This window comes from Erpetoichthys calabaricus, chromosome 8 (assembly GCF_900747795.2).
Source record: "Erpetoichthys calabaricus chromosome 8, fErpCal1.3, whole genome shotgun sequence".
In the NCBI taxonomy this organism is placed as follows: domain Eukaryota; kingdom Metazoa; phylum Chordata; class Cladistia; order Polypteriformes; family Polypteridae; genus Erpetoichthys; species Erpetoichthys calabaricus.
In genome coordinates, this window is record NC_041401.2 from 179330238 (window position 1) to 179474416 (window position 144179).

The 144179-nt window shown below is 41.5% G+C and overlaps 1 protein-coding gene and 1 long non-coding RNA gene across 2 annotated transcripts; one reads left to right on the plus strand and one right to left on the minus strand.

Moving 5' to 3' along the window:
• Window positions 1-31919: 31919 nt before the first annotated feature.
• LOC127528960 (uncharacterized) lies at window positions 31920-59843 on the plus strand. The gene is made up of 2 exons (XR_007935640.1): window positions 31920-32084; window positions 59625-59843. It is a non-coding gene; the product is annotated as an uncharacterized LOC127528960 (long non-coding RNA).
• Window positions 57199-114082, minus strand: fblim1 (filamin binding LIM protein 1). The gene is made up of 8 exons (XM_028807923.2): window positions 113941-114082; window positions 80961-81352; window positions 76125-76258; window positions 73588-73729; window positions 65027-65196; window positions 62100-62278; window positions 61758-61878; window positions 57199-57892 (listed from the first exon to the last, which is right to left on the minus strand). The coding sequence occupies exons 2-8, from the start codon at window positions 81289-81291 to the stop codon at window positions 57779-57781; spliced, it is 1191 nt and encodes a 396-aa protein (XP_028663756.1). The 5' UTR covers window positions 81292-81352; window positions 113941-114082; the 3' UTR covers window positions 57199-57778.
• Window positions 114083-144179: the final 30097 nt, after the last annotated feature.

The following is a 144179-nucleotide window of genomic DNA, read 5'->3' on the forward strand; positions in this document are numbered from 1 at the left end:
AGGCTTTACAGAAACGCAATTAAGAGAGGACAGGTTGAGACACATGAGGATGCCGAAGAAGGGTGTAGAAAAAACACTGAAGGTACGTGTAAGGCAAGAGATATCAAATATTTTTAAATCTGTTCTAATACATGTCTTTGATAGTTAACATAGCTAGTATAAAAATAAGGTTTTTTAAAACCTACTTGTGCAAAAATTTAGCAAATCTGTAGGCCTGGTCCCTTGACTAATCCTGGTCAAATTAAACACCTCCTATGGCACTGATCTTTGGACATAGGTAAAATCATTTTGAAGGATATCTAAATATATATACTGGACCAAACTGGACCAAAAACAATAGGTATGGAGCTTGTAACAAGACATGCCATGCAACTCGTTTGAAAAACATAGGTTAGTTTATTCAGGAGTTATTGTTATACATGGGTCCCAGGGTTCAGGGCGGATATCTTGGAAACCACTCATTTTAAATTTTTGTATCTTTGCTAGAATGTAGTAATCCAGAAGCTCTACACAACACAAGTAACACACAATTTTCCAATGAAAATTGAAAGTTTAAGGCATGAAAATCAATTTCAATTTTCCACAGACACCATGGTAAAATCGGGTCTTCTCAATGCTATGAACATTATAGAATCAGAATCTGAACTTAACCCAATAGTGAAATTTTGACCCCATCACAAAATTTCCATTTAGATGGAAGTAAAATAATGTATTATATTTTCAAGCGCTACTCTTACCATAAGTAAATGTTCTCTATATAACTAGGTTCAAATACTAGTCTGGGCACTCTTTGCAATGAGTTTGGACATCATGTCCATGTCTGCATGTGTTTTCAGCAGGCATTTTGGTTCCTGTTTTCTCTCTGTATATCAATAATCTGGAGGTTAGGTTAACTTGTGATTATAAATCAAACCAGTATGAGTCAATGGGAATGTGTCTATAAGTTTTCCCTGCAATTGATTGGCATAGCATACAGGGTTAGTACTGAATACTTAAATAAAGATATATGTTTGATATGATACAGCTTTAAGTAAACAACAAATAATGAAGTCAGTAATATATTTGGTATGAATCTGAATAATAAAAGATTAGAACCCAAGTCCAAACTGATACGTTTACATATAACAATGACCTAACATGTTTAATATGCGAGTCTTCTAGTTGGAGGTAAGGAATAGTTTAGCAGCTATTGTGTCCAAAAAGATACATTTATAATGAAATACAGAAAGCAGACATTCAAAGGGTCAAGGAGAATAAGCATTCATAGTTAAGGATAATTGAAAAAGTAAGTAGGAAATTAAAACCCAGAATGCCAGAACATGGAATAATATCAATACATTTGCACAGACTTTCTGGTTATACCAAAAGGACAGAACACTATCATGCTTGGTGTCATCATTCTAGAGATCACTTCCTGTGCTCTGCTGATTAACCTTGATTGATTTTGTTATCCTGAGTAAGTAAGTCTATCAAATGCTTCATTTAACTGTATACACATAAGGAAAAAAATTACTGATTTTTATTTTGCTTTGTTTAAACATGTCAGTTATATAATTAAATGTGATTGTTAACTCAAAAAGGTACGTTGGTGTTATTGTGTATGCATTTGTGTGGGGACCATACCCCATTAAATATCCAGTTGCTGCCCTGCATTTCTTTTTGGGACAATTAATATGAATGGAGGAATGTTAGTAATATAAGATATCATTAATAATAAGTTCAGTGTTCTTTCAGTGCATTGTAGAACTGCAAAAGAGTGTCCAGCCTGAGTGAAATATAATGCCCTATTTAACAGTTATTTCTCAAGACATCCTTCTTTTGTGTAATAAACAGGGAGCGATATCCCAGCATAGAGTCTGAACTCTCACTTTATGTATTCACTTTGAAGGCTGAAAGCATTATTAGACTTGTTACAGTCTACAGAAAAATAAGCAGATCAATACTTCAGAAGAGAGTCATCAAACTCTTCTGAGGTTTGAAATGTCTTTCTGGAGATGGCGCATTTTTTCTGTGGTTTACTGTCTCCCCTGGGATCCTTTGAAAGATACAGATAGTACATATTTGATTTTTTTAATTATGTAGTAAATACCAGAGTTGCAATGCACCCTTGAGTAAATAATGAGTTGGAGACAGTCAATAATTTAATAAAGTTTATGATAAAAAGGTAACTCTGCAAAGCTTTTCATAGTGAACGTAATATAAAAGCACTTTGTACGTAAAAGAGAACATTTTGCCTTGTTTGTTTTTTATGTTCAGTTTTACAATATATCATTTTACACTTTCAATTCAATCTGATTTTGTATATGCCATGCTTCTCAGTATACTGGCTCAGAGAGTTGTAGAGAATCAACAGTCTATCCCTGCTGAATCAGGCGCAAAGCAGGAACCAACACACTCCTGCTCTCCCTCATAGCAGGTCAGTTTAGAGTTGCTGATTAACCTAAAATACACATCTATCTTTGCACAATGGGAGAAAACCATATCTTTTTTTAAGTAAGTGATAATGCCTGGTTTCAAAGTTGAAAACGTTTTTTTTATCAGAAAACAAAAAGACTTTTCTGTTCCATGCACCAACTACAAGTTACCTTGAATATATCTTTATTTAGAAGAAATATATGTTAATTGTGTGTTTTGCTCAGCAACAAAATTCATATAAGTAATACATTATAATCACACCATGATTTTACAATGGCATCAGGAACAAATTTACCTAATGTCACTGTGGCAGTCACTCTTTTTTTCACCCTGTTACTTCTATTTTTTGCATTGCTAATTATATATTTATTTTAGAAACGACCTGACCTACTAACAGTCATCCAAGCAATATCAGTCCATCTATACATTCAGTTTTCAGACCCCAACATTTCCATTATAGAGTCACGGGGAGCCACAGCTTGTCCCGTGCAGCATCAGGCACAAAGTATGAGCCATATTTAGACAGGATCCAAGTCCATCAAAGGTCACATTGGTGAATATAACCACACTTACTCATACCAAGCAAGTTTAGATTTACCATAAACTTATAGGGAATTTTGTTGGATGTGAAAAAAAAACATAAAGAACCTGGAGGAAACCCATACAGACAGGAGAAGAATGTGCAAACTTGGAGAAAGTGACTGGACTAACAACTGCATATAGGACTCAGAAGCTGTGAGGCAGCTGCGTAAACCACTCAGTCACAGTGATGCTTTGTACAAATAATGAATGCACAAAGTAACTCATAAATAATTATATAGTATATTTCATTTTGAGTACCATCTGAAAGTGTTTTATTTATAAAAAATTACAGAAAAGGTCTTTGTGGATTCATCTGCCAGATGTACAGGCATAGTCTCAAAGATCCCAAAGATGCATTTTAAAATCAGTCCAATTTATTGCATTCATTCATCAATCATCTATCCTCCCATTCATTCACCACTTTATTACTTTCAGAAAGCCTCTACATCAGTTACAAGTCCTTTTCAGTAGAAACATATACACTGTAATAATAACTAACTAGGATTTATTTTGCAAATTAATTTAATTTAAAAGTGTGCACATCATGAAGGTGCAGTAGGTAGTATTGCAACCCAAAGTCTTTGTACTCTTCTTCAGTTGATGACTGATTTACCTTCTGTTTGAAGGTTACATATTTTCCCACTTTCCCCTTTATAATTCTCCTAAAAGGACTTTTGATTCCTCTCAGAGTCCAAACACATGCTGTTAGGCTGAATAGTGATTGTATATTGACTCGGAATGAGTACACAGTGCCACATGCACATTTGTGCTGCAATAGACTACTGTTGAGTCCAGGGGTTAATTCCTGCCTAGTGCCCGTTCTTGATTAGCTTAGGGTCAAATTTCAAACTGTACAAGAAGAAGCAACTTCAAAGTCCAGACAAATGGGCATATAGCAATACAACAAATGAAGCAAACATAGAAAGGCAAGAAAATTAAATTCCAGCTTTCAAAGAATTAAAAAAAAATCTTTACCAACAACATGGCAATTACGCTTTAATTTGTTTATTAACCGTTTAAAAATAAAATTTAACAGAAATATGCTAAAAGTGCATTTTAACAAATGTGGTCGTTTAAAAGGATTCTGACTAACTTTCAACACTAAATTGATTAGCAAGGCTTGCATGTCATTGTATGCTTATACCCTTTGATTCACTGCCATTCCGTTTGGATTTTACTCCTGCCTTGTGTGTGTTGTTTGCTGGGAGTGGCCACAGCACCTGTGAATCCAAAGGAATAAATACCCACTCATCTGTTTTTTGTAGCAATGTTGTCCCAGTTGGGGTTGCCAACAGGTCATGGTCTATAATGACAGGAACAGGTGTAAGTCAGGAACAAATCCCAAAAAAGACACCCAGTCCACTAGAGATACACTTGTATACATTCACTACAGGACAGTTAGTAGCAAACATCTTACAAGTTTCTTTGTAAAGTGAAAAGAATCTTGAGGCCTTTAAGAAAATCCATTATAACATGAAAAACACTGTATATGCAGAATCACCAAAGTATACATTCTAGCCTGCAACTGAAGTTGAATTTTACTCATTGTGAAATTATGCTTTCTAAAATATATGGTATTGCTTTGAACCTAATACAATTGCAGAGAAATGTTTTATTATTTTATATAGTTTTTATCTAATTCTACTTTGTTTACCCAACGGGAACATTTCTCTGCATTTATATTAATATTATTCTCCTTAAGGTACACTATTAAAGGACAAGTTAATTATTTTTGGGACTCACCAGGATTGTGTGTATTTACTACTAAGAATTAGACACAGAGAAATTATCAGAATACCCATAGTATTAAATGTCTTGAAAATATATGCACTTTTTCATAACACATTTATTTTTGTTTGTATAAGGGAACCTAAATATTTCACAATAAAAATCACTATATGAAACAAACACTTTGTTATTGTGACAAATTATTGCAGTTCAAAAACAATGAATTTGCTATATTAAATTACTACTTTATGAAATCAGGATTTTTTTTAATATAATTGATTAGGAAATAGAAGTGTTGTTATTCAGAAAAATGTTATCTATTGAGTGCACTTTTTAAGGAATCATTTGGTGAAATAAAGTGACACACTTGTGACTATGAGTTCAAATGCCTACTCGGTTAATATGTGAATAACGTTTACTCATTCTCTCTGTGTTCTTATGGGTATTTCTGTAGGTATTTTTCTTTTCCATTCACAACTCAAAGGAATTTATGTTATTTCAAGATACAACCCTAAAAATTAGGCCTAATGTACCAGGGTGTAGGTGTGAACGTGTTGTGGATGATCAGCATTATTTCCAGTGCTGGTTTTCTGCTTTGCACCCATAATACTGTCAGGACTGTATGTTGCTCCCAAAGACCTGCAGTTTGGATTTATCAGGATAGTTAATAGTCAGATTGATGTGGTGGAATTTGACTTCTTCTGTTTAAAACCAAAGACTAATATATTCTAAATTATTTTTATATAAATGTTGACATCAGGCGCTATATGTAGAGCTAGGCCACCTATAGAATGTTCTTTCTTTCTAGGAGCTTAACCAAATCAAGTATCCTGCAACTGATATTTTTTGGGCAATACTAGGGGGCACGGCCCCCTGCTTGCTTCGCTCACCAACAAACCCCCCGGCCTGCGCTACGCACCAGCCACTTTGAGTCTCTGCCGCTCACGTATGTGGACTTCACTTTCACCAAACAACAAATCTTTTAATTCTCGTGGATACGCCTCTTCATTGGGAAGAAACACTACTTTTCCCTGACGGCAACACGAATTAGACGGTCTACAAGTCACTGACTTAAAGTTTAAATCCAAACAATATATTCAATCTCTTTTCACTGTTCTGTTAGTTCACCGAGTAATAATTTCCATTTATTTGCGCTAATGTGATCTTTACTATAATTTTTTTTAGACTTTCGAATTTTAGTACTTTCATTATCTCTAACGTGCTCTGCATGTGTATCGCGCTAACATTTTTGAATTCTTTACGACATTCTACTTTGTCATCTACTCTTTCTCTTTTATTTCCAGCCCCGGGCGTGGTTAAGTCTCTTGGCACAAAGTCTCGTCTCGCAGGACGTGAAAGTATCTCTCTGAAAAAGTCATGTCTTATCCCAGGCTAAAAAGTCTTGTCTCATCCCAGGATTTTTTTTATTATAATAGAGAAAGTAAAATATAAGAATAAAAATGGGAATCCACCGCAACATCTGAACAGGAAGTACCTTTTACTTTAAAGTTTTAAAAATAAAAGTATGTGCACCTTTGTTTAGTTAAAAACAAATGGAAATCATCTCATTTTTCATGAGAATTTTACCACACTGGACCTAAAATACCAGGATGCTCTTTTATTTCGTCCATTAAAACAAACATTTGATGCCTTTAATTCAGAGCTGCCACTTCAGTTTTTAATCAAGTGTCACTTGTAAAATAAGTATGATGACCAAATTACTTTATTCTGTTCACTTTACAATTAATTTTAATGCAGATTACAGTATTTTAATCTGGTAGATAATTTCCATTTGTTTGCGCTAATGTGATCTTTACTATAATTTTTTTTAGACTTTCGAATTTTAGTACTTTCATTATCTCTAACCTGCTCTGCATGTGTATTGCGCCAACGTTTTTGAATTCTTTACAACATTCTACTTTGTCATCTACTCTTTCTCTTTTATTTCTAGCCCTGGGCGTGGTTAAATCTCTTGGCACAAAGTCTTGTCTCGCAGGACAAGAAAGTATCTCTCTGAAAAAGTCACGTCCCGTCCCAGGCTAAAAAGTCTTGTCTCGTCCCACGATTTTTTTATTATAATAGAGAAAGTAAAATATAAGAATAAAAATGGGAATCCACCGCAACATCTAAACAGGAAGTACCTTTTACTTTAAAGTTTTAAAAATAAAAGCATGTGCACCTTTGTTTAGTTAAAAACAAATGGAAATCATCTCATTTTTCATGAGAATTTTACCACACTGGACCTAAAATACCAGGATGCTCTTTTATTTCATCCATTAAAACAAATGTTTGATGCCTTTAATTCAGAGCTGCCACTTCATGGTTTTTAATCAAGTGTCACTTGTAAAATAAGTATGATGACCAAATTACTTTATTCTGTTCACTTTACAATTAATTTTAATGCAGATTATTTTAATCTGGTATAATGAATAGAAATTGCACAATTATATTCAAATGATCACACATTTAAACCAACCAAATGTTTAACATTATATGCATGGAGAAAACCAGGAAAAGCAAACATTCTTGCTTTGAAACTGATTTTTTGTGTTGTAGGTAAACTATCAGAGCTTGTCTTTGAATTACTTATAAAATCATAGCACTTCGTTGCTTTTAATTGCTTGTGTCTCCTGAATAATGAAAATATTGAAACAGCTAACATGATTACAGAACCCTGACCAGGGTTGGTTTCTGCCTTGCACCAAGTAGTGCCAGAGGAGTCACTGACTTTCTGCAACCCTGCACTTGATAAATGGGTTAGAAAAATGGAGGAATGGATGAATACAGATACATTATCAAAACCATAAGCTTCACTAATCACTTTTATGACAACCATACAATTTTACAGGTTATCATAAAATTACAAAGTTAGAACATTCTGAAAACCAGAAGGCTTCACCAATCACTCTTCATATTGTCAATAACATGTCATTGCTATCACTACAGTATATAGTGTAAATTCTATCTGTGTGAGCTTTAAATGCACAAAATATTTACAGTTTTTAATTTTCTGATAAGCACAATGCAAATGCATCCCACAGCATTTAACCATATTAATTTCTTATATAGTGCTTTATAAGAATAAATTAGAAAATATTTCATAAATGTCAATTCATATTTTCTACCTTCAAAAGTGAACAACAAACCACTTCATAAATTCAGTACATTTTGCAGCCATATTGTTGCTTCCATTTTTAATACCAACTAAAATTAACTTCAAATGCATAGTATAAAATGTTACTCTATATTCTTTTTCTGAATATGCTTATTCCATGGCAGGATTGTGTTATAGCAGAGTCTATCCTGGTAATATTAAAAACAAAACAGTGACCAATTGTTTAATTAGTATTTTTCTTCTCTTATTTTGTATTCATAAATATGCACTAAAATATTTACATGTAAACAAAATTCAGAAATGTGTATTTTTGCCTGATCTGTAAAAGTTAAATTTGTTTTACTAATTCACCTTTTACTGTGGGGTTGACTCCCATAATTGTATCCAAATACTGACAATTAATGATGAGCAATACAGACATGTGTGCAAATGACACTGAATACTAAAGCGAAGTTTCTGCCTTTGTGAGCCTATTAGTATGAAAAGAATTAAATGACCAGACCATGAAAACAGCAAAAGCTTAAAAAGTAAGAAAAAGAACAATAATTAAAGTCACATACACAAATGCTTGCTAGGTTCCCCTAAATATTTAGAATTTTTTTTTTTTATTTCTTTGCAAATGATAAAAATAAATCATATTTACCTTACACAATACTGTTTAACTGTAATATTGCACTTGTAATAAATGTTCTATTATGTTTTACTGCTTATATCAGTAAAATGTATGCTATTATTGATAGATCACTTTAAGTAGTTGAACATACTGTATTCAGTTAATTGAGAATATGAATGGTCCTTAGGTTTGAGTAAATCAAAGCATTTTGCAGCTACACAACAACACAAAATTGGACTACAGTAAGTTTATGTGTAAAACTGAAACAAAACATTTCTTACAAATGAATTATACTAGTTATGTGGAACCTGCTGACATAACTAGATTAATTCCAACATTTTATTTTTCTCATTGTATAGATGTACATGTGGTTTGGTGTTAGTAATTATGTTTTCTCTTTCCATTATTAGTAGCCACATATAGTTCAACATATTTGGTGAAGTTCTTATAGTAATATGGTAGCATAATTATACAATGTTCATTGTTCATAAATAATGAATGCACTTCTGAAATTCTGTGATGTACAAGACAAGTGTGGCAACTGGAAATTGAGTTTATTCAGTAAAATCATTCTACAACATTGTGTTCATTCTGCCTTTAACTTAAAAATAATGCAGCATAAGACAAAAGTATTTATGCTTAGCATTTACATTATAGCAATGAGCTTTGATGTGAACTCTCGCTTTTAAAGTCAGTTTGATATTTCATTTAATTAGATTGGAATCCCTTTATTTGCTCTTTCATTTTGTTAAGATTAATTGTATAATATTAGAGAGGGAAAAGTGTTTTTTCTGATAACCTGACATAATCAGCAATAATAGACAAATGTTTTGCCCAGGTTATCAGCATTATAATGTCCTTGATATTACTTCCACATTTTCAGTGAAAATTTAAAAAAACATTCAGAAATAAAAGTAGGCACTAATTTGTGTCCGGGAATTAAACTGTAACAAATCCTGTCCTGTATAATACCCCTGTAAAGTGCCACTCAAGACTGTGGAAATGGCAATGGAATTCAGGAGCCCCCCCACCCCAATATTATCTCTCCTTTCCGCACTTCACAATAATGTGTCAATTATGGAATCCTTCACATTTTGGGGATATATAATCACCCAGGACTTAACATAGAAGAGCAAATTAGACTAAAAATAAAAAAGGCACAGCAGTGAATGCACTTTCTGCAACAGCTGAGGGAGTTCCATCTACCACAGGTGCTGCTGATTCAGATCCACACAGCAATCACAGAGTCTTCTCTAAGCTCATCCATTACAGTGTGGTTTGGATCAGCAACTAAACATGACAAGTACAGAATACCAAGTATAGTCGGGTCTACCGAAAAGATTGCCGGCATCAGTCTTCCCACCTTACAGGTCCTGTATTCTTCCTGAGTCATGAAGTGGGCAGGGAAAATCACTACAGACCCCTGACATTTAGGCCACAACCTCTCTGAACTTCTCCCATCTGCCAGATTTTATAGACAAATGCCATGCCAAAAGAAACAGATATATGAACAGTTTCTTTCCACAGGCCATCAAGCTCGTAAATAGTTAATTCAGCTGTCTTTGCTGGATCTTAACACCCATACTCAATATCTTGCTATATTATTACATATATCTAATGCATAATCCAGTATTTATTTCAGTATCTCCTGCACTGCCGTGCACTTTGTATGCATATTTACATTCTTTGTCTTATATGTATCTCAGGTGTATGATTACCTCTTGTGTGTATGTCTGTCATGTAACTATACTTAAAAAATCATAAAAAATAAAAAAATCCGGCGTCAAATTCCTTGTATGCGAGCATACTTATCTAATAAATGTGATGCTAATTCTGATTCAGATTTTCCCCTTTGTGAGGCCCTGTCCTCCAAAAGGCCTGTGCACTAATCTAGTAACAAGTGCCCCAGTTACCAGCACTGACTTCTAATTGGCCAAGCCGTCAATTTCATAGGTAGGGTGGAGTTAGTGGGTTTCACGAATTCTTCTTTCTAGCATTCTTTAACGAATTGATCATACACCATTTCCCTAACATAATATAAAAGTTTGCCTTGCCTTAACTCTGTGAATAAAAACAAGCCAGCGGTCCTTTCGCTTAGAACAGGCAGGGGGCGGGTTCCACGTCTCGCTTCCCCACCCCTAACGAGCAAGTCCACTGCCGCAGCGGAATGCAAGTTAGTGCGCAAGCGCTAGAATGCGGCAGAGTCCGAGCCCGCAGGGGCGTGTATGCGCGTGCGTGTGCCCGCCCACCTTCCTGCGGCTCGAGAGACGGGGACAGGCTCTCGGCTAGCTCGGCAGAAACTTCTGGAAAAGCAGCTCAGAGGGGACAAACTTTCAGTCACTGAGGAAACAAAACATACAAAATAACAGGAAAATTACTTGGAGTTATCCGTTCTACCCACGAATACAAATCCTGCTGGTTAAAATTAATCTTGAAGGGAGTAATAAAATTAAAATACTTTTTTGTGGAATTATGGGGGAACGAACCATGTCTGCCTGGCTTAAACGGAGCTTCAGACTCGCTTAATTCTGTAATCTTATACGAGAATAAAAATCCACTCATTTACACGAGTTTGGGCGTGGTCTGGTTTTGGATATTATTGCATTTCCAACTTCATCTTTTATTCCCTTTCCTTTGTTTTCTGGAACCCATCTGGAAGGAATTAATGAAAACAATGGATCTATTGTTTAACCCTGTTGCACAACTCGATTGAGTTTTCATACTAAAACACGAGAAAGATGTAGATTTTTCTTAAGGGCAACAAAGCAAACAAAATACCCCGGGAAATAACAGGATGTTATGTTCAAGCACAGTGTTAACGTACCGTTCTAGCGGGGGCATGGCATGTACTTTCTTTTAACATGCAATAAGTTATTTTTTTTTTTTTTTAAGTGACCAGTCTGTAGAAGGAAAGTATGAAGAAAACGAGGTAATATATCTGGTATTTTATATTATGAAGAAATAGATTATGGTAGAATGTCTAATGGAGTTCGAGCCTTTGTGTCTGTGTGTCCCTTTCCCGTGCGGGCGCCATTTTATGTTTTCTGGAATGTTCGAAAGACAAGAGTCCGCCATTTTGTATTGCGACGAGCTCTCGGCAGAGCTAACCGCGCCTAGGACGGACGAGTACATGACTGGAAACAAATTTGGTTTGTTGTGTGGATCCAGGGCAACTAAAAATAGAATGTGGTATTATCCTCCATAGTATAATTAGAGATTGACCTTTCTGTGTGTGTAAGAGGGAGAGAGAGAATGAGAAGGCCTTGGTAAGTTAACCCCCTGTTTTCAGGAGAAGAAACCTTTGATACTCAAACTAATTTGATTTACCAGTTGTGAGCATTTTTCCCCTTTTTTATAATATACCAGTGCCATTTATTAATTTAATCATTTTGAATGTTAACAACAGGAAGCACCCAAAAGCACAGCACTTAATAGTGGAGACCTTTCTGTTTCATGGGTGGGGATGGGGATTTTTTTGCTTATACTGTATAAGCCATTCGGCACCGTAAGGTGCTTTAAAGAACAAAGGATATTGCGCTGCAATTTGAAACTGAAGAGTAGGCCAGAAACTGGAAGAATGCACCACGGAGAAGCATGGAAAAGACATCACATGTGGGGGCAGTTGTAATCTTATATGTCACAATTAATGGGACTTTGAACGGGCCAGTGGGAGAGGGTTCAAAAGAGTGGGTGCTATAAGAGGTATGTCCTTACCAGGACTTGTGTAGCGAGGCAACTGGAATGTCCAGAAGTCTGATGTCAAAGGACTTTTTGTTGTTTCACAGGTTCATGTGATGCAGGCCTCATAATGAGGTATCAAGGGCGGTATTTGTTTCCATCTTTTTTTTTTTTTAATTTAATCACAGGTTTGTGGATAATTCTGTATCTGACAGGAAGCCAAAGAAGATGTACCACCTGGTTTGTAATGTGATCCCAAAAGGGACAGCTGTTTACTGGTGACATTCATATAATTTAATGTACTTGGGGTGGGTGGGTATGTAATTAAAATGAAACATTCACATCAGAATATGAAAACAAGATATTGATGGTGCTCAAAAACAAGTCATTTGTATATGATGTCTCATTTTACTCCACAAAACCTTTTGCAGACACCCTTCACTGTTGCAGTCTGAGTGTATTGAAAATGCATTGAGTGTATCCATGTAGCACGTTTAATTTTAGGAACAGATGGGTAAGCTGAAGCCATAGTGCAAATTGAAGATGGGGGCGGAAGGTCAGCAGTTTGTCAGACGAGCCTTCAGTTTCGATTTGAAATGGAGCCTTTCAAATTATACCTAAAGTGCACAAAATGAAATGAAACCAAGAGGTAGTAGTAGAAAAAAAAAAACGAAAAGAATGCGGAAGTTGCTGATTTACACAAAAGCCCTGTTTTAACAAAGAGATCTATTGTCCCCAACATGGAAGTACAAACAGTTTTTATCAAAATTTGGAAGATCTCTCCTAAGTGCAGCTTTTATTTTGGTATTGTGTTTAAATGTTTATGGCTATATTTTCTTTACAATGCACCTGGCCCTCCTTGCATTGTTTGGAATTTATCCTGTCTGATTAAAGGTTGTTTGAGTCACATTTCTTCTTTGATAAGATTAGATAAACTTTACTAATCCCAGAGGGAATGTTAGAAGCATATAGTAACAGAAGGGTACAAAACAAAGGTACAGGCTCACAGGACAAATAATACAATCAATCAATGGATAGGCAAATCAATAAATAAATTTATACTGTGTATATATTACTTGGAACTGCTGAGCCACAAGTTTATGGATGGACATCCACACATTACGTTAAGTCTTAAAAGTGTGAGGACAATTTCCTCTTAGTGTAAAATAAACATGATGGTTCTTAACTGTGTTTTTTGTGACTCTTGCAACCCTGAGAAAGCTGGTGTCAGTAGGCACATACTCCTAGTGAAAAACATAAAAAATGATGAAACAGCATTGATCAGAGAGTGATTCCACTGCACTAAATAGACATTTCATCAACAGCTGGCCAACAAAGACTCCCAAGTTAAAGGGGTATGTGTTATACATACATTATATAGTTTTCTTTTGTAAAAAAATATTTTCTTTGTTCTCAATAATATTTCTATTGGAAAACATTCCAGCGGGAGCACATCTGCCTCATAGTTTCAGAGTCTTGGATTTAAATATCTGTTTGGACACTTAACTGTGTGAAGTCTGCACACATTTTTAATGTCTTTGGGTTATAATTCATGTACCCCAGTTTTCCATCCCCATTCAGTAGCGTGTTAGTATAAATGGCGGTATTAAATTGATCGTGTGTGGGTGTATAAATGAGTGTTCCCTGCAGTGGGCCCAGTCCAAGGTTAATTACCTCCTTACATTCATTTCTGCTCAAATAGGCACTTATACTGTTACCGTGAATTCATCTAATAGGGTTTCATAACAGATCCATGGATGTTCCATTAAGAAACGTACATGGATTGGTTCTAACCATATTAGAAGTGTTTTTATTGCAAATTCCCATTTTAGTTAACATATACACCTATTAATTCAATTAACAGAAATCAGTTATTTAAAAGAATACTATTTGAAGCATATTTTACACCAATAACTGTTGCCAGTATTCAGTTTTTATACATGGAAGAATGAATGGAAAGGCTACTAAATGAATAACATCGGTATTGTAATGCATGTGTTCGACATACATTATGATTATACTGATACCACCAAAAGTGATTTACAAGAGATGGACAAATCACAGTTGGTGGCCTGCGTTCCAAATTAAAAAATGCACATGTAGGTCAGGTTCATTTACTTGCCTAGGAGCACCTCCGGTACAAGTAGTGGGGGTTGAATCAGCAACTTTCTGGTTTGAAGTCCAGTTTTGTAGCATAATATTATGTTATGCTTTCTACTGGTCAACTGCATACAGTTTGTAACAAACATTTGTTTGTGAGCACAGTGATAAGCATTGCAGTTTCACAGCTGGAGAAACTTGTTAAATACCCAACTCGGTTATTGTCCACATTTCTCCTTGTGCCCTTGTAGTTTTTTTCTTCTTTCTGGATACTCAAACATAAGCCTGCTGATTGGTGAACATGAGTGTGCATATTATATTACGGGATTGGCGCCAGCCTTCTTCGTGATGCTGCTGGGTACATTCCCAACTCTTGGAGGGTGAGGTTCAGAAAATGGATAATACAGTAGATATATGTATGTTTAGTTTATGAGGGTGTATACAGTTGTACATTTAGCAGCAGTAAAAATATAAACTCAGGCCAATGCTAAGAGAAAAAGAAAGGTAAAATGTTCACATTAATATTCAGATGCTGTTTTCAGAAAAAAACACCTTTTTAACTTTCTAAATACTCTGCATCAGTTATCTGTTGGAGATACTGAAAAGTACCTCTTCTAGCATTGCAGCTGTTACTGACTAAGGTATTTCAAATGTAAGTTATGTGGTTGTTGTGGACTAATTCAACCCCTAGGCCATTCAAAGAATCCTCGACAGAGTTTGTGTAAAGTTTATTCATTTAGCATTTATGGAGAATTAGGGTACATGAACATGCTGGTAGCAAGAAAACACACAGTGCAAATTATAATTAAAAGATGGAAAAAAACAGGCTATATAGGCATTAAATAAACATATTGTGTAGCAACTCACTTGTACATAGCAACATGATGTCACAATTAATAAACATTTCTAAGCCCAAAAAATAATAAAATAATAATATATTGGGTATTTAGCAGACCCATTATAATATCCATTGCCAGGGCACATTTAAAAATAAAAATGTTTGACTTAGTGGCTTATATTTCACATCACTAAATCCCATTACTTGATGAGGTATCCATATATAATCTTGACATCTTAAAATTAAGTCACTTTATAACATTTTCTGCCGGTTTCAAATAGGCTCATATTTTAGAAATAATAGAATTAAACTAGGGTGGCGCAGTGGGTAGCGCTGCTGCCTCGCAGTTGGGAGACCTGTGGACCTGGGTTCGCTTCCCGGGTCCTCCCTGCGTGGAGTTTGCATGTTCTCCCCGTGTCTGCGTGGGTTTCCTCCGGGCGCTCCGGTTTCCTCCCACAGTCCAAAGACATGCAGGTTAGGTGGATTGGCGATTCTAAATTGGCCCTAGTGTATGCTTGGTGTGTGGGTGTGTTTGTGTGTGTCCTGCGGTGGGTTGGCACCCTGCCCGGGATTGGTTCCTGCCTTGTGCCCTGTGTTGGCTGGGATTGGCTCCAGCAGACCCCCGTGACCCTGTGTTCGGATTCAGCGGGTTGGAAAATGGATGGATGGATGGATAGAATTAAACTAATTAAAAACATCATGTCTGTAGGAACTGTCAGTCACATCTCCATTTGTTTGTTTGTCTTTGGAATGATGGTATCCTCATTAGACTGTCGGTGAATACTTGTTTATCTTTTATATTCCTGCTTTCTGGAAGTCTCTCCATAGGAACTTCTGTCATGTTCTATCAGTATTTCCTAAAATTGCATGCCCAAGAGCACATCATTTCGATATTTTTTTGTGAAAATTTATTCCTTTTTAAAAAATTTTGACACTTAACTACCCACTGCATTGGTGCCGATTGTAATGCATTATTAATCAACATTTACTGTTAATTCTTCTCCTGTGAAAATTCTTAATTGCTAACCTATTGTAGGCTCTTTATACTGTTTTAATTTCCTGTGATATTTAGTACTCATTTGAATTAAGTTGCATTGCACTTACCTGCATTAAATTGGTGTCATCATTGTTCTTGATGTTGCTGGGGTAGACTGTATCTCCCGCAAATGGGTATTGACCTAAGCATGCAAGGAACATTTCTCTTTTTTGCTTTGAGTTAGTTTTGTGTGTCCTCTGGAATGCTTTATAATAGTACATTCTATAATATACAGTATAATGTAAAATAAATATAAGTTGGTAGTTGGTTTCCGTTGTGTAGGTGGAGGTCAATGAAATTTGTTCCGCCTTGTGGAAAAATAAAGGTTGTGTGTGTAGGTGACACTTAATTAAATGCATTCATATGCCCTTTTCAGTGAAGAGGCTCAGAGTGCACACATATTTTGGGTTCATTAAGCTCAGCGCCGTTGATGAGCAACAAAGGATCAGCTTTGTTCAGTTTAACTAAAGTCTGAGTATAACGAATTAATTTCCATCTCCGTTGTCCCTTTATGCATTTCTCATTGTACAACTGCTTGTGACAGTTTACTCTTTTATTTAAAATATATGCTGCAGATTGCCTTTTCAGTTTAGGGACAAGATAGGCACTGTAGGAAGGCTGAGATCACAAGCTAAAATAAAAGCCAGGCAGGTGCTGGCAAGATAATAGGAGAGTGTGGTAGACTGCATCAACAAGCGATGTAACTCATAAAGGAAAGATCAAGTATATTTTTAAAAATCATACTGAATAATTTCTAGAATTTAACATAGTACGATTTTTTCCAGATTTCTAAAACATCAGCTCTCCCATTTTAGGTGTATTTTGCAGAGATATACAGTATGTGCAGCAGTGGAATTTAGTTTAGTTGTAACACTTTGGGCAAGACGTCAGACTCGCCCTATTATGTTTTAAAGCAAAAATGTAAAGTGAAGAAATTGATTAATAATAAATAGAATATACCATATTTAGTTTAAATATATTGACAGTTTGTACTGACAGACATTTTTTTGCTTTTGTGAATTTCAGAGGTTATTTTATAAGGTTGTATTTTAGTCTTTTTTCTTTACTTTTTCTTTTCTTTTTTTTTGCAAAGAATATAGTTGATGGGCCAAACTGAAAATTTCTCAAAAATATGCAGATTCTTATTGCTGTTGTTGATAATAATAGAAATGATAAATCATTTTTTAATATGATTAGATATCAGTCAATTCAGCCATATGTTATTAAATTTGCTGATTCCTGGTGACTGTAGTCCTCCTTGGTTGCAACAGGTGTAGGACAGGAAAAACCCTGGTCATAGTCACGTATACATGTTTACACTCAGTCATGCAGAGCCAGTTTAGAGTTGCCAGTTCACGTATCACATATTTGTTTGAGGAAACTGGAGTACCCAGAGTAAAATCTATGCAAACACAGGGAGAATTTGCAAACGGCACACAGTGGCCACGTTATACTTTGAACCTAGGAGTGGGAATGTTAAAACAGTGCATCACTGTTCCCTCTATAATGTATGTTGTGAAGCAATGTTGACCTTCTAGTAGTAGTTAATGATCTTGATTGCAAAATAACTTACAAAGCAGTAGAGTGGTAGTATTCTGGCTTAATTCCCAAAAGACCTTGATCAATGCTGGTTTTAATTACAATGAATCTCTTAATCACAAGTTGACCACTGCTTAAAATCAAACATTTCCCTTATTTACCACTCACTTTCTTGTGGTTATGCTTATTGTTGCATTTAGCACAGGTATTTGGACTCTTTTTTGAAATTTGAGCCTTTAAAATAGTGTTAGACCTTTTTTTTTATCTTTATTAAGAAGACCATGTAACCAACAGAAATGTAGTGAAAAAATAATTTTAAAATCTTTCAATGCTTTCAGTGTACACACCTTTTTAACTGATACTTTGTGAAACACATTTTGCTTTTAACATTGTTTTTTTAGGTCTCTTATCAACTTAGCATTCCTAGGTTTTGCAGCAATATCACACTTAAAGGAGATGAGATATGGACATTTGACACATTAGCCAACCAATTTGTCTATAGATTGCCGTCTGATCTTGACTTGGCCTTTAATAAGACATTGATTATCTTTTTTTAAGAAATTTCTTACTTGAACGCATGGGACGGCAGGTTTTGTGCCAAAATATCTTGATATCTTCCCCTTTTTTCTAACCCTGATGTCAGTGATAAAGGCCACCACAATGGTGCCATCATCACCATACTAGACAGAAGGTGCTGTTTTTTTTAGTTGACAAACTGTATGGGATTTGCACTAAAATTTTCTTATGGAGTTAACACCAAAAAGTTCTACCTTGGCATTGAGACATTTTCCCACATGGTTTTAGATGACTTAATGTGTTATTCTGTAAAATATATATGGCAGTGGACTTCCTTGTTTTTGAGAAAGTATTCCTATTGTTGCTTTACACACGTCTTAGACTGGCAGAGAATACACAGGATGTTTGTAGTAATGCAGAGAGTGGTCAAGTTCTCCTAGGAATTCCCGCAGATCCTTTAACGTTCTCATCAGCTTCCCTGATGAGTTTTTTTTTCCTTTTCCTTGTCATCACTTTTGTAAGGATGTCCACATTATTGCAGTGCTCTGTTGGTGCCATATTTTGTTATCATTATTGTCATAGCGTTTTATGATAAGTACTCTTTCGTGTATACCTTTGATCAATAAGATCACTTATCTCTAAACCGTGAAACCAGGAAATCAACAAGGGGCTACTGATTTTATTTAAAGCTAGTCAAAATTGCTTAAAATGATGTCAGTTGAAGGTAAATTAGCTTTGGATATGATTCAGAATGTGGTTATTTAACTGTGAACACAGTTGAAATTCACTTTTTTACATACACATTTTATTTATGTGTCCTAAAAAGATCTGCCGTATTTCACTTAAATATTGTTCACTACAAAATTTTTAAAGGTGTAAAATGTGCAACCTGATTTGTTCTGATTTAAGTTTTTAAAACAACAAAAGCAATCTTCAATAAGGGTAATATCCATTGTATAACATTTGCAATACTGAGTATTCAAATGAAATTATTTTTTTTTTTCTTCACAGAGGGCTGGTTTAGAGTACTGCTTAGTTTGTGGAAGGGAAAGTAATACAATTAGCAGTTAAATGAATAGTAAATATGTTAAACAAGGGGGCTCCGCCCCCTGCTCGCTTCGCTCGCCTACCCCCGGTGTTGGGTATCCTGAAATACATTAGTCGACCCAAGCAGCACATTATTCCTAACTTCACTCCGCAGTAGTGCCACTCACAATGTGGCGGTGACGCCTGTGCCTTCATTCTGCAGTAGTGCCACTCACAATATGGCGCTGACGCCTGCGCCTTCCGTACTTTATGGACCGTACTTTTCCGTAGCCTCTTCCGTTTGAATCTGGGCTGCAGCGCAGAGTCCTCTTTTTTGTGTGGCTGTCGGTAGTTGTTAGCCATGGGCGCGTTGTTGCTTCATTTCTCATTCACGTCAGTTGAGTTCTTTCGTTTTTGGGCCGTGACTCCTTCGTGTGCGGTGGATACAACTTCACGTACGGTTTATGAGATGCGCGCTGTACGCGCCTGCGCAGTACGTCTCATGGTCCCTGCGTCCATGCCATCCAGTTTACCATTCTCGGTTAGTAATATGGATATTGCAGATGCGGTATGACATGCCACAACCCAGGTAGAAACAGAGCAAAGGAAAAAAAAACAATTGTAATGATGGGTATTTTAGAGAAAATAAATCTGTAGTGGCCATCATAGAAAAGTAACTATTGGCAGATCTAGGTCACCTAGCCTCCAAGGCGCCTTTAGAGACTGTCCAATTTGGTGCTTAAGATGGAGTTGGCAATGTGAGTAAATAATCTAATCTGAAAGTTGGTCAGATGCTGCATTCAGTCAGTTAGGCTACTACTCTCATTTAAAGTGAAGTCTTCTTCACTGCCTGTGGAGGCCATATAGTCACAATAGTAGAAGTGACATTTGGACCTCCCAGCAGCCCTAGAAGAAGCTTAAATGAAATGGTAAATAGATGGCGCAGGCATAGTGCAAAGTAACAAGATACAGCAGCCTGTAAAAAAAACTGTTTCACATCAGCTTCATTGCATCATTTACCATGCAATGCCATTCTAGCTTAATGTGGCTTGATTTTTCACAAACTAAAGCGGACAGTACAAATGGAAAAATTTAATGAGTATGGTAACAATGTGTTTTTATGATTATTTAACCACTACCTAAATAAGGCACATTGTAAGCTATACCAAAGTGTTTCAGCTAACATTTAAGTAAAATCAGTTACAAGGATGCATTGTAGGATATTTGCCAATAAATCTCTATCAGGTTGGTTCTAGTGTAGAGTCTGCATGTGTTTTTTTTACACATCTGCAAAATGCTTCTTCAGCAATGCTAAATTGGTTCTGTATGTTTTAGGTGTGGTTAAGCTTCATGTTAAACTAACATCCTACCCAGGGTTGGTTCTAGCCTCCAGCTCCCTGCAACCGTAAATTGTGGTTAAGCTGGTTTGAAAATGGATGTTTGGGTTTTACAGAAGTTCATTAGGGATCCAGCATAGAGTTTATTGAATAAAACATCATAAGGACAGCTCATGTTTTAATAGTTTTTGTAAGAAAATACAACACATTCAGCAGCAGCATTTTAAATTTGCTTCAGTCTTACTGAAACTGACACTTAAATGGAGCATTCAGTAAAAGGTAACAACTGTGTTGTGCTTTAGATCTGCAGTACATAAAAATAAGTCTCTGTTGCTGAGTCACTTTCAGATACTAAATAAAATTACTTTTGTTTTGGAGAGGCATGGCATTGTAAGCTAATCTGCACGTATCAGACCTTGCCAATCCTGATAAGTATTTTAGGCAAACTGGATCTAGAAAATTAATGGATAGGATAGAAATTATATGCAATTACCGGTAAATTCTATTTCTATGAAGAAACAAAAGTAATACTTCAGAAGTGTTTTTTTTTTTTCATCTTTTCATTGTCATCGTTTGGATCACTTGTGATAAAAACAGAGGCACAAAGATCACAGTCGCCCCAATTAAAACATTTACTCTGTGCTTCCCTGCAAGTTGGAGTTTATAAATAGATGGTTTTGAGTAATCGTCTGTGTGGCTTCCGCTTGTTCAAGCTGTGACGGAAACTCTTTAACTCTTAACTGTTTATTCATCTGGTACATTTGTGCAGTGTTAAGGATTTCCAGTCCTGGGGCTACAAATTTGCCTTGTGAGAAAGTGAGACCACAGTTAATTTGCTTGACATGTGGCCACTTTTTTTGGCTACTGAATGGAAATTGCCTGTGCTACTAATGTTAGTTATAATGTTCAACAGTGCAGCATCAAAGTTTTGGGAGTTGCCCTGGCATTTGCTTTAGTTCTATTTGCCTTGTAATCTACTGAAAGACAGGAGATTAGTCACTCATGTACTTGTTGTCTCTGGCATAAAATATTAGTTCTGGGAATTTCTGGCAGAAAGACTTTGTTCCATCAGTTTCATAACCTTGACATTAACTGAACTCTTTTTTTTAATCTGTCTATCTAATTTCTATCTTTGCTTGTCCGTTTCAGGGTTACAGGGAGCTGGTGCTTTTCACAGTCATATTACATGGGAAGCTAGTCCCAGAGCAGGGCATAGGACTTGATTCAGAGTCAACATTTACCTACAGTAGCTAGCATGTGTTTTGGATTTAGGAGAAAGCCCACATGTGAACTCTACCAAAAATGAGACTGTCCAAGTTCACAGTCCCATTTTTAATTTGTAAGGTAAATTAAACAACATTTCTAGTAGGAAAGTAAAAAATATATGTTTACAAATATACTGTCAGATTTCTACAAAGTGATGCTGTTTTTCTGAGCACTTCTCACATAGCTTCACTAGTTTTTGAGTACTATTTAAGAATCATGTTATCATTTATCAACATTGCTTGCTAGAGATGAAAAAAAATAGCAGAGTTTCGTTTTTGTGACATTGCTACTAATATTTGCTTTGCGTTGAATTTCACAATTACAAAATACAAAACTCATTTAAAGTAGTTTCTTTGTAACATTTTTTTATTGTTTAGACAGCAAGTAATATTGCTGCTTAAGGTTTATTCCTTTGCTGACATCATTGTTTCTTTCCTCAGTCACCGTCAACCCACCCCCCACCACCACCACCAGTTCTCCACAGCTGCGGCTCCCAACGCACTCATCTGCCTTGTGCACTGCCTGCCCACCTTCCTGTGTATTCACACTACCAATTTATTCTTGCACTGCTCATTCAGGGTCAGACTTCACGTACCTGCACTCACTTTCCACAGCTCCTTGAGCCAATTCAAGCCAGTGGATTTTAGCACCAGAGAATTGCCCTTGAAGTGCTTGCAGGTAAGTAGTGTCTAGCCATGCCCCCTTTACACAGTTTGCGACAGAAAACATTTTGCCAATGGAGGAAAAGGTTGGCAGGAGGCAATTCCATTCAATTTGTATGCTTTTTATTTAATTGGTGTGTTCCATTACAATGAATGAATTGCAAGTCAGTCAGACTGTAGCAAGGGGCAGCGAGGCTGAGTGCAAGAGAGAGCACATACTGTTTTTCCAACTGGCATCTTTCCAGTTGCATTGTAGTGTCTTGTATGTCTGTAGTACTAGGGTGTTGAACCGTGTTAGCCATTATGAATGTAGTGAGAAGTCAAGCAAAATGACACCTTTTATTAGCTAACTAGAAAGATTACAGTATGCAAGCTTTTGAGGCAACTTAGGCCCCTTCTTCAGGCAAGATGGGCAACTCAGGCCCCTTCTTCAGGCAAGATGCAATTACATCTTGCCTGAAGAAGGGGCCTGATCTGCCTCTTAAGCTTGCATATTGTAATCTTTCTAGTTAGCCAATAAAAAGTGTCATTTTGCTTGACTTCTCACTAGTTACATTTTAGAAATCAGAGGCCTGTTTGCTCAGTTCTGTTTAGCTCATGTGGGTGAAGATGTCATGTGACTTCCGGTCGTAGCATATACACTATCAAATTTGCTGACTGCAGTTGCTGTTCTTGTCGCCAGACCACATCAGTTTACATGACAGAAAATTGCCAGGCATATCAAATTGAGTATCTGAGTGGCAACCTTCCAGTACAGTCGTGTTTGCCCTTTTTTATGATAGCCAATAGTGTGCTGCCTGAGGATTAACGAGTATGGCACATTCTGCCACAATATCTGCCCTCTTTTTCTTTTTTTCCATTTTGTCTTGGTGTGTAAAATGTGAGACATCAGACAAATGAACTTCTCTAATGTTTGTGAAGCCCAAAACATTTGTGTTTCTTATTCGTCGTTGCTACATTGCAATGGTGATGGACAGGTTGATAGATGAGATTAGACAGGAGTCCCCGCAGACTATGATGTTTGAGGACGACACTGTGATCTGAGATGAGAGTAGGGAGCAGGTTGAGGAGACCCTGGAGAGGTGGAGATCCGCTCTGGAGAGGAGAGGAATGAAGGTCAGTAGGAAAAAGACAGAATACATATGTGTAAATGAGAGGAAGGTCAGTGGAATGGTGAGGATGCAGGGAGTAGAGATGGTGAAGGTGGATGAGTTTAAATACTTGGTATCAACAGTACAGAGTAACGGATTGTGGAAGAGAAGTGAAAAAGAGAGTGCATGCAGTGTGGAATGGGTGGAGAAGAGTGTCAGGAGTGATTTGTGACAGACGAATATCAGCAAGAGTGAAAGGGAAGGTCTACAGGACGGTAGTGAGACCAGCTATGTTATATGGGTTGGAGACGGTGGCACTGACCAGAAAGCAGGAGACAGAGCTGAAGGTGGCAGAGTTAAAGATGCTAAGATTTGCATTGAGTGTGACAAGGATGGATAGGATTAGAAATGAGGACATTAGAGGGTCATGTCAGGTTAGACGGATGGGAGACAAAGTCAGAGAGGCAAGTTTGTGTTGGTCTGGACATGTGCAGAGGAGAGATGCTGGGTATATTGGGAGAAGGTTGTTAAAGATAGAGTTTCCAGGCAAGAGAAAAAGAGGAAGGCCTAAGAGAAGGTGTATGGATGTGGTGAGAGAGGACATGCAGGTGATGGGTGTGACAGAGCAAGATGTAGAGGACAGGAAGATATGGAAGAAGATAAAATTCTGTGGCAAGCCCTAACAGGAGCAGCCGAAAGAAGAAGAAGGTTCCTTGTCGCTACATTCTATGCATTATACTTCCAGATGAGTATTCATTGGTTGTCAGCTGTCATGAACAAAGAGCCCACCACAAAGGCAAAATCAAATCTTTTTGATTAGAGTGAGTTACAAGACATGTCATATTTCACAACTGGAGGTTACAGAAGAGCACCGTGACTGCCTCAGACTTGGTAGGATTATGTAAAAGAAGGCTATGACTGAATATTGCTAGAAAAGTCAACAAAGGCAACATGGCCTTGAGCTGGTGCTTTCTGACTCGAATGCCTCAGGATAGTGGCCAGCCTGTTCATATGAGGATGCAAAACTGTGACGGTCGAAGCCCTGAGCAATTACTCACCAGTGACACTGACTAACAATAATGTGTCTAATTTAAATGAAATTAGACTTTCCTCCTACTACCCTTTTGACTCAGAAGATTTAATATTAAATGATTACTTAAAGATTTTGAGGTAACCTAAAGGTTAGCAGAGGTTTGTTATACTTGTTAGGAACATTTATAAACAAATTCGAAAGATATTTTGGGTATGTCCTCCCAAAGTGAAATGATTTTTTTAAATAATTTTAAGTAGAGTGTCCTTTTACAACTTTATGATGGTAGGTGCATTAGAATTAAAGGAGGTGGTAGTGGTGTTATGTGAGATACCACAATACAGTGTTCATTACTTAGTAGTATTCCATCACGTGTTACCCCAAATAGAGCCAGACGCCAGGGGTTTAATTCAAAACTGTCAGATATTTGAGGGAAAATTATACTCTATTGAAGTATGAGTGTAGAGAATTCCCAAAATATGTGGTCTAGTGAGGCCCAATGACCGCAGTCCCAATTAGAATATTGACCTGGGTACATCTTGGGTAATTTGAGAGAAATGCGCGCCACCTACAATTTTAAGGTGAATTACACCATGCTTTGTAGAAATTGATGAGGGGGTGTATTAGATCAGTAGATGGCTTCTGTTCACTTCGTGACTGACTGAAATGCTGCCTCAGATTGTCTAGGAGTGCACTCCTTTGAAAAAACTTGGAACTAAAGTAAAAGTACTTTTACAGAGGGCAATACAAATAATGCATGTGCCACACAGAGGGAATTAAAACTCATTTTTAGTAAACCTAAACTTGATTATAAGGATAAATTTGGAAAGAAAACTGTCCACACAGAATTTGAGCACAGTGTGGTCAGGAATTCAAACCTTAGTTGGCCATCATCAGTCAAAAACTAATAACCTCATAAGGATTTCTGGTTTTAACTGCAACTTTGAATTAGCTAATTGGTTTAATGAAAATGACTTGAGATTCGAGCATTTTACTGAGCAAGTGCAAAGCTTGAAGCAGATGGTTTTGGATAAGGGTGAGATATTTTCTGTTCAAAAGTATGTAGAGAATATCTTCAGAAAGGTAAAAACAAATAAGTCCTGGACCAGACCATCTTAGTGGCAGACTCTCTGAAATCTTGTGCAGAGCAGCTCAGCTCCATTTCAAACTTTATTTTTCAGATGTCATTAGAGCAGCAGAAGGTCCCAGAGCTAATTCCTGTTGCTAAAAACAAAATTCTAAAATCTTAAATGACTTCAGACCATTGGCTCTAACATCACTGGTTATGAAATCATCTGAAAAACATACAAAGTGGAAGCTAACGGATTAAACTCAGACTTTGCTAGATCCATTTAAGTTTGCCCACCAGTCTAATAGAAACACGGAGAACGCTAGTGTCACTTAGCTTCATCTTTTATTTAACCACATGGAGGGCATCAAGACTCGGACGTGGCTCCTGTTTATAAACTTCTTATCAACTTTTAACACCATCTAGCACCACCTTCCTGCAGAGACAGATTTTAATTTGTGGCAGATTGACTTCTTAACAAACAGGGCTCAAAGAATGAAAGTCAGTGGTTGTCTGGTGAGTTGATGAGAAGTCCACGTGCTGCACTTATCCACAAGGTTCCTTCAGGGATGTGTTTTTCACCTCTTTTGTACATCTTCTACACCAGTGGTCAGCAGCAATGGTCTTGGAGGGCCACAGTGCATGAAGGTTTTTGTTGCTTCATGAGAAGTCAATTATTGCAGATAATGTACTTATTAATAATTCTTTGCATTTATATAGCGCTTTTCTCACTACTCAAAGTGCTTAGCAATTGCAGGTTAAGGGCCTTGCTCAAGGGCCCAACAGAGCAGAGTCCCTTTTGGCATCTTACAGGATTCAAACCGGCAACCTTCCGATTGCCAGTGCAGATCCCTAGCCTCAGAGCCACCACTCCGCCCTATTAATCAAGTGAAATTTATCTGCTTGTTTGTCTGTCTCGCTTGTTATGATTTCAAACCCTAATTACTTATTTTACCCTCATATCCTGCATTCATTGTTTTTAATTGCTCCTCATTAGCAATAAGATGGAAATTACAAAGAAACCAGCAGATCACCAGCTTTTTTCCATTTACACCTGTGTGTGTTCATGGTGCACGATCTGGTTTAATGAAATACTTAGAAGGAAACTAAGGAGAAAAAAGAGAAGGACTGAGAATTACTCATCCATTTTAGGCATCAAATCATTAGGATGATATCCTTAGAAAAGAAAACATTCACAATATAAGAATGAACACTAAGAAGCCATGGAATTAAATAAGATCTGTTATTGGCAAGGATTGTTTACAAATTAAGCAGCTGGGTTGGAACAAAAACCTGCAGTCACTGTGGCCCTCCAGGACCGATGTTGCTCACTAGTGTTCAACCCTAATGGCTGTCGCAGTAAATTCGAAAACAGGTTTGTCTTAAAATTTTCTGATGTCTCAGTGATTGCAATTCTACTGAATAAGAATGAAACCAGTCATGGTCCAGTGGTGGATGATCTTGTTAATTGTTGTGATGAGGATTTTCTACATCTAAACTCTATTAAAACTAAAGAACTTATGATCAGTTTCAGAAGAAACACCATTTATCTACAAGTAACATCAAACACCAGGCAGTGGAGACTGTAGACTTATAAATATTTGGGGACAATTAATAGACTTAAAAGTGACATTTAATGAAAATAATAATAAATTTATTTATACAAGGCACCTTTCTAAGCACTCAAGGACACCGAACAAACAATAAATAAAAAAGCACATTATAAACAAAACTTAAAACATCAGAAAATAGTCAGTCAGTCATTTTCCAACCCGCTATATCCTAACACAGGGTCACGGGGGTCTGCTGGAGCCAATCCCAGCCAACACAGGGCACAAGGCAGGAACAAATCCCGGGCAGGGTGCCAGCCCACCGCAGGACACACACACACACACCTAACCTGCATGTCTTTGGAGTGTGGGAGGAAACCCATGCAGACACGGGGAGAACATACAAACTCCACGCAGGAAGGACCCGTGAAGTGAACCCAGGTCTCCTTACTGCGAGGCAGCAGCGCTATCACTGCGCCACCATGCCGCCCATACAGAAAATATAAAAAAATTAAAACCAAACAAACCCACTTTAAATAGATGGGTTTTAAGTTTACATTTGAAAGTTGAAAATAATTCAATATTGCTAAGCTCAGGGGGTAGTGAGTTCCAGAGCTTGAGAGCAGAACGGCTGAATGCTCTTCTCCCCATGGTGGTTAGATGGGTGAGAGGGACGGTCAGGTGGATGGAGGAAGAGAATCTAAGGTTATGGGAGGGAATGGCAACATGAAGAAGGTCGGACAGATGTGGAGGGGCAAGGTTATGATTGGCCTTAAATGTTAACAGCAGAATTTTAAAATCATTCAAAACTTAATCGGGAGCCAGTGAAGCTGCTGCAAGGCTGGAGTAATATGGTGAGTAGATGGGGTTTGAGCAATGATGCGAGCAGCAGAATTCTGGACTAGCTGAAGCTTATGAAGAGATTTATTAGAGAGACCAAAGAGGAGCAAATTGCAATAGACCAGACAAGAAGTAACAAGATTGTGAACAAGAATGGCAGTTGTATGGGGAGTGAGGGAGGGGCAGATATGATTAATATTACTGTACTTAGGTGGAAGTAAGCAGACCGGGCGATGTTATTAATGTGAGATTGAAAAGACAGAATACTAACAAGGATGACACCCAGACTCTTGACCTGAGGTGAAGGAGTTATCAATAGCAAGTGAAAGATTATCAGCTTTGGATAATGATGATTTTGAACCAGTAAGGAGAAGACACCTGCAAAAAGGTACAATAGCACGTCTACCGTTGAAGGAACCTAAGCCCTTTTGGTGTAAGAACTTCCATTATGTCACTCTTTTTTGAAATTTTGTATTGAGTCTGTCTTTAGTTATGTTCTGCTGGCCTGGTTTGGAAATCTTAATGTCAGAAATGAATACAAAGCAAATCAAAATGTAAAATGGAGCAGTAAAATAAAAGGACTCAACAGTCAAATCTCACAGTCCCGTTTAATAAGCAAGTATTACATAAAGCAGGAAGCATTGTGCCAGACAGGACTCACCCACTGTCTTCTCAATTTTTTCCTTTAGGTCACTGGTTCAACTCGTTAATAGCAACTGCTATTAATCTTCTGAATAAGTTCAATTGTAACAAACACCCACAGGCATCATAGTTAGAGCTGCTAGCATTTGCATCAATCATCAGTCAACCCATAAGAAAGTGTTACTTGTCAGATGTTCATCTTTGATGTTCCATGAGACTTAAAAGAGATTCTCATTTATGTTTCATTTAAGAATCAACTTTTTCACAGATGTTTCTCCTAAAATTCCTTAGAAGGAATAGCTTTAGACAGAAAAGAGACATGAGGTAAAAGGAATCAAAATTGATAATTTGCCTTGTAAAGCATGTCATATTTTATGAGATCCCTTTCTAGTCTTGTTTTAATCTCTTTTACAACTTCATTTTTTTTAACGAATTATTAGACAAATGCTTTTTTGAGGTGACTTACAGCATTTGAGAAACAATTGATTACATTTCTTTTGTTTCTGCAGTTGGAGCACAGGCAGGTGAAGTCACATGGTGTCAGTAGTGAGATCTGAACGCACAACCTCAGGGTTTGAAGTCTAGAGTCATAACCACTATGTCAAACTACCTGATTTTTCTTCTGGAATGAGTTTGATCGAATTGGAGCACAACGATATAAATCAGAGCAACTAATAGTATTTTATTCAGAAGCACGGACTACAGTTTTGTAATCATAGTAAATTGTTGTATTGCTGCAAGCAACTGTCCATACATTTCACCATATGTTACTGAGCACTCAATGCAAATACTTTCACATTGCAAAAAAAAAAAATAAATGTCAAGACACTACTTTGAAAATCCAAGCGCATTGTGTGAATTTGCTGAGGTCTCAAGTGAAGACTCTTGTAAGAATACTTGGCTATTTTTATCAGGAGACAAAAGAAAATGTCTCCATTTTATTTCTTTCTGATCTCATTGTTGTCCAGTAGAAGCCAAAAATATATTGAGAAATATTTCTTTTTTGATTTTTTTCTTCCTATGGAGAAGACTAAGTATTGGTTTACTTATTAAGTCTAATATGTTTGACCTAATGTTTCACCATAAGTACTGTATTATGCTCACTGATATATTTTATTTATTTGTAGTAAGTTTTGTTTGATGGTTGTGCTCTTTGTTAATGTGTTTTTAATGTTATCTCCTGGTCTCTCCATAAGACCTGCTGACAAGCCAAATTTCCCTCTTGGGACAATAAAACTGAATTGAATTGAATTGAGACTGATAAAGTTTCAAAATCTTTTTCAACTGCTGTAGCAGGTTTTATGTGAACAGAAATTTAAAGACAACCCATCCCCTGACCCTCAAGGCATTTTACTCACTCAGGTGGGCGTATCACTTTCTCCACAGATGATAAGCGGGACTTGTGAACACACGTGGCCCATGGCGGCTTGCAGGCGTATCTGGCAGTTTGTCCATGGGTTGGGCTCTCCATGACTTGTTGCAGCAAATTTCTGTAACATCTGCACACTTCTTAATGAACTATTCAGGTGTTAGAGCTTGAGGCCGACAGATCTCTTATGTTGTTGCCTGAGGGTGTTGCTAACTTTTCTGATGTCCCATATACTGTAGAAGTTTTGGTGGCCCTACCCCTCTTTGTTTATATGGGACAGGGGCACCTAAATTGGCCGAGAGGCCATAACCAGTTGCTGATCTTGCATATGGCAGGTGACAATCACACTATTTTTCCCTTTGTCTCTAGATTTGGCTTATTAGAGTTACTTTTTGTGCTGACCATTACTATAGCAAGCAAAAGTCACAATCATTTCAGCTTTGAAGGTGATCAAAAAGTTAAAAATGGCTCAGTTTCATGTCAAGTCACTGTACTTTCTGTGTATGGTCACATTAAACATTCCTCTTTTTTTTAAATATATACCATTACCAGAAAAAGGAAACAAACTGGAAGCTAAATCAAATAAAAAATTTCATAGTAACTGAATACTGAAGTTTGTTTGCTTGTAGAGAACTGAATGTGCTGGCCACATTGAAATCAAGTGAGAGTCATAATAGAGTAATTGTTGACAGGAAGTGTGACCTAATGGGTAGGGCTTAGGCATTTAAACAAGAATGCGCCTGATACAAAACTGATTTCAGAATCACTGTGATTCTCTGGATATGTGGTGTAGTCCACATCTGTTCCAACTGAGCAAGAAAAGAAGAACAATTGTACTATAGGTCTGAATTTGGAAAGGTATTTGGCATCGTGCTTGATCTAAAAAGACACTATATTAGGTAAAAACTCGAATGTTTGTTGACTATTTCTTCCTGATTGAGCACACTCTGGGCTTTTCCAGCCCCTAATTCAGTAGGATATCAAGCATCAGTTCACTAGCAGCCTTGACATTTATTTTCTCATTCCAGTGGGTGAATTTTGGAAGAAAGTCTGCTGTGCATCCGTTGTTACAATGACAGCTTTGGCAAAAAAGGCAAACTCTGTCAGTGCACTAAAGGACTGGCAAAGGACTGTGGCTTTTTAGTGAAAGTCTTTCCTAAATCCTTACACTAGGGTGTTGTACCGTGTTAGCCATTATGAATGCAGAGAAAAGCCAAGCAAAATGACACCTTTTATTGGATAACTAAAAAGATTACAATATGCAAGCTTTTGAGGCAATCAGGCCCCTTCTTCAGGCAAGATGTAATCCTAAATTCTTACAAAAATAATGGATTAACTATGGAGATAGCATAAGCTGAAGCTCTGTGTTGTGCCAAGTCACTGTATTGCACATTCTGTCTGTGTCAGGGTGGCTTTTCCATAGGGGACACTTGTTTTTTGTCACAAAGGCAGGTGTGTTATGATGATTGGTGATTAATCATTGTGTGTGTGTGTGTGTGCTGAAAAGACCAGTTACTGCCCTTTGCCCAGAGCTGCCGTGTTAGGTGTCCAATCTTGAATTAGGCATAAAGGAATACTCCACCCAAAAATTATATCATTTTAAATGTTACTTACCCCATGTTGTTTGTAGTGATGGCTGAGAAAAAAAAATGTAATCTCATGTTTTCATGCAGGACAAATATCACAAATAATACCAGAAATGTCCATGAACAAAATGTTGCATTACTCGTGTCAAATAATCAACATGTCAAGTTGTCCAGTCTTATGCACACAACATCTCAAACACATGTATTTTTACTAAGATATTCTTAAATAAACCTTTTTTTGAAAATGCTCTCATGAACAAAAATTGAACATGTTCAAATGTGAATAATAATTTGAAATGTAGACGCGACTCCTGTTGTTACATTTATATTCATATCCACATGTGGATTATTTAGTGGCAGACTATGAAATGGCATGGATGAATTGTCCTTCTGCTTGTTGAAGCATCTAGGACAGGGGTGTCCAACGCCAGTCCTGGTGGGCCGCAGTGGCTGCAGGTTTTTACTCTAACCCTGTTCCTAATCAATGAGTAGTTTTCACTGCTAATTAACTCCTTTTCCCTGCATTTTAGTAGCCCTGTTTTTAAGGATTCAGTCATCTGATTTGATTTGTTTCTTCATTAAATGACAGCCAAACAGAAATGAGAAGTGAAAAGAGCCAACAGATGACCAGACAAATTGGAACATCAAACTCCAGCCAGTTTCAATCCAACCAGTTTCTTAATGAGAAGCCAATTCTTGCTGTTAATTAAATCCGTTATTGAATATCATGACTTGTCGCTGATCTCATTCTGTCATAGTAGACTGTTGATTTTCTGTTTTTTCTAAGACCACCGTCAAGATGTTTAGGTGACCTGAGCAGACCGACACGACCAAGACCTTGACCTTTCTTTATTTTTAGGTGAGCTGGTCATGTGGCGGCTTGTTTTGTGTCTTATTATTGTTTGGCTGCTCATTAAGGAAAAAGAAACAGCTAAGTGGTCTGAGTCACGTCAATCAAAACCAAGGCAAAACAAGTTAATCAGCAGCAAAAACGGCTCGCTAATTAAAAAGATTAGGGGTTAAAGGTTAAAAGGTTAGAATGAAAACCTGCAGCCACTGTGGCCCATCAGGACCGTAGTTGGACACCCCTGATCTAGGATATGTACAAATCTAAGGCATATTCTCTTCCTGATCATGTTTTCATTCACTTTTCTTTGATTTTTAATCTTTAGATGTACATATCCTCTCAGTGAACTTTTCACTCTTGGTTTTACATGAAACACAGTGTTAGTCAATGAATAAGCTTCTATTAGGCTGGACTGTTGACCAATGAATGGGGCAGGGAGGCGGGTCTTCACTTCAAATGCTTATTCACATCTGAGCATGTTCCAGTTTCTTTCACAAGAGTGTTTTCTGGAAGTGGTCTATTTACCAATATTTTAGTAAAAATACATTTGGTTTGGGACATCATGAGCATACAACTGGATGACTTGACTTGTGAATTATGCACCACAAGTAACATAAGATTTTTTAAAGGATATTTTTGGTATTGCTTGCTGTTGCCCAGCGTTGATCACCACAGACACCTAGTCTATCAGTAACTTTGTTATCTCTGTTCTGTATGAAGACATAAAATTAAGCATTTTTCTTGGCCATTACTACAAACCACATGGGGTAGGTAAGGTATAAAAAAACATTTTTGGGTGTAGTATTCCTTTAAGCTAGTTTGATGACTTTGCTATTTTAAAATTTTGGCAACATTGTTATTCTCATTCCAGCATCTTTATTCATTCATGCCCCCTTCATTCTAATGAATTTATCAATTATCCCTCCATCCATTTTGAAAATCACTTACAAATCTATGAAGATTATGGTTAGCAAATAACATGTTTCTTACAGTATCACAGGGAGCCAGTGCAGTGATGCCAGGTGAGGGGTTAACATGCAGTTTTCATATTGGATGTATGGATTTCCTGTAGATTGTTGCATTTTAAAATTCCCTATTGATGTGCAAGTAAAGTAGTACAGTACAGTATAGTCAGTCAGTCATTTTCCAACCCACTATATCCTAACACAGGGCCACGAGGGTCAGCTGGAGCCAATCCCAGCCAGCACAAGGCACATGGTAGGAACAAACCCCGGGCAGGGCGCCAGCCCACTGCAGGGCACACACACTATGGACAATTTAGGATCGCCAATCCTAAATCGCCAATCTTTGGACTGTGGGAGGAAACTGGAGCACCCAGAGGAAACCCACACAGACACAGGCAGACCATGCAAATTCCACACAGGGAGGACCCGGGAAGCGAACCCAGGTCTCCTTACTGTGAGGCAGTAGCGCTACCATTGTGCCACCGTGCCGCCGTACAGTATAGTGACGTGCATAAAAGTAGAGACTTCCAGCTGTGCTCGGCTGCTCTGCAGATGCTATGCTTCATTCAGCTTTGACTAAAAATGAAGAATGCATGAGGGTCTAACATACAAAGTTAGGTTTTAGCCCTAACTAATCTTGCTAAATAATGTTAAATATATATTTGAAAGTTGGCATACTAGTAAAATGAAGTGTGACACTAGATTAAACTAGTTTTGTGATTTTACTATGTTTTCAGTTTTTCTCCGTTACTGAAATGGATTTCTGCAAATAAAATTGTGGCTATTATGATTGTTTTGGGCACTGAATCTATTCTTAATATTATTTTTTTAAATTTGGTTTAATTTTCAAGTAGTTAAAAAATTATTTGAGTGTTTTTCTGATGTTGTCTTGGTTTTCAGAGGTTGTGCCATTTTTTGGTGCAGTTGCCCACCACATTACTAATGACTCTGAATGGAAATTTGCAACATGTTACTTTGCTGTCACAACAATTTGAAATTTGGATAAAGACTGTGAATTTAGTCGGTATGTTTTCTTTTTAGTTTCTTGGTAAGAAGAATCATTAACATGAACTTTGACTACAATTTAGGGTTTGTTTTTTTGGTTTGCAGAAAAAGGAAATTGAACTAGGTTTGCTTCTGAGTCATGGTTCCTCTTCTGATTCCTATTTAAATGCATCTGATTAACAGAACGACAAAAGGAAATTAAGTCAAACAGGAGCCTGCTGTCTATGATGTCATCTTATTTAATACCTGACACTGTGTCCCTAAATTTTCAATTTACCCTATAATACAGGGTGAGTCAAAATTATGTTAGCATTTGAATGGCGGAAACAGTTTATTCACAAAACAAACTTCATATGTGCAAGATGATTTACAGGAATGTCTCAACCTGTTTGCCATCATGTTCAAATCACAAAAACCAACGAGCAACAGTACTATTTAAAGCCTGGACACTCATTTCGTGGGGAATAGATGATACCACAGTCCGTATTGTGTACTTCGGGTCATTGATATCACAAACGTTTCTGCTATACACACACACTCCTTCACCATACCCCATAACCAGAAATCACAGGTTGTCAAATCAGGGGAGTGTGGAGGCCATGGCAATGGTCCTCCACGACCTATCCATCGACTTGGAAAGGTGTGGTCGAGGTCAAAATAATCCATTAGTGTTAACATAATTTTGACTCGGCCTGTATTGTGGTTATAACGTTATGTTTATCCACGGAAAAATGAGCCAAAAACATTGAATTTTTTTCAGCAAGAAAAAATGTTATTATCTGTATCAGAAACGTGAATACCAAAACATCAACACAAACAGAGTAGGAAAAGTACAAGTGCTGTAGAGTCCACTGCTGTACTGATGCTTTCGTATTTGTTTTGAAACAGATACCAACTTGCAGTCGGACATTGCAATCAGGACAGTAGAAGCGTGTTTCTTTTCGCACTTTTCTTAATAGTATTTTATCTTTTGCTTATGCATGAGAGGGTGGAATGTCAGCGCCTGATTTGTACAATTGATGCTACCCATTTTGTTATTGTATGCTACTACAGCAGAAAGCTTACACTGGGGACATACTTAATGCCATGTGATGCGTGCACTTGCGGATGTTGCTGCTATGCAAGCAGTGTACTGGTTATACTTTCGCGTGCACTTTAGGAGGATTCCACCAGGTGGCAGTACGAGACATCATCATGGTGGGAAAACAATGTCCGGTTTCTCTGTGTTGTGAGTTGAGGGAAGAAAGATGTTAAAGATAAAAATTCTTTGCATTCTGATGCTGTTGCGAAGGTGCAAAAAAAAAGACGGTGACAGCTTCACTCTCTGGATCAATGTCTGATACTCAATTCACATCATCATCACTATCAGTTGATTCATCTAATAGTTTAGTTTCAGTTTGCTCTAAAACAGGCTTTACAGCTTCTCATTTACAAACCTTTGTGCATTTTGCTTGAGGTCTCCGCTCCATGAATATTGATGAATTACCAAAGAGTGGCAGGACTCATTGAAAATTTCATGACTTTTTTGCAGTATGATGTAATTTCATCCAATAGATGGCAACAGAATGCTGTTCCAAGCGTTATTATGGCTTAACACTATATAGTTAGGTCCATAAATATTTGGACAGAGACAACTTTTTTCTAATTTTGGTTCTGTACATTACCACAATGAATTTTAAATGAAACAACTCAGATGCAGTTGAAGTGCAGACTTTCAGCTTTAATTCAGTGGGGTGAACAAAACGATTGCATAAAAATGTGAGGCAACTAAAGCATTTTTTTAACACAATCCCTTCATTTCAGGGGCTCAAAAGTAATTGGACAATTGACTCAAAGGCTATTTCATGGGCAGGTGTGGGCAAGTCCATCGTCACAAATTCATAAGGAAACATTGGCAATACATGGTAGATGAATAAAGAATCCATCAATTTTCAAAACCCAGTGTCAGCAGAGTCATATCCTTTCTTGATAGCAGCAGGCTCAAGATGACATCCAATTTGAGAGAAGATGCCACAACACAGCCAAACACATTCACTGACACCGGGTGAGATTTTGTATCACCAATTAACAGGACATGATGTCCAAAGAATGTGGAAGAAAACCTAATCGAGCCATTAACCCTACTGAGTTGGAAGAGAATGTGCAAATTTCACAAAGAAAGTACTATTATGAAGTGGCCTGCTGTGCTAACTCAGTGAAAAGTATATTAACTAAATAAGGTTAATTATTTAATTAATAATAATTATTATTTAATTATTGTTACATTCAGTAGGTCAGACAGTTTTGAAAATCCAAATATGCGATGACCAGGTGATAGCTAGAAAACAACGCTGGCTTGCTTCTGAATATTCATTATGATTATTGATGAAGAAATTGCTGAATTTGCTTTGCCTCAACTTCAGCGAAATCTCAGAAATGTTGGGGAGCTTCTCCAATCTCCGTGCAATGCATTGAAGTCGGTGGATGAGGAGAAACTAAACTAGTGCTGAGTGGGTTATAATGGTGCAGTGGTCTTTTAAATGTCGCTGAAGGCTAGGGAAACATTTAACAACTGTGCTGGGCTGATTATCATGGGCAAAAACATGACCTGAGCAGTGAGGCAACAGCACTAAGCACTGAGATAAAAGTAACAGAATTAAACATCATCCATCCATCCATCCATTTTCCAACCCGCTGAATCCGAACACAGGGTCACGGGGGTCTGCTGGAGCCAATCCCAGCCAACACAAGGCACAAGGCAGGAACCAATCCAGGGCAGGGTGCCAACCCACCGCAGGAATTAAACATCAGAATGGTAAAATATTTTGCAGACAGGAAGCATGAATTCACTAAGGCTCGTCCCCCACAGATTCAATAGCAGGTACTCACCTGTCTTTTACAGTCCAGTTTGTTTTTTCCTCACTGATTCTGTTTGCTTGTTCACTGCCGCTGCTATCAAATAAGCGCAACACTAAAGCAGGTGGATTCTTTATTCCTTCCTGTATGAATCAAATTCACAGCATTCTGGGTAATATTATTAAAGGAGGCACACATATTACATACAGGTCACATACAGATCCTACTAGATTCCTGCTCCTTGCAAGTTTTGTTTTTAACTGTAATCGTTTCTATGTATGTATCATGCTAGCCAAACATAGCATCATGGGGCACTTGAGAGAAATTAAAAACAGTTTGTCTAAGGTGGCTGCACCACAAATTTCCAGGACAATATTCAGCAAACATGGCCATTGGTGCACGTAGTCACTGCAAAAAAACACTTTAGCAACTTTTGTTCACCAGCAGTCATTATGATAAAAGAGTAAGTGTGTTTCTTTATTTATTTTTTTTTTGTAGCTTTTCTTTGCTTCTTGGGCTGAGCTTCATACCAAGTTACCTATATATGAGTTTTTCTCCAGTTTTTTTGTGGCATGATTCAGGAAGCATATCTGAGCTAGTTTTATAGAAAAATGAATACGACATGCATTGGGTAAGCTGATTTGTATTTTCTGTTACACAAAGTAAAAGTTTTATTTTAATACATTCTTGTTATCAAACTGCTGAAAGTGGTGACATGGTGCATGGTTGATTGGTCAAGTAAGAAATGTGTGACCATACTACTACTACTGAGAAATCATCTGGTTCAGTAATATAAAAAAAATTGCAATGGCCTATTTTAAAATTGCAAATGTTTTCATGGTTAGAGCAGGATCATCAGCTACTGTTTGTTGTGTTGAGCAGGCTGCTATGACACGGCAGCCCTGGAGATAGCAAAGTGGAGTGACTTTCAGAAAAAAAAGGTGGATGCCCCCACTTAAACTCTTGACTAACTTTCATTGTCCTCATTATTTGGCTTACTCGGCTGTATCCAGCAACATGCAGACCTCAGCAGTAGCAGCAGGAAGTTTGTGTTGCTAATCACCCTGACAATAGAAAGCGGATCCAACCAGCAAGCATGTCTCTCCTCTACTCGGCTTGATTGACTGCCAGATCCACTCCGCTGCCCGTCCCCAAGGTGGGCATTGATTGAATGAATGGGTTTGTTATTTTAAGCCTCCTGTAAGGAGGGCGGTGTAGAAGTGTTGATCGTGTTAGCAGCTGAAGTCCCTCTTTTGCATTTCTGATTTTCCACAGTCACTCTTTAAAAGAGCTGTCCTTAATAGGCCTTGTTATAGATAGATAGATAGATAGATAGATAGATAGATAGATAGATAGATAGATAGATAGATAGATAGATAGATAGATAGATAGATAGATAGATAGATAGATAGATAGAACTTTATTTGTCCCCAGGGAGAAATCTGGGGACAGAAGCTCATTAAATAAATTAATAAATAAAGAAATAATTATAGTTATACATATACCCACTATGGTCTGAAAACATACCAAAATGACTGAAAAGGAAGGAATCTATTGCCTTTTGGTATAAAGGAGCCCCCTACCTTTTCTTGACACGCTTCTGCTGAATTTTGTTTTGGCTGAAGGTACACAGTGTTAGTGTGTCAGAGATGGGGATGTGCATTATTGTTCACCAGCAACGGTGGACTGCATGATAACGTACAGTGAATACACTTGACTTAAGCATTCATAGTTTTCATCATCTTTCTCTGTATGTTTAGCATTCGTTTGCTCAGAGGTTGAGCAGCTCTTCTTTTCTCCACCCTAGAGGCCCGCTTCTTCTCTTCTTTCGTCGGCATCTTTTCGCGTTAAAACTGATTAAGTCAGTGTTTGTATTGCAACTACTTAGTACATTTTCTTTAATTTTTCACTTAAGCTGACACTTAAGTCTTCAATCTGCCTCAAGAATGATTTAAGATATGAAGAGGCAAAGGAAGGTGGTAGGGAATGAGAACGGCACCCATATGCATGCGCTGCATAGCCGTCCTGCTGGCTGCCGCTGGGAGTTGATTCTACAATAAAATAAAATAAATATAAAAAGAGTAATAAAAATAATCATCCCGAAAGCAGACAGTAGATGTCACGTAGTATATGTGTACCAAATTTCAGGTCAATAGGTCAAAAAGTTTGCAAGCTACAGGTGATTTAAAATCCTGGACAGACAAACGGACATCCACGGTAGCTTATTATATAAGAAGATAATGGCACTCAATTTTGTTTTAACTCTATAATAATAATAATAATTCTTTGCATTTATATAGCGCTTTTCTCACTACTCAAAGCGCTCAGCAATTGCAGGTTAAGGGCCTTACAGAGCAGAGTCCCTTTTGGCATTTACAAGATTCGAACCGGCAACCTTCCGATTGCCAGTGCAGATGCCTAGCCTCAGAGCCACCTCTCCTCTACAACCTGGTTTCTAATTAAGCAATTGGGTTGAAATGAAAACCTGCAGCCACTGCGGCCCCCCAGGACTGACCAGTGGTATAGCTCGAGTTCGTGCTGCTCGGGGCGGGGTGGTGCTTCAATTTGCCGCCCTCCAACATAACTGAATGTTATGAAATGTTAACCTATTTGAATAGAAAATTAAAATGACATGTAGAGAAAAATTAAGATAAATTTTGCATAGATTTATTCATATATAGAGAAACAGCAATAATTTTTCACATATAATTATTTATAAGCATCAACTAGACAAGAATATAGTATAGACGCATTGATAAGCCATCTTCTAATTATTAGTTTAATATAATTACACTGTGAAAACCAGAACCAGTGTAGTGTACAAATGATAGGTGGGCATGTTTTGTTGCACAGAGCAAGAACGCATACGGATTGATAATGAAACCAAATTCTAAATTGTAAATTAGTTGTTAATCTTCCTTGAAATTATTATCGGTGTAATGTTTATGTTTGTATTTGTTATCGCCTCATAAATTTCAACTGCTGTGTCTGATGCCGTCACAGAAGGACAGTCTGAAAATGATTTTTGAAGCATTTGTGGATAAAAAACAGAGAATTTTACATTTTTCATTCATGAGTAATATTTTTCCGAACCCTGATGCTTACAAACGAATTGTACTGAGCCAATAATGCCACCCGGGGTGGCTCGCCCCCTCCACCCGCCTCCTAGCTACACCACTGGGACTGACGTCGCCCACCCCTGCCTTAAGGCCATGTCACATTAGATAAGTTATCCAACAATTTTCAGTCATAGCCTTCATTTACATAAACTTAGCGAGTTGGAGACAGTTGCTGGTGTGTTCTCATGAATGTAGTCATGTAATGGGACATACCCTGCAACTCACTCCAACTAGTCCATGACTTGCCCATCAAACAAGATGTGATTGTGTGTTTAGTTGTAGGGGTGGGCTCTGTGTGCATGAGACCCTACAACCAATGAATGCTCATCCATGAAGTACAATGTATATAATGCAGTGAAGAGGAATAAGGAATGCAATGTTTTCTGTGACCTCACAAACAGAACAGCAGTTTATGTACCACGACAGAATGAAATGAAGAAAACAAAGAGGGTCAAGGTTGTGGTGGAACTTGCCATACTTGTTAACTAATCTTTAAGCACCAGCTCTGTCAGGCAGCACACCATCTGTGGTCACAAAAAGGGGCATCAGCACACAGTCGACAAATTAGACATGTCTAGTTTTTTTCAGTCGTGTAAACTAACATGGTCCACTGACGAGATTAGCAACTGCAGTCAGCAAGAATAATCTTACAACTAGAAGTCGCGTAAAGTGACATTGGCTTTACTGTGTTGATAGGTTCAACAAAGTTTAGGATTGACAATATTGGTATTAAAATAGGAAGTAAATAACTGTCTCTCTCTCCCTTCCTTCATTTCCCTTCCCCAAATGAGGCTAAGATAAAAGTCTTCAGAATGTTCACCATCTGACATGCCAAGGACCACAGTCCACCAGAATCACACAGTTTCCTCCAGAAACAGTGACTAATAAATTATCATTTACATGATCAATACATGCAAATACACCTGGTAAGACAATCAAATTAGAGTTGGAACAAACAATAAAAATAACAATGGGAGCCATTAGGTCCAGTGGCATTAGACCATTAGAACAATTTAGACAAGAACAAGTAATTCGGGCTAACAAGTTTATTCGTTGATTCAGGTTTCGGATGTTCTACAGTACCACAATGGCAACCCAAATACCTCTAAATGAGTTTCAGATTGTTGAAACACAAGATGTGTCTGAAGCTTTTTGTGAAAGTGATACACAGGACCACAAGATTGTTTAAAAGTCAGAGAAATAGTTACAACGAAGCACTTTGATCAGATGGTGGTGGCACAAATCACCACCACAAAAAACAGAGAATAGTAGATTGCAAATTATGAACTATATATCTGCAAATTGTGAAGTATATCTTATCTCATCTTCTTATCCACTAATTCACAGACCACGTACACCCCTTCATGACAACGGTGTGCCCGGGCGGCAGTGGCCTCTTTCAACAGGATAATACTCCCTGCCACACTGCAAATATTGTTCAGGAATGGTTTGAAGAACATGACAAAGAGTTCAAGGTGTTGACTTGGCCTCCAAATCCCCCAGATCTCAATCCGATCAAGCATCTGTGGGTCAGGCTGGAAAAACAAGTCCGAGCTAAGGAGGTCAACCTCGCAACTTACAAGCCTTAGTGGATCCACTGCTAACATCTTGGTTTCAGATAGCACAAGAAGCTCCCCACATTAGCTAAACTGTTGTAGCTTACTAACCTGAAGGCCCCAGGTTCATGACCTGACCTCTCCATTTGAGGACAAGAAGCAGAGCACATGGGACCCTGCAACTTTCCTTATCTGGGATCTCTCAAGGAAAGGGGCAAGTGTAGGGAAGGGGGCATTGAGGCTTAGACAGAGTGGGAGCCTGTCACTTTGCCAAATGATGCTCTCCCAGTCAGTCAGAGACCCCCTTAGTCGCTTTTGCAGAAGGAGTTGTGCTTTAGTACAACTGGATAAGCTGCTGCTTCCTGACTCAGAGGCCTTGGGTTCAAGGCCAGTCTCACCATAAAAGGATGACAAGTAGAGAGGGGCATACCCTGAGTGATTTGTCACCAGTGTCAGTTGGGGGCTCACCCAGGATCACTTAGGGGACAGGAGAGTGTGTGAATGACAGAGATGCTAAGAGAAAGCCTGCCACAGTGTAATATGGATACTCTCCCAGTTGCAGTTTAGAAGTCAAAACCCCGCTTAGTCATTTGGGCAGATGGAAGTTCTCCATTAGTGGGACTGCTGCTTATTAACATGGAGACCCTCTGTTCTCAGCCAGCCTTGCAATAACCAAGAGGGGAACATCTGAGTGATTTGTTGCTGGGGGCACCAAAAGCATCAGGTATAAAGCTGCCAGATGACAGAGCAAATTCATACCCTCACACTCGCTCCTTCATCCACCTGAACCTGATAATTGTGATTAATGATCATGAGAGGTTCAAGGCCTGTGGGTACAAACCTGGAGGGAGTGGCAGGCCTTGACAGGTCACACTCATATATATCATGCAAATTTACAGCCATCAATCAATTTAATGGGCACATCTTTGAAATCCTTGCTGAAAAGCTCTGCGGTCTTGGGGAAAAAATGTGCAAACACCTCAAAGATGGTGATACACACCGGGGTCAGACGTCGGATTCTTGAAGCCGTGACCCAGCAGCGGCACTAAGTCGTGTTATGTAGTGCCACCTTGTGATTGTAACAGTAGATGATAATGGGGTATTAAAGTGTGTCAGAGATGGAGGGCTGTGTGTATACTGCTGTACACTTCTGCTGCCCTTCCATTAATTTTTTTTCATTTCTTCATTAGATTAATACAGCTGTGCCGCTGATAGATATTCAGCACATGCAGTTGACCGGTTAAATACAAAGGCTTATTTACAGTATAACTGGGGAAAACAGATGAAGCTGCAGTTTATAGAGGTGTGCAAGTGTATGATCCATCTATTCACTTTCTTAACTGCTTTTTCAGGCCAGGTTTATAGGGAGTACTGGATGCAAAGTGGTAACCCAACTTAGAATGGAACACCAGTTCATTCCACGACATGCTCCTACTTTGCATTAGTGCTATTAAACTGACTACTTCATCCATCATCTAGGACCCATCCAGGGTGTGTTCTTGGCTTTCATCCAGTGCTGCTGAGCCCCCTGCAATCCTGAACTGGATTAAAAGGAATTTTGATAATGGATGGTTGGCGGGCTGCTAAATTAGCAAAAGCACAAAAAAAAAAAAAAACAGTAGTAGTGAACTGGTGCCCTCTGCTGGTGAAGGTGAGAACCATTTCTCTTAATTTCTTCACTTTCAGGTGCAGAAATCTCACTTCCCGGTAAGTCGATAAATAACATTCTCTAATTTAGATTTACAGGGGCTCAAAGCATAAATTAACAACACTGGGTGCAAAGTGGGAATGAACCCTGATGAGGACAGCAGTTCATCTCAGGGCCCACTCACGCACATAAATTATAATCCTCACAATCACAAAGGGTCAATATAAAGGCCCCATTTAACCTAAGACGCACGTATTTGGGGGTGTAGAAGTAAAACTCATGTAGAAATGGGGGAGAATGTGCACAGCCCACCTAGACAGCCATGGGATGGAATTCAAAGCCAAGACGTCTGATCTGTGAGCAGGGCTGGATTTATATGAAAAGAGGCCCTAGGCTATTCCACTTATGAGGCCCTTTCACCTTCCATTTTTAAGTTTGTAAATTACATGAGAGATAATAAAATTTTGCTAACAATTTAAATGTAGGCCCCTCTTGATCTTGAGGCCCTAGGCTGAAGCCTAGTTAGCCTATAGGAAAATCCGGCCCTGTCTGTGAGGCAGCAGCGCTACTCACTGTGGCATTGTGCATCCTAAACAAAGGCATATCTATGTATTGTGTGTTTGTGTGTGTCTCATATATATATATATATATATATATGTATATATATATATGAATGGAAGCAAAGGTTTGTGATACAGTTTGCAAATTTTGTGGATCTTTAGCTACATATACAATCATATGAAAAAGTTTGGGAACCCCTCTTAATTCTTTGGATTTTTGTTTATTATTGGCTGAGCTTTCAAAGTAGCAACTTCCATTAATACATGACATGCCTTATGGAAACAGTAGTATTTCAGCAGTGACATTAAGTTTATTTGATTAACAGAAAAAATGAAATATGCATCATAACAAAATTAGACAGGTGCATAAATTTGGGCACCCCAACAGAGATATGACATCAATACTTAGTTGAACCATCCATCCATTTTCCAACCCGCTGAATCCAAACACAGGGTCACGGGGGTCTGCTGGAGCCAACCCAGCCAACACAGGGCACAAGGCAGGAAACAATCCCGGGCAGGGTGCCAACCCACCGCAGGACACACACAAACACACCCACACACCAAGTACACACTAGAGCCAATTTAGAATCACCAATCCACCTAACCTGCATGTCTTTGGACTGTGGGAGGAAACCGGAGCGCCCGGAGGAAACCCACGCAGACACGGGGAGAACATGCAAACTCCACGCAGGGAGGACCCAGGAAGCGAACCCGGGTCTCCTAACTGCGAGGCAGCAGCGCTACCACTGCGCCACCGTGCCGCCCCTTAGTTGAACCTCCTTTTGCTAATCTAACAGCCTCTAGACGCCTCCTATAGCCTTTGATGAGTGTCTGGATTCTGGATGGAGGTATTTTTGACCATTCTTCCATACAAAATCTCTCCAGTTCAGTTAAATTTGATGGCTGCTGAGCATGGACAGCCTGCTTCAAATCATCCCATAGATTTTTGATGATATTCAAGTCAGGGGACTGTGACGGCCATTCCAGAACATTGTACTTCTCCCTCTGCATGAATGCCTTTGTAGATTTCGAACTGTGTTTTGGGTCATTGTCTTGTTGGAATATCCAACACCTGCGTAACTTCAACTTTGTGATTGATGCTTGAACATTATCCTGAAGAATTTGTTGATATTGGGTTGAATTCATCCGACCCTTTACTTTAACAAGGGCCCCAGTCCCTGAACTAGCCACACAGCCCCACAACATGATGGAACCTCCACCAAATTTGACAGTAGGTAGCAGGTGTTTTTCTTGGAATGCGGTGTTCTTCTGCCATGCAAAGCGCTTTTCGTTATCACCAGATAACTCAATTTTTTTCTCATCAGTCCAAAGGACTCTGTTTCAAAATGAATCTGGCTTGTCTAAATGAGCATTTGCATACAACAAGCGACTCTGTTTGTGGCGTGAGTGCAGAAAGGGCTTCTTTCTCATCACCCTGCCATACAGATGTTCTTTGTGCAAATTGCTCTGAATTGTAGAACGATGTACAGATACACCATCTATAGCAAGATGTTCTTGCAGGTCTTTTGAGGTGATCTGTGGGTTGTCTGTAACCATTCTCACAATCCTGCACATATGCTGCTCCTGTATTTTTCTTGGCCTGCCAGACCTGCTGGGTTTAACAGCAACTGTGCCTGTGGCCTTCCATTTCCTGATTCCATTCCTTACAGTTGAAACTGACAGTGAGATAGCTTTTTGTGGTCTTCCCCTAAACCATGAGACTGAACAATCTTTGTTTTCAGATCTTTGGAGAGTTGCTTTGAGGATCCCATGCTGTCACTCTTCAGAGGAGAGTCAAAGGGAAGGAAGCACAACTTGCAATTGACCACCTTAAATACCCTTATATCTCATGATTGGACACACCTGTCTATGAAGTTCAAGGCTTAACGAGCTCATCCAACCAATTTGGTGCTGCAGGTAATCAGCATTGTGCAGTGACAGGCATTCAAATCAGCAAAATGACAAGGGGACCCACATTTTTGCACAGCCAGTTTTTCACATTTGATTTAATTTCATACAACTAAATACTGCTTCACTAAAAATCTTTGTTTGGAAAGCACCGCAGTGCTCAGATGTTCCTAGGAAATGAAAGACATACCACTGTTATCTTTTTTGTTGAAAGGAGAGTCAATTATTATGCAGGCTGAGAGGGGTTCCCAAACTTAGTAACAAAAAGGGGGGCGCAAAGATGTGAAAAAAAGAAAACAAGAATTGAAAATATGAAAAATACATCTATTGAAACCAAAACAAATTAACTTAAACTACATTCTGATACTAGAAAAATAAAAATCGAGTTAGATAAATGTCGATAAAACTTAAGTAGGTATAATAAAATATGCATCTAAGATATATCATTAATTAAAAAAGAACAAATTGGTATTAGTGGGCTCCTTTCAAAAAAATTTTAGGGGGTTGCGATTAAAACTGTTATGAAAACTCGGGTCGCAAATACTTAAAGGTTGAGAAACGCTGGTATATAGCTACATATATATATATATATATCCACAGTCCAAAGCACAATAAACACAATCAATGCACCAAGCACTTTGTCTTCTTTCTTTTCTTCCTCTGTCTTCCCTTCTGCTTCCACTCCTCCCACTTCTGGCTCTCAGAATGAAGGCAGGTGGCTCCTTTTAAGCTGCACCTGGGAGTACTCCTGGTGGATCATTAGGGAAGTCTGCAATCTAATAAAGTATCTATCTATCTATCTATCTATCTATCTATCTATCTATCTATCTATCTATCTATCTATCTATCTATCTATCACTCCCAGGGACGGTGAAAGCCCTAGGTAGACCTATACAGCTGCCACGGTATCCAATATGGCTACGGCAAACTCCAACTCCCATGGAACCCTGCGGGGATCTGAGGTACTGCTGCAACCCAGGGGTCTGCCGTTTAGTGCTCCGAGGAAGGCAGTGCCCTGTGTACATCTGTTCGCCTGGTCCTTGCACTACGACAGCCTCCCGGCTCTGAAAGTGCCCCAGTCGTCCATCACCTAGTGAAAGTGCCCCAGTCGTCCATCACCTAATATATATATATATATATATATATATATATATATATATATATATATGGTTGAAATCGTTTACTGTCAAATAATGCAAAGAGCACGCGACACGTGTTTCGCCCTTTTTCTGGGCTCATCAGGCGTACACACTCACTGCACCCCCCTCTCGGGAATTAGGGTGAAACACGTGTCGCGTACTCTTTGCATTATTTGACAGTAAACTATTTCAACCATTCTATGATCTGCTTCTCGCAACTGAAATGAGGGCACCGTGGCAGATGTTAGCTGACTTGCTGACCAACCACAAGCGTTACCTGGTAGGTAACCACCCATACAATCAGATTGTGACACAGACTACGAATGCAATGAATATATATATATATATATATATATATATATATATATATATATATATATATATATATAATATGTGTGTGTGTGTGGTGATCTGTCCATTATATGTGGACAACTGAACGCTCTTGTATGGAGCACTGACACTGCAAACGGTGTTCTAGCTTTGAGTCTTTTCCTCCACTGTTGCCTCTTCTTTTCCTGCTTCACACTGTTCACCTGGGGTCTGTGGCAACTCGACCTGACACATTGTTTTTTCTCAGTTTCTATTGCACACAACCAGGCCGATGAATGTTTTGCAGATGGAGAAGCGGTGGTGGAGTCAAAGAGGTGGTGGTCTCTCAGCTGTCTTCCCCACTGTGCAGATGCTGCAAACAGCATTCCAGATATGGGAAGAATGTGCCATCTGTACAGGGGTAGAACTCTGGAATCACAACAGTGCTAACTGCTGTGCCACCAAGCTGCCCAGTATCAGTTCTGAATCATTCTTGAGCAAAGTAAAAATATGCTGCATGAATACAAGGAGAAAACCACGTCAGTGTATTAAAAACTCACACAGCTGCACAGACACATTTTCTATTGCTCTGGAGTACTTTTCGTAGACCTTCACCTTTTTTGTCAAGCTTCTCCTCTTATGGTTAGTGGTCACCTTCACTACATCAATGTGAAAGGCTCGGGTGATGACTGACCCCCTACTCTATTTATAGCTTCTGTTTTGTTTTTGTTTTTTTTTTTCAAGCCCACATGGCCTCCAGCACAAGAAACTCGTATGACCCATTTAACTTCAATCTAACGAGACACAGAGAGGCCGCGGTGTCAACACCTCAGTGGTAACTGGCGCAAGATAAATTATTCTGCATTTGGGCATGTGGCGGGTCAGCATGGTTCCAGTGTTGACGGAAGTGTTCTACCAATGTCCTCCTCTGTGGCTTTATGTGTCATGGTATTCCCTTAAGCAAGCAAAGCTGTGTGAAAGCAACGTTCTTCTAATGTGGTGTGTAGCAGTGTAGGAGTTGAAGCAGTACCGATGTCTTCATGTTGCTTTCACACCTAAAATACATCAAGAACAAGGCCATGGGTTGAGGTCGTATTGGGTGTGTTTAATAACCTGGTGTAACCACAAGAGGGCTCCACTGAGCCCTAAACCTCAGGTGCAATATGACCCAACAAAATTCTGGGTTCAATAATGCAATACAATACAATACAATTTATTTTTGTATAGCCCAAAATCATAGAAGTGCCGCAATAACAGGCCCTGCCTCTTGACAGCCCCCCAGCCCTGACTCTCTAATAAGACAAGGAAAAACTACAAAAAAAAAAAAAACTCTTGTAGGGAAAAAATGGAAGAAAAAGGCAGTTCAAAATGAGTCCCCTTTCCAGGTAGGTTGGATGTGCAGAGGGTGTCAAAGAGAAGGGGGTCAATACAATAGAATACACAGAACCGAACACAAGTAATCCTCAATACAGTATAAAAATAAAAATAATACAGAGCAGAACTCAACAGTAGATGATATCACATAATAGGATTTGGATTTGTTTAGAGTCCTGGAGACCTCAGCCACTGGCAATCGGAAGGTTGTCGGTTCGAATCCCGTAAATGCCAAAAGAGACTTTGCTCTGTTGGGCCCTTGAGCAAGGCCCTCAACCTGCAATTGCTGAGTGCTTTGAGTAGTGAGAAAAGCGCTATATAAATGCAAAGAATTATTATTATTATTATCAAGCTGCCTCCCCCAATTGGTCATTCTACAGCTGGGATAGCACTGGACCAGCCAACCAGATGAAAGGACCCCTCTACCTGATGATTCCTGTGATCCTCCATCAGGGATGACTTTACAACTTGGCAGGTGGGCAGTGGCACCAAGTGCCACATTTGAGTACAGAGAAGAGAAACAGAATAGGTGAGGGTTAGTAACAAATTATAACTCTCATGTTACTTATGTTTTAGTGCTAATGACTAACACCAGAGATGCAGTCTGTACAGTTAATCAGCAGCTCTAGTCAGGGTGTACTAAACTGAAGTAGTGAGTCTTCAGCCGGGCTTTGAAAGCTGAGATCGAAGGGGCATCTCTTCCATTCCAGGCAGACCATTCCACAGTTTAGGGGCCCTGTAAATAGCTCGACCTCCCGCTGTTATTTTATTAATCCTTGGAATCATAAGCAGACCGCCATCTTGAGATCTTAATATGCGCTCAGGTTTGTAAGTCATGATAAGTTCAGTCAAGTAAGCCATACCTCGGCCATTTAAGGCTTTATATGTTAAAAGGAGGATTTTGAAATCTGCCCTAAACTTAACCAGGAGCCAGTGTAAGGATTTAACAACTGGAGTTATGTGTTCGTATTTTCTTGTTCTTGCAATAATTCTTGCAGCAGCATTTTGAATTAACTGGAGGCTGTATAAAGAACAATTTGAACATCCAGTGAACACAGCATTGCGGCCATCAATCCGTCTAGAAATAAATGCATGAATTAATAAAGGGTATTTATTTGTTAAAAGTATGTTTCCAATAATCACCAGACAAAAGATCAATGCTAGAATACAAAACATAATCGATTTCTTCGCTCCTTCCTTCCTTCAAGTGAGTGTTGCCAACTGTCTCCCTAACATGAGGCTGCAGACCTGCAGACCTGGCAACTGCTTCCTGTGTCACGCCCAAGTTGTCCGGTGCATGTCCAGATCATGTGAAAACCAGGGCAGTTCCTCCCCTGACAGCGCCCTCCAGCTGCACCCAAGGACTGCAACAGGGCTGCGTTTCTGAACTCCAATTCCCAGCATGCCTTGTGGGTGTCTAAACTGGGTTCAACCCTGAGGAACACTGCCACCTGCCGTGTTTGGAAATAAACCGCTCCCTGCACCCATGTATGCTCAGTCCATTATGGCCAGGCAAGAAATCATCCTCCATGCTGGCCAGGAAACCTGATTTCTCAATTACCATTGTGATGCCCAGGCAGATACAGCCACCCTAACCCTGGACACAGACAGGCAGGACAATGTAAACACACAACACGCTCATTTATCTACAACACACTCCCTTCTCCCAGCCAGTCCTTCTGCCTGCACTCCACCACACAAGTTTTGTCCTCTTCCTCCTGACTCAGACCATTGAGTGGTGGTGACTGCCTCCTTTTATAGGGCACCCGGGAGGAGTCCATGTGCCCAACAAGCTTCTTCTGGCAGCACTTCCGGGTGTGGTGGAAATGCTGCCACATAGGGCCCTGCAAGCATCCAGGTGCCCCCTGGTTGTGGCCATGGAACCCAGCAGGGTTGAGCTTCCATGCTCACAACCCGTGGCTCCACTGGAAGTCAGGGGGCTGCCCTCTGCCGGTCCGGGGAACAAAAGGTCTTGAAAATACTCTCCCCTGGTTCTTTCATGGTTGGGGCGTCCTGGCGGTCCTCCACACCCTCATTCCATCAGCCACAATAGCGACATTTATTTCTATTGCACATTTTCATACAAAGTGATTTACAACATGTTAAAGAAAAGTAGTTACATGCAAAGAAAAACAAATTAAATTTAAACAGGAATAATAATGAATATACAGTATATGAAAGATAAATAAATAACACACACTTCCATAATTAAGAGAAGTACAGTCAGTCCTTTAATATAGAATTGTTGTGTGAAGTCTCTAAATGACGCTCCAATAATGAGGCCAAATGGCCAGGGTGGGCACAAAAAAAAAAAATTCTAGTCAAGCTGGAAAAACAAAAACACAATCTACAGGGGCTCCAGGCTCAAAGACCACCCAAGCCCCCCTGGACATTCTGCCTAACATAAAGTACGTGTTCTTAAGTCATTCCTCATTGTTTGTAGGCTTTGCTCAAGGGAATTCAACATGGCGGGTCTTGTGAGAAGTTGGGGTTTTCACTTTTATTGAGACATCACATGCTGCTACACAGGACTTTGATCAGGCAGTGGTGATGGTGGTGGTGGTGGTGGTGTAGAATGCCATCACGAAGAACCAAAAAAGAAAACCAAGAAAAGAAAAGTTTAGTAATGATGGCAGATTCCATTGAGAGAAACCAGGTTAGCAGAGGTGGATTTCTCGGCAAATAATTAAGTTGTTTGGCCATGTAAAGCCTCAGCCGGGTCACAGTTACGGATTTTGTAGTCTGCTCATGTTTGTTGTACACACTTGGGTAGAAGCGTCTCTAAGGCAATTGTTCGGGTGATCACATTACTGAAATAATCTCTATAATAATCTCTCTTTAGTCTCAGTATTTCAATTGCTAAATTTATGTTGATGAACTGAACGTACAGCGCTAGGTTAAGCAGCACAATCTCGGAAGGGTAACCCATTAAAAGTCCAATTACTTTTTAAAGTATCGAGTAACCTAACACAATACTTATTTTATCGAAGTAAAAATAGTTGTGTTATTATTATTATTATTCCAACAGCCTATGCATGTACAGCAAGAAGCCCACGTCACATATCGGTATGCCTCTCTTGGTGGGGCTCAGTCTCACAGACAAGCAGAAAAGAGTGTTGCTGTGTGCAATCCGGTAACAGAAACTGCAGTGGAAAAAATGTTCGCCTGTTTTCAAAGAAGTCCTTCTCGGTGACCCGATGAAAATGCAGAACGATTCTTTATTTGCACATAGATATGCACAAGTGGCTCAGTGCATCGAGTGAGGCAATCAATAAAAAACAATGATCTGCTTTTATGCGTTTCTGCTACATTACCTCATCCGATACGTCACGTCCTCTGACTCTTAATGTGTATAATATGCAGAGCTTCATCCAATCAGCGGGTGCTGCCAGTACTTTCTGACTCCTTTTGACTCTCCCATTAATCTGAATATTGCCTTGTAAATAGGGGTGATCTGCAGACTCTTCTCTTGATCTTAGCACTGCTTCATAGGAGGGGTGTTTGGGCTTTCCCATGAATTTATTCCCACTTTCTAGATGGACCCAAGGATGGAGCAATTGCAGGTTAAGGGCCTTACTCAAGGTCCAGCCCTGCATGTTGGCCATCCAGCCTTGGGGGTAGGTGGCAGAACTTGCTCTCCAGCCACCATAAAAAACCTTCTACTGGTTCCATTCCATCTGAACTCGTGTGGTGCTGAGGTGTCAGCCGTTGCTGGCTGCACTTGAATCCTAATCTGGGATCTTGAGTTGGTTTGTCAAGTGGTGGGTGCACCTGCTCCTAACCTCTAGATGGAGGGGTTTGTTACTCATCTGCTTCATTTTAACCTTAGCAACTATCATGGTGGCTCCTCTAAGATGGGGCGACAGCCTCACGTGGCCAGGTTTAAAGCAACATTTGGTTAACCCTTTACTTACATTCAATTCTTATCCTTATGTTTATAATTCATTGTTATACCTTCATACAAGTATATACTTGTATTAAATTGTAAAAAATATTATCATATACAGTACTGTGCAAAAGTTTTGAGCAGGTGTGAAAAAATGCTGTAAACAAAGAATGCTTTCAGAAATATAAATAATGATTGTTTATTGTTATCAACTTACAAAATGCAAACTGAGCGAACAAAAGAAAAATCTAAATCAAATCAATATTTGGTGTTACTACCTTTTGCCTTCAAACCAGCATCAATTCTTATAGGTACACTTGCACAAAGTCAGGGATTTTGTAGGATTCTAGTCAGGTGTCTGATCAACCAATTCTACCAAACAGGTGCTAATGATCATCAATGTCACACGTAGGTTGAAACACAGTCATTAACTGAAACAGAAACAGCTGTGTAGGAGGCTTAAAACCGGGCAAGGAACAACCAAACTCTGCTACCAAGGTGAGGTTGTGGAAGACAGTTTCATGTCATGGCGAGATTGAGCACAGCAACAACACAGACAAAGATTTCAAAGCAGACTGGGGTTTCAAGATGTGCTGTTCAAGCTCTTTTGAAGAAGCACAAAGAAACGGGCAATGTTAAGGATCGTAGACGCAGTGGTCGGCCAAGGAAACTTAGTGCAGCAGATGAAAGACACATCAAGCTTATTACCCTTCGAAATCAGAAGACGTCCAGCAGTGCCATCAGCTCAGAACTGGCAGAAACCAGTGGGACCCAGGTACACCCATCTACTGTTCGGAGAAGTCTGGCAGAGAAGTGGTCTTCATGGAAGAGTTGCAGCCAAAAAGCCATACCTCCGACATGGAAACAAGGCCAAGTGACTCAAGTATGCACGAAAACATATGAACTGGGGTGCAGAAAAATGGCAGCAGGCGCTCTGGACTGATGAGTCAAAATTTGAAATATTTGGCTGTAGCAGAAGGCAGTTTGTTCGTCGAAGGGCTGGAGAGCGGTACAATAATGAGTGTCTGCAGGCAACAGTGAAGCATGGTGGAGGTTCCTTGAACGTTTGGGGCTGCATTTCTGCAAATGGAGTTGGAGATTTGGTCAGGATTAATGGTGTTCTCAATGCTGAGAAATACAGGCAGATACTTATCCATCATGCAATGCCATCAGGGAGGCGTATGATTGGCCCCAAATTTATTCTGCAGCAGGACAACGACCCCAAACATACAGCCAAAGTCATTAAGAACTATCTTCAGCGTAAAGAAGAACAAGAAGTCCTGGAAGTGATGGTATGGCCCCCACAGAGCCCTGATCTCAACATCATCGAGTGTGTCTGGGATTACATGAAGAGACAGAAGGATGTGAGGAAGCCTACATCCACAGAAGATCTGGGGTTAGTTCTCCAAGATGTTTGGAACAACCTACCAGCCGAGTTCCTTCAAAAACTGTGTGCAAGTGTACCTAGAAGAATTGATGCCATTTTGAAGGCAAAGGGTGGTCACACCAAATATTGATTTGATTTAGATTTCTCTTTTGTTCATTCACTGCATTTTGTTGATTGATGAAAATAAATGATTAACACTTCCATTTCTGAAAGCATTCTTTGTTTACAGCATTTTTTCACACCTGCCTAAAACTTTTGCACAATACTGTATATGTTCAAAATATTTGATTAAAGTTCTATAAAACCTACAAGTAAAGTGCCAGTGTAGCTGTCATCCAGCCATTTGCTAGAGACATCAATATGATCAGCTGATGCAGTGGCTGGTGTTCATTTGTTGAATCTTTGGGGGCTCAGTATACAAAATGTATTCATTAAAAACACAATAAAATGATCACAGGCTTCAAGCTCTTCTTTTTGTGCAGTTTAGTGATGTCAAAGCGTTTTACCAAAGGAGAACTCCAGAAGTGTACTTGCACATGTATGGAGGTCTTTTAAGAAATCAGGTTTCTGCCTTAATCAGTTTACTCATCTAATCCCATTTTTGGGTGTGCATGTCATGATGCGCGAGTCGCTGCCTTGCACCCAAAAGACATGGCTGAGTCTAAGGATTTCAGGCAAATCAACCACCCACCAGAACAGCTTGTTGCTTGCCCACCCATTTAGCAATTTTTGGCTTTGAAGCTGCTTCAAGGATATTTGTTGGGTCAGTTCAGTGTTAGTTGAGACATCTAAAGGACATCTCTTAGTACACATTTTTGAAAATTCCCCCTGAAAAGCACTGGCCAATTTGCAAACTCATTTCTCTTCAACATTCTGTGCAGCTTTGGCTACAGATTACTTTCAATTAGACCTTGTGAGCAGTTGCTTCAACTTGTATTTTAGAGCCACTCCTGAGGGCAAAACAGTGAAATGCCTGCAGTCGTGCAGAAAATACACCTCACGACAGGATACGGGGCAGGGTGGGTCAGATGTGGGCAGGAGTGGATGACTGAGTGTTACCATAAAAGAAAGGCACGCCGCTACATTTGGGTTTATTTATTCACTTCGCTAATAATGATTCTTTCTTTATTCAACATAGTAATAATGATATTGGTCATTTATTGATCACGGTAAGTTCTGTCTTCTACTGCCCCAAAATACAGCATTAGGTCTCATTATATGCAAGCAGTCCATACCTGCCTCTGCCCCATCCAGTACACGTAACGTATGTAGAAATACAGGAAAGATCTATGTATTATATAGTGCCTTTCACATCTGTCTATCATATAGTGCATTTCACATCTTATGTATTATATAGTGCCGTTCACATCTATATCTATCTATTATTTAGTGCCTTTCACATATATCTATCTATAGTGCCTTTCATATCTATCTATCTATGTATTATATAGTGCTTCTCACATATATCTATCTATCTATAGTGCCTTTCATATTTATGTATTATATAGTGCTTTTCACATCTATCTATCTATCATATAGTGCCTTTCACATCTATGTATTATATAGTGCCTTTCACATCTATATCTATTATTTAGTGCCTTTCACATATCTATCTATAGTGCCTTTCATATCTATGTATTATATAGTGCCTTTCACATATATCTATCTATCTATAGTGCCTTTCATATTTATCATATAGTGCATTTCACATTTATCTATGTATTATATAGTGCCTTTCACATCTATATCTATGTATTATATAGTGCCTTTCACATCTATATCTATCATATAGTGCATTTCATATCTATCTATTATATAGTGCCTTTCACATATATCTATCTATAGTGCCTTTCATATCTATGTATTATATAGTGCCTTTCACATATACCTATCTATCTATAGTGCCTTTCATATCTATGTATTATATAGTGCCTTTCACATCTATCTATTTATCTATTATATAGTGCCTTTCACATCTATCTATAGTGCCTGTCATATCTATGTATTGTATAGTGCCTTTCACATCTATCTATTATATAGTGCCTTTCACATTTATGTATTATATAGTGTCTTTCACATCTATCTATCTATCTATTGTGGAAGCCATGGGGACGTACAGCTCCCCAAGCCCAGACACAAACACACAAGTGTAAAAACACCACACACTCTTTATCTTTCTTCCCATGGGGAACGCATTCTCACGTTTCCCACAGATACAACACAGTCTAAGCACAACACCACCCAAATCTTTTCTTCTTTTCGCTTTCTCTTCTCTGCCACCTCCACTCCTCTCCCAGCAAGCTTTGTCCTCCACCTCCCAACTCTGGCTCCTCGAACGGAGTGAGGTGACCTCCATTATAGTGCACTTGGAGTGTGGTGGAAGTTCTACAGGTGCACTCAGATCCTCTCCTAGGCAGCACTTTCGGCTTGTGGCGGAATTGCAGTCCAGGGCTCTGGGACTGTCCAGGCACCCCCAGGCCCCAGCAGGGTTGAACTTCCATGCTCCAAACCTGTGGCTCCGATGCAATCCAGGGGGGTCGCCCTCTCGTGTTCTGGGGGAAGTATTGCCGTGAACCTGTCCTCTACCCCGGTCCTTCCATCATTAGAGCATCCCGGCCGGGCAAGGGTCCCAGCCGTCTGCCACACTATCTATCTAAAGATTATAATGATTCAATGTTTTTCTGACACTGTAATTAATTAATTGGCAAAGCATCGCAGTGATTCACTATCTGTCATATTCAGATGCAGCCAGTAATTTAAGATTGAGGCTTCACAACACATTTTAAATCTCCACCTGGTTCTTCATTGAGAAAGATTATGGACACCAGTGAGCCACAGACCATCCCCATCCAACAGCTAAGGAATGTTTACATCAGTAGAGACAGATCAGGAGGTAGGCCATCTGGACCCACTGCAGTTTGCCTATCAAAGATTTGAGTGGAAGATACAATGGTCTCTCTGGATCGGCGCCTGCTCCCAATAATCCTAAATTGGACTGAGCAGGTTGATTTAACAGACATGATAAACAATGTTTTTAATACTGTGCAATTTTTATTCACATGTATGTGGTCCTTTGGTGACAGGTAAATAGATACATTGGCATATAATCACAACACACACACACACACACATATATATATAAGCAAATATATTAACACTTTCTTGAATACCATCTTGTAATGCTGGGATTTGTTTGGCTGAACAAGTTAAATTACACTTGGCATACTGATTGAAAAGTGAAAAGGCGTCCTGTGGGACAGTCGCATGGCTTCACTCCCATTGGGTTTGACGCCCTCCCAGTCTTCACGTTCTGGAGCTGCAGTGAATCCAGGAGCTCTAATGATAGCGGGCATCTATGATGGCAAATTTTTGAATTTTGGCACTGTGAGTGTGATGCTTTGTCACAGTTTGTGGTGCTAAGGCACAGCCATCGTTCCATAAAAGACCATGGGATGTGTCATTCACTCACTGGCTTTGCTGAAAACAGGAAAATTTGAGGTGCAGACATTGGCTTTTGCAAGGACCAATCAGACGGTCTAGATGATGATTTTCTATCCTCCAATTGTATGCAGGAATGGTTGAAGACGTTGTGGATGCGGATTAAGCCCGTTAGCTGGCACCTTGCTGGCTCAGAATCTGGTGACAGGCCTTGCAGAGCATACGGTCACCAAGGGGAAATGAGCCCTTTTCATTTGGTTCAGGGGACAGAGACACGCCACAATTCTGCAGAAGTACAAGAAGACAAAACAAAACAAGCAGATCAGAAAGCCAGTTTTCTTTGAACATCAACACAAAATAAATGTGAATAACACATAGACACACAGTCTTGTTCACCACATGGACAACCTGCTCACTTCACTCGCCAACCCACGTGCCTGTGCTACGCACTATCCTCTATGCGGATGTACAATTTAAACAGATTTTTATTTTCATGTGAATTGTTACATATGCATAATAGTCCTAACTATTTTACATTACAGTGAGTAATTAACCATAGTAAAAAAATAGTAAAACGTAATAATTTGAAAGTAAATTATGTTTCATGTTGTGTTAAGAGTTATTTGTTGCGTAATACGATTTCGTTCTTTATGGCTTTGAAAATAACACGTAAATACTTTTTAAACTTACACTTTTACTGTAAAACTTCAGTAAAAAATTTTGGAATTAATCCATCCATCCTCTTCCGCTTATCCGAGGTCGGGTCGCGGGGGCAGCAGCTTGAGCAGAGATGCCCAGACTTCCCTCTCCCCGGCCACTTCTTCTAGCTCTTCCGGGAGAATCCCGAGGCGTTCCCAGGCCAGTCGAGAGACATAGTCCCTCCAGCGTGTCCTGGGTCTTCCCCGGGGCCTCCTCCCGGTTGGACGTGCCCAGAACACCTCACCAGGGAGGCGTCCAGGAGGCATCCTGATCAGATGCCCGAGCCACCTCATCTGACTCCTCTCGATGCGGAGGAGCAGCAGCTCTACTCTGAGCCCCTCCTGGATGACTGAGCTTCTCACCCTATCTTTAAGGGAAAGCCCAGACACCCTGCGGAGGAAATTCATTTCAGCTGCTTGTATTCGCGATCTCGTTCTTTCGGTCACTACCCATAGCTCATGACCATAGGTGAGGGTAGGAACATAGATCAACTGGTAAATTGAGAGCTTTGCCTTATGGCTCAGCTCCTTTTTCACCACTACAGACCGATGCAGAGCCTGCATCACTGTGGACGCCGCACCGATCCGCCTGTCGATCTCACACTCCATTCTTCCCTCACTCGTGAACAAGACCCCGAGATACTTGAACTCCTCCACTTGGGGCAGGATCTCGCTCCCAACCCTGAGAGGGCACTCCACCCTTTTCCGGCTGAGGACCATGGTCTCGGATTTGGAGGTGCTGATTCCCATCCCAGCCGCTTCACACTCAGCTGCAAACCGATCCAGAGAGAGCTGAAGATCACGGCCTGCTGAAGCAAACAGGACAACATCATCTGCAAAAAGCAGTGACCCAATCCTGAGTCCACCAAACCGGACCCCCTCAACGCCCTGGCTGCACCTAGAAATTCTGTCCATAAAAGTTAAGAACAGAATCGGTGACAAAGGGCAGCCCTGGCGGAGTCCAACTCTCACTGGAAACGGGTTCAACTGTCATTGTGACAACACAATGTATAACTGCCCGTGGGAATGAATTTCGTTTCTTTCTAATAAATAAACCGACTTTTTCGAATGCTTGTCCCTGTGATTTGTTAATTGTCTTTGCAAAAGATATTCTAATGGGAAGCTGTTAACGTTTTAATACGAATGGCATATCCAGATCTCCTTTGGTGTCTAATGTTATGCGCGGAAGGTGTACTACATTACCTTTCTTGCATACATCCTTCTTTCTACAGTAATTCGTGCAGTGGAAGACCGGACGGTGTTAACAGTTGTAGATGTTCAACGCAGGGGAGTCGAACTCCAGTCCTGGAGGGCCGCAGGTTTTCATTCTAACCATCTTCTTCATTAGTGACCAGTTTTTGCTGCTAATTAACTTCTTTTGCCTTTGTTTTAATTAACTTGACTCAGACCCCTTAGTTCTTTCTTTTTCCTTAATGAGGAGCCAAACAATAATGAGACACAAAACAAGCTGCCACATCACCAGCTAACCACATTATCTGAACATAAAGAAAGGTGAGGGTCTCAGTAAGGTTGATCTCCGAGATCACCAAAACATCTCTACGGTGTTCTTAGAAAAAACAGAACATCAACAGTTTTGGAAATGTCTGCTGTGGCAGAATGAGAGCAGCAACAAGCTGTGGAATTAAGTAATTGGTTTATAATTAACAGCAAGAATTGGCTTCTCATTCAGAGATTGGTTGGAGTTTGAAGCCCCAGTTTAGCTGGTCATCTGTTTGCTTGTTTCACATCTCATTTCTGTTTGGCTGCCATTTAATGAAGAAGTGAATCAATTCAGAGGACCGAATCCTTAAAAACAAGGCTATTAAAATGACGGGAAAAAGAGTAAATTAGCAGTGAAAACTGGTCACTGAAGGGTTAGAATGAAAACCAGAAGCCACTGCGGCCCTCCAGGCCCGGAGTTCGACACCCGCATTCTACAGGATATTGTAAGTTGATATTTTCATCACGATCACCACCAACTGTTTCAGCATAGTCTACTGATATGAATTTAACCAATCTGCCGTGTAACCGATCATCATTTTTCACGTTAATTCATTTGACTTCATCGTTTCTCGATGCTAGGATTGCCCGTGTACTCATTTTTTCTGTTGATAACCCTTCATGATGAAATTCTTCAATAACATCCATCTTACTAACCGAAGGTTGTAAACCGGATATGGACACAGGGCGCTGGGCACTGGGCACATCGAGGCGCACGCGCACTGCTGCACTGCACAGAAAACACAGACACGAGAAGGTTGTAAACCGGATGTCATGCGCACTGCCGCACTGCAACGAGCCCGCCACCTGTAAACTACACTTGCTCTAATCCACTGTGCCAGTAATGTAGATCACATAACGGATGTCACGAATCGCCCGCCTACCAGTGTGATCGCTTTGAAGACCCATATAGATTTTACATAACGGTTAATTGGCACACGCACGATGACCCGCTAGACTAGATGTACCAGACTCAGCCGGTTGCATAGGCTGTACAAATCCGAGCCCATAGCTAACGACACAGCCACAGAGAAAACAAGACCGAAACGATTCAGCGCATATTTGAATCACATTACAGTATTACCGTACAGAATCCACAATGAAAGCGCTCAACTAAATACAAACACAAGCCCGTATGGCTACGACCTGTAAACGAGCCCGTATGAATAAAATGAATGAACGAGGGTGCCCACACAAAAAAAACGCTGTAGTACAAATATGTTTATTTAATTAAATGAAACCTTAACGATGGCTACAACCTGTACACTAAACCTGAGGTACAGCGTGCACGCCAGAGTGTACAGCCGCCCGAGCGCGACCGCCCACACCACCGCATATACCACGTTCGTTTAGTAATGTAGCCCTCCATGCCCGGAACCGCTGCCATGGCCACTTCAGCACGTGAATCCGCCGCCGTCAGCAAACGACTTCTCGCTGACGGCACAGCCATAGAAAAACAAACGCGCGACTGCATGGCTGAAAACAATAAACGAAGGCGCCTACAACTGAGTCACAGCTCCAAAAAGAAACCGCTTTAGTACAAATATGTTTATTTAATTAAATGAACTGTCCCAGGACGCACCCACCCTCCATGATATTTCATCCCTCCAAGTATCTGAGAGAACTGAAAGTGATTGCCATTCTTGGATTTGCGATTCTTTCGAGAATCGGGGGCTTGCTGGTTTGGACATAAAAAGTCTTCTTTAATTGGGAACTTAAAGTGAGGAAAACGCTAAAATTTATAAGAGCGGAGAGCGCAGAAACTGTGTCTGACAAAAGCATTCACTTGAAAGAGAGGTGAGAGGACCGTGGGAATGACTGAATGTGGTCGAGAGAAGGATGAGACTTGAAAAAATCTCATGGCCAAAGTGTCGTCTCACGGGACTTGAAAAAAAATCTTCCAAAAAGTCTCATCTCGTCTCAGGATTAGTTTATATAATAGAGAGACTTGCCTCACAGCAGTAGCAGGCCTCGTGAAATGTCCGACCCATACACTCAATGTTGAATGCATCCTTTCCATCTTCTCCAGGGATGATGAGCTTCTTGCATGCGCTGCATTCGGAGGCAAATTTCCTATGGAGGGAAAGAAAGAGGGGTCTTGCTGAAAAACTGCACAGCACGGACATCTTAATCTTCATGTCCTTCATGACCATCTCTAATTAACACTCAAGTGGCGAGGATGGCACCTCTACCAGCAGCTACAAAACTTCATCCCCATCCTTACCACCCAATGTCATAAAACAGCAAGTATCTCACACCACCATTTCCAAGCAAGTTGAGGGACAAGAGGGCACCTGTAATAATCCTGGAGGCAGTACACCTCTCCATTGTCATCCACAGCAAAGCGTTCCTCGCCTATCTGGTGCTGGCACACCGAGCAGAAAAAACATTCAGGGTGGAAAGCTTTCTTCAAGGCACGGATCACACGGCTCTCAATCACCTGACCGCAGTGGCTGCAGCGTTCCAGAGTGGCCTGGGAGGAAGGAGAAGGAGGAAAAGAAAAGTTCACGTTAGTCTGGGAGAAAACTGACAATGAACTTACACCACCACCAGAGGGCAGTGCACTATGCAGGGTATGAAAAGGCCCAAATCATTTAGAGGACAAGACTTAGAGCAGCAATACAGTATTTATTGGTAGATCTCTGATACTGTTGACGTCAGTGTCTTTGCATTGATGTTTCTGTGGTTTAATATCTGAATTTCTGTTAGGTGCCTTGAGCTACGGAAAGGTGCTTAATAAAAAAAAATGATAATTTTTATGTTTATTCGGTAACACTTTAGGTACTGCCAAGATGCATCTATTACTATTTTACTCTTATGTAACAAGACCTTAACAAAGACTTTTTTGGTCTTCCTATCACTTGTTTTATAAAACATCAGTAGATCAGTTATTCATGTCAGTGCTGTGCGAAGGATTGACCTGCAGCTAAAATGACTTGCTAATACGCAGGATTCACCGGTCTTTAAGATCAAGTGACATGTGTCTCAGTTAAGCCACCTCAGACCACTCCAAAGTGAAGTTCTGCTAATGGGTCACACATTGCAGAGATGAAGAAACACTTCACTGATGCTTTAAGTGTTCTGAAGACCCAAAGAAGGGTATTGTGGCCAACACAGGGCACTCTTGCTGCCCAAACCTGACACAGACAGACGCAGGACACAAGTTCTACACACACGTTTTTATTTTTTCCTCGTGGGAAACGCCTTCTCCAGTTTCCCACCTGTACAGCACAGTTAAGCACAACCACAGTGCAATTCTCTTTCTTCTTTTTTCCTTCTCTTCTTTCTCTCTCTCTTTTCCTCCACTCCTCCTGGCAAGCTTTGTCTTCTCCCACCTGCCTCTGGTTCCCAGAGTAGTGGCTGCTGGCTCTTTTTATAAGGCAACTGGAAGTGCTTCAGGTGCTTGTTGACCTACTTCTGCCAACATTTCCAGCGGCAGCAGCTACAGCACCCCCGGTGGCGCCCACAGAACCCAACAGGGCTGCACCAAAGTCCAGCTGCCATGGAGCTCTGCGTGAATCTGAGGTGCCGCTGCAACCCAAGGGGGGCTGCCACCTAGCGCTCCAGGGTAGGTAATGCTCTGGATACACTCCCTCCCCAGTCCTTCCAGTGTAGGCAAGGGCCCCGGCCGTACGCCACAGTATGTTAAGGTCTTATTACATAAGAGTAAATCAATAATCGATGCATGTTTGCATTAACTCGACTATATTGTTATCATTCAGAACATTAGAACAATCTAAATGAACAAAGCTCGCCAGTCCTGTCCACTTCTTTCTTCCCAAATAACATCAAGTCGAGTTTTGAAGGTCCCTAAAGTCCTACTGTCTACCACGCTACTTGGTCACTTATTCCAAGTGTTTATCGTTCTTTGTGTAAAGAAAAACTTCCTAATGGTTGTGTGATATTTACCCTTCACAAGTTTCCAACTTTTTCCTCATGTTGCTGATGAACTAATTTTAAAGTCACCGTCTTGATCTACTGTACTAACTCCCTTCATAATTTTAAACACTTCAGTCAGGTCTCCTCTTAATCTTCTTTTACTTACACTATAAAGGCTCCACTCTTTTAATCTTTCTTCACAACTCATCATCTGTAGTTCTGAATCAGCCTTGTCGTTGTTCTCTGGACCTTTCCCTAGTGCTGTTATGTCCTTTTTGTAGCCTGGAGACCCAAACTGCACCCAGTACTCCAGACGAGGCCTCACCAGTGTGTTATAAAGCCTGAACAGAACCTCCTGTGACTTGTACTCCACACATCAAGGTGCTATATAACCTGACAGTCTGTTAGCCTTCTTCATGGCTTCTGAACACTGTCGAGAAGTCGATAGCTTAGAGTCCACTACAACTCCTAAGTTCTTCTCATAAGGTATCCTCTCGATTTTCTGACAGCCCATTGTGTATTCAAACCTCACATTTTTACTTCCTATGTGGAATTCTTTACATTTACTGACATTAAATTTTATCTGCCACAAATCTACCCAAGCCTGTGTGTTGTCCAAGTCCTTCTGTGATGATTTAACGGATTCCAAATGATCTGCTAATCTTGATATCATCAGCAAACTTATCCAGCTTGTTACTTATATTCCTATCTAAATCATTTATATATATTAAAAATAGCAGCGGCCCCAGCACTGCCCACTGTGGAACGTCACTCTTAACATCATCCATCATTACCTAAACAAACCTGTAGGAACTCATCTATTCAGGTATAGTAGCAAAATCTCTAAACACCAAGAAGTGGGTCTTAAAGACACTAAAAAGGGTAAGATTGGCCTGCGACAAAAAAAAAAGTTATAGAAGCAGCCCATCACAGGGATTATTGAAGCAACAAGATTTGAGGAAAGACGTGATGTGAGCACTGGGAGAACATGCAAACTTTCCATAGTTTCTGGCCAGGACTGGAACTGACCCTCGATCCCTGGCACTGTCAGGCAGCAGCTCTAACCAGCCTATCATCATGCCATCTATTATTGTAAATGTACATTAAGAATTAATAACCCATAGTGCTTAGCCACGTTCCATTTTTACTTTTTCAGATTACCGTCTCCTCTTTCTCTGTTCTGTTTGTTCACATTGCATGTTGCTGCCACCACCTGTCCCTGCTCTGTATTCCTTGCCAGGGGGGTCCTTGCCAATGTCAGATGACCAGTTATGCCTTCGGTTTCTTTTGAGTGTGATCACTCAAATCACCTATGATGAATTCCCAAATTTAAACACCATACCTTGTAACAGGGGTCACATATTGGCACGCCATCTTTATTGTAGAACAGCTGTCCTGCCAGGGGGTGGTTACACGTCCGACAGGTAAAGCACACTGCGTGGTAAACTTTCTTCATTGCCTCTATGGCTGGAGTCTTGAGGTCGACTTCTTTATGGCAGAATCCACAGATGTCTGAAAGGAAAAGAAAAACCTTTAGCGGGTATTTAGGCCAGCGTTCAGTTGTACAAAGCACTTCATGAAAATATTCTTTGCTGCAGAGTGACAAAAGATGTGACAGATGCCATCTCATAAAGTTGATTTTTGTAAGCGCCTGCCAGCCAGCAGTTGTGCTTATTTGGTTTCTATATTTCACCAAGGCAGCATAGTAGGCCTTTGACATTAATTAAAATCTGATTTGGGATAAGGGGCACTAGTACAGGCGGCACGGTGGCGCAATGGGTAGTGCTGCTGCCTCACAGTTGGGAGATCTGGGTTCGCTTCCCGGGTCCTCCCTGCGTGGAGTTTGCATGTTCTCCCCGTGTCTGCGTGGGTTTCCTCCGGGCGCTCCAGTTTCCTCCCACAGTCCAAAGACATGCTGGATTGGCGATTCTAAATTGGCCCTAGTGTGTGCTTGGTGTGTAGGTGTGTTTGTGTGTGTCCTGCGGTGGGTTGGCACCCTGCCCGGGATTGGTTCCTGCCTTGTGCCCTGTGTTGGCTGGGATTGGCTCCAGCAGACCCCCCGTGACCCTGTGTTCGGATTCAGCGGGTTGGAAAATGGATGGATGGATGGCACTTAGTACAGTGTTAGGGTGTGCCAACTTGACATGTCAATATACTTTGATTTCAGTTTAACACACACACACACACACACATCTTTTCCTTGGGTCTCAGGAAAGTCCATGTCAGTCAGGCTGTAGTCAGGGCCACCTCCCTGTTGTGTATCTTCTGAGGTTATCCTGGTTGGAACAGTGAGATGTGTAATTTAGGCGCTATATAGCGCCCGACCCGGCACAGACTTACTCAGAGGCACGTGCAAAACAAACAGCTTCTTTATTTGTCTTCAACCGTGGGGCACATCTTCCCCGTAATCCCTCCAGCCACAACACAGTCCCACAAGCACTTATACAACACTTATCTCTCCACCTTGGCACCACCACTCCTCCCAGGCAACCTCGTTCTCTTCCTCCTGATTCTGGCTCCTGAGTGGTGGATGCTGGCCCTTTTTATAGCCCACCTGGAAGTGCTCCTGGTGCTTAATCACTTGCGGCTAATTGTACTACCAGGTGGGGCCGCAGAGATGTCCAGGTGGGTTCCTGGCTCCATGCAGCACCCCCTGGCGGCCACCCCAGCTCCCCCACAGGGTTGTGGAGAACTCCATCTCCCAGGAAACCCTGCGGGAAACTGAGGCACCATCATCAGCCAGGGAGGCTGCCACCAAGCGTCCCGGGGGAGGTAGTGAGATGTCCATAGCTGCTCCCCCGGAACATATGTAGAAGGGGTGTCCCGGCTGGGCATGGAACCTGGCCGCCTGTCACAGATGTCTTGCGTAACATTTTGTGTCTGTGTGTTATAATCCTTAAAGTTTGATCCCATGTGAATGTGCTTCCAGTTCATGCACTGTTCTGATTTTCTGGAAATATTTTATTTAACTATATTTTGCAAAAAATGCCTGCTGGATAATTGACACGCGGATTATGCAACGCAAGTAACTTGAGATTTTTTTTTTCATGGACATTTGGGCTGGCACCCTGCACAGGGTTCGTTCCTGCCTTGCACCCTGTGTTGGCTGGGACTGGCTCCAGCAGACCCCCGTGACCCTGTGTTAGGGAAAATGGTATGGTATTGTATGGTATGGACATCTTAATTTGTATGCTGTTGTCTAGCGTTTGTCCACATAGATGCTTATTCTATCAGAACTTTTATTGTCTCCATTCTCTATGAAAACCTGAGGTTAAACTTTTTTCTCAGCCATCACTACAAACCACATGGGGGTAACCAATACAAAAATCATTTCTGGGTGAAGTATTCCTATACATTTTCAGGTAACACCGCCATCACAGGCCTGGTTATCAACAACGATGAGACAGCTTACAGAGAAAAGGTTTTCCTTCTCATACAGTAGTGCCACGACAACAACGTTTTCCCTAAATCATCAAAGCCAAGGAGCTTGGCACAAAAGCAGGCCAAACCCCTATCTATATCAGAGGGGGCACCCAGTTTTAAATTTCTTGGAATTATCATCATTGGGGAACTGAAGAGAACACAATTTATCTTGGCTATCCTTCAAGGAGGTTCACCAATGCCCCTTTTGTCCTCAGATATCCAAGAACCTTGAGCCTCATTTATAAAACTTTATGTGCACGGCAAAAAACAGGAAAAAGTAAATACCAACAAAAAAAATCAGATTTATTGTGTACGAGCATTTCTTGTAAATCACCTTGTAAATTTATTGACACGCACGTGCACGTGGGAGACAGCTAAAAGGACCAAAAGAAGGTAATTCCATGCCAAGCCAGGAGATGGCAGGGTGCAGTAAACCTCTTTCTTTTATTTCCACAGACCAAACACAGGAAATTGTGCCTGTACCTGATGACGTCACTTCCAGTTCTGGCCACGAGAACATCACTTCTTCTAACCGGCTTTAAATACCAGTCAGCTTCTGCTTGTGACTCAGTTCCGTTTTGGACTCAACCTATACACAACTGTACTACCAATTTTCAATTCTTTGCAGCCTCATTCAAGTATACAAGTGGCTTCTCCAAACCTTTTCCTGTGTCAAGGCGTTTCCTTTCACAGTGTGTACATGAACAGGCCTCAAACACTGTCCCGAAATATCCACATATGTAGCATGCTTATCAACCTCATGCATACGCAGTCATAATACTTCATTGGCTAGTAGAGTAGCTGTCCACCAGAGGCAAAGCCTCTCTTCCTACATTCACGAGTTTCTGACCGCGTTCCAAAACTGAGAGCGCAAAATCATGTGTAGCATTATAGCATTCTGGGGGTCAGGGAAAGGCATAAGGTGCCAGTGTCTGAGCGGGTAGCCGTTATTACCTGGCACATGTAATGATGTATTTGCCACTTGAATGAACTGTACAGGTGATATGAAAGAATGAGGGTTCTGCCAATTACCTTACCAACAAACCAGCCACCACATACAACACCATCACATCTGTCAAAACTGCTTTGACTCTTTAAAATAAATGAATCACAGATTGTCATTGTCGACTGAGCCACAACATTTGTCAGTGTCATTTCAGAATCACAGGTGATTTGTGTATTAATGGAGTGTCACTGCTTACAGTTAACAAAAGCAGATTTATTCTCACTAGGTGTTCTTATTAGAATATGAATGCAGTAAAGTGTTACTATTACTGGAGGAGAACTGGACCCTGCCACAAATTGCCTTTTTTATGTTATATAACAACATGTTACATTTACTTTCTTGTGTACGATTGTAATCGTCCAAAAATTCGACCTCGAGAGTTTGATGAATCTCGACATTTTAGACCTCGCTGAGTTCGATTCACTTTCTCGTACGTAAAGTATTGTAATATCCCAAAAATTCGACCGAGATTTTAATGAATCTTGACGTTTTAAAACATACCGAAAGTGTTGTCATTGCCCAAAAATTTGAGATTTTGATGAATCTCAACGTTTTAGATCTCTCAGAGTCTGATTTACTTTCTCGTACCGATAGTATTATAATATCCCAAAAAATCGACCGAGATTTTAATGAATCTTGACGTTTTAGACCTTCCAGAGTCTGATTTACTTTCTCGTACCGAAAGTGTTGTAATCGCCCAAAAATTTGAGATTTTAATAAATCTTGACATTTTAGACCTCCCAGAGTCCGATTTACTGTCTTGTACTGAAAATATTGTAATCGCCCAAAAATTCCACCTCGACATTCTGACGAATCTTGATGTTTTAGACCTCCGAGTCCAATTTACTTTCTTGTACAGAAAGTATTGTAATCATCCAAAAATTCAATTTTGAGATTTTGATGAATCTCGACGTTTTAGACCTCCCTGAGTCCAAAAATACAATTTTTGGAATTATGTCAGTGTTTCTGCCTGTGTGTGTGCGTATGTAAACACGATAACTTGAGGACACTTTCACTTAGGTCAACCAAATTTTGCATACAAATATTACTGTAGGTACAAAACGTAGATTTCTATGAACTTTTGAGCTATTTCCGCTAACCGGAAGTGGTACTTTACCTTTAATTCATGCAGCTGCAGAGTGCAATTTATTCAACTTTACCTTTATAATAATTGTTCAATGTATTATTAATTTGATTTGATTTGTTGTTGATGGTTCTTTAATGTACATAATATAAAAACATAATCATTGTCTTGCTGTTTACTTCTCAAATATCTATCCCCATATCTTAGTATACGAGAAAGTCTAGTGGAGATCACTCCCGATTTTTTAATGTATGTGCACTTAAACCATACGAAAACAGGATGTAGTGCCTCACCAGTCTGTTAATGGCTTCCAGCACAGCGGACATGATGGGATGAAGTGTGTCTGAGATATTCCTGACCTGTCGACCAGTTCACTGAGAAGTAACAGCAGGTAGTCGAGATAGTTGGTGGCGCCGAGGCTGTAGAATTTTCTCCCTGACTACCTGAGAGCCCCACAGTCGACTGATGTTTTTAAACGAAACCTAAAAACCTATCTTTTCAGAAAGACATTTTGTTAAATTATTTTTATAGATTATCTTGTTTGTTAATTTATTCTTATTTTGTAGCACTTTGAGATTGTTAAATATAAAGCGCAATATAAATAAAATTTATTATTATATATTATTATAAAATGACAAATAACAAAAAACGTTCATCAGTGCAAATAGGTAGGAAAAAGGGACCACAATATTGTCTGTACATGGCATCCATCTGTTCTGAGGTTTGTCAACACACATTATAATAACAGTTTGGTGCTGTGAATTATTATGCCTACGAGTTATCATTCAGTTGGACCTGTACTTAATCGAAGGTGTTGTCATTTCCCGGTTTCTCCAAAATGTTGCGTACACATGAATTAGAGTTGCTGTGAATATATACGTTTCCCCAGTCAAGTTTTCTTTTATTGATCCCCGATGTTGGCGTGGGAAGTTGCATACGCATATTTTGAGCCTCTTTTTGTGCTTACGCAAGCTTTATAAATGAAACCCCTGTAGTCTCCAACTATGCTTGCCATGTTCTACAGGTGTGGAGTGGAGACCACCATGACAAACTGTGTAACAACCTGGTACAACTCCTGCTTAGCTCCGGACCCCAAAACACTGCCGAGAGGGTTAAAGTCTGTACAGAATACAGGGTGAGTCAAAATAATGTTAACATTTGAATGGCAGAAACTATTCACAAAACATACTTCATCTGTGCAAGATGATTTACAGGAATGTCTTAACCTGTTCACCATCATGTTCAACACACAAAAACCATGAGTAACAGTACCATTTAAAGCCTGGACAAACATTTCACGGGTAATAGATGATACCACAGTCCGTATTCTGTCCTTCAGGTCACTGATATCACAAACTTTCCTGCTCTACACACGCTCTCCTTCACCATACCCTATAAGCAGAAATCACAGGATGTCAAATCAGGGGAGTGTGGAGACCATGGCTGCGGTCCACCACAACCTATCCATCGACCTGGAAAGGTGTGGTCGAGATCAAAATAATCCATTAGTGTTAACATAATTTTGACTCACCCTGTATTGGTGGCACACAGTGCCCTTCTGACTAGGACATTTATAGAAAGGCTAACAGCTTGAGACCTCGGCCATCCTGCACAGTCGCCTTCCTCCATCCTCAATTCAGACGCAGTAGCAATCACACTGTTAGGTTCACAAACCGTCACGTCATAAGCATCTCAACAGCCACATGTACTGACGGCTGCATAGGCATTTCTCATCTATACAATGCCTATGAAAAGTATTCACCCCCATGGAAGCTTTGACATTTTATTATTACGCTAGCCACGCTATGTGTCACAGACAGGTAATGGAATCGTTTAAAAGTTTTTGCTGTCTCTTGCCCTACGTGTACCTTCGTCGCCTATCCTCCATATTCGTGTGTATAAACATCTCTTCACCGGCGCTCCCTCTCTCGCTTTCTCGCCTCTTGTGTGGTTTTATACTTTCCATCTTTGAAGGTGACTCTCTCAGCGTGTGCCTTTACTCCTCCTCGTGTATCTCACACTCCCACTTCCTCTTTTGTTGCATCACCAAAGCCAAGCTGACCAATCCCACCAAAGCCAAACTAACCAATCAGATTGCTCAAAAGGAACTTGAAACCCAGACTTTAAGTGTTTTATTATGCAGAAGATAACAGTGAATCACGGTGAAGTTTGTGACAATGCGGGTTTGGCTCCATGCTCCCCTGTTCTGTCAGGGAGCCCTTGAACCCAACACCATCGGTAATGTCACTGATGAGCTAGACAGTGAGGCAATAACAAAGAGCCAGGGGATGATGTAATAAAATAAAGGCGCAAAGTGCTTTTATTAAAACAGTCAAAACAGTGTCCAAATCAAGTGCAGTCAAAGTTCAATAAATAAATAAATAATCCATAAAACAAGCATCCAGTGGGGTTAAAACCATCCATAAATAAATCCTTTAAAATCAGAGGTTAAAAATACAGAAATTAAAAATGCAGTCTCTCACTCCCTTGTTATTCTCCGGCCCACCTCCATCACTGTCTCCCCGGCTCACCCATTGCTCTCTCAGCCGGCGGAGACCCAACAGCCACGAGCTCCTTCAGTCAAACCTCTGTCTTGGCCTCCAAACGGACGTCACTGCCAGACCGGTGAGGTTGGCTCTCCTTCCGTGATCTTTCGCGCAACCATAGTCGCTCCTCAGATCAAATGGGAGGACACCTCTCCTGCTCACCCCACTCACTTGCCTTCAGTGGGACGAACTAGCCCCAGAGCGCATCGGCCAAACGCTTCTTAGCGGGGCCCCAGCTTGTTCTGTCTCTACTATAGGTGGACAGATCCTCCCACCTTGGCTGCCTTTTCCCGTCATTTAACCTCCATTGTCAACATTTTCTATCGATCCTTCCATTTCTCTACACCCATTTCATTACCTCCTAACCATCTCGGGCTTCTCTATATATGCAGAGAGGACATGGCAGATGCAGCACATTAGCCCCAGGAACAATCACGGATGTGGGCAGTCTCTCACCTGCGCACTTAGGTGAGAAACGCCCACACCACAGATCGCCCTGCGGCTCGCTACAGCCACCACACCCCCTCGTTAAGCCGCGAGCGCGGTGATTATTTATTTAAAAACGGACTGGCCTCTGCTGGGAGAGCTGTGGACCCATAACACCACAAAGTTCATTTGGCTTTTTTTGATACTGATCAACAGAAAAAGACAAGAAAACAAATCTTTGCAGAGTGGTCTACATTAATGACTAATATTAAACATAAAATAACTGATGACTCTTAACAGGCCCAGGATGAACAAAGGTGAGTGTGCCCGCTTTACCAGCACAGCCTTATCCCAGCCCTATCCCTAAACCCTGTACTGGAATAGGCAGGATCAGAGAATGGATGAGTGGTCAAGTTTCAAAGGTTTCCTCCATTTCCTCATATTTGCTTCCCATCATATGACAGGTCATAAAGTGGAGTATGGGCTAAAGATCAGTCGCCTCGATCTGAGTGGGTGCGTCACTTCTGTTGAGCACTTGTGTTCTTTCTGTTACATCTCCCTAACAAACGGAGTCCATTAAATAGCACGCTGGCTGAAGGCTTTCACAGTCACCAGTCCTTTAATTCCCTGACTGCTGTTTGCTGCTGACATCTGAGCACTTTGACTTCACTGCTTGTTTGCCCGTGCACTCCATTTTGCTGTAATTTGGCTCTTATTTGACAACAGTGAAAGACTGGCATCAGGCACCTGCCACCCAATTAGCAAGGCTGGCATTTCACAAGAGAATAGAATATGGAGATTCTGAAATATTCATATGCATGTAAGCGTTAGTTAAGTGCAGGGGTCCTCAGTGGCTGCAGGTTTTTGCTCCAACCCAATTGCTTAATAAGAAGCACTTATTACTCAAGTAACACTTCTGCTTCACTTTAGTTGTCTCGCTCATTAAGATTTTGAACCCTTATTGCTTATTTTAGTCTTAAACAGCTGTATTCTTGGTTTTTAATTGCTCCTAATTAGCAATAACATGCAAATGACAAAAGAGACCAGAATTTCTCCATTTAGCTTGTTTTCATTTACACCTGTGTGTATTTATCACGCACTATTGGGTTTAATTAAATACTTGGAAGGAAAGTGAGGAGAGTAAAGTGAAGGACTGAGAATTACTCCTCCATTTTAGCCTTCATCATTTGGATGATATCCTTAGAAAGGGGAAGAAAATCTAGGATATGAGAATTTCCTGACATGGCAGAGTTAAAGCACTAAGAAGCCATGAAATCAAATTATTGGCAAGAATTGCTTTCTATTTAAGCAACCGGGTTAGAACAAAAACCTGCAGCCACTGCGGCCCTCCAGGACTGTGATTGAGGACCCCTGGTTTAGTGGATGGTGTGTTTTCACACCAGCTTGTAACTTCATACCTGGACTTTTCTGCTCCTTCTCCTCTTGCTCCTCATAATGGGGCACAGACAGGGTTTGCCACAACTCATCCAGCGCGGCCTGTGTTCTCCCTGCAGGGGGCGGCACTTCATTTGATCCAAGTGTGGCGGAATCGTTTGCTCTCTGGTGGGACAAAACATGCAGTGAGATATAAGAAGTCCTGACTCTTGAGGAGAGAAAGTGGTGTCTTAAGAAATGAAGTTTATGGATACAGTAGTTCATTTGATAACAAAGACACATTAGAACAATCTAGATGAGAACAGGCCATTCTGCCCAACAAAGCTCGCCAGTCCTATCCACCTAATTCTTCTAAAAAAAACATCAAGTCGAGTTTTGAAAGTCCATAAAGTCTTACTGTCTACCACGCTACTTGGTCACTTATTCCAAGTGTCTGTCGCTCTTTGTGTAAAGAAAAACTTCCTAATGTTTGTGTGAAATTTACCCTTCACAAGTTTTCAACTGTGTCCCCATGTTCTTGATGAACTCATTTTAAAGTCACCGTCTCGTTCCACTGGACTAATTCCCTTTATCATTTTAAACACTTCAGTCAGGTCTCCTCTTAATCTCCTTTTAGTTAAACTGTAAAGGCTCAGCTCTTTTAATTTTTCCTTATCACTCATCCCCTCTAATCAGCCTCGTCACTCTTCTCTGGTCTTTTTCTAGTGCTGCTGTGTCCTTTATTGGAGACCCAAACTGCACTCAATACTCCAGATACGGCCTCACCAGTGTGTTATAAAGCCTGAGCAGAACCTCCTGTGACTTGTGCTCCACACATCAAGGCGCTATATAACCTGACATTCTGTTAGCCTTCTTAATGGCTTCTGAACACTGACAGGCAGTTGATGGTGTAGAGTCCACTACAACTCCTAAATCCTTCTCCTAAGGTGTAAAGTATCAACTGTTAACTTGAAATATTCGTCAGCAAGAGCAGAGGCAAATGCTGAAGGGTTAATTTTGTACAAATGTTATAAAGCATTTCTGCACAATCAGAAAATAGGTATGTGGCAAAAAAACAAACTGCCAAGTAGTGTATCAGATAGTGTGAAGGACTAAACTGTAATGGCCTTTACTTCACTATTAGCACGTAGGCTTATCTTACTCAACTGGAAGAATCTGAACTCATCTATTTTAAGTCAGTGGGTAACCGATGTTAAATGCTATTTGAAATTGGAAAAAAATCAAATTCTCACTTAGAGGATCTGTGCAGAACATTTTTAAAACCTGGTAGGACCTAATCAATAACATTTTAGAATAAGCATTTAAATTGGGGAGAAAGATTCCTTTCACTACTCTCCGAAGTGTTACTCTGACTGTTGGCCTTCCTCTCTTTCTCATGGGTGGGAGATGAATTGAATTTAGTTTTGTTAAGTTTGACTTGATTGTATGGAATGTTACACGCTTTTAATAAATTCAGTAAAAGACACCGCATGTGGGCTGGCAACCTGGCTATACTGAGAATCTTACCTGGCTGGGACGCCCATGGCATGGTAGGACAGGGAGAGACAGTTTGCACATGGTGTTGTCTCCCCTGGAACGCTAGATAGCAGCCCACCTGGGCTGCCACATCAACACAGCATTCCCACAAGGCATCTTGGGAATTGGGAGTTTGTTTGCTCAGCAGCCCAGCTGGGTTCCATGGGTGTCTCCAGAGGGTGCTGAGGTGAATGGAGAGCCCTGCTGTGTCGGGCTCTAGTTTCACCCAGAAGTGCTTCCGAGTCAGTTTCGGGACGGTGGAAGTTCTTCCGGGTGTTGCATAAAAGGAGCAGCCCCTCTTCCATCTGGGAGCCAGAGTCGGGAGGAGGAGGATAAAGCTTGAGAGAGGAACAGCGGAGAAGGAAAAAGAGTGTACGGTTTGTTAGAGTGGTGACTATGCTATGGGAAACACTTACTGTGTAAAGGTTTCATACAATAAAACCTCTATTCATTGGAGAACTTGTGTCCTGGCCTGTCGTGCTGGGAGTTGGTAGAGCTGCAGTACCCCCTGGTGACCACAAGAGATTTGGGTCCTCTCTAAACTTACGAAACTTAAGTGAATAAGGCCTGATGATCTATGCAGTGGACAATGTCCTGTTCTTTTCAAACCTTTTCTTATACCCTGTGCTGCCTGTGCATCTGTGGATCATCCTCAGGGCTCCTGTGAAGTATGCAGTACCACTTTGGGGTGAGAGGGGGGCACTGTCGCTAACCACATCCTCTCCTTTTCCTCCAGCAACACTGAGAAGACACCCGCCCAAGGCGTTTTTTTTCCCATGATACATTGAGAGCTCGGCAGAAGGAAGCGTCACTGTGCGAGCAGAGCATGAGGGTGATCCTGTAACCTGACGTGACCTGAACTTGAACTAAGCCCAACCGTGGATAACTAGCTCTTATTATTTTGCAGGCTTTGAATTTGTGAGCGTCTGCTTTACAGACCCTAAACCAAAGAAGACGCAATTTCATACTTGACCTGTAATCTGAAATCATTTTTATGCATTAAACACAAAATCTCTGACAAGATACAATCAGTTAAGTGTTATACCGTGCTGGAGTTGGTCTGCTGTCCTGGTACAGTCTGGAGCCCCCGACTACTGCGGGTGGAGACCACATCTGCTGGAGGTGGTGGTGCAGGTAGCTCTTCCTCAGGTGGGGGTGGAGGTAAAGGAAGAAGAGGATCTAAAGAAAAAAAAAAAAAAATAATAATAATAATCTGGTGTTACGTAAGGACCTCACCACATGCATCCCAGCACTCCAGAAAATCACCATATAATGTTTTGGTTCATCACTGGTTAAAAACAGCCTCATTTTGTCTTATTCAAAAATATTAAAAACAGCAAATTTTATTGGTTCAAAAAAATGAACCCTTTGGATTAAAGCAAAAATAATAATAATCATCCCACACACAATTATTCGTGCACATGCTAAAGACCTTCAAATAGCTTTCACTACAAAAAGGCACTAAAGGTAATGAAACAGCAGAGAGAAAGGAGGCGACTCGTCCTGGGCCTTGGTGCGTTACGAATAACCAGGTATTCAATGCCACCATGACGGTGGACTCTCACAAACAACCCCTCTCACTAGAAATGATTGGTTCCACGGTGAATATGGTAGAATCCTTCAAATTTGTGGGCACAACTATCACAAATAAGTTGGCATGCTTAGCGCAGTCGTAGTGCTGCTGCCTTGCAGTAAGGAGACCTGGGTTTTTTTCCCGGGTCCCCCCCTGTGTGGAGTGTGTGTGGGTTTCCTCCCATGGTCCAAAGACATGCAAGTTAGATAGTTATGTGGATTTTCAATACTACATTGGCCCTAGTGGGTGTGTGTGTTTGTCCTGTGATCGACTGGCACCCTCTTCAGGGTTTGTTCCCGCCTTGTGCTGTACTATGCTAGCTGGGATAGGCTCCACAAGTCCCCAAGACCCTGTTCAGGACAAAGCGGGTGTCACAGATGGCCAGGGGTCTTGTCCAGCTGGGATGCCTCTTCATTGTATGAAGGCCTGGTCAGGACAGTACCTCCCTTGGAACGCTAGATGGCAGCCCCCCTGGGTTGCATCGAGGCCACGGGCATGGGATTTTGGAACCTTTTGGGATCAGTGGCCACCACAAGGGGGCATTGCAATGGTTCCTGAGCCCATGTGAGTGGTTTTTGCACCACACCCAGAAATGCAGCCGGAAATGGATCATCAAACACCTGGAGCACTTCTGGGTGGGCTATAAAAGGAGCCAGCAGCCACCACTCCTGGAGCCAGAGTTGGGAGGAGTGGAGGAGAAAGAATAGGAGATAAAGAAAAGAAGAGAAGTATTGTGCTTGCTGGGACTGTGTTGTGCCTGTGGGAAACAGGGAAGGCATTACCCACAGGAGAAGAAAAATAAAAATAAAACATTTAGTTGTTTTTATAAGTGTGCCTCCAGTGTCTGTCTGTGCCAGATCAAACGCTGGTATAGCTCCTTTGTCCCATGGGTTAGAAAATGACAGCCATAATTGAAAGTGTATTCGCATTCTCCATTGTTGTCTAGTTTGGTTCAGCATTAGCCCACTCCAAAAAATAAATGACACTGTGTTGTGAGGTCTGCTGGGAAAATAATTGGCCATGCTCTTCTATCTATCTAGGGCCACAAACCATGTCAAAAGATCCAGCTGCAGACCTCCGCAGTTCCAAGATTCAGTGGCTCTACTGGACAGCCAATTGGATTGCAGGTGTTTGTCACTTGGTTCGCTTGACTTGAGTCACATAACCCTCTCTTAACCCTAATCTTAACCATAGTGTTGGTTGGGGTCATGCACTGATACGGCGCGTTGCCATACCCACCACACGACGAACCACCTCAGGATCCCAAATTAGGATCCAAGTGCAGCTGTGCAACGGGTGACACCTCGGCACCACACTAATGTAGTCAGGGGACATCAGTGACATAAAGTGACAATCTCCTCAATGGAGTGGAGGTCTGCAGCTAGAATCTATTGAAAGAATCAACCTCAGCTCATCCCACTCGAGGTCATCACTAGTTCCAAGAAAATCCCCCTCTGGTAAACGCTTTAGGTCAATTAAAACTACAACTGACAGACGGCTAAACCGTTTTTCTGTTTTTCCCAGAGCCATAGCCCTTGCAAGCCAGTAGTTTATCCCATCTTCCTCGCTTATGTTATGACTAGCAGTCCCAAAGCACACAAGTCCCAAAAAGCACTTCCAAAAATGCTCACTAGAGGGGGAGATACTGCCAAACCCCGGCTAGATAAAAGGACAAACACAAAATCTTCCTAAAAATGTAAAAAGTGAGGCTCTGTATGAGCACAAAAGACATAACAGATTTGCCTGAAACACAAGACAGTCCTAAAACTTGCTCCAGGGACGCTGTACAATGGCTGAACCCTGCACTCTGACTTCCAAAGGTCATGAAAAAAGACAAGTTTCCCTTCAGGGATTTATAAAGCATATAAAAAAGAATAAATGAAATAGAGATTTAAAAGTCAAAAGAAAAATCCCAGTAGATTTATAAGGTGGAAGGGCAGTTCCTGACAGAGATTGGCAGGTGTCCCCCATTCTTGGGGGACCCCCCACAAAACACAGGCAGCTTACATGCATTACCAAAATAACAAAAAAAAAAAAACCAGGAATAATGCAAAAAATCAACCAAAGTAACATTAACATAATTAGAAAATGAAAAAAACAGACATAAAACATGAATCTGAACTCCAGCTAGGGGGGGAAGCCTGGCAGAAATACATCTTCATCATGTGCTCCATCATAATAATTAATAATAATTCTTTGCATTTCTATAGCGCTTTTCTCACTACTCAAAGCGCTCAACAATTGCAGGTTAAGGGCCTCGCTCAAGGGCCCAACAGAGCAGAGTCCTTATCGGCATTTACAGGATTCGAACCGGCAACCTTCTGATTCCCTCGCCTCAGAGCCACCACTCCGCCTCTCATATACTGTATGACGGCGTGAGGGTGTGCAGATACAGTATATGTACATGTATGTGTGTATGTGCATGTAAACTAATAATGTAATAACAATTCTTCACATTTATATAGCGCTTTTCTCACTACTCAAAGCGCTTCTCATAGTGAGTGAGCAGCCACTTCAACTACCACTAAGGTGTAGCATCCACCTGGATGATGCAACGGCAGCCATTTCTACGCTATCCATTTTTGCACTATCCTGCTTTAAATACTGTTTATAACGTATGTTATTTAACTTACTTGTGCTGTTGGTAGGTGATATTGTGTTATGTTATAAACTACTTCAAGGTTACCAAGTTAAATTCCTGTATATTGAGTGATTCTCATACCGAGAAAAATACACATCCAAAAGACAAAGTAGGGTGCCGCTAAACCCTTTACGGAGCAATGTTTCTTTTTTTCTATCCTGTGAAAAACTTTTAAAAACTCCAAAACACTCTTTTCTAGTTCGTTTTTTTTTGGTTATACAGATAGATAGATAGATAGATAGATAGATAGATAGATAGATAGATAGATAGATAGATAGATAGATAGATAGATAGATAGATAGATAGATAGATAGATAGATAGATAGATAGATAGATAGATAGATAGATACTTTATTAATCCCAAGGGGAAATTCCCATACTCCAACAGCAGCATACTGATACAAAAAAAACAATATTAAATTAAAGAGTAATAAAAATGCAGGTAAAAACAGACAATAACTTTGTATAATGTTAACGTTTACCCCCCCGGGTGGAATTGAAGAGTCGCATAGTGTGGTGGAGGATCGATCTCCTCAGTCTGTCAGTGGAGCAGGATGGTGACAGCAGTCTGTCGCTGAAGCTGCTCCTCTGTCTGGAGATGACACTGTTTAGTTGATGCAGTGGATTCTCCATAATTGATAGGAGCCTGCTCAGCGCCTGTCGCTCTGCCACGGATGTCAAACTGTCCAGCTATTTACAATTGCCCACTGAATAGAATTAATGTGTCAATTTTCCAATATTGTACTGGAAAGGAAACTCAGCTGTTTCCCTCAGCATTACGTATTATTTTATAATGTCATAATTTACACAACCTACAGCATGAGATTTGTGCCGCCAAACAAGGACAGTGGTGGCCTGGCTTGTGTTGCTCAAGCGTGCAAATAGGAATTTCATTGCACTGCATAAATGTGACAATAACTCTGAAATGAGCTGATGAAAGTAGCAAAACAAAACCTTACATTTTTGACAAGACGGTGTAGTAACACATTCTGGTCCAACTCTGCTTTAAGACAGTCAGAGGGTTTTTAAGTAATCAACAGAAGTTGGGACACCTGTGCAAATTGCATACACGTGACAATAACTGAAATGAACGGATGAAACTACTTATCAAAACAAAACCTTACATTTTTGATAAGAGGGTGCAGTAACTCAGTCTGGACTATCTCTGCTTTAAGACAGAAAGAAGGTTTTGAAGTAATCAGCACAAGTTGGGACACCTGTGCAAATTGCATAAACGTGACAATAACTCCGAAATGAACTGATGAAACTACGATTTTTATCAAAACAAAACCTTACATTTTTGACAAGAGGGTGCAGTAACTCAGTCTGGACTATCTCTGCTTTAAGACAGACTGAAGGTTTTGAAGTAATCAGCACAAGTTGGGACAACTGTACAAATTGTTTGCTTTAACTTGCAAGGCTTCGTTCACTTTAACTGCTGCAGAACATCTGTAGGTTGTAACCTATTAGTTGTTCACTGAAGAAGGCCCATTTGGAAAACTCTGATGTTTCCTTTTTTCCAGTTTCCGCTAACCTAAACTTTAAATTTAAACCTCTGGCAGTTTACTACTTACATTTCACCATTTTAGGTTATTCAATCTGTTATAAAACTTTGGACCGTTAATGTATATATTTTTTTCCTTATTTTGTAGACAATCAGTATCTACCTGAGTTGTAGTTAACAAAAGAATTCTGCCCAGCCTGTCCTGATATTTGGCTTGTGGCTCCACCTTGTAATGTCCGAGGATGGACTCCGTTGGAGAGAGAGTTTTGCCCGGCTCTAGTGGTGCCTGCTGGCTCTGCCTTGAGGGCTCCATTGGTGATGCCATTTCGTGTGCCAGCTGGCGCCACAGACTGGTTTGGTAGAGATCCCATCTGTGCGATCATTGGCTGCAATTCAGCACCCTGAGGTGGTGTTATCGGCGGTGCCCGTCGTGGAGGAGCCAAGGTGATGAACACCGATGACACCATGCGCTTTGGGGGGCTGGCCACAGACATTCCGGCTCTCTGTGACACAACAATGGATTATCTCTTCAGTCTTGGAGGCTCTCTGAAAGATCTAGATGAAAACACAAACAAAATTTAGATCAAATCAAACTGTGCCAGGCTTCAGTTTCTAATCTACTTGATGCCAGTGCCTGATTTAGCCAGTGTTTCCTAGGGAAAAACACAAACAAAGACAAATGTAACTAGATGCTGTATTTGGATGGAGGGAAAAGGTGCAGCTTCCCTCCTGTTGCAATGCAATTTTCCAGAAAAGGGTGCAATAGACAGATCTTTGGCCATAATGGCATTCCATTTCCATTCATTAACTCAACGTCATTTAACTCACTCACACACACACACACACACACACACACACACACACACCTCTATTACCATTACTATTACCATTACACAGAAATGGATGGCTCATTTTCTGAGACTGGATGAAGATTACCGTCCTGCTGTCAATTATTCTCACACAAAGGATGCCAATATAATTCAGGCACACTGAGTGGAGGGAGCCGTTTCTCCTTGTCTAGGCTGCCTGTAGGTACAGTGCCATAATGTTTGGGACAAAGAGACAATAGCCCTCAGCTCCACAAGTTTAAAATTACAAATCAAACAATTCAGACATCGTGATTAAAGTGCACATTGCAGACTTTCATTTCAGGGGATATGCATACATTTGAGTCACACAGCAAGTTTAGTCCAAGAGCTGAGAGCAAAGTGCTGAAAGAAGTGTCTGAAGAAGCCCAAAACTTCATCATGGGACCTACGGGTAACACTGTTCATGTCAAACTGTGTGGGTCTACCATTAGAAAGAGGCTGCACAAGCTGGATCTACAGGAGGAAACCTTTGCTGTCCAGAAAGAACATCAGGACAAAGACTAAAGTGGCGCTGAGGCTAAGGATCTGCCCTGGTATCCAGAAGTTTGCAGGTTCAAATCCCCGTCACTGCCAAAAGAGATCCTACTCTGCTGGGCCCTTGAGCAAGGCCCTTAACCTACAATTGATCCAGGGGCGCTGTACAATGGCTGACCCTGCACTCTGACCCCAACTAATAAATTCCTAATACAAGAAATTGTATAAGGCGAAATAAAGAACAAAAAAAAATAAAATTTTCCTATGAAACCGAATAGGACCAGGACTTCTAGAACAATGTGCTCTGAACAGACAAGGTGAACACAGAAATCATTTGACCAGAAGAACCTGACACCAACTCTTAAGGCGTGATTACAGCCTGGGCAGCTCATCATCACAGAATCAGCTAAGAATTCTTCAAAGTACCAGATAGTGCTTGAGGATAATGCAAGGCCATCGGTCCAAAGACTGAAGCTGAACCAAAAATGGACCTTGCAATATGACAATGGTCCGAAGTACACCAGTAAATCCACCAGGGAATGGCTGTAAAGAAAGATATAGAGAGTTTATGGAATGGCTAAGTCAAAGCTTAGATCTAAATCAAATCGAGATGCTGTGGCGGGCTGTGGACGCAAGACACACCTCAAACATCAGAAAGCTGAAGAAGATGTAAGAGTGTCTTCCTAGTTGATGTCTGAGACTGCAAGATGGTTTGAGATGGCAATACCAGCTATCACAGCCAAGGGATTTAAAAAGGGCCGTGGACGCAAGACACCCCTCAAACATCACAAAGCACAAGGAGTGGGATGAGTGTCTTCTTAGCTGATGTCAGAGACTACAAGATGGTTTGTTTACCAGAGCCAAGGGTGGACTTACTTTATCTGCTGAGGTAAATGGCATTATCTGTGATCGGTTCATGGCACCATGGCGTTGTAAATAATTCATTATGTCCTGGGATGTGCGGGTGTGCTTCGCTCCGGGGCAGATTGGGATGCTTGGCTGATCGCGCATACACGTGTAAATGCAAGTGGATCAGTCAGGTGCCTCACTCACACCTCACAGGTAGTGGCCTCTCACACCTGCACCCAGTCTGGCCAGATAAGAGGAGCCTGCATGGAACAAGAACAGAGAAAGAGAAAAGGGACAAAATAGGAGAATGGCAGAAGGGAACAGAAGTTAAAGAAAGGCACAGAGAGAAAAATGCAGGAGCTGATAGAGACACAGAGGAAGAAGGTGGTTGGGGGTCCAGGGGAAGGAGCGTGTGGGTCGTTCCTGTTGAGCACCATATAGAGCAGGAGCGACCATGTGCTCGGTGAAGGCTCCCGTAGACGTCAAGGGTATGGCGGTGAGGACACGGACCAGGGTTAAGGGTTGTGTCTGCACCTGCTGGCTGCCGTCTCCTTGTGCTGCAAAATCCAAAGAGGGTAAGGCGGGGAGACGTCAGATTTTAGAGAAGAAACATCCATAGCTCGGATTGTGTTTAAAGAACATGGTTTTACTGGCCAGGATTTTTAACCTCATTTTAAAAGATTATTTGTTGACTTGTTTTTAAGTTCCACGTGCACTATAATATAAAATAATAATTAATCATTTCTATTAATATTATCATATTATTTATTTCCTGAAGACTTTGTTGCACTGCACTTTTTGAACGCTGTTTCTCGTTTCCCCTTGCTGAATGTGTGTGTCCTCATTTGCCCGTCTCATCTCGGTTCGTGACTGTCGGGTTGAAGAGGCGCCTGGACGTGACAAGAGAGAGTGAAATTTTCATTCAATAAAGTTGCTTATTTTTCAAATTTCCTCACTTTAATCTAAAGATACTGTTTAAGTGAGGATAAAATATTGATATTTCCACATATGTTAAAAAAGATTATAACATTTCATAGGGTGTGCAGACTTTTTTAACAAGGTTTAATAAGATGAAGTGTCTGACGCTTGCTTGATACGACGTTATACATTGGCCTGCAGTGTTCTCTTGATGAACTCTTGCGGGGTCCTAAAGCTGCTCAAAAAATCAATCTGAATGGACCCTGACTGTTGTCGGCCTCTCACAGGACTGTAACCGGACACTTTGGTATTTTAATGATTCTGATCTTCCATGTGACATCCATGTTAATATTGCAAATATTATAAAGCCTAGCAGGAGGCTATCCTTTCGTGATTCTGAACAAGCAGCCCAGTGCTTTTGTTATGTTTAGATTGCATTACTACTGTAACACTTTGCTCTGTGACTGTCCCCACATGCCCCTTAGCAGACCTCAGTTGATTTAAAATGCAGCTGCTAGGGGGCCTAAAAGAACCAGAAACCATGTCTTTAATGGTCGTTTTTTGTCACGTTTGAAGCCGATGTCACACTATGCTACTTTTTGTTATGGGGTATCACGATTGCAGCCGCTGGTCTCGTCGCTGCACCACACAACAGAAAATTGCAGCCCGTGTCACGTTTACCAACCGAGCGCTTGCTGATCTTCCAGCTCAGTTGTGCCCACCCCTTTTTCTGACGGCCAATAGTGTGTCCATTCCAGCAAGCATTGGGCACGAGGCAGAAGCAATCCCTAGACGGGGTATCAGCTCATCGTAAGGTGAATATAAGCACTCGCGTACACTGGAGTCATTTTAACATCACCAATTCTGCATATCTTTGGAAGGAACCCGGAGCACATCATGGAAACCCAGCAGGAAAACATGGAAACTCCAAGCAGAGAATACCAGCGACGTGACTCAGGGAACAACTAATAGGTTACAACCTACAGATGTTCTGCAGCAGTTAAAGTGAATGAAGCCTTGCAAGTTAAAGCAAACAATTTGTACAGGTGTCCCAACTTGTGCGGATTACTTTAAAACCTTAAGTCTGTCTTAAAGCAGAGATAGTCCAGACTGAGTTACTACACCCTCTTGTCAAAAATGTAAGGTTTTGTTTTGATAAAAATCACAGTTTCATCAATTCATTTCGGAGTTATTGTCACATTTATGCAATTTGCACAGGTGTCCCAACTTGTGCTGATTACTTCAAAAACCTTCTTTCTGTCTTAAAGCAGAGATAATCCAGACTGAGTTACTGCACCCTCTTGTCAAAAATGTAAGGTTTTGTTTTGATAAGTAGTTTCATCCGTTCACTTCAGCAATGTGACTCCCTGCGAGACAGCAGTGCTACCGCTCCGCCACCGTGTCACCCTCATATGTGTAACTATTAACAGTATTCCTTATTTAAACAAAATTAGCGATTTATCTGTAAAATGTAACATACATACTTTAATGCATTTCATCATGAAAGTGATATCAAATATAAATCTAAGGATTCTAAATGTGCAGAGAGTTGGAATATCAGACATTTAATGTGTTCAGTGTGGCGATCTATTGCTGGCGATCCGCTGCTGTCAGGACCGGAGGGAAGCCCCAGAAAAAAAGACGGCACAGAAGACGGTATGTGAGACTTTTAAAACGTATCGTGTCATTACGATGGGGAATATGCGACGCTTGAATATAAAAGCGCCACGAATGTATCTGTATGTCGGCATTTTGCTTCACCACATCGAACCATTCATCAAACATCGAAGCGCACACACCGATCTTCAAAGCAGCTTTCTGTCACACGTAAATAGTAAACAGAGACTCTGATGTCACATTCCAACTTTTAGCACACTGCGCCCCCCGATTGTTTTGCTGGTACTGCAACTCGCGCACACATTGTGTTAATTTCTGAGGACCTGCTCAGAGGACGCGTCAAATGAACGCTGGGAGCGCATGGCAGCCACAATGAGTGCGCGTATGTGCTCCGAGCGTGAAGTATAAATGAGCCCTAAAATGCATGTTCCCTACTTCTTGTTTCCACATTCAATGCATTGCATTTCCGAATGAGCATGCATTGGTTCTTTTGGTTGTCAGCTCTCCTGCATACACAACCTGCTGCTCTGACTAACGAGAAAGTCAAACCTGTCTGACTTTATCCTAGCCAGTCGCCCGAGACTACTTGGTCTCAGTATGGGTTGGGTATGTGACATTAGACCAGTGCTGTGAACATAACAGTGTAACGCAACTGGGTCTGAACCTGAGAGGGACAAACTCCTCAGGTGGCCATGACATGTCTGGGGAGGACAGAACATCCTGGAGAAGCTGGCATGAAAGCAGCTCTGAGATCACTGTGTTGCAGACACAGCACCTATAGCACCAGGGACGAGACTCCTAGCTGTTAAGAGTCCATCTGCCCCATGTGTGGTCGCCAGTGAGACTCACAGGACCGGTGGACAGTGGACCTCTAACACAGAGAGGGGTAGGCAAAGGGACAAAGCAGATGGGAGATGCCAGCTCACTAAGTGCAGTGTCTGTGAGCGCTGATCTCATAGCTGCTTTTTTAACCAGCAGTCCTGCACCTTTGGACAGTTGAGCACGTGTTTGAGATATCACGTGACTGTGGGTAGTAGAATAGTGGTGTGTCTCTACAGAAAAAAGGTTGTGAAAAACTGCATTAGATGATTGACTTCACGGAAGCGAGCTGCCACCTGTCCCCGAATGGGTAAGATTATGTAAATGAAGGCCATGACTAATAATCGCCCTCAAAGTCATCTAATGTGACATGGACTTAAGTTGACTTTCTGTAAAGTTTCATATGGACTGTAAGTTATTGTTGCTCACTAAGAAAACTGTGCATGGTTTTGGACCTCAATATTTTGAACAGTTTTTACATCCCTTAAGCACGACGTCACTTTACATGACTTCTAGTCGGAGGGGATGTCAAACTTGATGATTCATCGCCTGGGCATGTCACATTTCACGACTAGGAGTTGCAGAGCATGTCAAAATTGAACAAATGTGTTATGACTATCCAGACCATTTGCATATTTCCAAAGTATCGTGAGCTTGCCTGTTTTTTTTCTGACAGTCAATAACATGCTGCCTGAGAAGTGCGATCTTGGCGCCTTTTCATTAGTTTCTTGTATACGAAGTATGGGGAAAGTATTGTAATCATCGAAAAATTCGACATGAAGATTTTAATGAATCTCGATGTTTTTGACTGAAAATGCCATTTCTGGAATTGTGTGTGTGTGTGTGTGTGTCTGTCTGTCAGTGGGAGTGTGTGTGTAAACACGATAAGTTAAGTACGCCTTCACTTAGGTCAACCAAATTTTGCATACAAGTATTAGGTACAAAAAAAAACTTTTGAGCTATTTCCGCTAAACCAGAAGTGGTACTTTTTTATTCATGCAGCTGCAGAGTCTGACTTATTCAACCTTTATAATAATTGTTCAATATATTATTAATTTTATTTGTTGTTGTCTTGCGGTTTACTCCTCTAATATCCATCCCCATATCTAGGGGAGACCACTCCTGAATTTTCCATTCTGTCATAATACGTAATTCACATGACATCAGACAGACTAGTCTCTCTTTTGTTTGTCAGGTCCAAAACTGTCCAGTTCCCTTTTTTCTGTGTAGCTGCATCATATACATCGTACTTCCTGGTAATTGCTCATTCGTCACCAGCTCTCACATGCCCACAAGCCCCGCCCCTACATTTTGAATTTGTCAGGGCGAGTAGCAGATTGGTTGGACTGACTCACTGGGTACGTCAAACTACATAACTGGTGATCACAGCAGCACACTGCGACTGCCTCTGATTTGCTAATTGATTGTCGAAATGATGGAAAATTGCTCTAGTCATAAGGAGCAGGATACCTTATAGTAATAAAAAAAGTAAGAAAAGTCGCAGCCAGAAATAAAGCATTCTCTTATGAGACCCCACTTATGGAATAACCATTCTAAAGAGTACAACATTCAGATTCTTTTTCGGTATTTCTTGCCACTGCCATCTTAGACTTGCTTATTAAGGATTGAGGCTCAGAAATCTATAAAGCATCTCTGTGCAAATACCCATTATAAAAGTTTGACTTGGCTTGGCAAAGTTTGCCATCTTCTTCAACATTACTGTTATTTTCTATCAATATTTTACTTTTTGTTATGTTCAAGACAGCTGTCCAGGACTTGATGCAGCTGCAGACCTGCTTCCTGACCAGTACTATAGGTGAATACCCACTGCCAAGTTCTGGATGAAGAGGTGGTTCCCCATCCCCACGTTAGCCTTATGCAGAAACAAATAGCTACCAAGTTTAAAGGGGATAACCAAGAGAGGAAATGTAACCAAACAGAAAGTCAAAACCAAAGCTCAGTTCTCTCAAACATCAATACCCAAATCTACACCCAGAAATTACAGTAAAAGAAACAAAAAATCAAAATCTATATTACTAAACCACAGTTTAATTTATGCATGGACGCACCGAAACGCATGCACACTGTGCTCAAACGCAGCGGCTTCCCACAGTCAGTAGGTGGCGCCCACTTCAGACACACCAGAAGCAAACACGTCACGGCTCCACAATGAAAGAGCTCAACTAACGGAAATACAAAAGGAGCCCGTATGGATAGACACAATGAACGAACGCAACAACAATGAACGAAGGCGCTCACACAAAGAATCCGCTGTAGTACAAATGCGCCGCGGCGCCCCACAGTCAAACGCAGCGGCTTCCCAGAGTCAGTAGGTGGCGCCCACTTCACGACCTGTGAACTAAACATGAGGTAAAGCGTGCACACCAGGTTCTACAGCCACCCGGACACGACCGCCCACACCTAAACTTGCTGTGCTCCACTCTGCCAGCAGTCGGTGTCAGCAAAGGCAACGGAATCACGTCTCCACAAACCGAAACCGCCTTAGTACAGTTTAATTTATGCACGGACGCACCGAAACGCATGCGCACTGCGCTCAAACGCAGCGGCTTCCCACAGTCAGTAGGTGGCGCCCACTTCAGACACACCAGAAGCAAACACGTCACGGCTCCACAATGAAAGAGCTCAACTAACGGAAATACAAAAGGAGCCCGTATGCATAGACACAATGAACGAACGCAACAACAATGAACGAAGGCGCTCACACAAAGAATCCACTGTGGTACAAATGCGCCGCAGCGCCCCACAGTCAAACGCAGTGGCTTCCCAGAGTCAGTAGGTGGCGCACATTTCACGACCTGTGAACTAAACATGAGGTAGAGCGTGTACGCCAGGTTCTGGACGCGACCGCCCACACCTACACTTGCTGTGCTCCACTCTGCCAGCACTCGGTGTCAGCAAAGGCAACAGAATCACGTCTCCACAAAACGAAACCGCCTTTGTACAGATATGCTTATTTAATTAAATGACATTTCCCCAGACGCACCCACCCTCCATTATATGTCATCCATCCAAATATCGGACGGAACAGAAACTGATTGCCAGTCTTGGATTTACGATTCTCTAGAGAATCGCGGGCTTACTTGTATCACAAATAACGCACGCACAAAGATAAGAGAGTTTTCTTTGATCATCTGCAGATTCAGATAATGACAGCTTCTTATAGCGGCATGATGATGATGTCAACCACATAACTTTCAAACAGCGCACCATATCAACTGTTGTCACATCACAATGATGGTGGCAGAAAATAGTGACACCCAGGAAAAGAAACAAAATGGCGACAAAAATGACGCAAAATATTTTTGGAATAATTGAAAACAATTTCTATTAATAAAAACAAATGCAAAAATCAGACTCACTGCCTCCAAAAAACCCATAATGCACTATTGGGGAACATTACCTTTAAAAGTAACTTTGTTACAATACTCAATACTTAGAAAAAAAGGTAAGTAAATATTGTGACAAATGCATGCCAGAGGATCACCTTCCAGGCTCACCTAAGGTATGTGGTACCACCCCGGGATGAGAGGAGGCGCTGTCACTAACAGTCTTGTCTCCTTATTTCCCTCATTGCCTCAAGAAACCGCCCCTTAGGGGGAACAAAGCCAAAGAAGTCCCACCCTCATTCCGGGCCACACTGTATAAAAGGAAGACACTCCCAGAAGGCGACGTCTCATTTCAGACCTGACCATGATAGTAAGTACATAAAAAAGCCGAGAGAGTGTGACTGGGGAGAGCACGAATCAAAGGGGAGTTGTCCCTAGCAGAGAGCGCCTCTCAGTGCACAATTTTCATTGTTTTTCTTTGTCTTGTTAGAAGTAAACGGGTTTTTGCCAAGTTAGGTTTTTGCATAGTTTTACCCCGCTACATTATGTTATAGAGTTACTTATAATAAAATACAATGTGTTCCAAACATACCTTTGCATTACTTCTTTTGTATGAAAAAAACTGCACATTTCACTTGGTGGCACTTGTTACTGAATCCCAGGCCCATATATGAACTTTCATGAAACCGACTAGAAACACAATCCAAATTGAATCAAACTGGTGAGGAAGGCAGGCTCTATTGTTGGCATGGAGCTGGACAGTTTGACATCCGTGGCAGAGCAACGGGCACTCAAAAGGCTCCTATCAATCATGGAGAATCCACTGCATCCACTAAACAGTGTCATCTCCAAACAGAGGAGCAGCTTTAGCAACAGACTGCTGTCACCATCCTGCTCCACTGACAGACTGAGGAGATCGTTCCTCCCCCAAACTATGCGACTCTTCAATTCCACGGGGGGTAAATGTTAACATTATACAAAGTTATTGACTGTTATACCTGCCTCGCACTCTCCTCCTTGCACTTTTTAACTTGCACTGTGTTTTTATCACACGTTAATTAATATTGTTTTTATCAGTATGCTGCTGCTGGAGTATGTGAATTTCCCATTGGGGATTAATAAAGTATCTATCTATCTATCTATTAGTTATATAGTGCCTTTCATGTCTATCTATCTATCTATCTATCTATCAGGGAATGGTGGATTGGTGATAGTGAACTGGCTCTAGTGTGTATGTGTGTGTGTGTTCATTCTGCAATAGACTGGCACCCTGTCCATGGTTTGTTTGTGCCTTGTGCCCAGTGGCGTATTCAGGGGCGGGCAGAGGGGGCGATCCGCTCCAGGCAGCACATTTTTGGGGGCGGCATTATTAGCCAAAAGGCTCAGTGCAATTCGTGTGTAAGCAGCAGGGTTTGGAAAAATATCACTCATGAATGAAAACGTAAAATTCTCTGTTTTTTATCCACAAATGCTTCAAAAATCATTTTCAGACTGTCCTTCTGTGACGGCCTCAACCAGCCATATAGAAGGAATTGGGAATAAGGTCGGACCAAACCTCTGCATTGTAGCCACCATCCATCCCTATTTTTCAGAAGCCATTTTTGTCTAGTGCAGGATTGTGTAGAACTATAGCTTGCCCTGGAAGCAATGAGAGAGTGTTAGAAACCAGCCCTATAAGTGGTGTCAATTCATATGCGTCATAATTTAAATTTTTCTTATTAAGGATAAGATTGAGCAACTCCTGGCAAGGACAGGAGTTATTCTGAACAGTCAGCATGGGTTCAGAAGAGGGAGGTTGTGTTTTACAAACCTGCTGGAATTCTATGAGGAGGCAACAAAAGGATACGATCAGAGTGGAGCACATGTGAATTTCCCCTTGGGGATTAATAAAGCATCTATCTATCTATCTATTATATAGTGCCTTTCCTATCTATCTATCTATCTATCTATCTATCTATCTATCTATCTATCTATCTATCTATCTATCTATCCATCCTGTTTTTGGCATCTCTTTACCCACCATTGTCTTCATTTGTATACCTGATGGAGGCTACGGTCTTTTTGCACACAGAAGCCTCTCAAAGTTGTTTCCAAGAACTTCATGCAAGGGGATGCATACTGAGACAGCTTACAAGGCTGGTGTGATGTGAATATTGCGTAAGAAACGACCTCTGAATGCACACTTGGTTTGAAGGCTGGGTGGTTGCCTCCTAGTTCCTCCTGCACACACAGTGGCCACTCCCTGATAAGTCAGAGAGAGCGAGATAAGCGTGAAATCCTTCTAGCCTACACCTACCGAGCTGTTTGCCTTTTTTGGGTGGGGGTGAGGCACCTTGTGCGACAGGAGCTGTTGGAAAAGGAGCTGCTTATTCATGTCTCGATAATTAGCAGAGCCAGCGCGTTCATTCCCGCTGGGCCTCAATTACAAGCTTTATATTTACAGCCAATTTAGCAGGATAACAGGCTTGCATCATGCTTCTGGCACAAGAAACGTTAGCCTGAAACGAGTCATCTGCGAAAGGCGTACAATTAAAATACATAAATAAATAAATAAAATAAAAAAGTCTTTGGAGATGTCATCATTTCCTGCAAGTCAGCTCCTGAATCACGCAAACCAGACCTGCTCTCTATGTCATGCTTTCTTCCATGAGATCCAATTTCTAAATCAGTGACTAAGCCTGGCCATTTTCAAGCACAACAAGAAAGCTCCATTTAGGAAGTAACTTTATTTTAACTTAACTATATCCCTCATTTTGTCTTTTACGGAACTGAAATGTTAGGAAGTTGGGTGAGAAAAAATCTGCAGAGGAACCTGAGCTTTTCGAGAACAACCACCAATCTGTCCCACAACTTCAGTGGTTATGTAGGAGGCCTGGCAATTGGCATCAGAGCAGGTAGATTTTAGTGCTGAACCCAGACCTGCATTGTGTACCCGCTTGCTACCTACTGTACCACATCAGTTGCTCTCTCATCCAAATGACAGAGCTGGCCATGGCACGCTGACATGGGGATTACATTGAAATTACAGTGAGAAATTAAGGTTTTGCAAAGCCTTTCTGTATGAGAGGCTGTGAAATTTAGAGGGGTGAGCTCCTTAGAGATTTCTCCATCGTGATACCATTCAGTATTTAAAAATGAAAACAGCCCTCCATAACCAACTTAATCGAGTATACAGTTGCATGGGCCAGAGACAAAACATCAATACAGTGCATGAGATTGGAACCAGCTTAGCACACACATTCAGGATCAATTAAGATCTGCCCGTCTGTCTAAAATGTCATCTTTGAAATGGGAGAAGTAACTGGAGTCACTGGAGAAAGTCACAGTCAGACACCTGGGTTGGGGGGCGGCCTCAAAAAAAATCTTTTCCGGGCCAAAATCCACAACACAATGGAAAAGCTTTGTTGGGACAACATGACATCACAGAGATGTAACAGTCCATGTTTGATGGGGATGTCACTACCCAATCTGTGCTACCTACCAGATTTGCAGAGCATACTCTATCTCACACTTTATGGTGCTGCCTGATCTGCTTCGCTCATTCATGAATAATTTAATGTGTATATATGTACACTAGCTGTGTAAGCCCGTGCTGTAAAAAGCTTGGGGTCTTAGAAACTACTGAAATTGTCAGAAAAAAAAAATTGAAATGTAGAGATGTCACGTAATTAAAAGGAACTACTCTGGGCATCTCTCTCCTAGGTGGTTTCGTTTTGCTCACCTCCGTTGTCTTTCAGCAGCTAAGCGACTTTGTCTTTCTTCTGAGGTTTCGTTTTGCTGACGTGCTCACCTCGCAGTGTATTGGCGGCGGGAGGAAAAGTAAAAGGGATACCGTTTTGCCGATGTTAGCGGCTAAGCGACTTTATCTTTCTTCACGGGTTTCGTTTTACCGACGTGCTTGCGTTGCTTGTGTATTAGCGGCGGAAAGAAGTGCTCGCCTCGCTCCGGTATTAGCTGCTAAGCGACTCTGTCTTTCTTTGGAGGTTTCGTTTGGCCCACGTGCTCACCTCGCTTGCGTATCCTCGGGGATGGAGCCCTTACCCCGACTCCACCTCTCACTTCCGGGCCGGACAGACACACACACTTCCACGCGCAGACGTTTATATACAAGATGCGTGATGCCATTACTCAATCAGTACTTTAGCTGGATTTGCGTCCCTAAGAATACTCTGGAAATATTTGTCCTGCACAGATTCATTGTATGTTGTGTCTTCACTTCTGGATTAAGCATGGTATGTGCCTCTCTATGAGAGCAGATTGGATCGTAACATGGATGGCCACCAAGAGTACTGTACATAATGCTCATCCATTGCATCTCAGGATCTGTGTGTTTCACTTAGACCAATTTCACATTACGTGACTTTTTGTTGAGGGGTATTTCATATTTGCCAATTGCTTTCACTGGTCTCCATGTCAAATTAAACAACTGAAAATTGCAAGTCATGTCACATTTACCGACTGAGTGGTGACCTTCCAGCTCTGTCGTGTTTGACCCTTTTTCTGACACCCAGTAGCATGTTGCCCGACAGAACGGCACTTTACGAAGGGTTAACAGCTGTTGCGAGTTTAGCAGCAATCTCTGCTCTTTATTTCTTTTTTTCACCCATTCTGTTATGGCATGTAAAATACGAGACATCAGACAATCGAGCTTCGCTTTGTTTTTGACGACCATAGACCCCGTGCTGCCTGGCTGTACTGGCACTGTGTGAAGGGTTAGTAGCTGTGGTGTGCTCAGCCGTTGCCTCGGCCCGTTTTTCTTTTTTCCATTCTGTTTTAGTACATAAAAAAAAACAAGACATCAGACAGATGAGCGTCTCTTCTATTTGTGGAGTCTCTTATTCCTCATCACTACATTCATTCATTAAACTTCAGGATGAGCATTCATTGGTTCATTTGGTTGTCAATCAAACCTGTCCCGAGCCTTTCAGCAAAAGAGGATTAAAAGGAGACCTGACAGAAGTGTTTAAAACTATGAAGGGAATTTGTCCAGTGGACCGAGACGGCGAGTTTAAAATGAGTTCATCAAGAACACGAGGACAAAGTTGGAAACTGGCTAAGAGTAACTTTCACTTTTTCTTTACACAGAGGACCACGGACACACAGGATAAGTGATCAAGTAGTGTGAAGAAACAGTAGGACTTTAGGAACTTTCAAAACTCAACTTGATATTAATTGAGAAGAATTAAGTGGACAGAACTGGTGAGCCTTGTTGGGACTAAATGGCCTGGTCCTGTCTAGATTGTTTTAATCTTCTAAATTTGATCTTAGGATGTCTCAGTCGTTGAGTATGTCACATTGATGGACAGGCTTCATAGCAGCGTGCCACCAACTACAACCTGCAGGCTAAGATTACTGTATGTAAATGAAATCTGGCTGAAAAAGTCGTCTAATGTGACATAACCGTTAGACTTTCTAGGCTGCTACTCTCTTGCAGGATATCCAGAGCTGTAGTCACCCTTGAACCACCAGTTGATTAGCTTTGTCTATCCTTGAGCGGTAGTCCTAAACTCCTCTTTTCTACTTTTCATTTCATTGCTTGTTAACTGTATACTTTGTTGCTTATCACTCAAATCAAGCACATTTGTATTTTGTGTAAGTCATCTTACATAAACACATCTGATAAATAGATAATAATTATAATAGTAGGAAACCAACCTTATTGTAAAATGGTCTCCAATGGAGCAAGAGGCTATCCTGGAAGCGTCAGGCACAAGACATGAATCATCTCTGTACAAGATGACTATGCATCATGTGACGGATGGCTGGGGCCCATGCCTGGCTGGGACGCCCCTTCACCACATCTGCCAGGGGGACAAGGGTGGGAAGCCCAGTATCTCCCCCCTGGACACTAGATGGCAGCCTCCCTGGGTTGAAGCGGTGCATTGGACTCCCCCAGGGTTTCATGGGGGTTGGAGTGTTGTGCAGTCCTGTTGGGTTCCGCAGGGGGTGCTGCAACAGGAGCGGCTGGCCCCTTTTGGGCACTGGTTTCACCACACCCGGAAGTGCAGCTGGGTACCCAATAAAAGGGAGCCAGCGACCACCACTTAGCAGTCAGAGTCAGGTGGAGGAGGACAAGTTTGCTTGGGAGGAGTGGTGGTGCCAAGGAGAAGAAGAGTGTTTGCTGTACTGATGTGCTTTATTTGGGACTGTGAAGACGTGCGCCCACAGGTGAAGAAAAATAAACCCTTGTTTTATTTTACACGTGCCTCCCGTGTCCAATCTGTGTCGGGTTAGGCGCTATACAGCATCCATCTTACAATCATTAGGGCTACCCCATACTAATATGCGTTCTTTGAAAAATAACTTTTTTAGACAAACTCGATCTCCGTCCCCACATCGTTTACAAAAGTATCTAAAAATGACTGAAAATGCATATGATGTAGCTGTTCTCCTATACTGCGCATGCGTGTATTGGTGGAAACGGGAAGAGTAAGTGAACCCCACTCTAGATCCATTGGCAGCTCGTGTTTACACACGGAGAACAGTAACGGTGAATACGAAAAACAAATAAATGATAATGAGGAACTGTTATCTCTTATATATATTTCTCTTCTGGTTCGTCCTGCTTCCACTTCAAAACCGGTCCCGACCACACGCAGCCGACACGGCATTTCTCGATTCCTATTCATCCTCTTCCAAACCCTTCCACATGCTGCCTGTGGCTCCTCTTCAAAGAATACAACTCTTCTCTGGCGTTTGCTTCCATAGGTGCACAGATAACTCAACCTCCTGGCCACGGACCACACTGTTTTAAAATACACGGGCAAATTTACCACCAAATCTCTCCGCTATATGCTAACACTTCTACCTCTCCAGGATATGGACAGTTGTATGTTTTTGACACAGCGCAAGCTACTGAAGTACGCTTACAAAAGAAAGCAAACTCTGCATGCAGCGAAAATTTACTTCTCATCTCCAGCTAGATTCCATGCTCAGAACCATCAACCCCTTCGCTAAATCACACAAACACATGCATGAAATCGCTCAGTCCAATCCAACAGCATCTGTACAAATGGTTTTCAAGGAAAACCCTAGGCAGGATTTACGACGATACAATGCCCCGACATGTCACACCGATGTTGCAGTGATTTTCGTCGGAGAAGATGGTGAACCTCCTGCCAAAAGGGGCATTTGCATCTATCCCATAGGCAACTCCTGTAAACAGATTTCCACGCTCAATATGAATTGCGATCCTATGGTTTACCCACTTTTATTCCGTTACAGAGACATTGGCTGGCACAAAGATTTACAACATGTTCCCGATAAAAGAACCGCCAAGTGAATAAAGCTTACTCAATGCCAATTTTACGCGTACAGATTAGCAATGAGGAATACATTTAGTATTTTGCACTCCAGCGGCAAACTATTCCAACAGTATGTCGTAGATACGTATGTTAAAACAGAGGGCGCGCGTCTCAACTATCTCAGATTACATCAACAAGATCTGCGTGTCGAACTATCAGACGCACTGCAAGCAAACGCTGAAAATAACAACGTATGTGTAGGCAAAATGATCATATTACTGGCCACATTACCAGGAAGTCCAAAATGCATGCAATAAAACTATCAGGATGCCATGGCCATAGAACATAAATTCGGAAAGCCTGATTTATTTATCACTTTCACATGTAATCCTGCTTGGCCAGAAGTTCTACATGCACTGTCGGATACCCAAAGACCAGAGCACAGACCTGATACCAGTCTTCAGCCACGGTCAGTCGTACGTGGCTTTTTCTAGGGTTAGATCTTTCGACTCAATATCTGTCGTCCCCACCAAAACACCTATGCACAACTGCGTCTTTCAAGAAGTATTTATTTCTTCTAGATTTCTGAATTCCTTTCTCACCGTTTTCCACTCCTGTTCTTATACCGCCATATGCTGTGGCGGGCGTCGGCTAGTTTACATTAACACACAAGGATAAGGCAAGTAAAGCAGCAAAGATGATGCAGTGAGCAGGATCCAGTCAGGGAAGAACAAGTAATAAGCACAAATCAATATGAACACAATCGGCACCCGCATTTTCAAAGCTCTCCATTTTCACCCCTCCACACTGCAATGCCGAGCTGGCACTTTCAGAAATACGTGGCTCTGGAGAGCATTTTCAGAAATCTTCATAAAAAAAACAAACACCAGGCAAAAACAGGGAATAATGTCTGTGTTTTTAAATGTAAAAGTAGTAGTCTGGACGTAGCCCATTCACACTCTTTCACACTCCACCTCTCCTGCATAACTAAGAAATCAGAGAGCCCAAAGAAGACAAATACAGGCCCGGGGAGAATGTACAAACACCACAGAAACAGTCACCTGACCAGGTATTGAACCCAGGTCCCTTTTTAAGCTATAACACAACACCACCAGGAAATATGCTAACATGTTGCTTACATAGCAATAATTCTAAATGCAGTCAATAAATCTATTATAATAAAAAAATCTTGGGAGACGAGACTTTTTAGCCTGAGACGAGACATGATCTTTTGAAGAGAGACACTTTCACGTCCCACGAGATGGAGACATTGTGCCAAGAGATTTAACCAGGCCCAGGGCCGGAAATAAAAGACAAAGAGTAGATGACAAAGTAGAACATCGTAAAGAATTCAAAAACATTGGCACGATACACATGTAGAGCAGGTTAGAGATAACGAAAGTACGAAAATTCAAAATTCTAAAAAAATGATAGTAAAGATTTAAAAGAAAAATCTGAGACGAAAGATAATTTCAAGTCCCGCGAGACAAGACTTTATGCAAAGAGATTTAGAAAAGTCCTGCCCACATCTAAAACATTTACAACCACACCCACGGTTCAGTCTTTTCTCATTTGTGTGAATGCTATTGTCAGACACAGTTAGTGTAGAGAGAAAGAAACGATATTCACTGACAGGCAGTTATACGTTACATTGTCACCATGTAATTCCAAACATGGCATCAAAATACAATGCGACATTGACAAAAAGGTAATTCCAAATACAGTGGAACCTCGGTTCATGAACGTCTCGGTACACGTATATTGTGATGTGAGATTTTACATATAACTTGATGAATATTTTGTACTGTATATCTTTATTTGTAATTTAGACAAAGCAATGTAATTTAGTGTTTACCCCCCCCCCCCTTTAGGAATGGGTCCGTTTGAATTTTACGACAGGATTTGGGGGATGTGTGTTTTAAACCAGTTTGGCAAGTGTTTCCTTGCTAAAGTAATTTCTACCCTCGCAAATGGGCTAAGGTGTACTTTAACATATGGTTTGGGGGCAGGTGTTAAGATGTTCTATTTCCCCCATTGGTCTGAGGTATGGCTGTTTGGAATTGGCTTGTCTCAGAGGCCTTTAAGTACCATGATGTCCTATTGGCTCTCGGGATTGGACAGAATATCTATAAATGTATGTGTTTAACCTCAGTATCTCTCTCTTACCAACCAACATATGATGAAGAAGCATCTCTCTTGCTAACCTGTGATGATGAAGAGAACACAATGAACAGCACAGCTCAGCAGCCATTTTGAACAGACATGTCGCTGAAAGCTGAGCACCAATGATGCCTTAACTAGAGACATTTAAGTAACCAGAAGACTGTGTGCCACCTGAACTACATATCATCATTTAATCAGGTTGTATGGTTGCCAATATTCAAATGTACTTTGCATTTTGTTATTATTTATGAATATTATCAATAATACTAATACATTGTTTAAACTGTAACTTAACTTCTGCTTGTCTTTTACTACATCTAATTGCCTAAGGTTATAGATATAGAAGGGAAGGTGGGGATAAGTTATATACAATAATACCTTATAAACAGTGGTAAGTCTGTGAGATTAGGCATTCTAAGACTACATATTAATAATACAATAGGGGAAAGTAGAGCAATATATATTACTCTACCAAGACAAAAAAACGTACAAATCGGTTTACAACCAAAAAGTTTGCCAAACTTTTGCCTCAGTTCATGACCACACACTTGGTATATGAACAAGCCAGTTTCCCTTTCAGTTTGTACGTGTTCAGTCTCTCCCTGTGCATTTACTGTAGAGCGAGCGAGAGAGCGCGACACACACACGAGAGAGAGACACACACACACACAGGCAGCGCGAGAGAGAGAGAGAGCTGGACTCATATGGTAGGAAGGCAGTTAAAGAATGCACCGGGCTTGATTTTGTTTTCACTTCTGTTTACAGCGTTCGGTTCGTAGCCTGCATTGTTGCAATGTTACTTTTCTTGGTGGTTTATTAAATTACGGATTTTTTCAAATGTTCATTTTTTTCCCTGTGCTTAAAACTCATTAAAAAAAAAAAGTGTTTTTAGCCAGCGGTTGGTAGCGCTATAGCGCGAACTATTGCAGTGTTAGTTTTCTCTGTTGTTCAAGGTTTTCTCAGTGTTATTCAATGTTTTTACATTTAGTTTACTATTACGGTGTGCATTCTATGGTTTAATGAACTATATTTGTGCTTAAAAACTTAAAGAAAATATATATTTACATACAGTTCGTACGGTCTGGAACGGATTAATTGTATTTACAATCCTATGGGGGAAATTGCTTCGGTTCACGACCAAATCGGTTTACGACCAGAGATTTGGAACAAATTATGGTCGTGAACCGAGGTTCCACTGTATTGCTTTTTATTGAAGTGTTACAGTAAAAGTGTAAGTTTAAAAAGTATTTCAGTGTGAATTTCAAAGCCAAAAAGAATGAAAACGTATAACGCAACCAATACCTCTAACGCAACATGAAACATAAATGCAGAGCAGGTTAGAGATTATGAAAGTACTAAAATTCAAAAGTCTCGAAAAACTAATAGTAAAGATCACATTAGTGTTAACAAACGGAAATTATTACTCTGAAATAACGGAACAGCGAAAAGAGATCGAATATATGGACATAGGTGATATGACAGAAGTATGTAGATATTGTTTGGCTTTAAACTAAGTCGGAGACTTGTAGATCGTCTAATTTGTGTTGCCATCAGGGAAAAGTAGTGTTTCTTTCCAATGAAGAGGCCTATCCACGAGAATGAAAAGTTTTGTTGTTTGGTGAAAGTGATTTCTTCATATGCAAGCGGCAGAGACATGAAGTGGCTGGCGTGTAGTGCAGGCAGGGGCGTTGGCGAGCAAAGCGAACATGGGGGCAAAGCCCCCTAAGATTAATAAAAACAAGTAAAGGGAGTAGAATCATAAATCAGGAAAGGTTATCTTATTTTAATCCAACGTGTGGTATGGTGACGCAGTGTATAGTAATACTGCTTCACAGCTCCAGGCACCTGGGTTCAAATATGGGCCTGGTCACTCTCTGCAATGGAGATTGCATGTTCTCCCAGTCTCTACACTGATTTTGCTATGACATCTGTAGTTTTCTCTCATATCTAAAATATGTAAACTTTAAGGTGCTTGTGACAGTTCTGGTCAGCTCCACGCTACCTGGTGGCTTCTGGGAGCCACATGAACCATCGATATCATACCCGAGGATGAGCCACACACAGACAGCAAAGTCTCAGGTGCTTACTAATAAGTCAGACTGTTCCGTTCAGGATTGATATCCCACCCAGTAGTGGATCAAACCCTGAACCCAGTACTCTCAGGATAGGCTTCAGGACTCCCATGTCCCTAATAGTCGATCCAAATGGGTTTAGTAAATGGGTTGTTGTGTTTTGGGCTGAAACATTAAATCCAGAAACAAGGGAATGGCGGTATGTTCTCTGAATGCCAGGTGCTTAATGAAAGGTTGAAACAAAGTGGTGGCTGCAGCACACCCGCTCACGTTACGCTAACCAGCTATTTCATTTAATGATGTGTTCCTAATGCTTATTCCGAACAAACTAATTGTGTTTGCATTCGGTTACATTTTGAATATACTTCTCCACAGTTTTCCAACAAGAAACATCCCCCAACTCAGAGCTTGCGGTGGGAGGCTGGCAGGACAATGAAGGTTCACAACTGTTTGGGATCATGTCAGGACACGAACTCTTCTCATTCTGTGGACTGCCTGCCCCGTGTTGCTCTACGATTTATGCAACCCCAACGTTTAAAAGACGCTGGTCGAGTAACTGCCTTGACATCCTGGACTGACCCCCATCGGCCATGGAGAACAGGACAGGCTGCGTTCCTTAAATGAAACAATCAGCTCCCAGATAGAAGAAACTTCAGTGACCCCTTAAGAACAAGCAGAAGGAATGCAGGCAGCAGGGAGGCGCCTGGCAAAGGAAGGCCATCTGTGTGTGTGTGTGTGTGTGTTTTTTCTTCTTACTAGAATATTACAAATGGCTTTGAACTCAGGGATAGAAGGTTAGATAGCATGGTGGGTGGTGTAGTAGGCCACATTGCTGCCTGAGTGTGCTTTGGATTCCTAGCTGAGTTGCTGAGTCTGTATGTTCTACCCACATCTGTATGGGTTTATTCCTGCAATTTACACGCACACACACACACACACACACACACGCACACACAAACACACACACACACACAAACACAAACAATGTTAGGATTACTAGTGACACCACACTGGCCTGAGCTGAACAAGTCTCATTGCATCAGGATCACTGCAGAGTCTGTCTCCGGTTCCTCAAAGCCCAGTCCCTAAAACACATGACTATGGATTTAAGGGCAGAGTGGAGGCTCTGAGGTGAAGGATCTGCACTGGTATCTGGAAGGTTGCTGGCTTGAATCCCCGTTATTGCCTACAGAGACTCTGGTGGACCCTTGAGCAAGGCCCTTAACCTCCAATTGCTCCAGGAGCTCTGTACAATGGCTGACCCTGCGCTCTGACCCCAAGGGGAATGAGAAAACTAACAAATTCCTAACACAAGAACCTGTATAAGGCAAAATAAAGAATAAAAACGGGGGCTTTTACTGGCTTTAAATGGGTTAATAATTTCAGGCTTTGATGCAACATTCTGTGTAAAAAAGACTGAATGATTAAAAGGTGAGTAGGACATCTTTAGTAAGAATAAATTCCCAAGTCAAGGATTATCTCGTTCAGTCCATTTCCCAATGACCCGATTATTCATGGAAACCGGATTTCTAAAAATGCCATGTAAACTCTTATTCCAAATACAGAAATCAGGTTATTAGCCTCTGAGGAACCTGATCAACAGAAGTAGATTTCTCAGCAAATAATGCAATTATGTGGCCATGTAAACCCTTAACTGGGTTACTGTTACGGAATTTGTAGTCTGTGCATACGCGTTACACTCTGTCAGCCTACACAATGTATTTACTTTACAGTCGCTTTCAACAGCCACTGGTAGAAATGTCCACAAAATACATCTCCAGAGTCAAATGTTCAGACGATCAAGTCAAGTTAATTTTATTTATAGAACACATTTAAAAACAACACAAGTCAACCAAAGTGCTATACAACTTCCATAAATACACCAATACATTTATTATATATATATTTCAGAGTTTATTTGGGCTCATCAGGTGTACACACTCACTGCACCCCTCTCAGGGATCGAACCTCAGATGTCTTTACGTTGCGCCACAGCGTGTGGTTCGTTTATTTGACAGCCTGGAGATCAGGGTGATTACATTCGTGGCATTCGTAGTCTGAATCACAACCTGATTGTATGGGTGGTTACCTACTCTGCAAGTCGGCAAACATATGCCACGGTGCTCTCTTCAGTAGGTAACCACCCATACAATCAGATTGTGATTCAGACTACGAATGCCATGAATATATATATCTTATATATAAATGTCTATGCGTGGAAGTGTGTGTGTCTGTCCGGTCTGGAAGTGAGAAGTGGAGTCAAGGTAAGAGCTCTGGCTCTGAGGAAACAGAAAACTCGCTTAGCCGCTAATAACACAAATGAGGCCATCATGTCAGCAAAACGAAACCTCAGAAGAAAGACAAAGTTGCTTAGCTGCTAACATCGTCAAAACGGTATCCCTTTTACTTTTCCTCCTGACGCCAATACACAAGCGAGGCGAGCACGTCAGCAAAACGAATCCTCCTAGGAGAGAGATGCCCAGAGTAGTTCCTTTCAATTATCTGACATCTCTACATTCCAGTTTATTTTCTGACGATTTCAAGTTTCTAGGACCCCATGCTTTTTACAGCACGAGCTTACACGGCCAGTGTATTATATATAAGTAGTATCTGCTCTCTGTATATAAAATCCTAAGCCTAAAAGTGCATCGATTTTGTGCAAAGATTTTATGTGACTTTTTATGTCACATTTCTGTCACGCTTTAAATCAGGCTTATTTTAAAACCTACATATATATGTTTGGTATCATTCTTTTCAGAGTTTATCGAACTTTAATGTGATGTTGTTAGATTTTCAGATTCTTACTCCATTTTTAAATTATAAACTAAAAAATATCAAAAACTCACGTCCTGCGAGACGAGACTTTGTGCCAAAAGATTTAACCAGGCCGGGGGCCGGAAATAAAAGACAAAGAGTAGGACAGCTGCTGTACAGGCTTTTGCAGATCATGTGGCACGGCAGTTAGCAGCAAGCCAGCAGCTGATCGAGCAAAGAGGAGGTAAAAAAAAACTATTTGTTTCCCATTGTATCACCATTTAAGAGGGGGTTTCTGAGGGGTAACTGCATCTCCTTGGGGTGCGTTCAGCCCCCTTCTTCACAACGCGAATGAGCAGCAGAGATTCAAAGTGGCTGGCACGTAGCACAGGCCTGGGGAGTTGGTGAGAAAAGCTATATAAGAAGAAGGGTTAGAACACTGTCGGGCGCCGCGAAAACTTTTGTAAAATATTTAAAATTGCTAGTGTTTTTCAACTTTTGGTTGATTAAAAAGGTAATGTTTAAAAAAAAATATTTTATGTTGGAAAAACAGATAACGGTTAATCAGACTGTTGAATAAATTAATGTATTTATTTTGAATGCAAGTTAAAATTTTCGCTGTTCACCATTTATCATAATATCAACACCAGCGGTGTCAAAAACACATCTCATGAGACTTAAAAAGTCTCGTTGTTAGACTTCATTTCCGTACAGTGAGCGAGATCTTCTAAGAAACGCAAGAGACTTCAAATGATCGACAAGGAAATGCGCGTCTGTCTTTCGAAAACTGATCCTCGCATCAATCTCATATGTGCTGAAAAACAATCTCAACGTTCACATTAATTATTTTTAAGATTTATCCTTTGATTCCTTTATTAATAAAATGTCTTTCAAATTTGTAAAATTAACTGTTTTTATTGCCGATTGTCCATAGATTGTGTCGTCACGACTTTATTTATGGGCAGTCCCTCAGGTGCGACGCGAAAGAAAATTTTTGGACTTTGTGCGCCGTAACTTGAAAAAGGTTGCCTTTCACTGGGTTAGAAAAAAGTCACTGCTGAAGAGCTGTCATGTTCCACTGAAAAAATGAGAAACATCTGACTTTTAATTGAAACAAGTTCATTCAAAGAAAAACAAAGACCTCATCAAGAAATTAATATTTTTAACAAAGACACATGTGCCACAATTGTTGGTACCCCTGCATCTAATACTTTGAAAAACCTCCCTTTGCCAATACAACACCACGGAGTCTTCTCTCATAACTTTTTATAAGGTTGGAGAATACAGAGCATGGCATCTGAGACCACCATTCTTCTTTCCATAATCTCTCCAGATCATCCAGGGGGTCCTCGGCCCCCTCCTGTGTACTTCTCCTCTTCAGCTGACTACACAGGTTTTCAGTAGGGTTCAGGTCATCTATTTTCAGTGCAAGATTACAGTTCTTCAGCAAACAGTGACTTTTTTTCTAACCCTTCTTACTAATTTTTACAAGGGGTGCCAATAAGAGTGGAGGGCACTACATATATATACTGTATATATATCCATCCATTATCCAGCCCGCTATATCCTAACTACAGGGTCACGGGGATCTGCTGTAGCCAATCCCAGCCAACACAGGGCGCAAGGCAGGAAACAAACCCAGGGCAGTGCGCCAGCCCACCGCAGTGTATATATATATATATATATATATATATATATATATATATATATACACATATACACACATATATACACACACACAATAAATACACCAAAAATCAGTGCACACATACAAGTGTAAAAAGCTAAACAAGATGACAGACTTTCTAGCAGGATGTATAAGTGTCCACAGATGGTGCTGACCTAATATAAAAAGGCAGACTTCTCCAAAGCATTTGTGGCAGCTACTGCAAAAGCATGGTCCCCTCTAAGCTTAAGTCTAGAACTCGGCACAATCCATGGGCAGCATAGTGGGGGATAAAGGGTAATGATTACGCAGGATCCACTGGGTGTTGGGGTCCCTCAAAGCCTGGAATGCAAAGTTTGTTTTCGAGAGGAAGGGGCCCACAGAGACTGCTCATGTATAGGGCGCAGAGTTCTGTGCTACACCCCTGGCACAATCAATAACTTCTAGTCAGAGTGATCATGAAGGAAAGTGCAAGAGATCAGTTAAGATAGAAGGGGGCAAACCCATTCGAGGACTTAAAAACAAACAGTAAAATTTTTAACTCAATCCTGTAGCAAACAGGAAACCAGTGAAGAGAAGCTGTGATTCTGTTTTTGAGTGCCTGTTAAGACGCCTGGCAGCAGCGTTCTGGTCGAGCTGAAGACGAGCAAGGGATGACTGCTAACCTCCAATGTATAATGAGTTGCAGTAGTCAAGCCGAGAGGAGACAAAAAAAAGAAAGAAAGGGCTTGACTTTAGCCAATAGCCTGAGCTGACAGAAACAGGCTTTAACAATGGAGTAAATAGTTTGTTTATCAAATTTGAGGGCTTTATCAAAAAGCACTCCAAGAGTTTTTATGGAGGGTTTACAGCGGATTTTCAAAGGACCAAGATTAAAGTCTGTGGAGCACACAGAAGATCCAAAACACACAATCTCTATTTTTCACATTATTCCTTCTCCAGGCTGAAATACTTAATATTTCAGAAATGGTAAAATTATGTTGGTGAGCTGAACGTAGAGTACTAATCTCAAGAGCAGTTGGGTAACGCATTAAAAGTAATGGGCACTACATCGCCTGATTAAAGTAACAAGTAACCTAACGCAATACTTATCTTACTGAAGTAAAAATATGTGCGTTATTATTATTCCAACAGCACTAGGTGTACGGCAAGAAGCACACATCACGTACCGATATGCCGCCCCTTTGCGGGGCTCAGTCGCACAGCCAATCAGAAAAGAGTGCACTGCAAGCAATCCAGTAACTGAAACCTACAAATAAAGTGTCAATTTGACTAAACATATTTATAAAACACTAGCTGTGTAAGCCCGTGCTGTAAAATGCCTGGAGTCCTAGAAACTACTGAAATCATCAGAAAATAAATTGAAATGTAGAGATGTCAGGTAATTGAAAGGAACTACTCTGGGCGTCTCTCTCCTAGGAGGATTCATTTTGCTGACGCGCTCACCTCACTTGTGTATTAGCGGCAGGAGGAAAAACAAAAGGGATACCATTTTGACGATGCAACTTTTATCTTTCTTCAGAGGTTTCGTTTTGCCGACGTACTTGCATTTCTTTTGTATTAGCGGCTAAGCGAGTTTGTCTTTTTTCAGACGTTTCGTTTTGCAGACATGCTCACCTCACTTGTGTATTAGCGGTGGGAGGAAAAGTGAAAGGGATACCGTTTTGACGATGTTAGCGACTTGGTCTTTCTTCTGAGGTTTCGTTTTGCTGACATGCTGACCTCGCTTGTGTTATTAGCGGCTAAGCGAGTTTTCTGCTTCCTCAGAGTCGGAGCCCTTACCCCGACTCCACGTCTCACATCCGGGCCGGACAGACACACACACTTCCATGCCTAGACGTTTATATACAAGACAAGAAAACGATCCCATGTGTCATGCTTATTTTCTGATTCACAGTGGCCGATGATGATGTTTCTCTTTTTTGTGTAGCTTAATGATCGTAGCTGCTTCTTTACCAGTTTCCCAAAATTAAGCAGCTACTGAGGTGGCAAAGTAGGATCCAGCGTGAATCAAATGCGTAACAAAAGAAAATTCTCATCCCAATAAAGTTTGTTTCATAAAGTTTTAGTGAAAATTCAAAGTAAAACAGTTCACACAAAAATAGTGAAAAAAGTTGTTACACACGCAGAATGAAAGGAAAAAAAGGAAAAAATGTTTCTTCTACAAACGCAGCTTTTTCTTGTTAAACTTCAGTTATTATCCATGGACGATTCTGCAGTGCTCCAACCATCCTTTTACTGGACCTGCTTTGTGAATTATATCGTCAAAAAGAGCCAGAAACTACCCTACCAACATTTGGCATAATGTGAAAATCAGTCCCAGAAGGGACACCATTTCATCACAGAGTACACACACACATACGTGAGCAGGTCCAACTGCGAGCAGCCAATCACCCTAATACACAGTACAGTTGATAAGTCATCAAAAAGTGTGCACTCCTTACACTCAGTCAGAAGCGGACCTGAGCTGGGTGAGATGCCATGACCCTTCTGATCTGCAGTCTTTTTCATGAAGCCTTATGTGATGAAGACCAGGGGTCAGATTTATAAAGTTTGTGTACACACAAAATGAGACTCGAACTTTCGATGTAATAACTTGATTGGAGAACTTGTTGACGACAACTCTCACCCATCCATATGCAACATTTCCGAGAAATTATGAAACGACACCCTCGATCAATTAGAGGAACTACAACCAAATGAACTAATTAACAACTCACACTTATAATAATTCATATCTCCGAGCCGTTGACGTGACAAACATATTCAACTTCAAATGTGATGAATATGATGTACAGACTCTATTGTCCATCCATCCATCCATCCATTTTCCAACCCGCTATATCCTAACTACAGGGTCACGGGGGTCTGCTGGAGCCAATCCCAGCCAACACAGGGCGCAAGGCAGGAAACAAACTCTGGGCAGGGTGCCAGACCACCGCAGCAGACTCTATTGGAAGTGCTTTAAATCTGGCCATATTTGCACTGAACAACTTAACTTGGTTTTGCCATCAGTTTATATCTACTACCGGTTTTCGTTTTTCAGGATTAAAAACACTTTTTGTTAATAATTGCATTAAGTAAAATCACAGGTTTCATTCACACTCTGCGTACAGGGAGCTCTGAATCTTATGCTCTACAGCCTCTTCACAGCCTAATGGTTTTAAACAGCACACCTTATTTGTCGCTACTTGAAGATCACACAAATGGAGATATACCATGGGAACGAGCTTTTAGGGACTCTTTTTGGCCATGACGATGACTGGTTTATTAGCAGATTTAGGCTTCCAAGAGCCATTCTCTTAGGACTTTATACTGAGTTGGCCCCAGCGTCAGACAGGCAGACGGACATAAATTGGGCTCTACCTGCTCAATATGCAGGTTTCAATGATGGTTGCCATTCTCTCTTAAAAATAATGGTCCCTCAATGGCATTTTATGGTTCTTTACTGGGTTGTATAACAGTACTATCGCTTGACCAACCACCACTTCATCCCGGGAAGAGTTCTTTGCATAGGAAGCTGGAAGCTTTATGCGGATGAGTCTTTTAGGAAGTGAAAATGATTCCCCTGTGGTATCACTCTGAAGAACCACTCTGGCACCTTTATTTTTGAAGAGTGTACCTACAAGAGGGAACTGGCCAACAGGTCAGGAATATCTCAGCCAAGCTTCAGCTCCATCATGCCTGCAGTACTGGTAGCCATACACCAGCTGACGAGGCGCTATATCCAGTTTCCTTATGATGTATTCATAAAAGTGCAATCTGCATCAGTGTCCTGTCTTCCTAACGTAATATTAAATATTGCAATAAGGGCACCTAGTAAGAATGAAGCTGCGTTTGCTAACCGTAAGCAGGTTCATTGCATTAACGCATCTGTGATGCCAAGATGAGATTGACAAACTTCAGGACTACTGTGGCATAATGCCATGCAATAAGGCATCTCCAATTAGAGATGCCATTCGCAGATGGAAATTTGTGAGTATATATGAGCTTTTCCCACCCCTTGCACACACATACTGCTGGTGACGAGGGATGCACTTCGTCTTTTATTTATCCATCCATCCATCATCCAACCCGCTATATCCTAACACAGGGTCACAGGGGTCTGCTGGAGCCAATCCCAGCCAGCACAGGGCGCAAGGCAGGAAACAAACCCTGGGCAGGGTGCCAACCCTCCATAGGGCACACACCAAGCACACACTAGGGACAATTTAGAATCGGCAATGTACCTAACCTGCATGTTTTTTGACTGTGGGAGGAAACCGGAGTACCCGAAGGAAACCCACGCAGACACGGGGAGAACATGCAAACTTCACGCAGGGGGAACCGTCTTTATTTTTTTTATTTCAGGCCCACTGTGGCTAGTAGAGCTCATCGCATTCGCAGCAGCAGTAACTTGTTGCCATTCAATATACAGTATTTGTGCTTGTTGGTGACCCCCGTGCTCAGGTCACCACATAAAAGAATTTCTGTCTTACGCTACTTGATATGTAAGGTGAAGTTCTCTCTCCCGGAAAATGAAGGCCTGCAGCATTGTGCATGAGGTTGATTAGCACGCTTCATATATGGCGTCACGCATGCATGTCAAAGGATCACCTTCCAGGTTTATCAGAGATAAGTGATACCACCCTGGGGTGAGAGGGGGCACTGTTGCCTCACACTACCGTTTCTTTCTTCACCCATAGCAGCAAGAACATGCCCAGTGAGGGCAAGCAACTCTGTCCCCTTTAAGTGAGTGGTGTCTCACTTTGGACCTGAGCTCCCACCAGAACGGGGCTCCCAAGGAAGACTTGCTCTATTGAGTTGCTACCCGTAAAAGAAAAGTCATAAAGACTGCTCTTTGTTTCGGTTTAACTGCCATTAATGCCACTGAGTGTTTTCTTTTTGTTTAATATTATTTGTTAGGATTACAAGGGGTTACCCTGCTGGCACCCCAACACTTCCTTGAAGTCCACGTGTCCTTCCATCTGTCCACAATGGTTATTGTGTAATCCTGTGCGGAATTCAAGGTGCATTCACATACACACATTTATAGGAAAATTGTGATTTTTTGCATACTAAGATGCACATGCAAGGTTTTATAGATTAGGCTTTTTCCTGGTTTTGGAGTAAATAAACTTTCACACTCAAATGCATGCAGTGTTATAAATGAGACCCCATGATTCAAGCAATTTGGGCCATCAGTGGAGTCCATGGCTGGGCTAGACTGGCCTGTGATCTGTAAGATCCTCCGGTTTAAAGCTTCTTTTTTTGCAGGGAGTCTGTGAAGGATGCAAGGAGTCAAGATGATTTAGCACAGCGGCAATCCGGGAGTTAGCGTGCGGTTAGGGATTAGAATACAGAAGTCTATGGTTTCACTTTCCAACATCATTAACGTGACAAAAAAAATCTGTCAAAGCTTATTGTATGCCTCTGTCTCAAAACAACACTTGTTTATGATGCCAGTTCAAATGGTGTATGGCTTCCAGTACCACAGTTTTGTGTCTCAAGGAAAACAAATGAAGGCGAGTAGGCTCACAAATGTCAACGGTAATAACCAGGCATTAAAAATGAAAGAAGGGATTTGTGGCTTCTAATCATGTTGGTTGGACATGCAAGTAAGAATTTCACTGCTTGCTGTATATGCGACAGTATTAATACTACCAGTAGTAGTACAAAGGCTAAAAAAAAGCAATACAGCTGCCAATACCCATTCATAAAACATGGATGCTCAGCCACATTATAGTTTTATTAGTATGGCTACAGTGGGTGTTGCCAGATGACACCTCCTAACAAATCACAACAGGTGGGTCCAAAGACATGCACATTACGTGGACTGGTGCACCTACATTTTTGGGGCCCTGAAGCTAGAACTGTTATAGGGTAGCCCCTTCACAACTAGCAACGAGGTCTGAGTAAACACGCTTTTCTTCTTCAGTAGGGTTGTTACCATGATCATGTTTGTTTTCATTTACCCACTACATGTAGGGGTTTTAAAAACCCCTTCTCATAAAGTAGACACCCAACATTGTGAGACAAATGTGCACTTCTGGGGCCACTCTGGGATTAAGGGTCCTGATGTTTCATTATTTTCATAGTAGATTTGCCCGCCGAGTGTGTTCACCCTTCAGTGGGCTGGCGCTCCCAATTTAGTGATTGTTTCTGCCTGGTCCCCAGTGCTTACTGGGATAGCTTCCCTGTGTTCTGATTGTTTCTGCCTGGCCCCCAGTGCTTACTGGGATAGCTTCCCTGCATCCTGATTGTTTCTGCCTGGCCCCCAGTGCTTACTGGGATAGCTTCCCTGTGTTCTGATTGTTTCTGCCTGGCCCCCAGTGCTTACTGGGATAGCTTCCCTGTGTTCTGATTGTTTCTGCCTGGCCCCCAGTGCTTACTGGGATAGCTTCCCTGTGTCCTGATTGTTGCTGCTTGGCCCCCAATGCTTACTGGGATAGCTTCCCTGCATCCTGATTGTTTCTGCCTGGCCCCCAATGCTTACTGGGATAGCCTCCCTGCATCCTGATTGTTTCTGCCTGGCCCCCAGTGCTTACTGGGATAGCTTCCCTGCGTCCTGATTGTTTCTGCTTGGCCCCCAATGCTTACTGGGATAGCCTCCCTGCATCCTGATTGTTTCTGCCTGGCCCCCAGTGCTTACTGGGATAGCTTACCTGCATCCTGATTGTTTCTGCCTGGCCCCCAGTGTTTACTGGGATAGCTTTCCTGAGTTCTGATTGTTTCTGCCTGGCCGCCAGTGATTACTGGGATAGCCTCCCTGCGTCCTGATTGTTTCTGCCTGGCCCCCAGTGATTACTGGAATAGCTTCCCTGCATCCTGATTGTTTCTATGTGGCCCCCAGTGCTTACTGAGATAACTTCCCTGCGTCCTTATTGTTTCTATGTGGCCCCCAGTGCTTACTGGGATAGCTTCCTTGAGTCTTGATTGTTTCTGCCTGGCCCCCCATGCTTACTGGGATAGCTTCCCTGCATCCTGATGGTTTCTTCCTGGCCTCCAGTGCTTACTGGGATAGCTTCCCTGCGTCCTGATTGTTTCTGCCTGGCCCCCAGTGTTTACTGGGATAGCTTCCCTGCGTCCTGATTGTTTCTGCCTGGCCCCCAGTGTTTACTGGGATGGCCTCCCTACATCCCTGCACTGGATATCCAGCTTTAGAAAACAGACAGCTGTATGGATGACCAAACATTTTTTTTGGCTACAATCATAGGCAGGCTTACAATAAAACTATTAAGTATGGAAGTGTTCTGCTTGTATGGAACACAGTTATCCAGCTTACCTAGCATACTAAGAATCCAACTTACATCCCTCACTGGCCATGATAAAGCCCCCTCTTGAGGACCACTGGACTCTAGCATCCCAGGTTGGATGATCTTATAAGATAAAAATGCTGTGACGCGTGTTACTCATTACCACAAGAGCCATTTATAATGCATCGAGCACTGTCCCAAGGCAAAATAAGATCCAACACCAAGTTTGATGGGTTTCATATGCCGTTTAGCCCTGTGTCACTGTTTTCTACAATACCATAACCCCTGTGTGAATCTGACAAAAATGAATCTTTCAGTAATTTCACTCCCTGGATTAGCAGTTGCCTGCTGCTTTTGGGAGGTCGGATTCCTGATTAAGTCTGGTTCAGTAAGTGAGGTATGGATCAGCACACTGGGAAGAAGTAACTGCAATTAGACGCCAGCTTGGAGCACCAAATATGTGGAGTTTACACATGTTCTCTCCATGCCCTTGTAGACTGTTAAGTTGAGTGCTCCAAAAGTGTATGGTGGATGTGTATCCTGTGATAAATTAACATCCCACTCAGAATCAGTTTGCATTCTGTGCCTCTCCAGGTTCTGTTGAAAACAGTTTCATAAAATGAATGGATGAACAAAAGTACAGTTGACTTACCTCTACTCTACTGATGGACCAGCCATCTGCTTTCAGGGTTGTGTTGAATTTGAATGCCTGCCTGGCCAAACACATCCACTCTTACCCAACACCACCCTGAGGCTACAAAGAAACTAAAGGCGGCATGACCTATTGTCCCACATCCCAGGTGTCCCGCAGAAGGAGAATGTCTCTCCATCTACCCCACCCTCCTCTAGTAGTCAGGAAAAAATGTGTGCATGCCCACCCCTCGATATCCGTATCGGCTCTTCTTGATTATTAACCCCAGTCTCCTCACTGGTACGGACACAAACACACACTGCAATCCTTCTGCAACAAATACGCCGGGTTCCCCTGGAGTACACAGTATGCGCCCCAACAAGCCCCCCCCCGCCCCTATCCCTCTACCACCGTGACCTTTGGCGTTCTCGCCCATGCTTCCATCTGGCTTCTAAACAGGGGGGGTCTTCTCATTTGTAATTTACCTGACCAGGATGTCGCTCGTCCTCTTTGCCTTTTCTTCCCGTCTCCTTGCCGCGTTTCTCTCCGTGGGTCGCAGCTCTTCTCTTTCACTCTCTCCGTATCTGTGAAGGAATAAGCAGGGAAACCGCCCCGCCCCCCTCCGCCTTTCTCGGCCCCGCCCCTCCCCTCGCGACCGTAAAAGGTGAAGCAGCCGCCCCATCGAGGCGACGGCGCGCACTCGCACTCGCTCACGTACACACTCACTCACACACACACACACAAACGGGCGCGCGCGTTCTCGCGCTCGCAGACTCCCTGATTCCTCACCCACCCCCGCCCCCCACGTCGCTCCCAGTCCGCCAGCATTTTCAAGACTCCGTGCGCGCTGTGGGCTCAGACCTGCGATTCAGGTATGCGTGTGCATTCATCATTCATCCCCCACCCCGTGTCACGGCTCCTTTGTTACAAAACCTGCTTATCGGTATTTCCGTTCTGTGCCCTTTGTCTAAAAGTAGTTTTTTTCTGTCTTGGCCTTGTCGGGTTTTTTTTTTCTATACAGTCTTGATTAATATTTAATTTATCTCAGTGCTTTGTTACATAATCTCATCTGAATAAAACAAATAAAACATTCACACAATCTAAGAATAAAAAAAAACATATTTGGTATAAACGTCATCCGTCTTATTGCTCGTTATTTCAACCTTTAACCCTTTTTCAGAATGAAAATAGCCCTGGTCTGGAAGAAAGTCGAAGGTGCTGATTGATACAAGACACTTGGACAAGAATGAGTGTGCAAAAAGCATCTGGATGGGGGTGTCCAGGTGGAGAAGGTAAACACCTAAGTGCATTGTTTGGGTCATTTAGCATTTCACAAGCAAAGTAGGTGCAGCTTTATGTCTCCACTTCATCCAGACTACAAAAGGTATGCAGTGCAAGATGGTAGAGGTTGTGTACCCCATTCATATTTTAGAGGTAAACTGGGTGGGATGTTCATGTGCAACATAATAAAAAGCAGAACTGATGAGTCATTTAGTTCATTTAGTTATGGTCCTGTGAAGGGCCAGCTGTTGAAGATACTGTGGGGTAAAAGTAGGAGGCTGTCCTGTCTCTGCCTTTTGAACTTTGGAATTGAATAACACCGGTGTCAAGCAGCACAGTGAAGCTGTTGTCTCCTCGATCCAGAGTCCTGGGTTCAAATTCTATGCCCAGGCACTGAATGTGGTTTAAATGCTCTTTAATGATCCAGTTATTTATAGAAACCCGATTTCTAAAATGCCATGTCAAACCTTATTTCAGTTACAGAAATTAGGTTATTGGGCTCTGAGGAACCATTAGAACCATGAGAACAAACCAAATGAGAAGAGGCCATCCAGCCCAACAAAGCTCACCAGTCCTCTCCACTTCATTCTTCTAAAATAACATCAAGTTGAGTTTTGAGGGTCCCTAAAGTCCTCCTGTCTACCACACTACTTGATCAGTTACTCCACGTGGCTGGGGTTATTCGTGTAAAGAAAAACTTCCTAATGTTTGCGTGAAATTTATCCTTCACAAGTTTCCAACTGTGTCCCTGTGTTCTTCTTGAACTTATTTTAAAGTCACCGTCTTGATCCACTGGGCTAATCTCCTTCATAATTTTAAACACTTCAATTGGGTCTCCTCTTAATGTCCTTTTCTTAAACTGTAAAAGCTCAGCTCTTTGAATCTTTCCTCATCACTCATCCCCTGTAGCCTTGGAATCAGCCTCGTCACTCTTCTCTGGACATTCTCTAGTGCTGTTATGTCCTTTTTGTAGCCTGGAGACCTAAACTGCACCCAGTACTCCAGATGAGGCCTCACCAGTGTGTTATAAAACTTGAGCAGAACCTCCTTTGACTTGAACTCCACACATCAGACGCTATATAACCTGACATTCTGTGAGCCTTCTTCATGGATTCTGAACACAACATCTGGCAACTGATAGCTTAGAGTCCACTATGACTCCTAAATCCTTCTCATGAGGTGTACATTTTCAGACCTCTCATTATGTATTCAGACCTAACATTTTTACGTCCTACGTGTAATACTTTACATTTACTTCCTTTAAATTTCATCTGCCCCAAGTCTGCCAAGTCTGTATGCTGCCCAGGTTAACGAATATATATTTCTCCGTGAGTAACCTGGTTATTTGACCATGTAATCCCTCAAAATGGGTTCAAGTTAAGGATTCTGCAGCCTGTGTAAGTCTCTTGCTCTTTGTTCACCTGCGCATGTGTTAACTTGAGACGCAGAGCCTCAGAGCCATATGTCATCGCTGTTTTTGGTGGCAGTTTCTTGGCAGAAGCTCCTGAATATAATGAGCCGCAGTTTTCACGGCAGAAGTGATGTTACTACACAAACTCCTTAACCTTAACAATATAGATAGATAGATAGATAGATAGATAGATAGATAGATAGATAGATAGATAGATAGATAGATAAAAGGAACTTTATAATAGATAGATAGATAGATAGATAGATAGATAGATAGATAGATGAAAGGAACTATATCATAGATAGATAGATAGATAGATAGATAGATAGATAGATAGATAGATAGATAGATAGATAGATATGAAAGGCACTATATGATAGATAGGTAGGAAAGGCACTATATAATAGATAGATAGATAGATAGATAGATAGGAAAGGCACTATATATCTATTATATAGTTCCTTTCATCTATCTATCTATCTATCTATCTATCTATCTATCTATCTATCTATCTATCTATCTATCTATCTATCTATGATATAGTTCCTTTCATCTATCTATCTATCTATCTATCTATCTATCTATCTATCTATCTATCTATCTATCTATCTATCTATCTATCTATTATATAGTTCCTTTCATCTATCTATCTATCTATCTATCTATCTATCTATCTATCTATCTATCTATCTATCTATCTATCTATTAGATAGTATCTATCTATCTATCTAATAGATAGATAGATAGATAGATAGATAGATGAAAGGAACTATATAATAGATAGATAGATAGATAGATAGATAGATAGATAGATAGATAGATAGATAGATAGATAGATAGATGAAAGGAACTATATAATAGATAGATAGATAGATAGATAGATAGATAGATAGATAGATAGATAGATAGATGAAAGGAACTATATAATAGATAGATAGATAGATAGATAGATAGATAGATAGATAGATAGATAGATAGATAGATGAAAGGAACTATATAATAGATAGATAGATAGATAGATAGATAGATAGATAGATAGATAGATAGATAGATAGATAGATAGATAGATAGACAGATATGAAAGGCACTAAGTGGCAGGATTTGCCCTCTAGGCTGCTGTAAAAAGCCTCACACTATTCAGTGTGGTGCTGAGGTGCCACCCGTTGCACAGCTGTACTCGGATCTCAATCCTGGTGGTTTGCTGTGTGGTGGGTGCAGCAACGTGCTGTAATCAGCGCATGCTCCCAACCCAACAATCTGATCATGGAGGTTGTCACACACGTAGGAAGCAGCTAAAGGGCTTAAGTAATGGTAATACACATCCGATCAGGGGGTGGCGTGGTGCACTGAGTGTCTTTCTCAGTTCCCTGCAGACCTTTCCCGAGAAATCCTGCCAGGTTCCAGCACCTCCGAAGACCTCACTTTCTGGGCCCTTCGATGATGTCACTTCCTAAACAGCCTTTAAAGCCGCCATCTTACCACCAAGAAATCAGTTCTGTTTTTGACTCAGTCTTGTGAACAGCTCTGTTATTTTCAAAAGCCTTTTGTAGCCAGGGATATTATACGGGTGGCTGCCCCAAACCTTTTCATGATGTCTGGTCTGTGCTTATGTCACAAGGTCTACACAGTTTCCCTCCTGACATGCAGTGTGAATTGCTGGACCTTCTATGCACAGATGTCTGTCTTTTTAAATGACGTCCAATCGATTCAATTTGCCACAGGTGGACTCCAATCAAGTTCTAGAAACATCTCAAGGAGAGTCAAAGCAAACAGGACCACCTGAGCACAATTTGGAATGTCACAGCAAAGGGTCTGTACACTCATATAAATGAAAGATTTCAATTTTTGATTTTTAATGAATTTACAGACCTTTATGAAAACATGTTTTCACTTTGTCAATTATGGGTTTTTGTGTATAGACAGGTGGGCAAAAGTAGCAAATGTCCATCCATCCATCCATCCATTTTCCAACCCACTGAATCCGAACACAGGGTCACGGGGGTCTGCTGGAGCCAATCCCAGCCAACACAGGGCACAAGGCAGGAACCAATCCCAGGCAGGGTGCCAACCCACCGCAGGACACACACAAACACACCAAGCACACACTAGGGCCAATTTAGAATCGCCAATCCACCTAACCTGCATGTCTTTGGACTGTGGGAGGAAACCCACGCAGACACGGGGAGAACATGCAAACTCCACGCAGGGAGGACCCGGGAAGCGAACCCAGGTCTCCTTACTGTGAGGCAGCAGTGCTACCCACTGCGCCACCGTGCCGCCCAGTAGCAAATGTGTCCATTTAAAATTAAATCTTCATCACAATAAAGTGTGTAGGAAGTGAAGGATGTCTGAATGCTTTCTCATTCCACTGTATATCGAGTCCAAAGACATGCAGGTGATTCGGTAGACTGGTGATGCTAAATGGGCCCTGCTGTGTGTGTTCACCCTGTGATGAGCTGGCACTTTGTCCAGAGATTGAGCCTACCTTGCACATGATGCATGCTGGGATATGCCCCAGTTTCCCTATGACCCAGCTCTGGATAAATGTGTTTAGAAAATGGAAGGATGGATGCAGTGGCGTAGCTAGGGGTGGGCGGAGGGGTCGGTCTGCCCCGGGTGGCACATTTTTGGGGGCGGCATTATTGGCCAAAAGGCTCAGTACAATTTGTGTGTAAGCAGCAGGATTCAGAAAAATATCACTCATGAATGAAAAAAGTCAAATTCTTTGATTTGTATCCACAAATGCTGCAAAAATAATTTTCAGACTGTCCGTCTGTGACGGCATCAGATACAGCAGTTGAAATTTATGAGGCAATAACAAAAAGAAACAGAAACATTACACCGATAATATTTTCTAGGAAGATAAACAACTAATTTACAATTTAGAATTTCGTTTCGTTATCAATCCGAATGCATTCTTGCACCTATCCCCACCTATCATTTGTACACTACACTGGCTCTGGTTTTCGCAGCGTAATTATATTAAACTAATAATTAGAACACGGCTTATCAATGCGTCTATACTATATTCTTGTCTAGTTGATGCTTATATATAATTATATGCGAAAAAATATTGCTGTTTCTCTATATATGAATAAATCTATGCTAAACATTTCTTAATTTTTCTCTATACGTCATCTTAATTTTCTATTTCATATTCAGATATGTTGGAGGGCGACAAATTGAAGCACCGCCCCGCCCCGAGTGGCACGAACTCGAGCTACGCCACTGGATGGATGGACGTTCTCCCGTCCCAAGATATGGAGGTAGGCAGACCGGTAAGCCTAAATGAATCCATTATAAACCAGTATGTGTTTGAGCATCAGGATACTCTTGAATGTGCTCTACTAGCACGTCGTACTGAGATAAACCTCACACTGCAGTTAAGATGGGCTGTGGCTCCCTGTGACCATACACTGGAAAAAATTAGTTCACAAAATAGAAGAATGGCGACTGTGGTGGACTGGCATACCATAAAAGCAGGGGTCTCCAACTCCGGTCCAGGGGTGCTACTGTGATTGCTGGTTTTCATTCTAACCCTTTTCTTAATTAGTGACCAGTTTACATTGCTTATTCATTTATTTTGCTTTCATTTTAATTGGATTGCTATTTGAAATACAAATCAAGCAACCTGTGTCCATCATACAATATCTGAAACTAAAGAAAGGTGAAGGTCTCAAAAATGCTGATCTGCTCAGGTCCACAAAACACTGTGATTGTGTTCTTACCATGGAATTAAATAATGGGCAGTAATTAACAACAAGAATCAGCTTCCAATTATGAAACTGGTTGGAGTGAAATCGGTGGGAGTTTGAAGCTCCCTGACTTTTGGGCTCCCTCCACATCTCATTTCTGTTTGGGTGCTGTTTGGTGAATCAGAATATCTTTATTGTCATTGTAACAAATACAACGAAATTAGGTGCAATCCCTGCGGTGTCAAAAAAAATGTCCACTTATTTCTTCCAAAAAAACATCAAGTCGAGTTTTGAAAGTCCCCAACGTCCTACTGTCTACCACACTACTTGGTCACTTATTTCAATTGTCTATCGTTCTTTGCGTAAAGAAAAACTTCCTAATGGTTGTGTGAAATTTACTGTTCACAAGTTTCCAACGGTGTTCTTGATGAACTCAATGTAAAGTCACCATCTTGATCCACTGCACTAATTCCCTTCATAATTTTAAACACTTCAGTCAGGTCTCCTATTAATCTTCTTTTGTTTCAACTATAAAGGCTCAGCTCTTTTCATCTTTCCTCATAACTCATCCCCTTTAGCCCTCTAATCAGCCTTGTCACTCTTCTCTGGTCTTTTTCTAGTGCTGCTATGTCCTTTTTGTAGCCTGGAGCCCCAAACTGCACCCAATACTCCAGATGAGGCCTCACCAGTGTGTTATAAAGCTTGAGCAGAAACTCCTGTGACTTGTACTCCACACATCAAGGCGCTATATAACCTGACATTCTGTTTTCCTTCTTCATGGCTTCTGAACACTGCCTGGAAGTCGATAGCTTAGAGTCCACTATGACTCCTAAATCCTTCTCATCAGGCGTACTCTCTATTTTCAGACCCCCCATTGTGTATTCAAACCTCACATTTTTTCTTCCTATGTGGAATTCTTTACATTTACAGACATTAAATTTCATCTGTCACAGATCTGCCCAAGCCTATGTGCTGTCCAAGTCCTTCTGTGATGATTTAATGGATTCCAAATTATCTGCTAATCCACCTATCTTGGTATCATCTACAAACTTAACCAGCTTGTTACTTATATTCCTATCTAAATCATTTATATATATTAAAAATAGCAGCAGCCCTAGCACTGACCCTTGCTGGTCACCACTCTTAACGTCCCCCAATTCTGATAAGGTTCCTCACACCATCACCGTCTGCTTCCTGTATCTGAGCCATTTCTGTACCCATCTAAAAACATCACCCTGAACTCCCACTTCTTTTAGTTTGATGCCCACCCTCTCAGGTGGCACCTTATCAAATGCCTTCTGAAAGTCCAGATAAATAATCTCATGTGCTCCACTCTGATCGTATCCTTTTGTTGCCTCCTCAATGAATTCCAGCATGTTAGTAAAACACGACCTCCCTCTTCTGAACCCATGCTGACTGTTCAGAATAACTCCTGTCCTTGCCAGGTGTTGCTCAATCTTATCCTTAATAAGAAAAATTTAAATTATGACTCATATGAAATGACACCACTTATAGGGCTGGTTTCTAACACTCTCTCATTGCTTCCAGGGCAAGCTATAGTTCTACACAATCCTGCACTAGACAAAAATGGCTTCTGAAAAATAGGGATGGATGGTGACTACGGTGCAGAGGTTTGGTCCCACCTTATACCCAATTCCTTCTATATAGTTGGTTGTGACATTCTGTAATCCTGAAATGGAATAAGGTTCAGAAGATGGATGGATGGTATTTTAGGATGAAAGGCAGTGCTTGCTGCGATAGACTCCAGCTTCCCAATGACCCTGCTTTGGATAAGTGGGTTTAGAAAATGGATGAACAGATGGATGGATGAGGCAAAAGCGCGTATATTGTGTATTGGCCGAAGAAGTCCTAGTCTGTGTTTTCCTCCTTCAGCTATTTGTCCAACATTTAAACAAACCTCCTGCGTTTGTAGACACTGGTGTGAAACGAGCAGCCTCCTATGATTCATCCCGCCATAGAAGAGCATGAGTAAGTCTTTCCAGGAAAAGGTGAAAAAAAATATCCAAAGCACGTACAAAGTCAGCAACATTTGTGGGATAAGGAATGACGTGGGGAAAAAAAGAAAAACAAAACACTCAAATTAAAAAAAAACAAAAAGATAAACAATAACAAAAGGTGCCCAGCAAGCCGGTGGTCAAGATGGACCCTTTTCTAGGCTGTTTATTCCCAGCCATCAAGCCTAGTTCTGTGGACTCCACTTCTGCGGTGGGCTAAATAAATGCTGTGCAGCTGCTCTGTCGAAGACTCCAAGCTGTCAGGCCACATAGCTGATAAAGAGCAAGGAGGACATTGAGAAGTTGTACTCTCATAAAAAATAATAACGAAGAGCCATTTGAAACCAATGGGTTCTGAGGATGGCTTCATTATGACCATCTTTCAGAGATTCCATATTCTGGTTTCCCAACCCACCCAAAGATTTTGCCTTTTTGTGTGGCATCCTGAGCTTCATAGTTCCGAAGGATTTACTTTTGGGACTTTGACAGCAAATTTACTGGAAGACTCAAATGAATGAATCAATACATCTGTGATTTAAATATACAAATCCTTTTATAACATATGTAGAATGTCACACTGTTAAAAAATAAAAATTGGAGTATCACATAACTGAAATAAACCAAACTGGAAAACAAAACAGCACACATGGAGCAGATTGACAGTAAATGTTGGCAAAGAACACAGCAAAGCTTCAGTGTGGTTGGCACTGAAGAGCCATTTAGATATTAAAAATATGGTGATATTCCTCCATTAATAGTCAAATACAAGGGTCCATGGAGACCCGAGCTTATCATGGCTCCATCAAGGTACCAGCAGGGTACACTCAAGTCCACGCTCACATAGGGTCACTTCAAAAATGTTGTCTTTGGGTTGTGGAAGAAAAACCAGAGTATCCAGAGAAAAATAATAGGAAATGGGAAACTTCACAAGGGGAACGACTGGATCAGGATTCAAACATAAGTCTCAAGAAGCTACAGTTCAAAATTACAAATCAAACCATTCCGACATTGTGATTAAAGTGCACATTGCAGACTTTCATTGAAGGGGATTTACATACATTTCGCTCACACAACACTTTTTCTACACAGACGCCCCATTTCAGGGCACCATAACGTTTGGGACACTTGGCACCACAGGTGTTTGTGATTCCTCAGGTGGGCTTCATTACTTCATAAGATACCCTTGGCTTGTTTCTACCCTTTGGAGTCTGTAGTTGCTGTGGTTCAATATGAAAACAAGAGCTGTCCTAATGAAAGTCAAAGAAGCCATCATGAGGCTGAAAATCAAGAAAAAAACCATCGGAGACATCGGTGAAACCTTAGGATATCCAAAATCAACTGTATGGAATATCATTAAAAAGAAACTGGTGGGCTCAGTAATCATAAAGGGACTGGTAGGCCAAGGAAACTATCACTGCTGATGACAGAAGAAACCTCACAATGGTAAAGAAAAAGCCCTAAACGCCTGTGCGACAGACCAGAAACAGTCTTCAGGAGGCCAGTGTGGATGTGTCAGAGATGACTATCAGCAGAAGACTTCATGAACAGAAATACAGAGGACACACTGCAAGATGACAAGCACTAGTTAGCCACAAAAGCAGGATGGCCAGATTACAGTTTGTGAAAAAGAACTTCAAAGAGTCTGCAGAATTCTGGGAAAAGGTCTTGTGGACAGACGAGACAAAGATGAACCTGAGTGATGACAAGAGCAAAGTGTGGAGACGTGAAGGACCTGCCTGAGATCCAAAGCAGCCCACCTCATCTGTCACACCTGGCTGTTATGGGGTGTTATGACTTCAGCATGTGTGGCTGCCACAGGTCCTGGCACACTTCTTCTCATGGATGATGGAACTGTTGACAGCAGTGGCACAATGAATTCTGAGGTGTAGAGAAACATCTGATCTGCTCAAGTTCCAGTAAATGTCTCCAAACTCATTGGATGGCACTTCATCCTACAAGAAGTCAATGATCCCAAAAATACTGCTGAGGCAACACAGGAGTTCTTCAAAGCACAAAATGGAAAATTCTTGAGTAGCCAAGCCAGTCACCCGATTTAAATTCAATTGAGCAGGACTTACAAATGTTGAAGAGAAAACTTAAGGGGACAAGCCCCCCAAACCAGCAGGAGCTGAAGATGGCTGCATTAGAGCCTTTGCAGGGCATCACCCGAGAAGACCCTCAGCACCTGGTGATGTCTGTGAATCACAGACTTCAAGCAGTCATTGCATGCTGGGATATGCGACAAAGTCCTAAATATGACAACGACTTTAATAGACCTGCCATTACTGTGTCCCAAACATTATGGTGCCCTGAAGTGGGGGGACCGTGTAGAAGAAGTGTCGTGTGGCCGAAATGTATGCAAATCCCCTTAAAATGAAAGTCTGTAATGTGCCCTTCAATCACAATGTCTGAATTGTCTGATATGTAAAGTTAAACTGTGGAGCTGATGGATAAATCAAGGAAAAACGTGTCTTTGTCCCAAGCATTATGGAGGCCACTGTACATCAGTTGTTTTTCCCATTTCTAAACATGGCGTCAGTCTCTTAATTGAAGAGTGCATACGGTTTCAGACTTTTTGCCCATAAACAGATGTTGCTGCAGATCAACCTTTTCCCAAAACTGGCCATGGGTTACAATCTTCTTAATAATTCCTTGATGGATTGATTGGCAGTGCCACTCAGGGCCATCTTAACAGCATTATAGACCCCCGGGCAAAGCAATGCACTGGTGCCCCTACCTACACAACCACTCAGCAAGTCACAAAATACATAGATTAGCATGGGGCCCCTGGGCAATTGCTCAGCATACCCATGCGTTAAGATGGCCCTGATGCCACTGCACAGGCCTGAAGACAGCTGAAATCTTGTTATGATAGTGCACATGAACTGCCTAAGGTGATGTCCGGACACTGGTTTGGCTTTAAATGGCTGTCGCTCAGGACTCAAAGCAACTGTGGCTATGTTGCCTGGGACTGTTGAGCAGACTGGAAAAACGTGTTGCTGTAAGTGAGCAGACACCCGCCTGGTTTAGATCCTATCAAGATGACTGCTGCCGGTTGTTGGTTATAAACAATGAATGCGCTGAGGTCACGTCAGTCATTGCCTGCAAAGGATATGCGACAAAGTCCTAAATATGACGGCTTTAATCGACCTGCCATTGCTGTGACCTTAACGTTATGGTGCCCTGAAATGGGGGGGGGGGGGGTGGACCATGTAGAAAAAGTGTCATGTGGCCAAAATATCTGCAAATTCCCTTACATGAAAGTCTGCAATGTGCCCTTTAATTACATCTGAATTGTTTGATTTGTAATTTCTGTGCCCGAGTGCAGCAATGACAGGTCACAACAATGGAGAATAGTTTGGACACCAACTGGGTCGTCACGTTTCATGCAGGTCCCTAACTTAAATAAATGCCTTTCTGGTGCAGTTATACAAAAGAAACTCAATAGGCTCGTGTGTCGTCACAAAATCGGGTCCTTCACAGGAGCTCCGTCCGGCGGTCTGCTCTGCCTGTAAAGAGATGCCCCATGTACATCTAACACAAAGACAGATTTAGCACACAGGAGTTCGCCATATAAGAACTGCTAGGCAAGCATTAGAAGACAAGACAGGGACAACTGCAAAATGGGCATTTCTGTGTGCTAAAGTAAGCATGAAACTGTACCCTCTGTGCCTTGTTTGGGAATGGCATGATTCACCGAAGTGGGGGCCTGCACATGAAGGAAGAGTATAGGGTGGTCCAGATCTAATTATGCAATTTTCAATACGCTATAACTTATTAAGTTGATTACATAGAGAATTCACAGCACCTGCCCTGCACATAGAGATTTCATTTAAAATTCTTTTTGTTGCCGATAGATGGCAGCACCTGCCCTGCATTCCAAAATGGCGGGGAGACGGTTGTCAGCCGAACAGTTGCATAATTAGATCTGGACCACCCTATATAAAGCCTTGGAACATTGCCCGGCACACCTTTGAAGCCAATGGACAGATACGATCCGGAAAATCCTTCCAATGCAGTGGCGAAAATGGCAAACTCTTTACATCGGGCACCCACTCACGAAGGTCTTGTCATGGCTTCCTCGTCTGTTATTCAGCGTAAACCGTCATTAAAGAAAGCTAAGTTATTTCTCCTATGTGATTTCTTACCACCGTATCACAAATGGAGGGGTATCGCCTTTTTATATTACAGTAATCCCTCGCTATATCGCGCTTTGACTTTCGCAGCTTCACTCTATCGCGGATTTTATATGTAAGCATATTTAAATATATATCACGGATTTTTCGCTGGTTCGTGGGTTTCAGTAGACAATGGGTCTTTTAATTTCTGGTACATGCTTCCTCAGTTGGTTTGCCCAGTTGATTTCATACAAGGGACGCTATTGGCAGATGGCTGAGAAGCTACCCAATCAGAGCACGTATTACGTATTAAATAAAACTCCTTAAATATTTTGTGAGCATGGGGGCTATTCGCACCCCTAGAGAATACGGCCGCTCCTCAAAAAACACTGAAAGATTACCTTCACATTGCACCCTTCCTTGCTGGGCTTCCTTGCGGCTGCTTTGTCAAGCGATATGCTTCCCGCACGGTGCTTCGCATATTTAAAAGATCAAACAGCACGTATTCATTTTTGATTGTTTGCTTCTCTCTCTCTCTCTTGCTCGGACATTCTCTGCTCCTGACGGAGGGTGTGTGAGCAGGGGGGCTGTTTCCACCCCCTAGAGGATACGGACGCTCCTCAAAAAACGCTGAAAGATTACCTTCACATTGCTCCCTTCCTTGCTGGGCTTCCTTGCAGCTGCTTTGTCAAGCGACATGATTCCTGCACGGTGCTTCGCATACTTAAAAGCTCGATCAGCACCTATTGATTTCTCATTGTTTGCTTTTCTCTCTCTGACATTCTCTGCTCCTGACGCGCACTCCTTTGAAGAGGAAGAGATGTTTGCATTCTTTTAATTGTGAGACGGAACTGTCATCTCTGTCTTGTCATGGAGCACAGTTTAAACTTTTGAAAAAGAGACAAATGTTTGTTTGCAGTGTTTGAATAACGTTCCTGTCTCTCTACAACCTCCTGTGTTTCTGTGCAAATCTGTGACCCAAGCATGACCATATAAAAATAACCATATAAACATATGGTTTCTACTTCGCGGATTTTCACCTTTCGCGGGGGGTTCTGGAACGCAACCCCCGTGATCGAGGAGAGATTACTGTATATCTATATAGTTTCGGGTTATGTAACATGCCGCAATTACAAAAGAACTTATTCCAACAAGGGAGCTAGCGCCCCCTGCTGGATACAAGGTCTCAGTGAGGCTGATCTCTCAGGTCACCAAAACATTTTGACATTGTTCTTAGAAAAAACAGAAAATCAACAGTTTTAGAAATTTGTGGTGTAGCAGAATGAGAGCAGCAACAGGCCACGGAATTTAATTAACAGCAAGAATTGGCTCCTCATTAAGAAACTGGTTGGATTTTAAACCCCCAATTTAGCTGGTCATCTGTCAGCTCATTTCATGTCTCTTTTCTCTTTGGCTTTCATTTAATGATGAACAAAATCACACAGCACAGAAGATCATGGACACACAGCTCCCTGCGATCCATGACATCCACACTACACGCTGTCTCAGGAAAGTGAACCGCATCAGGCGGGACCCCAGGCACCCTGCACTGTCACTTTTCACCCTCCTCCCATCGGGGAAGCGACTAAAGTCCATTCGGATGCGCATCTCCAGGTTCAGGAACAGTTTCTACCCAACTGCAATCAGACTCATGAACAATCAGTAACCTTGTGTCACCTCCACTGCTACCTGCACATCTACTGTACTTCTGCCACTGTCTCTGTTTATTCCTAGAATTCTGGTTTTATTTATTTACTTATTTATATTCATTTATTTATTGTTTTTTTTTTGTCTATGTTCACTATCTGCGGGGGCACATGCAAGCAAGCATCTCATAGTACATGGTACTTGTACACATGACAATAAAGAATTGAATGAATGAATTGAATTGAATTGAATGAATCAATCAATTCAGAGGACTGAATCCTTCAAAATAGGGCTATGAAAATGAAGGGAAAAGAAATGAATTAGCAGTGAAACCTGCTCACTGATTAGAAAAAAGGGTTAGAATGAAGACCTGCAGCCACTGAGGCCCTCCAGGCCTAGAATTTGACATCTGTGGTCTGGGCTTCTTATATCATGTGGGTCAGAAGGGGCGGGGCTAAGTGACCTCACTGGGCAGTTTCTCAGAGCTGCAGGGAGAAACAGAATAGAAATGGTTAAGGACAGCACCCCCTGTCACCCTCAACGGGTTAACAACACATACCTCAAATGAGCCGGAGCATGCGTGACATTTTAAACTGTGGAGCAGAGGGGTGAATCAAGGAAAAAAATGTGTTTTTGTCCTGAACATTATGGGGGGGGGGGGGGGGGGGGGGGGCACTGTAAACAATAAATTACACACTCAAGGGCATTATGGGAAATTGTATTTAAAACTGAAGGCAGGAAGCACTTCTTCATGTAATCTAGAACAAATGACTAAGTCACATAGTAGAAGCAGAAACGTTGACAACTTTTAAAAATGTATCTGGATGAGATAGATAGATAGATAGATAGAGAGAGAGAGAGAGAGAGAGAGAGAGAGAGGTAGGTAGGTAGGTAGGTAGGTAGGTAGGTAGGTAGGTAGGTAGGTAGATACTTTATTAATCACAAGGGGAAATTCACATACTCCAGCAGCAGCATACTGATACAAAAAACAATATTAAATTAAAGATTGATAAGAATGCAGGTTAAAACAGACAATAACTTTATATAATGTTAATGTTTACCCCCCCCCCCGGGTGGAATTGAAGAATCACATAGTTTGGGGGAGGAACGATCTCCTCAGTCTGTCAGTGGAGCAGGACATTGACAGCAGTCTGTCGCGGAAGCTGCTCTTCTGTCTGGAGATGACACTGTTTAGTGGATGCAGTGGATTCTCCATAATTGATAGGAGCCTGCTGAGCGCCCGTTGCTCTGCCACCGATGACAAACTGTCCAGCTCCATGCCTACAATAGAGCCTGCCTTCCTTACCAGTTTGTCCAGGCTTGAGGCGTCCTTCTTCTTAATGCTGCCTCCCCAGCACACCACCGCGTAGAAGAGGGCATTCGCCACAACCGTCTGATAGAACATCTGCAGCATCTTATTGTAGATGTTGAAGGACGCCAGCCTTCTAAGGAAATATAGCCGGCTCTGTCCTTTCTTACACAGAGCATCAGTATTGGCAGTCCAGTCTAATTTATCATCCAGCTGCACTCCCAGGTATTTATAGGTCTGCACCATCTGCACACAGTCACCTCTGATGATCACGGGGTCCATGAGGGGTCTGGGCCTCCTAAAATCCACCACCAGCTCTTTGGTTTTGCTGGTGTTCAGGTGTAGGTGGTTTGAGTCGCACCATTTAACAAAGTCATTGATTAGGTCCCTATACTCCTCCTCCTGCCCACTCCTGATGCAGCCCACGATAGCAGTGTCGTCAGCGAACTTTTGCACGTGGCAGGACTCCAAGTTGTATTGGAAGTCCGATGTATATAGTCTGAACAGGACCGGAGAAAGTACAGTCCCCTGTGGCACTCCTGTGTTGCTGACCACAATGTCAGACGTGCAGTTCCCAAGACGCACATACTGAGGTCTGTCTTTAAGATAGTCCACGATCCATGCCACCAGGTATGAATCTACTCCCATCTCTGTCAGCTTGTCCCTAAGGAGCAGAGGTTGGTACCTCCTAGCAGTCAGTTGACCCATCGAGGTTTGATGGACTGAATGGTCAAATTTCTTATGCTCTTAGAAGAAGTCCCTGTCTGCCATTATTCCAATGAGCCTTAAGTCAGGAGGTGTGAAAAGATAGTAGTTCAGAAAACGGGCCACCGAGAGTGAGACAGACAAGGCTGAAGACTCACTGCTTCAGTTTAGCATACCCTGACTAGAGCTGCTGATTAACTGTACAGACTGCATCTCTGTTGTTAGTCATTAGCACTAAAACATAAGTAACATGATAGTTAGAATTTGTTACTAACCCTCACCTATTCTGTTTCTCTTCTTGGTACTCAAATGTGGCACTTGGTGACACGGCCCACCTGCCAAGTTGTTTTGCCTGCCTAAGGTAAAGTCATCCCTGATGGAGGATTGTAGGAATCGTAGGGTAGAGGGGTCCTTTCATCGGATTGGCTGGCCCAGCCCTGTTTCAGCTGTGGAATGGCCAATTGGGGGAGGCATCTTGATGGCCGAGGTCTCCAGGACTCTAAACAAATCCAAATCATATTATGGGATATCATCTACTGTTGAATTCTGCTCCATATTTGTAAAACTTTCATTTTTATACTGTATTGAGGATTTGTTCTGTTTTGCGTATTGTATTGTATTGACCCCCTTCTTTTTGACACCCACTGCACGCCCAACCTACCTGGTAAAGGGGTCTCTCATTGAACTGCCTTTTCCAAGGATTCTTCCATTTTTTTCCCTACAAGGGTTTTTTTGGGAGTTTTTCCTTGTCTTCTTAGAGAGTCAAGGCTGGCGGGCTGTCAAGAGGCCCATTGCGGCACTTCTTGTGTGATTTTGGGCTACACAAAAATAAACTGTATTGTATTGTATTTGTGATGGTTATAGGCAGCCCACCAGACAGATGGTGGTCCAAGCCCCTGTGATAGACGGCTGCACAGTTGGGATGCCTGGGACGTGGAAGGACCGGGAGAGCGCCAATACCTCCCTCGGGATGTGAGAGGGCTGCTGCCCTGGGGTGCAGATCGAAGATGGGATGCTCCACCCTGTTGGGGCACATGGCCACTGCCAGGGGGCGCCCAAACGTTCCAGGAAATATGGACTGCAGCACTTCCGCCATACCCAGAAGTGCTGCAGGAAGTTTGTCAGGAAGCACCTGGAGCACGTCCGGGAACTGTATAAAAGGGGAGCCGGAGTTGGGAGGTAGTGTGATGAAGCTTTACGAGAGAGGAGTGGAGGCAGCCTGAAGAGAAGGTTAAGGAATGTGAGTGACTTGTGTATTGTGCTGTGTTTGTATAAAGAAAGCACAATAAACGTGTGTGTTTTTGGACATAGCTGTCTTGGTGTCTGTTCGTGGTCAAGGCCGGGCTTCCACACCCCAGTTGGGGTAGCCAAAATTTTGTTTTTGTCTGTTTAACGTATACTTTATTACTCCTAGTGTTTATCCCCTACTTTGTCAGCTTTATTTTACTTTAAACCATCTTTATTATCATTTTCCCCTTCTGGACTTTCATTCCGGGTTAGGGGATGACTCAACTTGTCAACAAGCCTTATAAAACTGACAGATGGCTCGATGAATCGCACTTCCATTATACTGCTTTTGACTTGTGGTTGTGTCCACTCATTAAGGATGGCTTATGATGGGTGTACATTTAAAGTAGGGACAGAGTTTTTTCCCAGTGAACCCTTTCAAAGGGTGCTTTACACGGCACACAAACACACAATTCAAAGCAACAAGATAACAAAATAGATTACAAAAAAATATATATATATATATACTGTATCACAGGGAAATATTGACATACAGGGAAGAGCTTGTAAAACATTGGCACCAGCTCAAAATTGAAAACAAAGGACTGAATGTACAGAGAAGTTGTTTGTCAGGAAGCCTTTGACGGCTCAGCAGTGTGTGTGGATCAGCACGCTGGGTACAAAGTGGGCCCTCGTGAGCAGACAGAGCGTAGTGTCCTCATGGCTCACAGTACAGGGCTGTCTGAGGACCTCATGTGCCTCCACTGCGTCTGTGTGTGTCCCTCACTCCCCACCGTCAAACCCCAAAGATGTACTTCTTAGAGTAGGTGGCACCTCTAAATGTCCCAGTAGGAGTGAATTAACTGGCACCCTGTCTGGGGCTGATTTCTACCTTCCACCCTGTGCCGCCAAGATGGCACCAATGAACCAGAACTGGACTGAGTAGGAATGAAAATGGATGGAAAATGCTTGCTGGGGCTTCCGGTGGTACTTGGATATCCATATTACTAACCGAGAATAAACCGGATATGGACGCAGGGACACGGCAATGGGACCATGAGACGTACTGCGCAAGCGCACGTCTCATAAACCGCAAGCGAAGTCGTATCCACCGCGAACGAAGGAGGCACGGCCCAAGAACGAAAGAGCTCAACTAACGTGAATGAGAAATGAAGCAACAACGTGCCCATAGCTACCACTAACGACACAACCACACAGAAAAGAGGATTCTGTGCTGCACCCCAGAGTCAAACGTGAGAGGCTACGGAGGCCCCACAGGTCCACAAAGATAGTACGAAAGGCGCAGGCGTCACCGTCATATTGTGAGTGGCACTACTGCGGAGTGAAGTCGCAGGCATCACCGCCATATTGTGAGTGGCACTACTGCGGACTGAAGTTAGGAATAATGTGCTGCTTGGGATTGTACAAACCACTGAATGCTTTACACCAAATTCAAACACAATACAGCTCAACGATACAAACACGAGCCCACCTGGATAAGATCAATGTACGCAGGCGCCTACAACGCGCGTCTGAGACTGCGGAAGCAAAGCAGGCACGGGTTCAAAACGAAAGACCACAACTGACGGAGATAAATAATCTCTTTCAAATCTATTTCGGGTTACCCAAGACCAGGGGTTGGCGAGCGAAGCGAGCAGGGGGCGGAGCCCCCTAGTTACAACTGATGGAAACTTGTGGGCAGAATTTTAAAGACACCAATTGGCAAATCTGAAGTATTTCAGAGTTAATCTTATATCACACCTCCAGCTTATTCAAAACTCGTCTGCAAGAGTCCTTATTCGAACCAGCAGCAGCGAGCACATCACACCCATCCTGCTTCGCCTTCACTGGCTCCCTGTGCCTTACAGGATTGAATATAAAATCCTACTAATAACCTACAAAGCCTTAAACGGCCTCGCGCCAAACTACAACAACTAAATAAATATGGTATGGTATGGTACATCAGTGACCTTCTCCATCGCTATGTGCCTGTCCACCCACTAAGGTCCTCTGATTCTGGCAATCTTGTTGTACCCCACACTAATCTACACTCCATGGGTGACAGGGCCTTCAGCTGTATAGCGCCCAGACTCTGGAATGACCTACCGAAATTAATTAGATCAGCCGACTCCATGAATTCTTTTAAAAAACAACTCAAAACTCATCTGTTCAGGAAGGCTGTTAGCTCTACTTGACTTTATTGCCCTTCTCTCAGTTTACTTCTCTGTCAAGATGCTCTTGTAACCTGTGTGTGTGTGTGAGACCATCAATTATGTTGTCTGTTAGGCTTTTCTCTGAATGTACTGTCTTACTCTTCTCTATTTATTTATCTGGTTTAGTACAATGCTATATATTGTATAGCCTGCCGTTCTTTCTTAAACTCTGTGAAGTGCCTTGAGCATGGAAAAGGCGCTATATAAATAAAACATATTATTATTATTCTTAATGCATTCTGTGTGGTGAGGACTGATTGAGATCACTGATGTCAGGTAGAATGCCTAGTGTGGGCTGGGTGGTCTCGTGGCCTCAGAACCCCTGCAGATTTTGTTTTTTTTTTTCCTCCAGCCGTCTGGACTTTTTTTTTTTTATGCTTGTTCTGTCCTCCCCGGCCATCGGACCTTACTTTTATTTTGTTAATTAGTATTGCGTGATTTTATTTTTATATTTTCATCCTGTAAAGCACGGAGTATGAAAACATGCTATAGAAATAAATGTTGTTGTTGTTGTTGTTGTGCCATTTCTGGGACAGTTGATCACAACATAAAATCTCTTACCACCCATCCCAATTTTGAGTTGCACCCCCCAACCCCACCATTCAAAATTATATGACTACAAACCTGACTCTTGCTGCCAAATTTCAAGCCTGTGGTTTGTAAAACAAAAGCTGTGTGTAAAGAATAAACAATTGGGTTTTTAGGTAAGAGTTGAATAACGTAACTGACGGAGACATGTGGTCAGAATTTCATAGAGAAAGTTCCACAACGGCACGGTGGCGCAGTGGGTAGCGCTGCTGCCTCGCAGTTGGGAGATCTGGGGACCCGGGTTCACTTCCCAGGTCCTCCCTGCGTGGAGTTTGCATGTTCTCCCCGTGTCTGCGTGGGTTTCCTCCGGGCGCTCCGGTTTCCTCCCACAGTCCAAAGACATGCAGGTTAGGTGGATTGGCGATTCTAAATTGGCCCTAGTGTGTGCTTGGTGTGTGGGTGTGTTTGTGTGTGTCCTGCGGTGGGTTGGCACCCTGCCCGGGATTGGTTCCCTGCCTTGTGCCTTGTGTTGGCTGGGATTGGCTCCAGCAGACCCCCGTGACCCTGTGTTCGGATTCAGCGGGTTGGAAAATGGATGGATGGATAAAGTTCCACAAACCTCAAGTGCTTATAGTGAATTTCAAAAACTATCGTGCTAATCACTGCACTGCCTATGCATTTCGAGGATGATTGATCACACCAACACAAAATCTCTTGCCACCCGTCCCAATCTTGTGTAGCAAACCTCAAATACCCTGATCACTAATCCCACATTCAACAAGCAACCTCAGGCAAGGAAGTCTGTCAGATATCAAACTAGACAGGAATAAGACCACAAATAAACTTCTAACCCAATTAACCCCGAGAATTAGTGGGTGTGGCCAGATGGGGGGGGGGGGGGGTTAACTCTTAGAATCTGACTTCTCATTAATGGGACTTCAGGTCAGTGGCACTTATAGGGGAAAAGAAAGGTGGCTGAAAGAATGAAAGAAGAGGAAGAATAAAAAGAAAAGACAGCAGAAAGAAATGGGTCTTAAAAGTTCATTAAAGGTTCTCATTTGCATAAGCTATTTGAAGTGATCTGTGATTGGCCAGATATGTCATTGATTCAAAGTGATCTGTGATTGGCTGGCACTGGGACTGATTTAAACTCATCTGTGGCAGGCTTGCTTTACCACTGATTCACCTATCTAACTACCTTGTGTTTAAATAATAGAGAGTTAGAACATCTTTATTTTGAACTTCTCCTGGAAGTTCTGCAAAACCAGGATCAGGAGCAGACCCCATTATGACCACATCTGTTCAATTTACAGCAGACAACCTCAAACAGGGAAGTCTGTCAGATATGAAACTGACAGGAACTAGGCCATAATCCAAATTATAAACCAGTAAATACTGAGATGTAAGGCCGGTTGGGTGTGGCCGGACTTGTGGGGGGAAGGGGGTGAGTAACTTCTCGCGAATGGGACTGCTCCAGGTCGGCAGCACTTAATGGGGAAAAGACAGATAGCAGACTGGAAAGCCAGGAAAGGTGGTTAAAAGAAGAGGAAGAAAAACAATAAATGACAGCAGAAAGAAACAGGTCTTAAAAATTCATTAAAAGTCTTCATTTGCATAAAGTATTTGAAGTGATCTGTGATTGGGCAGATATGGCATTAATTCAAAGTGATCTGTGATTGGGCAGATATGGCATTAATTCAAAGTGATCTGTGATTGGCTGGTGCTGGGAGTGATTTAAAATGATCTCTGGTAGGCCCGCTCTATTAGTGATTTACCTATCTAACTACCTTGTGTTTAATTAATGGAGAGCTAGAACATCTTTATTTTGAACTTCTGGAAGCTCTGCAACACCCAGACCAGTGCAGCAAACCCCTCTCATTCAGACCACTACTCCCAAACCTCTGTTCAACGTTCAGCAGATAACATCAGATAAGGAAGTCTGTCTGATATCAAACTGACAGGAATAAGGTTGCATATAAAATTACAACCCAGTAAACACCATGATGCAATAAAGTATGGTTGTGGCTGGACCTGGGGGGTAACTCTTAGAATGTCGCTTCTCGCTAATGGGACTTAAGAGTGGCAATCATTGGGTACAAAAACAAAAAGCTGACTGGAAAGCCAGGAAAGGTGGTTGAAAGAGAAGGAAGAAGAAAAAAAAGAAAAGAGGCCATCTTCCTATTGAAAAGGCAGGTACAATGTCTTTCATCTGCTGTGTCACTGCTGCTGTTATGAAGAGGTGAAAGAACAGAGAAAGGCAGGATCAGAAATGGAAACACTCTTGAGAGATGAAGAGCACGTGGCTCACTGTGCATGTTTACCATGTTTGCACTAAGACAGAAGCTTCTGTACACTTGAGAACAATGAAGTCATCCCGCCAGAATAAACCTGGGTGTTGATAACAGTATGTTTGCCAAGAAGGCATCTGCAGGAATGGCACCCTGTGAAGTAGTCATTCCTCTGTTTATAAGCTGGTAAACTTCTATTTATCTATCCATTATGATGGGTGACCTCGGCCTTTACATGGCCAGGATGCTAACCGGGGAGAGAGCACCTGCACAGCACTACCTCCTCTGGGACGCTAGGGGGAAGCTGTCTTGGGCAGCTGTGGTGCCCCAGAGTCCCTCAGGGCACACTGGTAGTTGGAGGTTGGTGTCGCCCTGTTTTGTTCCGAGGGGGCCACCAGGGGGAGTTGCAGAGCCCCATACTTGACTCCCACCACACCTGGGAGTGCTTCTAGCTAATCATGATGAGCCCCCTGGAGCACTCCCAGGCGCTGAATAAAAGGAGCTGCCTCACTCCACTTGAGAAGCCAGAAGAAGAAGAGGCTGTATGCACCCTGGTGGTCCACACTATCTATCTATCTATCTATCTATCTATCTATCTATCTATCTATCTATCTATCTATCTATCTATCTATCTATCTATCTATCTATCTGTTATATAGTGCCTTTCACATCTATCTATCTATCATGGAATTTGACCCGGACACAGACAGGCAGACACGTTGTAAGTACCCCACACACGTTTATTGTGGTCTTCCATTAGTACAAGTATGTTCTCACAAACCCCAATACCCCACAGTTCTGGCCAACACACAATGGCTTTTCTTCAGACCGCCTCCTTCTCTCCTCCAGAGACCTATCTATCTATCTGTTATATAGTACCTTTCACATCTATCTATCTATCTATCTATCTATCTATCTATCTATCTATCTATCTATCTATCTATCTATCTATCTATCTATCTATCTATCTATCTATCTATCATATTTTGCCTTACATATATATATATATATATATATATATATATATATATATATATATATATATATATATATATATATATATATATATATCTGTTCAAAATGAAAGAGCAGATTTCAAAAAAATTTTTCAAACAAACTGTATAAGACAGAAACACATTCCGCACATCACTGGATAGAGGAAAGTTCAAAGTTTAAAAGCTCGCCTAAATTTACCAGTGAAAGCCACCGAGTGCTGACTTAATTTTTATGCAAGATGGCGCCCTGCCTCATTTCCACTTGGAGGTCCGGCGTTACCTGAACGACACCATTCCAGGGCAATGGATTGTTGGAGGTGGGCAACAAGATCTTGCTCATCGTCTATGGCCTCCCAAATCTCCAGACCTTACTCCCTGCAATTTTTATGTATGGGGGTACATTGAAGAAAGAGTGTTTGTTCCACCTATGCCCGCTAATCTTCAAGATTTGTGACATCGAATTGAGGCATCTGTGAATTCAGTAACTAGGGACCAGTTGACTCGTGTGTGGCAAGAAATGGTCTACTGTTTGATGTTTGTCGCGCTACACATGGTGCTCATGTTGAGTGCATGCAACCTCAAGGACCATAGGACCAAACTTTGAACTTTCCTCTACCCAGTGATGTGCGGAATGTGTTTCTGTCTTATACAGTTTGTTTGAAATAATTTTTTTAAATCTGCTCTTTCATTTTGAATAGCCCTGTATACTATATACAGTATATGAAGCTGTTACATCATGAATTATTAAACATAAGGAAAAGAATTGAATGTAACTCAAGGGTTAACAAAATGTAACTTGAAACTTCAAGCCAAAAGGTCTCGCCATCATAATTTTCCAAAGTTAGAATCAGGTAATTGAGTAACAAACACCCCACCACAAAGTGGGGATAAACTAATGGGAGAGCCCATACACCCCTCTAATTAACGGCACTAAGATCAATAGGACAATCTGCAAAACACCCCTCCTAAGGAAGCGGCATTCAGAATAATGAGGGAAATCAGCTTGAGTCAGAAATTACTGGTGGCTTTAGTTGACTGGAGGAGGTAATAAAGTTGTGCATATTAAGAGACCTGCGGTGGGTTGGCACCCTGCCCAGGATTGGTTCCCTGCCTTGTGCCCTGTGTTGGCTGGGATTGGCTCCAGCAGACCTCCGTGACCCTGTTTGGATTCAGCGGGTTGGAAAATGGATGGATGGATGGATGGATGGCTATTAAGAGACAGACAGCACAACGTAATAGATGAGTTATTGGTAAATAGAAAAATGTATAAAAGCAGATGAATTATTTGATTGCTCACTCCATGGATTGAGACATTTTTGACTAACTCTGAGCAAAATTAAGAAATGTTCTGCATCCTTATCTGGACTCCTTGATTGCCTGTTTTGAAGACAGATTAAAGTTTTTTTCCACGACACTATCTATCAGAGACAGTTATAGATAGGTGGCACCTGTATGGCAGTATTAAATCCTTAGAAAATACAAAGGAGTCTAAACATATACAGTGCCTTTAATACATACTCAAGAAAATCATACAAAAGGAGAGACCTGTAGCCCCTTTTTTACCCCACCTATAAAGGTCTTTAAAGCCTGTCTACAAAGAAAGGTGGCCTGCTTTTTCAATCACCACAGTACCACACCAAAAGCACAGTGGAAGAAAAATGAGACTTAGGGGTCACATAGTCATGTTGGGGTAATTCAGCTATTGCACATAAAGTGTTTAGGTGTGCTTTACACATTATTAAAGAAGTATTATAAAGGGTTAATAAGTATAGTCTATGCATATCGGGAAACCAGATAGTGAGCAACAAAGAACAAGAAGGTTCTCAGTGATGGTTCAAGAAGTTGGCTGACTATCATGTACCCAGTAAAACTTGACAGATGTCACAAACACAGGAACTCAAGAAGTATTGGAAAGTATTGTAACGACCAAGAAGTATTGTAACGACTTTTATTTTGGGGAATGTATGCTGGTTAATGCTTTCTCCTGGAAACATCTCATGTCTGTAGAATTAATCAGAATGAATGCAAGCCAGTGAACCAATCAGAGTAAGCAAAGGTTCAGCACTGTTATGCAAATTCAGTTGTCTACCTATATAAGATTGACTCTCTGTCTTTGTTCTGTGACCATTTGCTGACAACCTCTGCCCAGGGCACTGTTGGGAGCATACGCTGATAGTGCGTTGCTGCACTCACCACATGCCAAACCACTGTCCCTTAAAAATCGCTGTAACAGGATGCTTCCTCTTCAGCATTTGCAGAAGAGACAATAATAGACACAATGGGCAAGCTTCCTCCTGCCTGGTTCTTCAAGTTGATTATTAATAGATACTAAGGGGCTTCACCCCCTGCTCACTTCGTTTGCCAACTACCTCACCCCACCTGTGCTACATGCCAGCAACTTCGCATCTCTGCCACACGTGTATGTGTATTTCACTTTCACCAAACAACAGATCTTTTAATTCTCGTGGGTAGACCTCTTCATTGGGAAGAAACACTACTTTTCCCTGATGGCAATACAAATTAGATGATCTACAAGACTCCGACTTAAAGTTTAAAGCCAAACAATATCTACATACTTCTGTCATATCACCTATGTCCATATATATTTCTTTTTTCGCTTTTACCTTTTTGTTAATATCGCATTGAATTTTGATTCTGTGTTTGGAATTACATGGTGACAACACAATGCATAACTGCCCATAAGTGAATATCGTTTCTTTCTCTCTACAAGAAATGTGTCTGACAATAGCATTCACACGAATGAGAAATGATTGAACCGTGTGCGTGGTTATGTGACCAGAATTTTTTCAAATCTCTTTGCATAAGATCTTGTCTCGCGGGGCTTGACATTTTCTTTCACGGGATTTCACTTTCACCAAACAACAAATCTTTTAATTCTCGTGGATACGCCTATTCATTGCGAAGAAACACTACGTTTCCCTGATGGAAACATGAATTAGACGATCTACAAGCCTCCGACTTAAAGTTTAAACCCGAACAATATCTTCCATTATCTATAACCTGCTCTGCATGTGTACCGTGCCATGTTTTTGAATTCTTTACGACGTTCTACTTTGTTATCTACTCTTTGTCTTTTATTTCCGGCTCCAGGGTGTGGTTAAATCTCTTGGCACAAAGGCGCGTCTCGCAGGACGTGAAAGTGTCTCTCTGAGAAAGTCACGTCTCGTCTCCTTCCAAGATTCTTTTTTATAATAGAGAGACATACGTAAGGTAACATCTTTTTTCCACAGCACTTCTCTTCTCATCCTCCATCTCTTCTATACTCTCTTTCCACTCATCTTATGGGATGGGAGAAGAAAAGTATAAACCTGGATAGAAACTCACATGGATACAAGGAGAACATGCAAACTCCACCAAGGGTGCTGGCTGGGATTTGCATCTGAAATCTACTTGAGCTGTCAGGCCACAGCGCCACTTATTACATGACACAAAAAGATAACCTGAGAGGAAGAGATCTGGGCTATCGCTCCTTACTTTATTTAGCACTGTTCCATGGTGTGTGCTGTCAGAGAGAGAGATTAAAATAATCCAAAAACTTTTTTTATAGTCGTCCATCATGAACACTTTATAAACTCTTAACCATCTGGTCACCTCTGTTGGAGGGAAAGTTCAGTAAGAGCTGAACATTTTGTAGATGATATGTACTGACTCTGCAGTGGGCTGATGTCGTATCCAGGGCTGATTTTCAAGAAAAGAACTGATTGGATTTGCTCAGCCCCGTGGGACCCCAAGTTTCCTTAAAAAGGTGTGAGAATGTCCGGTTATTTATGGTCTAAAAATTCCTTCCATGTAAGAAAACTGTACATTTTTAACATATTAAACAGCAACAAAAAAAAATGTTTCTTAAAAGTGCAAATAAAAACTGTATTTATTAAGAATTGTAAAATAGCAAGACATTCTCTGACCTACATGATCAGACTCAGGGTCCTCAGGTGCTGGGCCTTAACCCAACAGCATGGAGTACGAGGGACGAATAAACCACAGGACCCAGTCATGCAGAGACCCTCACAGAACCAATTTAGAATTATGTGGCGTTTCAGCCCTTGAACACAGACAGACAGACCTCAGATGTCCAAAAACACACACGTTTATTTCCTTTACGTCTTACAACACTACACAATACACTAAAAAGCCCCTTCTTCTCTTTACTCTCTCTGAATTCTTCTGCCACTTCTACTCAGCTCCAGCTCCAGCTCCAGCTCCAGCTCCAGCCTCCCGACTCCAGCTCATCTAATAGAGTGAGGTGGCCCCTTTTATAATGCCAGGTGCTCCGTGATGATCTTCCGTCAGCACTTCCTGGTATGGCGGAAGTGCTGCAGTCCAAGGCTCTGTAATCCTCCGGGCCCCAACTGGATTGAGCTTCTAAGCTCTGGTCCTGTGGCCCCAATGTAAACCAGGTTGGCTGCCCTCTTGTGTCCCGAGGGAGGTATTGTCCTTCTCCTGGTCCTTCCACCTACCAGGTGTCCTGGCTGGACAGGACCCCCAGCCGTCAGCCACAATTACCAGTCAGTTGTAATCTGCACAGTTTTTGAGCATAAGGGAGAAAAACCCATACAGCCTTCTGGAGAACATGTAAACTCCACACAACAGAAGCGGCCAGGCAGCATTCCACACTGTCAACTGCATCTCTTCAGAAAGCTTCTTGTTCTTTGTGTTGATATTCTTTTTCTTCTTCTTCTTCTTTCGGCTGCTCCCATTAGGGGTCGCCACAGCGGATCATCTTGTTCCATATCTTTCTGTCATCTGCATCACCTGCATGTCCTCTCTCACCACATCCATAAACCTTCTCTTAGGCCTTCCTCTTCTCCTCATGCCTGGCAGCTCTATCCTTAGCACCCTTCTCCCAATATGCCCAGCATCTCTCCTCTGCACATGTCCAAACCAACGCAATCTCGCCTCTCTGACTTTGTCTCCCAACCATCCAACCTGAGCTGACCCTCTAATGTCCTCATTTCTAATCCTATCCATCCTCGTCACACCCAATGCAAATCTTTTCCTTTTTTTCCGGGACAACATGATGCACTCCAATTCATACAGCACAGACACATATGTGACACTTTTTGTGTCATCAGCCCTGAAACCTGAGCTGTCCCCCACACTGGTTATGCATCCTGCCAGGCTGTCATTAGCTTTGTTCAGTGTTAGATATGCCAAGGGTGGAGTGCCTGACAAACAAACCTGTAGCTCTGTACAAACATCGTGTTCATAGACGTGCCACCTATCAAATGAAACTGCCAGTGTATTAGAGCTATCATTCTGAGGTAATCCAGAAAAGCAAGAAGAAAAGGGGAGAAACATTTGAGTGGCTATGCCACTGTACCTTTCAAAGACATGTCATTCTCTTCAAACTTGCATGATTTATTATTTTAATTTTTGGTACAAGTGAGTCAGAATCCATGTGATGGGCAGCAATGGGCACATGGCAGGAAGCAAACTTGGATGAGATGCTAATGCTTTACAAAGAATTGAGACTTGAATGCAGTCGTGCAACAGGTGGCACCATTTGAATATTACCAGCACCTCTGACCTGCCTGCCATTTCTATTTATTTAGGTGAATACTTGTTGAATGTTCACGTTGTTGGATTTTTAATATGCAAGAATAAAGGTGGCAAACAAAGCCACTAAAATAACTTGAATCTGGATGTATGTGCAATAATGGACTGGCACCCTGTGCAGTGCTGCCCCCCAGTAAAACAAAACTAAAAGTCAAACAACCCTGAACTACTTTAAGCATGTTGTAGAATTGTATGTTATATAGGGTGGGGCATAAAGATCTCCCACAATTTGAAGGGGTATACAAAATGATCAAAGCTATCTAAAAAAATTGCATATATTTCTGAAAAGTTCATGAAAATGGTTTGTTTTAATGGGTTTTAAAAATCATATCAGATAAATGGCGGCTGTTGTTGGCAATACATTGCTAAAGACGTTCCTGGAGGTTCTCCATCACTCTCTGGGTCATCTCAGGTGTCGATTTCCTGTCTGATCCTTTCCTTCAAATCCTCAAGAGATCGAGGATGAATTTTGAAACCCTTTTCCTCTAGGTATCCCCAAAGGAAAAAGTCACATGGGCTTAAATCTGGTGACCGTGCCGGCCAACCCACGTCTCCCCTTAAAGAGATCAAATAAATGCCCAGGGAACATTTCCCTCAACACTCCGAGCGAACGGCGTCCTATTGAATCCACACATGTTCTGTCCTAGGTCTGCCTGGTGGACCCAGTGGCCCATTGGCGCATCTCTGCATCGCTATCACAGTACGGTTGTTCTCATAATACGCTTGAAAGACAAAGCCCTGATGTTCATCGGTCCAACTCAAGATGGGTACTGAAAACGGTAGAGACTAACATACCGAATGAGACCTATCAAACCTCTCTACCCCCACTAAAGCCCCCACAGTTCTCCCTCGAGATCTGGGAGATCTTTATGCCTCACCCTGTATTATGCCTGTTAGTAGTAAGGCATGTCCGTCTCTGGGGTACGGGTGTGCCTGTGGTCTTCTGATCAATACCAGCTTGGTACCCGTCTCAGCTTTGAGTCTGTTGGCCTACTAGGCCATGATCCACATCCAAAAATCTCAGCTGCACACCAGCCTGATCGCTTGTTGAGACCGGTATGTGATGGAATTGAAGTGACTGTCAGCACTAAGGGGTTTATAACTGTCACTCCCTCTCTCATCTCTCTATGAAGACACCCATCTGTTTGTTGGTCTACTTTGTGTTTCTTTTTTCTCCTTTTTTATATTAGTCACTTGTATACAGCTGTGTTCACTTATGATGCTACTGTACTGTATATACTGTCTGCAGCTCATTCTTTTTTACATTTTGCACTCATATTTTTGTTATTCAATATAGTATTCCCATATTTCTTGAGTTTTTGCAAAACCTAAATTTTTCCCTTTGGACAAGTAAAGTTCTATCTATCTATCTATCTATCTATCTATCTATCTATCTATCTATCTATCTATCTATCTATCTATCTATCTATCTATCTATCTATCTATCTATCTAAGAAGGACGCTATATAGCACCTGACCAGACACAGATTGACACGGAGGCACGTTTAAAATAGAACAAATATTTATTTTTCTTCGACTGTGGGCTATGCCTTCCTCGTACCCACAGACACAACACAGTCCCAAAGCACAGTACACTAAACACACTCTTCTTCTTCTCTCCTCCACCACCCCTCCTCCTCAGCAAGCTTTGTCCTCCTTCCTCCCGACTCTGGCCGCTGACTCCCTTTTATTGGCACCCAGAAGTGCTCCAGGTG

Coding starts and splice junctions, on each gene's coding strand:
- fblim1 (XM_028807923.2), bottom strand. CDS start 81,291: ATGTCTGTGGCCAGCCCCCCAAAGCGCATGGTGTCATCGGTGTTCATC. Junction 62,279..65,026: donor TATGTGACCCCTGTTACAAG/GTATGGTGTTTA, acceptor CCTTCCTCCCAG/GCCACTCTGGAACGCTGCAG. Junction 61,879..62,099: donor TGCCTCCAGGATTATTACAG/GTGCCCTCTTGT, acceptor TTCCCTCCATAG/GAAATTTGCCTCCGAATGCA.